We start from the raw sequence: 144179 nt of genomic DNA, 5'->3' as shown, positions 1-144179 counted from the left end.
TCACCATGACCTGTGCATAGTCAGCCCCTGAACTCCCTTTATCTTGCTGTGCTGACTGTGCATGGAGCACATGACTACTGGTAAGAGTCCTGGAGTAAATAATGTACATCAGCAGCCGTCACACCAAGAAAACAAGTCTCACACCACCACGTGCATCTCACACATCTGAAGGTTATTAAAGCGCTAAATAAAATATGTACTGTCTACCCCAGGCTGCCCCTTATCTTTATATATGAATAGGATTCTGCCATACATGCTTCACTGTACAGTGACTGTAACCCTATACAGCATGAGGGTGTAGCTTATTGTTTACCCAGAACATTCCTTCTCTGTATATTTGTATTTATACATATGGGAAGGAGCTGCCATATTGTTTCCCTTAGGGGTCCCCAACCTTTTTTTTACCCGTGAGCCACATTCAAATGTAAAAAGTGTTGGAGAGCAACACAAGCATAAAATAGTCCCTTGGGGTGCCAAATAAGAGCTGTGATTGGCTCTTTGGTTGCCCCTATGTGGACTGGCAGCCTATAAGAGGCTCTACTTGGTACTATACTTAGTTTTTATGCAATTAAAACTTGCTTCCATGCCTGGAATTCAAAAATAAGCTTCTGCTTTGAGGACACAGAGAGCAACATCCAAGGGGTTGGAGAGCAACATGTTGCTCGCGAGCTACTGGTTGGGGATCACTGCCTTAGACAGTACAGTATGAGGGTATAGCTTATTGTGTGCCCAGAACATTCCTTCTCTTTATATTTGAATTTATACATATGGGAGGAAGGTGCCATATTATTTCCCTTGGACAGTACAGTATGAGGGTATAGCTTATTGTGTGCCCAGAACATTCCTTCTCTGTATATTTGTATTTATACATATGGAAAGGAGATGCCATATTGTTTCCCTTATACAGTACAGTATGAGGGTACAGCTTATTGTGTGCCCAGAACATTCCTTCTCTGTATATTTGTATTTATACATATGGAAAGGAGATGCCATATTGTTTCCCTTAGACAGTACAGTATGAGGGTATAGCTTATTGTGTGCCCAGAACATTCCTTCTCTGTATATTTGTATTTATACATATGGAAAGGAGATGCCATATTGTTTCCCTTATACAGTACAGTATGAGGGTATAGCTTATTGTGTGCCCAGAACATTCCTTCTCTGTATATTTGTATTTATACATATGGGAAGGAGGTGCCATATTGTTTCCCTTAGACAGTACAGTATGAGGGTATAGCTTATTGTGTGCCCAGAACATTCCTTCTCTGTATATTTGTATTTATACATATGGAAAGGAGATGCCATATTGTTTCCCTTAGACAGTACAGTATGAGGGTATAGCTTATTGTGTGCCCAGAACATTCCTTCTCTGTATATTTGTATTTATACATATGGAAAGGAGATGCCATATTGTTTCCCTTATACAGTACAGTATGAGGGTATAGCTTATTGTGTGCCCTTCTCTATATTTGTATTTATACATATAGAGAGGAGCCAGTTTGAGATTGGCAGCTGGGTTCTAGTAGTTCTGGAATGGGGTTTGGGCAGGGGCCGTACGTTGGCTAATTAAGTTTAGTTCTCCCTAACTTTTACTCATAAGTTTGAAGCTATGTGACAGTTACAGGGCCCCTTGCCCATACTTTCTGCTCTCAGCTATTGGCACAATGCTTCAATGGCGGGTGCAGGTGAATACGTTTGCATATTTATAATTATCCTCCCCTTTGGATTCAGGCTGTCGGAATATACAAATTCTGGGAGTATTTATGTGTTTGGCGCCTCAGGGAAATCTGATTTCTCCTTTTTTGCTCTTTTTTTTGTTTGTGTTGTTTTTTTTCCAAATGTCATTTTGGTCTCTTCTCCGGGGAAATTAAAACGGCCGATTAAAACAACACAGGTTTCCGCAGTAACAACTGATGCTCAAAAAGTCGTAAAAGTCTGAAGTTTTTTTTTGAAGAAAGGATTAGCAGAATGTGAATGTTTTGATTGCCAGTAGGATTTGGGTGATTTGAAATTCAGATTATGGCAACTTTTGGCTCATAGTAATTGTATTTTGTAGCAGTGCCGCATTCACAGTCTGTCGGATCATTTAACCTCGTTCTGTGTGTGAGGTTAAACTCCGTATCTACTCGGCAGGGTCAGACTACAATTCCCAGCAGCCCCTGAAAGGCAAAGGCTGTTGGAGGATACAGGGAAAGTTGTAACATGACTACTGAAAGACTTTCTGCACTGTGGGTTCTGGCTCCTGAAATGAAGCTAAAGTCCTCCTTGCCTACTTTTTTGTGGGTCTGTTAGTCGGCTGCTTTCTGCTGCATTGTTTCCAAAAGCTATTCTCAACATGGTAGAGAATGGAAAGTGGCAGGTAGATACTGCTTTCATTGCCGGTCATCTACACTAACAACCTTTGACTCATTTATATCGTGTAATCGAATTGATATCGGAAAGCTTTTTCATTAGGCAACAAATGACTCTGACAATGGTAGGTTCCTTCAAGGCACAGTGACACATTGAACCCCTATCCAAATGAGAATCTCCGCAGTCAGAACCTTGAATGTTGCACAGCCCACACCCACGTACGTCTCCCTTCCAAACCATGACCTTGATTCTTGGAACAAGCAGTAATACTGCAAGGGGTGCAAGGGGTCACACTCAGCACCCGCACTCTGCCTCATAAGCAAAATAGCAGCACATTCATTATATAGACCCATTTAGCAAAGTCTGAATTTATCTCATTATTTTCTGAAAACTACTCTGATCAAATCCACACGTTTTTTTTTTTTTTTTAAATTATCAATACATTTTTCCTGAAAAATTCTAACTCAGGAATAAACATGAAACAAAACGGCCGAAAATTCGAGCCATGCGAATTTTGCCCGAAACCCAGCACAGATCAGGATATCTTCGTTACTTCTCCCATTGACTTATATATATAACCGCGGCAGGTCCGAGATGCCGGATTTTCAGATTCTGACTTTTTCCATCTTCAGGTTATAATAAACCCAATACTTTATGGGGGTTATTTATTTAAAGTAACATTAAAGTAAAGTAAACAGTAACATTAATTTTCAAAAAAAAAAAATAATAATTTTTAGTATAGAACGAAAAAAAAAAACCACAAGGACAAATTAAACTTTTAAATCGCTAAGTCTTTATTAAGAAATAAATTACCAAAACCCTGCTTGCTCTCCTCTTCAGAAAAGGCGATCCATCATGCGGTACTCGATTTCTCCTGCTTTCCTTATAGGAGATAGCCAGGGAGGAGAAATCGAGCGCTGCATGGTGGATCGTTGCCATGTAGCCTTTTCTGAAGAGGAGCGCAAGCATAGTTTCGGTAAGTTATTTTTTTAATATAGACTAATTTGTGTTTTTTTTGTTCTATACTAACGGAAACATTTTTTTAAAAAAAATTTGTTACTGATCCTTTAAGTCGGAATGCCGAAAACTGGAAAAATTTTATTTATTTTTTTTCACTAAAAAATTGGAATTTTAAAGTAAAAAAAACTATTTTTTTCGGGTTTTTGTCATTCAGACTTTAATAAATTACCCTCATAAAGTATCAGAGCCGGCCCAGGGGAATGAGAGCTCAGTAGGGTCACCCATTTTGTCTAGAAAACAGCTGCAGAGATTTTGGAGGAAGAAATCCTGGATGAAGAAGCAGTTATTAAATGGCACACTGACCCACAGCCACACACTTATTCCTCCTTTTATTTATGATAAATGTGAGGATTCTCTGTTTTATGTATTAATAAATATCTAGAATAAAGAAGATATTGCTTCCGGTTGACCATACAGCAGCCATGTTGTTCTAATAACTGTGTTCTGTCTGCCTTGCAGGTCTCGACAGCTGTGTAGGAATCCCTGTCCCTTGTCATAGAAGATGCAATAGTCGTCTTCCTAAAACCTAGACACCCAGCACAGAACCATGAACAGCGAGGAGGAGTTTTACGACGCCGAAACAGGTACGAGTTTAAAAAAGTCTCATTGCCTATAGGGATTCTTAGTGTTGATTGGGTATCAGCAGCACAGGTTAGTTTCTCAGTATGGGGAATGTGTCTGTGTTTCCTGCTCATCAAAAAGCCATTTATTCATGTTCTCTTGTCTAGAACAGGAGGCATAAGGTTGCGCCACATGATTCTAACTTTGTTACCCACAACGGAAGACAACAATACATCTGTGGTGCTTAACCGATTGTTATAGCTACAAGATAATAAATAATCGTATAATTAACCGTCTTGCAATAGGAAATCCGTTGGGCTTGTGGTTTTAGTTTGCACAGGCTGTCTGGCACATGTTCTTGCTATTTCTATTACTATTGGCACTCTTGAATTTTGAATTTCAATGATCTGGCCTGGGACACTGATTGCTGTGTGCCATCCCACCATCTTCAAAATAAAAATAAAATTGGAGGAAGCAGAGGGGCAGAACTATGCTACAAATGTAATTTACTTAGTAATGCACCAACACTACATGTTTCAGCCAGCATGCCCTTTGTCAAGTGTAGATCACATTCCCCAAACCAGTGTTTAAATCTATGTAAATTAGGCACTTAATGTGCAACACTTGACAAAGGGCATGCTTACGGAACGCATATTAGGACATCGTCAGGGGAAATCCATCTCCTGTATGCGATCTCCTATTCTAGAGGAATGCAACGTCTCCTGCTTTTCCACTCACCCCTCCTCAAAGTAGACTTCACCCCTCGCTCCTCCCTTCTCAGCCATCCAACCTGGGTCCTCGCTCCTCCCTCCTTAGCCATCCATCCTGGGTCCTAGCTTCTCCCTCCTCAACCGTCAGCTGTAGCTCGAATTTGATTGCTGCAATTAAAAAACCTAAAACACCTATTGGCTAAAATGAATGGAAAGAACAAGTAACTATAATAAGGGCGCAGGGCTGAATATGGGCACCCTGAGGATTGAGGAGCAAGCGCTGACGACTAAGGAGGGAGAAGCTAGGACCCAGGACGCATGGCTGAGGAGTGAGGAGCGAGGACCCAGGACGGATGGCTGAGGAGGGAGGAGTGAGAAGCAAGGACCAAGGACAGATGGCTGACGAGGGAGGAGTGGGGAACAAGAGTTGACGGCTGAGGAGGGAGGAGCGAGGTGTGACATTTCCCCTGACGATGTCCTAAAATGCGTTCCGTACATGCTGGCCCAAAACATGTAGTGTTGGTGCATTACTAATTAAATTAATTGTGCAGCATAGTTCTGCCCCTCTGCTTTCTCCAATTTTATTTTTATTTTGCTGAACAGGAGCACAGGAGGATTGCTATAAGAGGACTGAATTTATTTGCCACGTCTGCGGTAGTTTTACAATTCAAATTTGATCCCACCATCTTCTGTACTGTGTATGTGCCCTCCTAAAAGTGGCACCTGTCATTACAAATGGTGACACCGCACTCAACACACTGTACCCCAGGCTGGCTGTACCCTGGGGTTTGCTTGATACTTTTGTAATACCTTGGCATGCTGAGAGATTTGGTGCCCAACTTTAAATCTGTGCTACCACGAGCGTCGAATCTCCCCAAAATAAGTTTTCATCGGGAATAAAGTAAATCACTGAAGGAGAAAGCAACACTTTGTTTTATGAAATTACCTCATGAGGAAGTGCCTAACATTTGGTGCCCCCGCCCCAGCGATTTACGCATTCCTTCTACTATAATAAGGCAATAACTACCCAAAATAACTCAAATGTTCTGCAGAGCTGCACCAACACCAAAGCAAGGGAAAATAAAAAGTTAAGTCTGTATTAGAGCAGCCCATAAAACCTCCCTGAGCCCTCCCTATTCCTACCCCTCCAGTGCCAGGGGCCCTTACTATATTTTATCAAACAGTCGTTCCTTTCATTGACCAGGAGCTTGTAGCGTTGCTCATTGAGGGGAAACCTTTTCTCTGCACACAAAAGATACATCCTTCTGGAACTGCCATTAAAGGGATACTGTCATGGGAAAACATGTTTTATTCAAAATGCATCAGTGCAGCAGATTGTGCACTGAAATCCATTTTTCAAAAGAGCTAACTGATTTTTTTTATATTTAATTTCCCAGGTGCCCCCAGTCAATGTGACTTGTGCTTTAATAAACTTCGGTCACTCTTTACTGCTGTACTGCAAGTTGGAGTTCTAGCACACTCCCCCCCCCCAGCAGAAATAAAAACTACACGTCAAAATCATGGCAGAACCCCTTTAATATACTTTGGGCCTAGACTGGATAGACCCATAAACACGGCACCACTATTAGTAGTTGTCATAAAGGGGTAAGGGGTCTGTAGGAGACTCTTATCAGTAGCAGCTGATACTGTAGCCAGGGCCGGCCTTAGGCCAATTGGACCAATTGGGCCCCGCACCTCTGGGGGCCCCGCACTGCCCCTTTCCTTTCTATTTTGTGCCTGTATGCCCTTATTTTCCTAAATACTTACTGTGTCAGTAGCCAGCAACACTTTGTCTAGGGGCCCCGCCAACATGGTCCCAATTGGGCCCCACATTTGATAGGACCAGCCCTGACTGTAGCTGTATGTTGATCACTGAGTTTTGTCCTTGCCTCTCCCAGCCCATCTTGCTGTATAATTTATAGAGTTGGTAAGGTTATTTGGGTTCATAGATGCAGAATGTGCAGTGCATTGTGGGCCTTCTCTAGAAAGCACCGCCTGCTTTAGAGTCTATTCAAGGGTCAGCAGTAATTCCAGCTTTCCATTTAGTGAATGGGGAAGTGCTTCGCCTGTTTCCCCTGCAGCTCCAGGCAGACAAGCCAAGTCTTGCACACGCCGCGCTTGGGTAGTAGATTCCATCTGCCGTGGTTTGAGGCTCGCCAGGATATCTGTAACCTGAGCAGCACCCGCTGACCCCTCCCTGGCATTGGCTGGTGGGGGATTTTGAGAAAGGGCCACAGAAGAGGGATTTGTTCCCGGTGAGTCTTGCTCCTTTCAACAGATAGCAAATCTGGCAGTGTAGAGGATGCAATTGGGGCTCTTGTTCTGCTGTCCTCCATACCCTCTCTCCGATAAATGTGCCTGTTACTCTCTTTTTATCTACAGTATATTAGTGAATTCCAATGTGAGTGTCCCCCTCTCTCTGTCCCTTAGTACCTTTCCTTTTTTTACTGAATAATACCCATCCTCTCTCTTCCCTGTGTCAGTCTCTGTGTACCTCTCACTCTGTCTGTCTTGCATGAGACTTTCTTTCCAAGTACCTTTTCTGTACCTTTCCCTTTATAAGTATGTCCTTGTATCTGTCTCTTTGTGCCTCTCCTATTCCACCTGTCGGTCTGTTTCTGTGCAGCTTATTCCCTGTGGTTCTTTCTCCCATTGCATGCATGTATTTATACAGAGCATGCACACACAAAGGCTTGCCCATACAAAGGCTGATATCCATGCCCACAATAGCTTACATACATGAGGTGCATGGAGAGGGTAAGGGCACCCTCAGGACAGATCTGCCTTGGCATTAGATGCCATTACATAATAGTTCATAATACATAATGGGAGAAGGAAAGTTGTTAACCACTTGGGGTGCTAAATGTTAGGCACCCCCAAGTGAATGTATTTACTTACCTGAAACCCTGGGCCGGTGCTCCTATCAGCAGAAAACTACACCGGCCCAGGGTTATTCCAGTGTGAGAGCTTCTCTTCCGGCTTCTTCTGCTTTCTCGCGGCTGTGCATGCGCATTAGAGCGAAAAGCCGAACTTTAACTAAACATTTGGCTTTTTCATTCTCCTGCGCATGCGTCGCCCCAGGAAATTTGAAGAAAGAAGAAGCCGGAAGAGGATCGCTCCGTGGTGCTCACTGGTATAACCCCGGGTCGGTGCAGTTTTCTGCTGGTCGGAGCACTGGCCCGGAGTTTCATGTAAGTAAAAAAATTCACTTGGGGGTGCCTAACATTTGTGTGTATATGGGCTCACACTCTAGATCATTACATGTCAGTATGGTTTAGGTGTGAAGTTGGATATAAGGGCTGGGTGTAGTATGCTACAAACTTCAATGGAACTGTAGAGTTGATGTAAGGCTGACGGAGGACACAGGCTGTTGGGAACAGCTGATAAGTCGGTGCCTGTGTGTGTATGTGGGCTCTTGTTCTGGCTCAGGTAGACATATGCCTTTTGAGGACAGACCTGCCTCCCCTTATTTTCTGCTTTATTAATGGATGATTGTGTCAGCACTAGGGAACATAAGTACCCCCAGGCTTGGAGGGAGAAGCAAAGTTCCCCATGCAATATCTATACAGTGGTGTCTCCACTGCTCAGGAGGGTTTAAAGTAAAATCTCTGTGTGAGGGCTGTGTGCCTGTGGCGGGGCCTAGAGCGTAGATATAATGACCCTGTTCTTGTGCTGGGACAGTTCCACTCAACCCTGGATACACCTGCTGCCTAACTGCACTCTGGGCAAACACAACATTTCCTCAGGGGGCTCTGCTTTGTGGCATTCACACTTTATTTTCTGCTAACCAGCTGGCTACTGCTACAGTATATTGTTTCAGTAGTCAGAAATTACAAGGAACAGCCTGCTTTCTCCTACCGAAGCACATGGTTATTTAGAGAAACATATGAAATGGGAAAGGAAGGCATGAGATGCACTGAATACTTGGAACTTGTCATGACGGAGAAGCTGGAGAGCTTGGAAACAGTTTTGGAGAGCTTGGAAGCAGTGGAAGTTTTTTTTGCGAGATGGCCTCCAGATGGCAGAGGGTTTTCCTCATTATCCTTTAATTAGATAACGACAGGCCAAGATATGGGGAAATATTTGGAGAAATTAGCCCCTGATGCACTTTTGCTTGGGCTGATGCCTTCTGGCTAATGAATCCAATCATTATTCCCACCACAATTCCACCAGTCATTTTGTGATACGACTACCTATCTCAACATTACTTACAAACCACTACTCTCATCGGTTTACCTCGTTCTGTCAGATAATGATCAATGTCACCGTTACCAAAATCTCCACCTAACTGGCCTTCAGGCTGGGCCCCTTAATTCATAAAAAGGTTACAGATACAGGTATTGGGCCTATTATCTAGAATCCTCGGGACCCAGGGCTTTCCGGATAATGGGTCTTTCCGTAATTTGGATCTTCATACCTTACGTCTACTAGAAAATCATGTTAATATTAAATAAACCCAACATGCTGGTTTTGCTTCCAATAAGGATTAATTATATCTTGGTTGGGATCAAGTACAAGATACTGTTTTATTGTTACAGAAAAAAAGGAAATCATTTTTTAAAATTTGGATTATTTGATTATAATGGAGTCTATGGGAGATGGTCTTTCCGTAATTTGAATCTTCATACCTTATGTCTACTAGAAAATGATGTAAACATTAAATACACCCAATAAGCTGGTTTTGCTTCCAATAAGGATGAATTATATCTCAGTTGCGATAAAGTACAAGGTACTATTTTATTGATACAGAGAAAAAGGTAATCATTTTTTAAACTTTAGATTACTTGATTATAACTGAGTCTATGGGAGATGGCCTTTCCGTAATTCGCAGCTTTCTGGATATTTGGTTTCCGGATAACGGATTCCATACCTGTATATATAGACAAATTGGGGATATAGTCATTCTGCAGCTGACAGGCATTTCAACTGTTCCAGGGTTGCCAGAGTGCCACCCTAGAGACCAAGCTTTAGTTTTAATAATAGATTGGTAGGATATAACCTGAATATATAGTATAATATGCCTTTTTAACCACTTCCTTGCTGGAGGTCCTAAAATCCATTGCACCTCCTGTCAAGTACCTGACTGCCATCACTGTATATTTTATGTTTCTGGTTTCCATGATCCCTGCTGAGCCAGTCCAGCAACTTGTTTGGCAAAGTGAAGGCCTCCAAAAGGCATCGGGTTAAATAAAATCCTTTCAGTGACATAAGGTCTGAAGTTAATTTCTGGAGACTAAACTTGGACTTTATCCATGTCCTAGCAGCCTGGGGAAGCACTCGCTCTTGCACAACTACAGTAATAAAAAAATGTGGCAAGACCTTCAGACTCGGGGAGAACCGGCATTCATTATCTGTTGCCTAACACTGGCTTTCTTCTCTCTCTTCTCTCTCTCTCCTGCACAGGCTTGGACTCTGATAATTCCTCCGGAGAGTACACAGACACCAACCAAAGAAGCTCGCAAATGACTCTCCCCAACCAGCACACATCAGCAGATGTGGAGAGGGGAGTGCAGGAGAATGGGGTCAAGAAACACCGGTAAGTCGTTTTCTGCTCGGTTACAGGGAGTTCCAAGGCATCTTATACCTGTTTCATTCATGTGACTGCTGTGGTTGAGTTATCTGTAACTAACCCCAATAAATAGCAGTATATCGCAATAGCAGTATTAAATTGGTTCTCTTTCTTCCTGACTAGTAAACTATTGATAATATTTCCCATGCCTGCATATATGTATATAAAAAGCTGGCTCTACACAGGCTAACATTAGCTGTGACTTAACTTCTCCAGAACAAGTTGGCAACTTACTGGCCTGTATATGGGACCAAAGAGAAGGCCTGCCTAGGCACCATCTGATTTTGATGAAGTTAATGTGACCCCCATCTACATGCCTTATTACTTGGTCAGGAGTCAGACCTTTGGGTAGTTAAAACTACCTGTAATCCATTAATATGGTCTAAGTGTCCTTTAAATTCATAGGTGCAGTTCTGATCTCCACGATTATAACAATATCGGCCCTCATTTGTGACATTACTTTATGCCCAACTTAGTCCTAGGACCTCCCAAAGGCAAGCTTCAGACCCCCAGACTCTAAATCAATGTGTTGACTGTGTCTCTCTAAATGCAGTTGCAATCTGTTTATTCTGTATCTAATATGGTTGCATTTGCTTTTGCCTCCTCTAGCACCACACTGCCAGCCCCTATGTTCCCCAGGAATAACTTCAGTATATGGAGCATATTAAAGAAATGCATTGGACTGGTAAGTGAGCAACATTGCAGGTGGCATGGGAGGTTTCAGATGTTTTTCAACTGGTGAAAACAGGCTGGCGGAGAAGACACCTGTTATGCCTTTAGTCTTTAAAGTACCGGTTATTTCATTTGGAAACGATCTATCTATCTATCTATCGCTATCTATCTATCTATCTATCTATCTATCTATCTATCTATCTATCTGTCTCAAACTGTCTGTCTGTCTGTCTGTCTATCTGTTGGACTGGTACGTGCATTGTTTTCTGCCTGCTTCATTCTATATTCCCTGTAAGGGCAGTTGCTGATGCGGATGCGGATATCTCTGTCTGTCTGTCTGTCTATCTTCTATCTGTCTCAAACTGTCTGTCTCAAACTGTCTGTCTCAAACTGTCTGTCTCAAACTGTCTGTCTCAAACTGTCTGTCTCAAACTGTCTGTCTCAAACTGTCTGTCTCAAACTGTCTGTCTCAAACTGTCTGTCTCTCTATCTATCCCTCTCTCTATCCCTCTCTCTATCCCTCTCTCTATCCCTCTCTCTATCCCTCTATCTATCCCTCTATCTATCCCTCTATCTATCCCTCTATCTATCCCTCTATCTATCCATCTATCTATCCATCTATCTATCCATCTATCTATCTATCTATCTATCTATCTATCTGTCTCAAACTATCTGTCTGTCTGTCTGTCTGTCTATCTGTTGGACTGGTATGTGCATTGTTTTCTGCCTGCTTCATTTTATATTCCCTGTAAGGGCAGTTGCTGATGCGGAGATGCATTGCTTCATTCTTCCGAAGTTGCCTCCGGAGGCAACTTTGTGATTGTATGTTTTAACAACGGCAATTTCAATTATTTCCAGTAGAGAGGCGTTTTTGGAATATTTATCAGCAAAGATTTGACATCAAACCTCTACCGATCTGCCACTGCCCTAACGGTGTACTATATTTTTAGCAGAAGGCTTTATTGTGATTTTCTATGCAGCGGATTCCTTATTAGCAGAGTGACTGACCGCTCTAGCAAACCTTTTTTGATATTTGCCACTTTTTTATTTTAACCTATTAATATTCATATCCAGACACTAGTGTTGCTCTTTTTATATAACAAGAGGAAAAAGTGCTGTGAGTGTACGATATCTAATATTTAGGTGACGGGAATAGAGGTGCTACATGTATCGATTGACCAATAACCCTTTAAGTGGTGGTGGTAACTCTGCCGGGCTGTATGATGCCATGTAAACATCGGCATAGATCAAACAGAAGACAAGATCTACAGTACAGACTCTACAGCACTGTAATGTTTAATACCAGAGCAGGGACAATAATCAATATCCCAGTGATGTGGAACCTGAATTTAGCTCCTCTTTTTAAGCATTGGGGGAATAAATACTGGTGCAGTAATAAATTATAGAATCCTTCTATCCTTATCGTTCCAAATCTGTATAAAATCCAGGGCCAGTTTGTTGAAGTTACACTTATTATGTATTAAAAAGATGAATAGACTTTAAATCGGTGTTTATGAAGGGTACAAAAAGGCCTCCTGGGCTGCAGAGATTTATCTAACTCATCTTGCTTTTCACTTTTTTATTTTGGCTTCAGGAGCTGTCGAAAATCACGATGCCGATTGTCTTCAACGAGCCCTTGAGTTTCCTGCAAAGAATCACAGAATTCATGGAGCACACGTACATGATTAACAAGGCCTGTACCCAAACAGACCCGATTCTTCGCATGCAGGTTAGTGACTCCCCGCTCACACTGGCTGCCAGCTGTGTTCTGCAATCATTGTGACACCAGGGTTCAAGTAGTCTAAAAAAAACATGAGTTTTCTTACAATAAAGAAGAGACATTGTGCAGGTATAATATCATGTAATTGTAAGGGACGTATGCCTCTGCAATTTATAAGGATATTAGAAGTCACTGAGGGGTTGTTCTGTGACCATATAAAGGCACAAGGTTGCAGGCTGAGTTATACAGGGAACCCTGAGTATCACTCATGTATTATAAGGGATAATATACCCCCTACTGTAAATGATAAGGATATAGTCACTGAGGGGTTCTGTGACCATATAAAGGCACAAGGCTGCAGGCTGAGTTATACAGGGAACCCTGAGTATCACTCATGTATTATAAGGGATAATATACCCCCTACTGTAAATGATAAGGATATAGTCACTGAGGGGTTCTGTGGCCATATAAAGGCATAAGGCTGAGTTATACAGGGAACTCTGAGTATCACTTATGTATTATAAGGCATAATGTACCCCCTACTGTAAATGATAAGGATATTAGAAGTCACTGAGGGGTTCTGTGACCATATAAAGGCACAAGGCTGCAGGCTGAGTTATACAGACAACTCTGAGTTTCACTCGTGTATTATAAGAGATAATGTACCCCCCTACTCTAAATTATAAGGATATTGGAAAGTCACTGAGGAGTTCTGTGACCTTATAAAAGTGATCATGTACTTTTATACAGGTGTATCCTAGATGGTTTTTAATAGCCATATATTTAAGGCAGGGGTACATTAATTCCTTTAAAATACATATTTCAGAAGGTCATGTGCCAAAAACGACACCAGTGGGCACCATTTATAAGGATATATTGTGCAGGTCACTGACGTCTCTATAAGGGGAAGAATAGGAAGCAGGGGCAGAACATCGGCTGATCTGTTCTTTTACTACTTAAAGGTTACTGAAGGTTAGTGGCAGGTCGGGAGATGAGGAAGTTCGATCGTTCGAGGATTCCAACAATCGGATCGTTGCGTCTGTGCCTAGCTTAAAGGAGAACTAAAGCCTAACTAAAGAAGTAGCTAGAAATGTTGTACATTATGTTTTGGGTGTCTGTACCAGCCCAAAGCAAGATAATTACTACATGGCAGCACAGAAACCAGTGCAATTAGCATCAGAATTTAATAATCAGCCCTGTAGCATCATCATATATTACAGACAAACCTCATTTTCTGCTGGATAATAAGTGACGAGCCCTAAGCTTTGCTTCTCAACAGCTGCTCAGAGCCCACTGAGCATGTGAGTGTCACAGACACTTTCCAAGATGGTGACCCCCTGTGACAAGTTTGAAGTCCTGGATCATTGCTGCTATTGACAAGCTGAAACCTTAGGCTGGTGCAATAAGTTCAGTATTAAAAACATGGAATTTTTAGCCATATTCATTTGTAGGGTTTAGTTCTCCTTTAAAAGACCAGTAACAAAAATTTGTTTCTACTTAACGAAAAAAAAAACACCAAGGTAGTTTTAACTTTAAATTTGCAAGGTCTTTATTAAGAAATTATTTAACGATTCTCTTCTTGTGCCAGGGTGACGATCCAGCATGCAGCGCTTGATTTCTCCTCCCTGCCTTCTATATTAGATAGCCAGGGAGGAGAAATTGAGTGCTGCACGATGGATCATTGCCTTTTCTGAAGAGGAGCGCAAGCAGAGAGTTGGTAAGTAATTTCTTAATAAAGACTTTGCGAATCTAAAGTTAAAACTGCCTTGGTGTTTTTTTTTTTTTCGTTAAGTAGAAACATTTAAAAAAAATAATTATTACTCATTTTTATTACTCATCTTTCTATTCAGGCCTCTCCTATTCATATTCCAGCCTCTTTTTCAAATCAATGCATGGTTGCTAGGGTAATTTGCACCATAGCTACCAGATTGCTTAAAATACAAATTTAAAAGCTGCTGAATAAAAAGCTAAATAACTCAGAAACCTTAAATAATAAAAAGTGAAAACCAAATGCAAATTGTTTCAGCATACCGCACTCTACATCATATTAAAAGTTAATCTCAAAGGGAAAACACACTTTTTATAAGACGTATGTTGTTTCAATACATCTGCTTTCGATTCAGTGGAGTAAATCGTTTTTCCAAACCTTATATCCTTTCCTTTAAAGGAAAACTATACCTCCAAAATGAATACTTGAGCAACAGATAGTTTATGTCAACTTAAGTGACGTATTAAAGAATCTTATCAAACTGGAATATATATTTAAGTAGATATTGGCCTTTTACATCTCTTGCCTTGAACCACCATTTCGTGCTGCCTCAGAGATCACCTGACCAGAAATACTACAGCTCTAAAGGTGGCCATACACAGAGAGATCCGCTCGTTTAGCGATGTCGCCAAACGAGCGGATCTCTTTCTGATATGCCCACCTTGAGGTGGGCAATATCGGTCTGATCCGATCGTGGGCCCCAGGGCCCAACGATCGGATCCTAACGAATGGGAACGGGCGGTCAGATCCCGGGACTGCATCAACGAACAGATGCAGCCACAACCCGACGGGATTTTTTGTCCCATCCAATCGAAGTGTGGCCGACTTTCGGCCAGATCTCGATCGGGGAAGCCCGTCTGGGGGTCCCATACACGGGCCCATAAGCCACCTTAACTGTAAATTGGAAGCAAAAGATTGAACTCTGTTTGTTTATTGGCTCATGTGACCTAACATGTATGGTTTGTTTGTGTGCACCGTGAATCCTACGATACCAGGGGGCAGTCCTTATTTTTTAAAATGGCAATTTTCTATTCGGATTACCCAATGACAAATACGACTAAAAAAGAATATTATTATGAAAATGGTTTATTTACATGAAGCAGGGTTTTACTTATGAGCTGTTTTATGCAATATCTTTTTATAGAGACCTACATTGTTTGAGGGGTATAGTTTTCCTTTAAAGGGATACTGTCATGGGAAAAAACATTTTTTTCAAAATGAATCGGTTAATAGTGCTACTCCAGCAGAATTCTGCACTGAAATCCATTTCTCAAAAGAGCAAACAGATTTTTTTATATTCAGTTTTGAAATCTGACATGGGGCTAGACATTTTGTCAATTTCCCAGCTGCCCCTGGTCATGTGACTTGTGCCTGCACTTCAGGAGAGAAATGCTTTCTGGCAGGCTGCTGTTTTTCCTTCTCAATGTAACTGAATGTGTCTCAGTGGGACATGGGTTTTTACTATTGAGTGTTGTTCTTAGATCTACCAGACAGCTGTTATCTTGTGTTAGGGAGCTGTTAACTGATTACCTTCCCATTGTTCTTTTGTTTGTCTGCTGGAGGGGAAAAGGGAGGGGGTGATATCACTCCAACTTGCAGTACAGCAGTAAAGAGTGATTGAAGTTTATCAGAGTACAAGTCACATGACTTGGGGCAGCTGGGAAATTGACAATATGTCTAGCCCCATGTCCGATTTCAAAATTGAATATAAAAAAATCTGTTTGCTCTTTTGAGAAATAGATTTCAGCGCAAAATTCTGCTGGAGCAGCACTATTAACTGATTCCTTTTGAAAAAAATGTTTTTTCCCATGACAGTATCCCTTTAAGGGTGACTGTTGTACAGGGGATGGAGGGAACAGCTGGTCGTAGGTAGGGATGGGCGAATTTTTTCTAGTCTATGATGCCCATAGACTTGCATGGCATTGTGCGTCAAAATAAAAAGACGTGCGTCAATAGACTTTAATGGGTGTCAGCGACATTTCGAAATGAAACGGGTCAAATTCGCCCATCCCTAGTCGTAGGGTTTTTGCCTGGTACATTTACATGTCACACAGAGTTAGTTTTCTGGAGTTGTGTGAGGAAACAACACACTGGCAGGTACCTAAAGGGATAATTGGGGATTGTAAGGTTTGAGTATTCAGAGCTTGTGCAATGTGAGCTATAGCTCAGCCACTGATCACTGGCCCTGGTCTCGCCATACCCTGCTGAGTGATAGTCCCCAGCTTAGTGCCAGCTTAACAAACATCTCCGTGCCTACTGTGTGTAGGGAGGGAAATACCCACTGTGTGTGTGTGAGTTTTAGCTTCTAATGATCTATTTGTTCTGACAACAAAGGCCATTATCGAAGCAGAGTGAGTCATAGGCTGTTGCCTCTCCACCATAACTGGACTCCCTTCCTTCTGCAGCTTTTGCATTGCTGTTCTGAATGGTTATATCCAGATATGAATCATACAGGGAGAAAGTTCTGTCTGTTGTGTTATCTGTTTCTCTTGTCTGTTGGTGTAGCTAGATATGATATACCTTCCCATATTGTCTTTATAGGTCTATTTATCCGTCTGTCATTCTATCTCTATATGTTTTCATTTTTTGTGTCTGCCATCTAGCAATTTTATAGATCTAGATTGCTATCACTCTGTATGTCTTTTTTGTTTATCTGTTTTTCTATTGGTCTCTCTACGTATCTCAATCTCGAACTGTGTCTGTAATGAATATCAATCTGCAGAGACGTCCACTTATCTCTGTCTTTTTCTCTTGTCTGCCCATATATTTTTCAGTTTCCACACTCCTCTCTGCATTTATATTTCTCCCTTTCACTCTCCCTGTATCCCTCTCTGAGTTCTCCCCACCACCTCACAGCCTTTATCTCTAGATTCTCTGTTCTTTTTGTTTCCTTTCAGGCATGGCCTGGGGTAAGAGCTATTCATTTTTCTCCAAATATTTATATAACCGCTGCCTTGTCCATCAATTCTTTACTGCTTCTCTTCCACTAGAATATTTCAGTACATTTTGGTTAAAAGCCAAAGGATTGTGAGTTGTTCTTCTTCATTTACTCTGACCCCCATCCCAGCAGGTGAAACTGCTGGTTTGTTCCTCTCTTAAAGGAGAACTAACGGTTAACTAAAGAAGTAGCTAGAAATATTGTACATTATGTTTTGTGCTTCTGTATCAGCCCAAAGCAACCACAGCCCTTTAGCAGTAAAGATCTGTGTCTCCAAAGATGCCCCAGTAGCTCCCCATCTTCTTTTCTGCTGATTCACTGCACATGTTCTGTGCTGATGTCACTTGCTGAGCTTAGGGACCCACTCACAATATACAGTACACATAGAATAGAAATGTCACAATATAAGGCTGATTAGTAATTAATACACATAATTACTACATGGCAGCACAGAAACCAGTGCAATTAGCATCAGAATGTAATAATCAGCCCTGTAGCATCGACTTATATTACAGACCAACCTCATTTTCTGATGGATAATTAGTGACGAGCCCTAAGCTTAGCTTCTCAACAGCCAATCAGAGCCCACTGAGCATGTGAGTGTCACAGACACTTTCCAAGATGGTGACCCCCTGTGACAAGTCTGAAGTCCTGGATCATTGCTGCTATTGACAAGCTGAAACTTTAGGCTGGAGCAATAAGTTCAATATATAAAATATGGCATTTTAAGCCATGTTCATTTTTAGGGTTTAGGCCTCTTTTAAAAACCAGTGTCCTGGGGTTTAAAGGGGAAATATACTGGTTTGTTTTTCTCAATGTCATAAACTTTTATTCCTTCTCTGTATATTTGTATTGAACCTAATGGAAAGGAGCTGCCATATTGTTTCCTGGAGGGTGTATATGTGTGTGTGTATATGTATATGTGTGTATATATATATATATATATTGCCATTTTTCTATATATATATATATATATATATATATATATATATATATATATATATATATATATATATATATATATATATATATATATATATATATATATATATATATATATATATATGTATATATGTATATATATATGTATATATGTATGTATATATGTATATATATGTATGTATATATATGTATATATATATGTATGTATATATATGTATGTATATATATGTATATATATATGTGTATGTGTATGTATATATATATGTATATATATGTATATATGTTGTTCTTAGAGGAATATTCATACTGCATTTTCAATCCTGTATCTCATGTAATGCTGACATGCCTTTCTCCCCTGTTGTGAGCTAACGGCACACCCCTGAAACATAACATCCACGGTTTAGGCAGTTCTTTCTGGAAGGAGCCCAGTTCCATGTGCAGCTCCACCCGCAATGTTACTGGGGAATGTTAGGAATGCAGAGAGGGCTGAAAGGCGTGGTTGGCTACAGTATTGGAGAGATGGGCCCCAGGCTAAACTTACTGGGACACAGGCCTTCACCCGAGCACGTATTGTCTTCTAAATCATGTACCTCTAACAAGGGCCACCCCTTATCTGCACGGTTGGGATTATTGACAGCCAGATGGTTCTTTTTGAAATGCATTTGAACCTTTATTCCCTACCTGTAGGCCTCTAGTTGTCGTTGAATACAATTCCCAGTATTGGCTTAAAGCTGAAGGCGTTTATTTAACCTTTAGTAAAGTTTAAGCTTCTCTGAGTGTAGCAGGTCCTATCTCACACATTAGAGCAGTGATCCCCAACCAGTAGCTCGTGAGCAACATGTTGCTCACAAACTCCTTGGATGTTGCTCCCAGTGGCCTCAAAGCAGGTGCTTATTTTTGAATTCCAGGCTTGGAGGCAAGTTTTGGGTGTATAAAAACGAAATATACTGCCAAGTAGAGTCTCCTGTAGGCTGCCAGTCCACATATGGGCTACCAAATGGCCAATCATGGCCCTTATTTGGCACAGCAAGGGACTTTTTCATGCTTGTGTTGCTCCCCAACTCTTTTTACATTTCAATGTGGCTCACAGGTAGAAAAGGTTGGGGATCCCTGCATTAGAAAGTGCAACCTGCTATCAGCCTCTGAATAATTAACACCATGGCTCATGCTGCTTCCAAGAATCTGAACAATATTTGTCTTCGCTATGCTGTAACCTTCATTTCACTGCCTCCGTGATTTGGTACATTTATGGAAAACTCCGACACCATGTTAAAGATGTCGGTCTGTTGGCTGCTCTGTTTCTTATCAATGCTCAGAGTTCTGCCTTGGGAAATACTAATGCTTAGAATGACATCTCCTATACAGGTATTGGATCTGTTATCCGGAAACCTGTTATCCAGAAAGCTCCGAATAACAGAAAGGCTGTCTCCCACAGACTCCATTTTATCCAAATAATCCAAATTTTTAAAAATGATTTCCCTTTTCTCTGTAATAATAAAACAGTAGTTTGTACCTGATCCCAACAATCCTTATTGGAAGCAAAACCAGCCTTTTGGGTTTATTTAATGTTTCCATGATTTTCTAGTAGAATGAAGATCCAAATTTCAGAAAGAACCAGGTCCAGAGCATTCTGGATAATATATGGGGAATGTGTGCGTCCATATGTTTCAATATAGTCACTGTATGTGGGGAGGGGAGGAAGTATTAAGGATGGTATCTCCATAGGGTCACCAGCTCCTCTTCTGTGTGCTGTATCTATGATGGTTTGATTCCTATCATTCATCATCATCATCATCATCATCTTCTTCTTCTTCTTGCAGTGTGTTGCAGCCTTTGCTGTCTCCGCAGTGGCATCACAGTGGGAGCGAACAGGGAAACCATTTAACCCCCTGCTGGGAGAAACCTTTGAGTTAGTAAGGTGAGATAGGGGTAGGTGGGAAACCAGAAAATACATGTGTCAGCCATGGAAAAAGAGTACAGTGAATATGCTTGTCTTTCCAGGGAAGATCTAGGTTTCCAGTTCATCTCTGAACAAGTGAGCCATCACCCGCCAGTCAGTGCTTTCCATGCTGAAGGTCTCAACAAAGACTTTGTTTTTCACGGCTCTATCTATCCCAAGTTAAAGTTTTGGGGGAAGAGTGTGGAGGCTGAACCCCGAGGCACCATAACTCTGGAGCTGCTGAAGTAAGTGCTTTTTGGAAGCTCATTACTTATTTTTTATCCTTGTCTTCCTTCTTTTCTTCCTTGGGCTCTGTGTAGCTACAAACATAGGTTTATAAGTTGTAAAAGAGAAGACCTAGTGGTAGCATGTGAAACTGCAACTGAAAGTAACATAGGAGAACTAAACCACCCCATGAGAAAAGCCCCATCTACTACCCTCCATAGTGCCCCGTCCCTGCTTCCTACCCAAATAATGCATAAGTGCAAGATATGTCTCTGTGAATCTCATGTATGTCTGCAGAGTAGCGCAATGGAGCTCTAGAGTGCCATCTTCCATATCTTCTGTTTTCTTCGGAAAGGGACCACAGACACTGAGCAATTTGGCTCATGCGCAGTTGGAGCCAGTCCGGTATTCATTGCAACTGAGCATGTGCTGGAAAGCTCCGTACATGGCCAAAGGAAGGAAAAGGATAGGAAGAAAACCGAAGTTGCAGAAGATGGTGCCCTACTCTGCCTGGTTATGCGAGATTCACATTAAGGGATGCATTTTGCATTAATGTACTATGCGGGGAGGGAGCACTATGGAGGGTAGTGGATGGGGCTTTTCTCATTAGGGAGGGTTTAGTTCTCCTTTATAGAGGCTTCCCTCCCCAGGGAGGCAGAAAATATAGGCTGCTTTTATGAAGCGGAGTATGACGTTTATAGTGCATGACAGGCCCAGACTGGGTTTTAAAATATGCCCTGGCATTGCAAATAACAGAGGCCCAACCAGCCCACTAAATAGTGACTATGGAGTCATCTATGCAGTCTTACAGCATTTGCCAGAATCCACAGATACAGTCCGGGCCTAGTAAGGTATTAAGCCCAGTTGTGTTACCAACAGGCACAAAGAAGCGTACACATGGACAAACCCCACATGCTGCGTGCACAATGTAATTATCGGCAAGCTGTGGATCGAGCAGTATGGGACAGTAGAGATCATGAACCACAGGTAGTGACAATGTTTTGCTTTTTCCAATTGTTATATTTGTTACTATTTTTTATTATATATATATATATATATATAATATATATATATATATATATATATATATATTATATATATATATATATATATATATATATATATATATATATATATATATAATTTTTTTTTTTTTTTTTTCCCCTGTGCTTCACACAGACATTCATATTTTCTAACCATCAGACATGTCCTCCAGTCATCTGAATTCTTTTCCTTTTCGAAGTGTCTCCAACTCTCTCTTCCTTGTCTGCTTGAGAATGTGGGAGCTGAAAGGCTTCCTTCCCCTGCCCGGCACATGAGAGACTGATTTGCTTCATGCTGCTGCTCAGCGCTGGAACGTTGGCAGCTATTTTCAAACTCCTTGAACTTATTTTCTTTTTTAAAAGAAAGTCCCTAATGCGTTGCTATCTGCTTTCTTTACAGTACTGGAGACAAGTGCGTACTTAATTTTAAGCCCTGTGGCTTGTTTGGGAAGGAGCTACATCGAGTAGAAGGATATATTCAGGATAAAAAGTGAGTATTCTGCTGTGCTGTATCTGATGTCTCTGTTCTGTGTGTAGTGCCTGTTTGGAATGTTATTACTGCAGTCTTTGTCTTTCTACCCTGCTGCCTTATAATTAATCTTGGGAGCTATTTATCTAAGGCAGGCCAACCTGCGTGGCTGGAACCCCAGGGGGTTCTCAAAGCAGTGCCTGGGAAAGGGGCACCTGAGGGTAATTTCAGGTGAGCGTATTTGCTCTTTTGGATTTTCCTGGAAATCCATCTCAAAGGCTCCATAGTTTGAGGGTAAACACTGACTTGCTGTCCTGGATACCCGTGGGACTCAAGATGGACCATTGATATGATAACATGTTCATTTATTTCTAACCTTGAATTCCCATAACATAAGAAGGTATAATAGGGTTTGATGGGCAGAAGTTTGGAAGAGAGAGAGAGATTTTTTTTATATTTAATTTTGAAATCGGACAAGGGGCTTGACATATTGTCAGTTTCCCAGCTGCCCCAGTCATGTGACTTGTGCTCTAATAAACTTCAGTCACTCTTTACTGCTGTACTGCAAGTAGGGTTGCCACCTTTTCTGGAAAAAAATACCGGCCTTCCTATATATTTATCTTTTTTCCCTATTAATAACATTGGGATCAGCCATCATTTTTACCGGCCAGGCCAGTAAAATACCGGCCAGGTGGCAACCCTAACTGCAAGTTGGAGTGATATCACCCCCTCCCTTTCCCCCCCAGCATCTTAACACCAGAACAATGGAAAGGTAACCAGATAACAGCTCCCTAACACAAGATAACAGCTGCCTGGTAGATACAAGAACAGTACTCAATAGTAAAATCCAGGTCCCACTGCAACACATTCAGAAACAACAGCCTGCCAGAAAACAGTTCCAACAGTGCTGGCTCTTTCTGAAAGCACATGACCAGACAAAATGACCCGAGATGCACCTACACACCAAAATTATAACAAAAAATTTAACTATATTTTATATGGTAGAGTGAATTATTTGCAGTGTAAACAGTGCGATTTAGAAATAACAACTACACCATAAAAATCATGGCAGAATCCCTTTAATAAAGTTCCCTGTCTGTCTGTCCCTTAGCTATTGGTCTGCAAATATTAAGCACGCCATCTTGGCCAGAAACCCAGCATTCTCATCAGGACAAACAGTACCAGTCATCAATTTTTCCCTTGATTTTTAGACTGTGTTTGTATCTGGCCCCTGATTCTGCAATTCTGCAGCTGAGAGCCCAGTGTGACCCTGGCCTGCCAAGTCGTGCTGCTTCTGTGTTTGTTTATGCCGGCGTTTGTTAGGTTCTCCACTGACAGGCCAAGTACTTCTCAGCTATTAACTGAATTAATTAGAGGAGCCAGGCTTTCTTCCTTAGAGCTCAGGCATCAGTCTGCCTGAGGGATGTACTGAGGCCAATCGAGACCATGGCACAGCCTAGCCGGTGAGATTCATGTGTCCAAAAAGTTTGTGCAGAATTTCCTTTATCTACAGTAGAACCCCCATTTTTCAGTTTTTCAGGGGACCAGCAAAAAATGGTGTAAAATCCATGAAAATGAAAAATCAGGTAAATGTATTATGCATAATATACAGGTGGAACCACAAAACAACAATGGAGAATGAGGGAAAACTTAAAAAACTTAAAAAATGGGGGATGTAAAATTGAGGTTCCACTGTATATGGTCCCGCGAGTGTATGGAAAAAGGTACCTTAGATAACCTCACAAGTGCACAAGCACACTGGGACCAGGATCAGTTTGTGACTACTTAAAGCACCAGTAAAAATCGGCGATCGGGTGAGCCATCGTGCGGTGCTCGATTTCTCCTCCATAGCCAGGGAGGATAAATCGAGCGCCACACCATGTATCGACGCCCTGTCGCCTTTTCTGAAGAGGAGCGCAAGCAGGATTTCGGTAAGTTATTTCTAAATAAAGACTTTGCGATTTTAAAGTTTAATATGTGTTGGTGTTTTTTTTTTTTGTAGTATACTAAAAAAAAATTTTTTGTTACCTGTCCTTTAATGTTTTCTCTGCCCATTTAACCCTATTCATGCTGGCACCTAGATACGAAGGCTGTAGCACACCGGTATCCAGATTTTGTTTCCAGGCACGTAAAGGGTTAATGTAAAGGGCAGATTTCACTGTTACTGTGACAGACGAGGCGGGGGCTGCATCTGTACATGTTGGTTTGCTCTCTAATGAGAGGAAGGAAATGAGGGAATTCAGTATTCAGATTTAGTCGTCGGCAGCACGTTCAGTATTCAGAGGCAGAATCTGCACAAGCGTCTTCCAGCAGGGTTCATACAGGCTAATATCCCAACTGCCTCGTGTGTACAGAAAGCTGATTGCTAACGATAAAACCAAAATGCCTGGGAGAGTGAGAATTAAATGGCTCACATACAGGGCTACACCTGTTCTCTCCCGCTGCACTGGTGGTGCTGGCTTTACACAGACCTGGATTGGTCTCATAGTAACTGTAAAATGGATATGGAGCCGCACACAGGGCTATATAGATGCTGCACCCCCTGGCAAAACAGGTTTTCGAGCACCCTTTTATATATAATCGGACTATCCAACAGATAGCTAATAAAGAAAGCTAACAACTGAAGGTCCTTAATTCACTGCAACTTAGAGTGTAACTGCACTTTCATTTTGGGCCCTCCCGTAACTGCTTCGGATTTCACTAAGAGCCTTACAGTTTTGGATCCACATGAGAAGAGGAGCTTTGCTCCCTGGCCTGTGCTCCATTGGGTTTATTGAGCCAAGTAGGCACTCAGTGTTGTTGCTAGTACCAAATGGGATCAATCTGTCAGCGTTTATTATATATTCATATTTCTGTGTGGGCGCCTGTCTAGCACCGTCACTTTCTGTATTTGTGTTGTAGCAAGAAAAAACTGTGTATGATCTACGGGAAGTGGACCGAATGTTTATGGAGCGTGGATCCGGCAACATATGAATCCTTTAAAAAAGAGAAGAAAGGGGTGGAGAATAAAAAACCCAAACAGGTGAGAAGGTTGTCTGGTAATTTATCTATAGCCTCAAATATAACTGTATATATAGGCACAGATATAATCCCATCTATCTACAAATCACAGTGTAACCCCCATATCATATATGCACATAATGTAACTATATAATATATAGACACAGATATTCCCCCATCTTTCCTCCAACCACTGTCACAGTGTAACCCCCATATCATATATACACATAATGTAACTTTATAATATATTGGCACAGATATACCCCCATCTTTCCCTAATCACTGTCACAGTGTAACCCCCATATCATATATGCACATAATGTAACTGTATAATATATAGGCACAGATATACCCCCATCTTTCCCTAATCACTGTCACAGTGTAACCCCCATATCATATATGCACATAATGTAACTGTATAATATATAGGCACAGATATACCCCCATCTTTCCTCCAACCACTGTCACTCTGTAACCCCCATATCATATATGCACATAATGTAACTGTATAATATATAGGCACAGATATACCCCATCTTTCCCCCAACCACTGTCACAGTGTAACCCCCATATCATATATGCACATAATGTAACTGTATAATATATAGGCACAGATATACCCCCCATCTTTCCTCCAACCACTGTCACAGTGTAACCCCCATATCATATATGCACATAATGTAACTGTATAATATATAGGCACAGATATACCCCCATCTTTCCTCCAACCACTGTCACAGTGTAACCCCCATATCATATATGCACATAATGTAACTGTATAATATATAGGCACAGATATACCCCCATCTTTCCTCCAACCACTGTCACAGTGTAACCCCCATATCATATATGCACATAATGTAACTGTATAATATATAGGCACAGATATACCCCATCTTTCCTCCAACCACTGTCACAGTGTAACCCCCATATCATATATGCACATAATGTAACTGTATAATTTATAGGCACAGATATACCCCCATCTTTCCTCCAACCACTGTCACAGTGTAACCCCCATATCATATATGCACATAATGTAACTGTATAATATATAGACACAGATATACCCCCATCTTTCCCCAACCACTGTCACAGTGTAACCCCCATATCATATATGCACATAATGTAACTGTATAATTTATAGGCACATTATAATCCTCTACCCTTGAACAGAAAACAATTTAATTACCGAATGTAGCAAACTGGTGCCACCTCCTGGTTGTAGAATAAAAGAGCCACATGTTTCTTTTTTTATTCATAGAATGAAGAGGAGATAAAGTCTGAAAATGATGAAGCTGATGATATGCCAGAGATTCAGGAGACAGTGCAAGTCATACCTGGGAGTAAATTGTTATGGAGAATCACAAGTCGGCCCACTAATTCAGTGCAGGTGAGTAACCCTTTCTGAATCCCAAGCTCTTTAATGTTCTTCGCACACAATCAGCAGTTCCTCATACTGTACTGTACAGTCTATAGAAAACAACATGGCAGCCCGTCATATACATAAATAAAAATATACAGAGAAGGAATCTTCTTTGTACGTACTGTAATATGATAAACATTAATATTGGCCTGTATAATATGGCAACTCCCACCCATAATGTTTCAGTGCAAATAGACCGAGAATAATATTGTGTTGCATACATTTTCATAATGCGTGTGTGCAGGAAACTCATAAAAAAAAATACGGATTGTGGTTGAGAATGGCAACAAGGATATTCCAGTACACCTCCAATGCCCTTGTATGTTCTAATAATGCTGTGACTCTGCTCCACAGATGTACAATTTTACCCACTTTGCTGTGTCCCTAAATGAGCTGGATGAAGACATGAAGGCAATTCTGGCTCCCACTGACTGCCGCTTACGTCCTGACATTAGGGGCATGGAGAATGGCGACATGGGTAAGTGCCAAGGAGGCTCCATATATCTTTCCAAGAAGCTCTGCAGCTTCTGATGAAAGGGAAGATAAGATCCATAACTGACCACCGTGTCACTAGATTATGGGGATGTTTTTTTTACTTTACTTTCTCTTTCAGATCTTGCAGGGAATGAGAAGGAGAGGTTAGAAGAGAAGCAGAGAGCTTCCCGCAGAGAGAGAGCCAAAAATAGTGAGGAATGGCAGACACGGTAATAAGCTGACCCTTCACACTGCCCATCTTGTATAGTGCAGCCCAGAGCCATTCAATGCTGCTCAGTAGTTATTTATCTTACACTGAGAATATGCCTGGTGTACTGCACTTACCCACAGCCAGTGGCAACAGAAGAGAGTAGCCTTTATTGCCTTCATATTTTCCAAATGTATAGAACTCCTCACAATTAGGTGCACCATTCTCTATGAATGTAAGTTCTGTTGGATAGATATAAGGTGGCATTATGTGTTACCTGCTCCCTATCCTCGCCACCCTGATTATTGCTCCTAATACCACTTGTCCTCAACACTTGCTCTCTATATCTCTCTAAATACCTGTTACTAATCTACCTATTCTGCAATACTTCTCTCTATCCTCCTTTACCCCCAGTATCTGCTCCCTATCTCTACCAGTTAAAATCCACTTGCTCACTTGTTACATAGTAACATAGGAAGTTAGGTTGAAAAAAGACACACGTCCATCAAGTTCAACTTATTAACTTTTTTTAACCTGCCTAACTGCCAATTGATCCAGTGGAAGGTTACCTGCTCCCTTTCCCCCCAGTACATGGTCTTCCTCTCAACCCTGATATTTGCTTGCTACCTCATTACCGCATTACCCCAGATACCCTCTTACGACTGATACATGTTCTCTATCTATTCTTTCCCTGATACCTGCTCCCTACATCTCTTTACCTCTAATACCTACTCCCTATTCTCCCTGATTCCAGTTTCTTGTGCACCCCCAGGTTAACTTATGTCTGTATTTAGCAGAGCCATATTCATATGTGGCAGGCTGTAGGCAATACGTGGGCACCCTGTTGGACCTCCTAGCTTGTGATTCATTTAGATGTGCACACTAAGGCATACCAACAGGCAAATGTGGTTTGCACTGAACACCAGTATCACAACAGCACAACAGGGTGCAGGCCTCACACATGACACAGACACAAGTGCTTCCTGGATGTGCCTTCAGAAACACAACTATTGTTTATGTAAACAAGCTGCTGTGTAGACATCGATGCAGCTATTCAAAGCTTAAGGGCAGAGACACGCGCTCCGATTCAGGGAGATTTAGACGCCCGGCAATAAATCGGCTCTTCTTCGGGGCGACTAAACCCCCCAAACTGCCTCCTACCAGCTAGAATCTAAATTGCTGGCGGGATAGCACTCGAAGCGCTTTGTTTTCTGAAGTCCTTGTGAGGCAACTTCGGGGCCAAAAACGAACCGGAAAACGAAGCGCACCGATTGCAATCCCGCTGCCGATTCTAGCTGGCGGGAAGGCAGTTCAGGGAGATTAGTTGCCCCGAAGAAGAGGAGATTTGTCGCCGGCCAACTAATCTCACCGAATCTGACCGTGTGTCTCTGCTCTAAGGGCTAGTCCACACGGGGAGATAGCAACGCGTTTGCGGTCGCGGCGACAAAGCGCCGCGACCGGCGCAGGCGACAGTTTTGTATGGGTGCCTATGTAAAAACGCCTGTGCTAACCACACGAGGCGATGCGCTTTTCAACAGTCGCCTGAAAAAGCCTGGCGAGGCATTTTCAGGCGACTGTTGAAAAGCGCATCGCCTCGTGTGGTTAGCACAGGCGTTTTTACATAGGCGCCCATACAAAACTGTCGCCTGCGCCGGTCGCGGCGACTGTCGCGGCGCTTTGCCGCCGCGACCGCAAACGCGTCGCTATCTCCCCGTGTGGAATAGCCCTTAAAAGGAGAAAAGGCACAGGATACCACAGCAGATTACTGATAAGATCTGTTGCATACAATGGGATTCTTATCTGTTATCTGTGTATCCTGCTTGAATGACTTCCCCCATGGCTACAAAGCAGCTTGCTTATATAAACTATAGTTGTGTATTTTAGATCTTTATTCTTAGGGTAAGTCCACACGAGGAGATTCGGGGAGATTTTTTTTTTTTGCTTCAGAAACACAACTATAGTTTATTTCTTTTTTTATTGATTGTGTTTTTTTCCAACATATACATACATTGTATCTTCATATAATTCTCTACGGGTTAGTCCACACGAGGAGGTTCGGGGAGACTAGTCGCCTGGCAAGTAATCCCCTCTTCTTCTGGGCGATATTCTCCCTGAACTGCCTTCACGTGTCTTCCCATCCGCTATAATGAAAAGTCGCCATCGCTAAAGCACACTCGGCACTTCGTTTTCCGAAGTCGAACGAAGTTTCCTCGTGAGGCAACTTCGGAAAACAAAGTGCTGCGCGTGCTTTAGCGCAGATGACTTTTTATTATAGCGGGTGTGAAGACACGCAAAGGCAGTTCGGGGAGATTGACGCCCAGAAGAAGAGGCGATTAGTCGGCAGGAGAATAGTCTCCCCGAATCTCCTCGTGTGGACTAACCCGTAGAGAATTATATGAAGATACAATGTATGTATATGTTGAAAAAACACAATAAATAAAAAAATAAATAAACTATAGTTGTGTATCTGAAGCAAAAACACCAGTTTTACCAATACAACTCAACAGTATATTATATTGTCATTCCTTTAAAACTCTTTTAATTTTTTGGTGTTACTGTTCCTTTAAACCCCTTAGTGCTCCAGCATCTTTGTCCGTGGGATTAATAAATGAGGCCTATGTTCTCCCACCCCCCATACTTGCTGTCTATCTGTGTTTAACCCCACCAGGTCTCATATCCACGTATCTATTTTTCAGGTGGTTCACGCAGGGCAATAACCCCCACACAAGAACGTCTGATTGGATTTACACCGGAGGATACTTTGATAGAAATTTCACAGACTGTCCTAAAATTTATTGACCCACCTGTACCCCCGACGAAAACTGTTTTCTCTGTTGAGATTTTAGATACCTTTTCATTTGGACATTCGACCACCGTGTATGCGTGAGAGTGGCCCTGCCAGCGAATTCCCTTTCCTGCGCGCATTCGTGGAAACGTCGCCGCCTTCCAATCAGGGATTTCGTTTTGCAGTTACTTTGGTTGCCAAATATCTGAATATGTATAATTAGAGATCTATATAAGTGCAAGCAGCTTGAAAAGGTCTCCCAACCCAAATTATTATGCTTTATAAATTAAGCTTTAATTATCGAACAGGAAACTCGCCCGAATTATAAGTCTGGTTTGATTTCCCTGTGTTCCCCTTTAAACAGAATTAGCAGCCGACTCTTTAACCCAGGGTTGTGGAGAAGGGGGCAAAGTGCAGTCTAAATAAAGGATGCACTGAATCCAGGATTCGGCCATTTTCAGCAGGATTCGGATTCGCCCGAATCATTGTGCCTGGCCGAACTGAATCCTTAAAAACAAGGAAGTAAAAAAAAAATTCCCACCCCTCACTGATTTGCATATGCAAATTCTGTTGGGTATTCAGCCGAATCTTTCACAAAGGATTTGGGGGTTCAGCCGAATCCAAAAAAGTGTGTTCGGTGCATCCCTAGTCTAAATTGGTCACTGGTTACACCTGCAGAAATACCCTTAGTCTGGGGAAGAAACGTGTGCTGCTGCGTCAAACTGCAGACTCATACTTGGCAGTTTTCATTGTTTGCATTTTATGCATAAAGGTGTAAAATATCAATGTGTAAAGAGATGAAGGTATATGTTTATATATTTATATAAAGGTGGGTATGCGTGCATTCACAAGCCATGCATTTATATACACATGTACACACGTCATCTAAATTTTAAAGCAAAAAAAAAAAAAAATTATTGGGTAGAACCCTCTTTTCAGTCATTTAGGGGTTCTCTGTCATTTATTGAAGAAGAAAAAGAATGATGTGCTGCTACAGGTAATGAAAATAATAACCATTTATAAACAATCAGTGCTTTTTGAAGTCATTGTGTGGCCTGTGGCTGGATGATGTCAGCAGTGGTTGTATGAGGTCATCGTGTGGCTAAATGAAGTGAAATGGAGTATACCATTTGCTCAAAAGCGACCCTCCTTGTATTACAAGTCTCTTGGGCGTTAGCTTTTATTCCAAGTCTTGTTATGTTATTTTCTGCTACCCATGAAACTATTCTGCTCCATATTTATACTCCTTTACCCAGCATGCACCCTGCTCTCTCACATGGTGATGGTACACTGTCCTGCTATCTGTTCTCATTTCTCTATCTGTCTCCTGTGCTGAATTACTGTGGGGTCTCCGGGGTGAAGCCGTGTGACAACTTGCTAATGTAACTTATCAGCCACCATTTATCCTGGCAGAGGCTGTGCTGAAATGAGTGTGATTTGTAGAGATTGTGGAGCTGCTTAAATCCCAGGGAATTGCAGGGAGATGGGAAATTATCCTATATTAATATTAAAGGGATACTGTCATGGGAAAACATGTTTTTTTGAAAAACGCATCAGTTAATAGTGCTACTCAAGCAGAATTCTTTACTGAAATCCATTTTTCAAAAGAGCAAACAGATTTTTTTATATTCAATTTTGAAATCTGACATGGGGCTAGACATATTGTCAGTTTCCCAGCTGCTCCCAGTCATGTGACTTGTGCCTGCACTTTAGGATGGAACTACTTTCTGGCAGGCTGTTATTTCTCCTACTTAAATTTTAAAAAAATCAGTTTGCTCTTTTGAGAAATGGATTTCAGTGCCGAATTCTGCTGGAGCAGCACTATTAACTGATGTGTTATGGAAAAAACATGTTTTCCCATGACCGTATCCCTTAAATTTCCTTTTAAGCTTATATTGGCAGTCTCTCCCAAGCATGTGATGCACAAAATCCTACCCTAGTCTCTATGTTCTAGGGGTACTGACCCACATGCAGGGTTGGATTGTCCGGCAAGAGTCCATGGCTTCTCCCAGTGGGTCCAGGTACTAATGAGCCCCAGCCTAGGGCCAGAAGCCCTTTCTTATTTGTAGTAAAAGCCTAACTTGGACATTACACAGCACTTTTACCTTTAATTGAATAGAATATTCTTTATTTGTATTTATACACGGGAGTGTGAGATGCCATACGTGCACACACATACCTGTATCCTCAAGGAAATAACATGACTGTTTTATGCACTTGAACTAAACCCCCATACTGTACTGTCTAAGGGAAACAATATGGCACCTCCTTCCCATATGTATAAATACAAATATACAGAGAAGGAATGTTCTGGGCACACAATAAGCTATACCCTCATACTGTACTGTCTAAGGTAAACAATATGGCACCTCCTTCCCATATGTATAAATACAAATATACAGAGAAGGAATGTTCTGGGCACACAATAAGCTATACCCTCATACTGTACTGTCTAAGGGAATCAATATGGCACCTCCTTCCCATATGTATAAATACAAATATACAGAGAAGGAATGTTCTGGGCACACAATAAGCTATACCCTCATACTGTACTGTCTAAGGGAAACAATATGGCAGTTCCTTCCCATATGTATAAATACAAATATACAGAGAAGGAATGTTCTGGGCACACAATAAGCTATACCCTCATACTGTACTGTCTCAAGGGAAACAATATGGCACCTCCTTCCCATATGTATATATATAAATACAAATATACAGAGAAGGAATGTTCTGGGCACACAATAAGCAATACCCTCATACTGTACTGTCTAAGGAAACAATATGGCACCTCCTACTCATATGTATAAATACAAAATATACAGAGAAAGAATGTTCTGGGCACACAATAAGCTATACCCTCATACTGTACTGTCTTTGGGAAACAATATGGCACCTCCTTCCCATATGTATAAATACAAATATACAGAGAATGAATGTTCTGGGCACACAATAAGCTATACCCTCATACTGTACTGTCTAAGGGAAACAATATGGCACCTCCTACCATATGTATAAATACAAAAATACAGAGAAGGAATGTTCTGGGCACACAATAAGCTATACCCTAGTACTGTACTTTCTACTGAAGGGGAAGTAATAATAAGATAACTGCTATAGATTATCCTTCCCTCCTTTTTTTTTTTTTATCAAACACCTGCTTTTCATTATCAGTTGAGAGATTAGAGGAGGCTGCTGGTAGGCAGATAATTGTGAGACTATTACAGTACAGTGTCACAGCAAGCTATCATCTGTGCCGTGGGCACCATACTAAAATAGGATGACGAGTGTTCTGCTATGCCTCCTGAATAATAGCAGAAAGAGCTGGTGTGTAAGCACCTCTGCAATGTGATAAGAGCCGAGCCTTTAATGGTCCTTTCTGCCTCTATGGGTTGTCAGTAAGTCACTGGGCCACTGCAGACCGGTATGACACCCGACTTGTCTGTTAAAACTGTCTAAATAAATCCAGAGTGCAGCCGTATAATCTAATTTTTTCCAACAGGAGCTCAATGAATCCTTGGGCTGGACAGTTGTCTATTTTAATGAAAAAATATCTATTGTTTTAGTTAGTTATTGCATGAAACCAAACAATATGCTTCGTGTGCCATATTGTTTCCCTCTTAGGCAGTAGATTATGAGGGTATGATTTATTGTGTACCCACAACTTTCCTTATATGTATATTTGTATTTATATGGGAAGGAGGTGCCATATTGTTTCCCTTTAACAGTACAGTATGAGGGTATAGATTTTTGTGTGCCCAGAACATTCCTTCTCTGTATATTTGTATTTATACATATGGGAAGGAGGTGCCATATTGTTTCCCTTAGACAGTACAGTATGAGGTTATAGCTTATTGTGTGCCCAGAACATTCCTTCTCTGTATATTTGTATTTATACGTATGGGAGAGAGGTACCATAATGTTACCCATGCTTGTGTTTATTGGGAGACACTGCACCATACTCATGCATCATTACACATCATTTGTTATATATATATACATACACACAAACAGACTTATTAGAGCTGATATATGGAAATCTCCAAAATATCGAGGTAGTATAAATCCTTTTTTTTAAAAAAAGAAATATTTAAATGTTCATTGTGGCCTTTAAGGCACTTTCCTTCAAATTACCAGAAACCCTGAGCTCCCGAGCTATATATATTATATAATATTTATTATTATTGTATATATTATATAATATATTTCATACCTATATATCTTGGTTCAAGTGTGAGGAAATATTTAAAATGTTCTAAAGACGATGCGAATGTAAATACAGAACTTTTATACAGAGGTTTTAATGTTCATAAGATCACTTCCAATGAATATTATAGATGGGGGTTCTTTAATCCTGGGGAGGGGGGTTAATGGCATATAATGCATGAAATCTGTAGTATTAATGTTGCCCCTTTATCACTGTGATATCAACCTGCATTAAATCTGCCCATGGTGCTCTGCATTCCTGTGTCCTTAGCGCCAACACACAATAAATTCATGTCCATTCTGCAGACTGCTCCTGCAGAACTTGCTCCTAAGTTACTTCTAATAAGCCATGCTGGATGTGTATTTAGTATGTGGCCTAAATTGAAAGCTTGTGGCGGGATCCGTTTTGTACAGCAACTTGGGCAGAGTTAAATTGGTAGGGTGTACCCCCATATAGACACAAAATGAGTATTGTGTTCTGTTCATCATGGTTCTGTTTCCATTTGTTCAGCAGCTCACAGAGTGGATTTCTTGGATTTAATGACAATAAAACATGCATCTCCCTAAAAATAAAATGATTCATTATTCATCACTTGCAAAATAGACTTTTTTTGGCTTAATTATTTTTCTTTAGCATTTAATCCAGAACCGTATTTCCCTATATTTTTTTTTTCTCCGAGTCCCAGCTTCATTTTGACTGTTTCAGGCCTGCATTGTTCTCTTATTGGTTGGTTACAACCAGGGCCGCCATCAGAAATCGCAGGGCCCCATACGACAAAATTCCCTGGGCTGCGCCCACCGCAAGCCCCACCTACAAGTCCGCCCTCCCCACCCACAGGTCCACCCCCCACCACACAGTAAAAAAAATAACATTAGTGGTTAGGGTTCCCACATGTTAATAAAAAAATATTGGTGGTCAGGGCCCCCCATAAAAAAACATTTGTGGTCAGGGCCCCCCCACATTATAAGAACATTTGTGGCCAGGTCCCCCTTAAACGTCCATGTAAAAAAAACTTGCCCCCCCAGAAGTTTAAAAAAAAATTGGTGCCCAGGGCCTCCCCCACACAACAGGGACCACAAAGGGTTACCTTTAGGGGGGCCCTGCCATGTTGTACTTACTTCATTAGTGTGGCCCACCTGCTGTCCGTGAGCTGCCAACTACGGAAGGGAGGAGGGGAGCACAGGTGGCTGTATCTTCTTCCAGTAACAGCATTTTCTTCCCTTATTGGTCACAGAATTTCAAGTCCCGCTGAAGCTGTATGGTGATTGGATGAACTGGAGGAGAAGTTCAAACCTCAGCTATCCAATCCCTGAGCAGCTCAACTGGGACTTAAACTCTGTGACCAATAAGGGGAAGTAATGGACAGAAGATACCTCCCCCTGTGCTCCCGCCCTGCCTTCCCGAAGTCGGCAGCTCTCAGAAAGCAGGGGGGCCCGGCTAATCAAGTAAGTGCGGCGTGGCCAGGCCCCCCTTACCCTCGGGCCCCCTACAACTCTCCCCCCTGTCCCCCCCTGATGGCGGCCCTGGTTACAACTTTCCTATTCATCTGCTATGGCCCCCCTGTGCCCCTCCAGTTAGGAGGAGGGCTTTTTCAACAAGTAGAATGGAGGCCTTAAAGAGAAAAACACACATACCCCCATATCTACTCCAGACATGTCCCATTATTTTCAGCCCCTGTCCAAGATCCACCAAAACCCGGTTCTGGGCCACAGCCCGGTGGTTGTGGCCCCTGCACTATATTGAATGTATTGGGTTTACTTTTTGTTCTTATAAAGATCCACTCTGCTCTTTCCCACAAATTCAGTTAAAAATGCATGATTTGCACTGGAAGGAAAAGTCATAATTAGAACGCAATCTGTGTGCCAGCGGGGAGGGAAATGGCACTGTATATCAACGGAAAGGTTAATGATAAAAATGAACGAATTCTGCACATTTTATTGGTTTCTGCTCAGGCACCAACGTCTTTACTGTCATTATTACTATGATGATCTTATAAAATTATAACCGAATTATAAGAAGACGTGACAGATAATTGCACCATTACCCTCATCAGGATGAGTTTGAAGAGGTAAGTTATTCATTGCTTAGGAATTTTGAAAGCAGTAGATTTGTTTTTGCACTGAAATTGTGTGTTCAAACAATTTAGAAACAATTCGCTTACCTTCAGCCCAGGCTCCAGTTCCCACAATATTATAAATGATTAAAAGGAATACAAACCCAAACATGTATTCTGCCTCATAGCAAATCCAAGTCTAAGCAAGTTTTAATTTACATTTGTTCTCTGATTGTAAGAGGCGCTGGAGGCAGGATTGAGACTTTTGTCAGACATGTGATGAATTGGCAGCTTCAGCCCAGAAAGGGAAAATATTAGGTGTTTTTTTTTGTCCCTTTAAGATCTGTCCCTAAGAGATAATTGTCCCTTTGCTATTTTGTCCCATTTGCTATTTTGTTCTGTTTTGCAGAATTACAGGGAAAACAAAATAAGAAACAGTGACTTTATTATTCAATCAAAGTTCTTTATAACAAAAGTGAAAATCCAGTGCAGGGAACTATATAAGTGCTGCCATACTGCATTCTCTTGGACCATGTGAATGACCATGGATCAGGAACTGTTTGCTTCTCCTCCATTTCTATAATGTTGATTAATGAATCTCAATGATTTTCAATTATCAATGTGCAATTCATTTTTGTTACATGACCTATTGGAAATAGGAATAGGAAATCCAGAGGCACACAGAACTGATGCAAGCAAGGAACACCTTGCACATTTATTGCAGTATAGCAGTGCAACGTTTCGGGGTCTGGCCCCTGCCATACCGCAATAAATGTGCAAGGTGTTCCTTGCTTGCATCAGTTCTGTGTGCCTCTGGATTGCTTGACTTCTAGATTGGATTTGAGGTTGCCGAACCTCTACCATTGTGCACCAGACAGCATTGATTTATCTCACACAAGGGTGTACGAGAGCCAGATTTCTCTTGGACATTATTGGAAAGTAATGCCTCAGGGGCTCTGCAATACCTTCCTTCCCCTGCTTGACTCCTCGGGGACTCCACAATGCCTTCTTTCCCTCCTGGACACCTCAGGGGTCCCACAATGCCTTCCCTCCCCTCCTGGGCACCTCGGGGGTCCCACAATGCCTTCCTTTCCTTCCTGGGCATCTTGGGGGTCCCACAATGCCTTCTTTTCCTTCCTGGGCACCTTGGGGTCCCACAATGCATTGCTTTCCCTCCTGGGCACCTTGGTCAAAATTCAAAGTAAACAACAACAAAGTTAAGTTCACAGTTCAGGTGTGTCTGGAATGTAGTGGAAGGGCAGGCAGTGAGTTGAGGAGTCTGATCGCTTGTGGAAAAAAGCTTTCGCGCAGCCTGGTTGTTCGGGCTTTAATGCTGCGAAAGCGTCTGCCGGATGGGAGCAGCGTGAACAGTCCGTGTGAGGGGCGTGTGGAGTTCAGTGCAATGCAAGAGGCCTTTCTTGCACAGCACTTGTGTAAGATGTTCTGCAGTGATGGAAGAGCTGCTCCAATGATGTTGCCAGCTGCTCTTGGGGGTCCCACAATGCATTATTTCCGCTCCTGGGCACCTCAGGGACCACACAATGCCTCATTCCCCTCCTGGGCACTTCAGGACTCCCACAATGCCTTCTGTCCCCTCCTGGGCACCTCAGGGGTCCCACAATGTTTTCTTCCCCTCATGGGCACCTCATTGGGTTGCCACCTTTTCTGGAAAAAAAATACTGGCTTATATTTATTTTTTTCCCTATTAATAACATATAGATCAACCATCGTTTTTACCGGCCGGGCCGGTAAAATACTGGCCAGGTGGCAACTCTAGCACCTCAGGAGTCACACAATTAGGGTTGCCACCTTTTTAAAATAAAATTACCGGCCAGTGGAGGGGGCGGGTACTAAAGGGGCAGACCGAGGCGGAGCCGGCAGTAACAACCCTAAACCCCATGTCACGTAAGCGCCGTGACAGGCGCTGCATAGCTGGGGGATTTCAAGCAGGCAGGGAGGAGGAGCAGCTAAGCTGCTTAAAATTAAGTGGCGGTTCCTCCCCTCAGAATTTTACCGGCAATGTAATTGCTGGTATTTTTTTAATACCGGCACCGGCCATGAGAGCCTTTTTTCCGGCTGGGCCGGTTAAATACCGGCTGGGTGGCAATCCTACACACAATGCCTTTCTTCCCATCAATGACACAACAGGGACCCCATAATGCCTCCTTCCCCTCCTTGACACCTCAGGAGTCCCACAGTTTTCTTCCCCTCATGGGCACCTCCGGGGTCCCACAGTTTTCTTCCCCTCATGGGCACCTCCGGGGTCCCACAGTTTTCTTCCCCTCATGGGTATCTCAGCGGTCCCACAGTTTTCTTCCCCTCAGGGGTCTCACAGTTTTCTTCCCCTCATGGGCATCTCAGGGGTCCCACAGTTTTCTTCCCCTCATGGGCACCTCAGGGGTCCCACAGTTTTCTTCCCCTCGTGGGCACCTCAGGGGTCCCACAGTTTTCTTCCCCTCATGGGCACCTCAGAAGAAGTCACACAATGCCTTACTTCTCTTCATGGACATCCAGGGACCCCACAATGCATTCTTTCCCCTCCTGGGCACCTCAGGGTCCAAAAATTCCTTTCATCCCCTGTCACATGACGGGTTGGAAAGTAAAGCATCCCCCCCATTTTACAATATAAGGGATATTATGGCTTTATTATTCATCAGTCTATATACAGTACAGGAGGAACATTGACTTTTATAATTATGCTGTTATTCCAAGCAATCTGCAAATTGTCTTTTTTCCTATTTATTATTGTATAATTAGTACAAATAAGGTATAGTGCTTCTCTATATAATGTAGAGGGCCGCATATAAACAAAAGCAACTTTGCCCCGCCCTCTTACTCTGGGTGACACAGCAATCCTGGCGCCTCTCTACCTATCTTGATATTTCACAGCCTAAAAGTGTTTCTGTTTGGGTGACGGGCACCATTACTAGCCAATAACAGTGTGGACTACAAACCCGGTTTCCATAAGTCTCTGGCAGTAACCAATCAGGCGCAGGGTTGGCGCATCTCTTAATGTCGTCAGAGGCCAGAGACTCACAGTGTCCTGTCTGTACTGTTCCTGTAGAGACTGAGGTTCGGAGCGGAATAAGGTAATGAAGGCAGGTTTGGGGCTGTCATCTTCTGCTGCTCAGTCGCCTATGTCCCCTTTTACTAATACTGTGTCTTATTTCTCACTATTACTCACACAATGTCTTATTACCCCATGGACAACTCAGGGGACACACAATGCCTTCTTTTCGCTCATGGGCACCTCACGGAGCCTAAAATGCATTTCATTGCATCTCATGGCCATCTCAGGGGTCCTAAAATGCTTTCCTTCTCTTCCTGGGCATCTCAGGGGACCCATAATGCCTTATTCCCCCCCCCGGCCATCTCAGGGGACCCACAATGCCCTATTTCCTCTCCTGTGCATCTCAGGGGACCCACAATGCCTTCTTTACCCTCCTGGGCATCTTGGGGGGATCTGCAATGCCCTATTTCCCCTCCTGTGCATCTCAGGGGGGGCACAATGTCATATTTCCCCTCCTGTGCAACTTGGGGTACCCACAATGCCTTCTTTCCCCTCCTGGACATCTCAGAGGACCCACAATGTCCTATTTCCCCTCCTGGGTATCTTAGGGGACCCACAATGTCCTATTTCCCCTCCTGGGTATCTCAGGGTACCCAAAATGCCTTCTTCCCCCCCCTGGCATCTTGGGGGACCCATAATGCATTCATTCCCCTCCTGGGTGCCACAGGGGTCCCACAATGCCTTAATAGACCTTTGGTTCATATAATGCATGTTAAACCTGAGATCCTTCATGTATGATATATATTAATATGTTATAATATAAATGTTAAAATTCTGCCCTGGGTCACTACACATGTATACCTATACTGTGAACCTTCTGTCATTACTGTCCCTTCTGGGAATCTTCCGCTCCTGTTGGGCACCTTTTGGGTCACTCTGCATTTATATCTGTACTGGGCATCTTCTGAGTTCTTTGTCATCATTTGGGTTATTTCTCTAATGGGGTTCACACGTTTTCTTTTGCTTAAAGGAGAAGGAAAGCTACCGAAGCAGTTTATTGCCAATAGATTAGCCACAATAGTGCAAGCTAGAACACTATATTTATTCTGCAGAATGCTTTACCATACCTGAGTAAACTGCTCTAGAAGTTCTCTCTGTTTGTTGTTTGTTCACTTCCTTCATAGCTCTGAGCTCAGATTACTGCAGGGAAAGGGAGAGAGGAGCAAACTGAGCATGCTCAAGCCCAAGACCTGGAGGTTTAAGATGAAAATAGGAAGTCTAATACAGAAGCCCATGAGTACACAATAGAAGGAAACAAATGGGGTGTTTGTTTTGACCGAGGACTCAGATCAGCATTACTTTGAGGGTTTACTGGTGTATTTATATAGACCTTTCTGATAAAGCTTACTTAAGTTTAGCCTTTCCTTCTCCGTTAAGTGGCCAGATAACGTATTTGTCCCATATGGACCATCATCTCACGGATGACCTACTCCAGTGATCCCCCAACTAGTGGCTCATGAGCAATTTGTTGCTCACCAACCCCTTGGATGTTGCTCCCAGTGGTATCAAAGCAAGTGCTTATTTTTGAAATCCAGACTTGGAGAAAAGTTTTGGTTGCATAAAAAACAGATGTACTGCCAAACAGCCACCTGTTGGCTGCCAGTCCTCACAAGGGCTACCAATAGTCAGACACAGATTTTTTTTTTTTCATGCTTGTGTTGCTCTTTGACTTATTTTTACATTTGAATGTGGCCCACGGGTTTTAAAAAGGTTGGGGATCCCTGACCTACTCTCTCACTCCCAGTAGCTGACCCTGTTCCTGGTCCCTACTGTCCTTGTAGAACTTGGCCTTCAATTGTATCTTAATGACTGTCTTTCTTATATGTCTTTCCCTTTATATTTTCATTCTGGGATTGATATGCAATGTACGGTAATCAGCCTCTTTTCTATGGGTTCCATATTCATAGGTAGAAGATACCAAAACAACAGCTGTAATGATAGCACAGAGCTGAGACCCTACTGACAGCTGACATAAATGCAGCACCAAAAACCAACCATCTGTCCTAGATCCTTAAAGATGAAGACATACTAAGCTACTAGTAGCAGCCACTTGTGGCTACAAAATGCTTAAAAAATACCCTGCAATAGACAATACTGAGAACCGCCTCTCCTAGAACACGTAGTGTCTTGGCAAAGCCAATTATTACTATGGTTTATTTTGCAGCTGTGACAAGTAGCTGCAACTAGTATCTCTGTTTGTCTTCACCCTAAAGGAACTGTGAAGCTTAAAAGAACAGTTAAATCAAAAGTGTTTTAAAGTAATACAAATATAATGTAGTGTTTCTCTGCACTGGTAAAACTGCTGTGTTTGCTTCAGAAACACTACTATAGTTTATATAAATAAGCTGCTGTGTAGCAATGGGGGCAGCCATTCATAGGAGAAAAGGCTCAGGTTACACAGCAGACAAACTCTGTAGAACATAATGATGTTATCTGTTATCCACTAGTTAACCTATACCATATTTTTACATTTCTGCCATTGCTACACAGAAGCTTGTTTATATAAACTAGTAGTGTTTCTGAAGCAAACAGATCCCTTTTACCAGTGCAGAAAAACACTACATTATATTTTCATTACTTTAAAGCACTGTAATTATTTGGGGTTACTGTTCCTTTAACACCAAGATGCTTGATTTTCACATTTATAGATATATTTATTATTGGTTATACATATTTTTTTATGAGTGTAATTCGGCAGCAGATCACAAAGCAGATCTTGTCTCCGAATCATTGCACATTTGGTTGCTTGGAGTCAGTGACGTGATAACTTGTGATCACATTGGAGAAATAAATTACCATTACATTCCCTTTAAATGTAGGATATCAGTAGGAAGTGTTTTATATTGCTATATGCAAGTTTTTGGGTAGGTAGTTTTCCCTTATATCACTGATATATACTGATATATATCCTTTTTCTTGAAGCAAATATGACATATAGTGCACTCTGTGATAGTTGACAATAACAATATTTCTTGTATTTGTCCCAGAATGTCGTCTGGAGCGCTGTTTCCCAGTTTGGTCCCTGGCTCTCGGGGTTCTTCGAGCAAATATCTAGTGGAGTTTCGAGCAGGCAAAATGTCCCTAAAGGGCAGCACGGTGACACCAGACAAAAGGAAAGGTCTCGTTTACATCCAGCAAACAGACGACTCTCTCATTCACTTTTGCTGGAAGGATAGAACATCTGGCAGCGTGGAGGATGTAAGTCGCCTTCTCTTTCAGAGCTGTAATGCAACAACCCATAATGCACCAAGCCAGAAATCCTTTGGAGTCAATAGTCCTGCACACAAAAGGCTTCAAGCCAGGTGAAGGGACTTTCAGACATGGGCAATTAAAGTGTATTTTGTGCCAATTCTGCTTTTAGCCTTAAGCTGTAACAAGGCTCTCGATGTGCACAGCTAGTGGGCATTTAGAAAGCAGGCATTGTATTCAAACTGACCCCGTTCTGTAAAGCCTATACCTCACTTAAAAGGATTCTGTCATGATTTTTAGTGTAGATGCAGTTTGTATTTCTAAATTACATTGCTTACACTGCAAATAATTCACTCTACAATAGACAATTTAATTCCTGAACCAATAAGTGTATTCTAGTCGTAATATTGGTATGTAGGCTCCATCTCAGGTCATTTTGCCTGGTCATGTGCTTTAAAGGGATACTGTCATGGGAAAAAAAAAAATTTCAAAATGAATCAGTTAATAGCGCTGCTCCAGCAGAATTCTGCACTGAAATCCATTTCTCAAAAGAGCAAACAGATTTTTTTATATTCAATTTTGAAATCTGACATGGGGCTAGACATTTTGTCAATTTCCCAGCTGCCCCATGTCATGTGACTTGTGCTCTGATAAACTTCAATCACTCTTTACTGCTGTACTGCAAGTTGGAGTGATATCACCCCCTCCCTTTTCCCCCCCAGCAGCTTAATAACAGAACAATGGGAAGGTAACCAGATAGCAGCTCCCTAACACAAGATAACAGCTGCCTGGTAGATCTAAGAACAACACTCAATAGTAAAACCCATGTCCCACTGGGACACATTCAGTTACATTGAGAAGGAAAAACAGCAGCCTGCCAAAAACCATTTCTCTCCTGAAGTGCAGGCACAAGTCACATGACATGGGGCAGCTGGGAAATTGACAAAATGTCTAGCCCCATGTCAGATTTCAAAATTGAATATAAAAAAATCTGTTTGCTCTTTTGAGAAATGGATTTCAATGCAGAATTCTGCTGGAGCAGAACTATTAACTGATTCATTTTGAAAAAATGTTTTTTTCCCATGACAGTATCCCTTTAAGAAAGAGCGAGCACTTTAGGATGAAACTGCTTTCTGGCAGGCTGTTGTTTCTCCTACTCAAAGTAACTGAATGTGTCGCAGTGGGACCTGGATTTTTACTATTGAGTGTTGTTCTTAGATCTACCAGGGGTGTTAGGGTGCTGCTATCTGGTTACCTTCTCATTGTTCTGTTGTTAGGCTGCTGGGAGGAAGGAAGGGGGGTGATGTCACTTCAATTTGCAGTAAAGAGTGACTGAATTTATCAGAGCACAAGTCACATGACTGGGAGCAGCTGGGAAACTCTATAATATGTCTAGCCCTATGTCAGATTTCAAAATTAAATATAAAAAAATCTGTTTGGTCTTTTGAGAAACAGATTTCAGTGCAGAATTCTGCTGGAGCAGCACTAACTGATTGAGTTTTGAAAACTCCTATGACTGATCCCTTTAACAATATTGACTGCACATAGCTTACTCTCTCCTTGCCTCCTGTATTTGTCTCCTTCCAGGATCTGATCATCTTTCCAGATGACTGTGAGTTTAAGAGAGTGTCACAGTGCACCACAGGGCGTGTGTATGTTCTCAAGTTCAAGGCTGGCTCCAAGAGGCTCTTTTTCTGGATGCAGGTCAGTGGCACATTAGATGAGCTTTGGTGTTCCTTCCATAATACTTTAAAAATAGAGTTCAAAGGGCTACCGTGGAATTATTACAGTATAAGTATTACCACTGTAGAGAATACTGAATATTTAGTAGGCTTGTTATTTTCACAGGAACCCAAGACTGATAAAGATGAGGAGTATTGCAGAAAGCTTAATGAATATCTAAATAACCCACCCATGCCTGGCGCCCTTGGGGGAAGTGGCAGCGGTAGCCATGAGCTCTCTGCTTTGGGAGGTGAGATTGTGACTTTATTAGTATTGTTTATACAAAGACACCAATAGAGGTTTTCAACAGTATTGAAGCTGCTCCTAAAACGAGTAGGCTGATGTTAGTAAAGAAGGTTCCCAGGGGACAGAATAACCAATGCCATTGCCCCTGCACTGGTAGAACTTCTGTTTGCTTCAGAAACACTACTATTGGTAATAGCAATGGGGGCATCCATTAACACAACCGTTGATGTGAGTTCCTCCAAAAAAAAAAAAATAGAAAATATTTATTAGGACATAATAGGAAGAGGCCTAACGCGTTTCGTTCCTGTTGGGGCACTTTAAACTGTGCCATATAGCCTTTTTTACATTTCCAGCATTGCTATACAGCAGCTTGGTTATATGAACTATAGTAGTGTTTCTGAAACAAACCGATCAGTTTTACCAGTGCAGAGCAACCGTACATTATATTTTCATTACTTAAAAACACTTTCAGTTTTTGGTGTTACTGTTCCTTTAATAAATTAAAGTCTCAAGACTTAATTTCCCTTTTTGTTTGTTATGGATATACAATACTAATTTATTATTTTTAGGGATGCGGCATTTTTCAGCAGGATTCACCTGAATCCTTCTGCCCGGTTGAACTGAATCCTAATTTGCATATGCAAATTAGGGGAGGGAGATTGAGTGTCTTTTTGTCACAAAACAAGGACGTTTTTCCCCGTCCCACCCCTAATTTGTATATGCAAATTCGGATTTGGTTCGGTATTTGGCCGAAGGGTTCGGCCAAATCCAAAATAGTGGATTCGGTGCACCCCTAATTCTTTTGAAATGCTCTACTGACAGACATAGACTGGCAATCTGTAGATTTTGGCAAATGCCAGAGGAGCTGCTGTAAAATTCCACAGCCCAGTGTCGGGAAAAAACCCGGTGGGACCCGGTCCTCTTGGGCCCCCCACCAGCCCAGAACTGTCCCCCGTTCAGGCGCCCCCTTAAAAAACTTGTGCCGCTGTACAGCACCGGGTTTTTCGCATCGCCATTCTTTCAGGCGCGCAGTACACCGTCATTCGCACAGGCACGCGCTGAGGTTAGTCGGGAAGGGGCCCCCGGTGACTGCCTGGAGGGCCCTTCATGTGGCAGTCCCGGTGGGCCCCCATTGCTCCAGTCCGACCCTGCCACAACCAGTTACTATTTATTGGGCCTCTGTGTATTTGAAATTCCAGGTCTCATTTTGAATCTCAGTCCTGGCCTGAGCACAGTGTTCTGTGCAGAGTTGAATTCAAAATGCTGCTGAAACCTATAAAAAATGCTGCTTGTTTTCTCTCCACTTCCCAGTCTGTGATTGTGATTACAGCTCTCCTTTCATCAGCCCTTCCATTAGTCCGTGCATCAGGCTCTGTTCGCTGTTGGTACACCAAGCTGCCACTGGTTATTGTTGTTAGTTTACTTTTGTTTTTGTTATGCTGTAGGAGAAGGTGGACTGCAAAGCCTGCTGGGAAACATGAGCCATAACCAGCTCATGCAGCTCATTGGACCCACTGGACTTGGAGGACTTGGTAAAGTGTCTTTATTTTGTTCTGTGACAACTGCTTCTAAACACTTGATCAAACAGTCAGAGCCTCATTTCTGCTCTTAGCATTCACATGCAGCTTTAGTGTTCTGCTTCTGTTCTCTGTAGTCTTTGGAGACTTACGAAGACTAACACAGATGGCAACGTTATCCCTTCAAAGACAACTGGTGCATACATGTTTTTCATTCCCATTATTGCATTTGTTCTTTCTTTCCCCTCTTGATATCATTTACACTTTAAAGGAGAACTAAAGATAAACTAAAGAAGTAGCTAGAAATGTTGTATATTATGTTTTGTGCTTCTGTACCAGCCCAAGGCAACCACAGCCCTTTAGCAGTAAAGATCTGTGTCTCCAAAGATGCCCCAGTAGCTCCCCATCTTCTTTTCTGCTGATTCACTGCACATGCTCTGTGCTGCTGTCACTTACTGAGCTTAGGGACCCACTCACAATATACAGTACACATAGAATACAAATGTCACAATATAAGGCTGATTAGTAATTAATACAGATCATTACTACATGGCCGCACAGAAACCAGTGCAATTAGCATCAGAATTTAAAGGAGACATGTAGGATAAATGAAAAACCCCTAATTTTGTAGGCAATTATAAGTAATATATGGTGTTGCTTTTACATGGTGCTAAAAACTAATATTGTCTTTAAAAATAGCCCCTTTTTTGGCACTCCCTATAGATCTTCACTGGTCCCTGTCTGTGTTTCAAATGAGGGGTGAGCGTGTCCTAACCAGAAGCACAGTAGGAGGGGGTAGCCAATCACAGGCCTGCAGTCACAAAGGCATAGACAGACTTCAGTTCCCTATCAGGTCCTGCTAGCTGCTGATTGGTTCCTGTCCTAGAGTACTGTGAGCTGAGAGCCACCGGCTCCCCTACACAGCTGGGGATTCAGGGAGCAGGAAGTAGAAGAGAAGGGAGGGATTATGCCTGATAATTAGCCTGAAACAGTACATTTTTTTAAGCACAATTCTTGTATATCTAAATGTGTATAATGCACTGGTACGTTCTTATTTTTTACACAAAATGTCTCCTTTAATAATCAGCCCAGTAGCATCAGCTTTTATTACAGCGAAACCTAATTTTCTGCTGGATAATTTGTGACGACCCCTAAGTTTAGCTTCTCAACAGCTGCTCAGAGCCCACTGAGCATGTGAGTGTCACAGACACTTTCCAAGATGGTGACCCCCCCGTGACAAGTTTGAAGTCCTGGATCATTGCTGCTATTGACAAGCTGAAACTTTAGGCTGGTGCAATAAGTGTAGTATATAAAATATGGCATTTTTAGCCACATTCATTTTTAGGGTTTAGTTCTCCTTTAATGTGATCCTTCCTGCTTGTGTTTCTGTGACTGCAGGTGGGCTTGGAGCTTTAACTGGACCGGGACTGGCCAGTCTGTTGGGTAGTGGAGGACCCACAACAAGCAGTTCTTCTTCCAGGTAATCAGATGTTGATTCTGTAAACAGAAAGTTGCATCAAGGTTTGCAGCAAATCATTTCCGTGTGGCATAAAAATGGGGCGGCAAATCATTTCCATGTGGCATAATAATGGGGCGGCTTAATCAGGCACGTGGTATTCCAAACTGCATGAAAATGACTAGTAATAATTATTCAAGTGTATCTCTAGTATCTCTTTCACATACCAGACACTATGGAGACACTGTATATTGTTCAAAGGCCCCTGGATGGAAAAACAAATGGAAAGTATTAGATTAGATTTTATAAAAGGGGAAATGGCTTTAATGTAGCAGGAGTTTCACTTGCACAGGGCATGACTGATAGTAATAATATGGCAACTTGCTCCGAAGTGAGACAGAAGCAGTCTGCTTGTAAAATATTTATCAGTGTAATATATTTATTTTTATTTATTAAACTTTTAAGCAGAGTTATAGGAATAGTTTGTAACTAGTTATCTGAAATAACCTGATGCTGTGTATCTATCTGTGCTGAAATGGAAATTATTTAGTGAAATTGTGTCACCTTTTTGGCTAATCCCTTCCTTTGGCTAGTTCTCGCAGTCAGTCGGCAGCTGTCACTCCATCATCTACAACCTCATCAACACGGACAACGTCTGCCCCTGTCGCTCCAGCTGCAGCTCCTGCCACAACCCCAAGCCCAGCTGTCAGCTCCAACGATGGGGCCAGTGAAGCAACTAGCCCCACTCAACCAATTCAGCTGAGTGACCTGCAGAACATCTTGGCCACAATGAATGTCCCTGCCACAGGGGAAGGAGGACAGCAAGGTACACTAATATAATCTCTGCGCTTTATCAGTAGCTAATGGCTTGTTTAGTGATAGATCTTCTATTCGTTGTGTAGTCCTGTCTGTCACAGAGCTATTTCCTACAATTACCATTTGTTTAGAATGCATAGGTTTCCATCTGTTAGGACTTATCTTTCTGCTGGCTGTCATCGTATGTTTCCTAATGGGTTAAACAGTAAAATCTACAGTCATATGAAAAAGTTTGGGAACCCCTCTTCATTCTTTGGAGTTTTGTTTATCATTGGCTGAGCTTTCAAAGTAGCAACTTCCTTTTAATATATAACATGCCTTATGGAAACGGTAGTATTTCAGCAGTGACAAAGTTTATTGGCTTTGAAAATATGCAATATGCATCATAACAAAATTAAACAGGTACGTAAATGTGGGCACCCCAACAGAGATATTACATCAATCCTTAGTTGAGCTCCTTTTGCAAATGTAACAGCCTCTAGATGCCTCCTGTAGCCTTTGATGAGATTCTGGATGGAGGTATTTTTGACCATTCGTCCATACAAAATCTCTCCAGTTCAGTTAAATTTGATGGCTGTCGAGCATGGACAGTCTGCTTCAAATCATCCCATAGATTTTCCATGATATTCAAGTCGGGGGACTCCAGAATATTGTACTTCTTCCTCTGCATAAATGCCTTTGTAGATTTTGAAGTGTGTTTAGGGTCATTGTCTTGTTGGAATATCCAACCCCTGTGTAACTTCAACTTTGTGACTGATGCTTGAACATTATCCTGAAGAATTTGTTGATATTGGGTTGAATTCATCAGACCCTCAACTTTAACAAGGGCCCCAGTCCCTGAACAAGCCACACAGCCCCACAGCATGATGGAACCTCCACCAAATTTGACAGTAGGCAGCAGGTGTTTTTCTTGGAACGCGGTGTTCTTCTTCCGCCATGCAAACCTATTTTTGTTATGACCAAATAACTACATTTTTGTCTCATCAGTCCAAAGCACTTTGTTCCAAAATGACTGTGACTTGTCTAAATGAGCTTTTACATACAACAAGCGACTCTGTTTGTGTGAGTGCAAAAAGGGCTTCTTTCTGATCACCCTGCCATACAGAAGTTCTTTGTGCACATTGCACTGAATTGTAGAACGATGTACAGATACACCATCTGCAGCAAGATGTTCTTGCGGGTCTTTGGAGGTGATCTTTGGGTTGTCTGTAACCATTCTCACAATCCTCAGCATATGCCGCTCCTGTATTTTTCTTGGCCTGCCAGACCTGGGTTTTACAGCAACTGTGCCTGTGGCCTTCCATTTCCTGATTACATCCCTTACAGTTGAAACTGACAGTTTAAACCTCTGAGATGGCTTTTTGTAGCCTTTTCTAAACCATGATACTGAACAATCTTTGTTTTCAGATCTTTTGTGGATCCCATGCTGTCACTCTTCAGAGGAGAGTCAAACAGAAGCACAACTTGCAATTGGCCACCTTAAATACCCTTTCTCATGATAGAACACACCTGCCTATGAAGTTCAAAGCCTAACAAGCTAATCCAACCAATTTGGTGTTGCCAGTAATAGTATTGAGCAGTTACAGGCATTCAAATTAGGAAAATTACAAGGGTACCCACGTTTTTGCACAGCCAGTTTTTTTCACATTTGATTTAATTTCATACAACTGAATACTGCTTCACTAAAAATCTTTGTTCAGAAAACACCCCAGTACTCCGATGTTCCTGGGAAATGAAAGACATACATACCACTGTTATCTTTTTTGTTGAAAGTGGAGTAAATTATTATGCAGGCTGAGTGGGGGGTTCCCAAACTTTTTCATATGAATGTACAGTCTTAAAGAAAACCTTAAAACGGATGCAGATTAGCGGGTTACTTCCTCCTCTATTAGAACACTAGCAAGCTTGGCAAGGAATGAAGGAACTGCTGATGAGATTAGCATTACAAGACATGAGGCCAAGCGCCTGACTAATGCTGCAGATGGCCACTAAAAGACGCTGACTTCACAGATTTGCAGCACCTGGCCAATCATTGTTATTCTTTACTCCTCACTGAAGTCAAATAGCATGGCTTTGGTTAACAGGTCATCTGAGAGGGTCTGAGTTTGGGACAAGGCAAGACAAATTAATTTAGTAACTGAAACACTCTGTGAATAAAGCTCAAAATCCTTATAATAACTTTTATTTCCATACACACAAACACATTGGGAACACTGCACATTCTATTCCAAATCATAACATGAAGAAAAAATAGCAGTGTCTGCATTCTTCTTTACAAACTCAACTATTCACTGTATAAACTGAAATGTTTCAAGATTTTGCCATCTTTTGAATGACTGAACTAATACTGAGTTGTATAATCCGTGTTTCTGAGAACTGCTGCACATCTGTGTTGCATGGAGTCCCCCAACTTCCAACAACCTGTTACATTCCACAATTCTTCTGCATTTTTTTTGCCTCAGAAACAACATTTTTTTTGATGTCGCCCTACAAGTTTTCCATTGGATTAAAGTCCGGGAATTGGGCTGGTCACTCCATAACATCAATCTTGTTGGTCTGGAACCAAGATGTTGCTCATTTACTGGTGTTTGGGGTCGTTGAAACCCCAAAACAAGGGCATTTCCTCTTCATCATAAGGCAACATGACCTCTTCAAGTAGTTAAATGTATTGAAGCTGATCCATCATTTCTCCACCATGCTTCACTCTGTCTTGTGACTTGAATTCAGTGTTTGGGGGTCGTCTGACAAACAGTCTCTGGCCCCTAGACCCAAAAAGAACAATCATGCTTTCATCAGTCCACAAAATGTTGCGCCATTTCTCTTTAGGCCAGTCAATGTGTTATTTGGTAAAAAGCCTTGCGATTTCCCTCCCCACCCATAATTTGCATATGTAAATTAGGATTGATTTGGTCCGGCCTGGCAGAAGGATTCAGCCGAATCCTGCTGAAATTAATCCTGGAATCGGTGCATCCCTAAAGATTATCACCGGTAACTCTACACCTTTTTTGATCTTCTTCGGGTCTTTGCAATTTTGGCTATTCTCCTGCCATTTGAATGGTAGTTTTCCATTTTCTTCGACGTCTTTCAGGTTTTGGTGCCATTTTAAAGCATTTGAGATCATTTTAGCTGAGCAGCCTATCAGGAACGAGCCATTTGACTGAGAATTTGAGAGAAATACACTTTAACCAGCAGCACAACATTTAATTCCTTCCTTAAATAAGGGCCGGAATTGACAGCTGTTTTTTCACAGAATGAATGAGCTTACTAATTGAACTCCACACTGCTATTATTTGGAACTAGTCTCAGTCTCTTCAATTGCATGTCATGACTGTTGGGTCTGTTTGCTTTCTATTACTCTACTACACCTACTAGTAAATTATTTGCCATGTAGAAATATAATTTCTACCAAAAACAGTGATCAGGTTAGTGACTGCTATTATTCTGAACACAACTGTAATTTCAATCGAACCTGATTATTTATTTTCTTACTCTGATTTACTTTCTTATGTTCTTTGTGCAGTGGATCTTGCCAGCGTTCTCACCCCAGAAATTATGGCTCCAATCCTGGCTAATGCGGAGGTCCAGGAGAGACTGACACCTTACCTTCCATCAGGAGAATCCCTTCCTCAGACGGCAGATGAGATCCAGAACACTTTAACCTCCCCGCAGTTTCAGCAGGTACATTGGAGGAGTAACTTCTGTATTAAGGTTTAGCAGTCTATAGAACTCATTGGCCATGCTCAGTGCAACATACATTAAAAAGGTTAAAGGGATACTGTCATGGGAAAAAAATTTTTCAAAATGAATCAGTTAATAGTGCTGCTCCAACAGAATTTTGCACTGAAATCCATTTCTCAAGAGCAAACAGATTTTTTTTTATAGATGGGGCTAGACGTTTTGTGAATTTCCCAGCAGCCCCAAGTCATGTAACTTGTGCTCTGATAAACTTCAATCACTCTTTACTGCTGTACTGCAAGTTGGAGTGATATCACCCCCCTCCCTTTTCTCCCCCAGCAGCCAAACAAAAGAACAATGGGAAGGTAACCAGATAGCAACTCCCTAACACAAGATAACAGCTGCCTGGTAGATCTAAGAACAACACTCAATAGTAAAAACCCATGTCCCACTGAGACACATTCAGTTACATTGAGAAGGAAAAGCAGCAGCCTGCCAGAAAGCATTTCTCTCCTAACGTGCAGGCACAAGTCACATGACATGGGGCAGCTGGGAAATTGACAAAATATCTAGCCCCATGTCAGATTTCAAAATTAAATATAAAAAAATCTGTTTGCTCTTTTGAGAAATGGATTCAGTGCAGAATTCTGCTGGAGCAGCACTATTAACTGATTCATTTTGAAAAAAATTTTTTTCCCATAACAGTATCCCTTTAACTTTTTTTACCCACATTTTTGTTACTGAAGCAGACCTAAACCCAGTGTGGGTAATTTCAAAAGTACTTTATACCCCTTTTAGCACTTTAATTTTCTAGCCCCTCATTTGGGTTTTGAATCCTAAGTTGTAGTGTCTCCAGTGTGTTGTATTTAATTAGCGTTTTTGCCCCCTACCTATTATCAGGCTCTGAGTATGTTTAGTGCGGCTCTTGCATCTGGACAGTTGGGACCCCTGATGAGTCAGTTTGGCCTGCCTGCGGATGCGGTGGATGCAGCAAATAAAGGAGGTAAAGAGAGCAGCTGACCTTTACTGTTATTATAGTTGAGCAAAGGACAAGTCAACACAACTAATATGTTTATCCCACTTAAAAGCAGGCTCATTTTCTGAAATTGATACATAGCTTTGCTTCCATGTCCTTATTTCCTTTCCTGTCCCTTCCAGATATTGAAGCCTTCGCCAAAGCGATGCAGAGCACTTCCTCCCAAAAGGAGCGAGAGTCCAGTGAGAAGAAAGAGGAGGAGGAGGATATGAGCTTAGATTAAAGTCAGGGCACTTTTTGTGGCAGCCAAGCACAAATGCTTTATCCCCAGCTTCGTCCCATACACGTATGTTCTTTTCAGAGTTGAATAAACGTTCCCTTTGCTGCTGATATGATTTGTCTCCTAATGTATTGTGTAGGTGAGTCTCGGGATTTAATCTCATTTGGCACGGGCTGCTTAGGTTGTTTCTTCAGGCTCCAGAAAATGCTGTGGCTACAATTACATGGTTTAAAGTAATGTACATTTTGTTTATATTTTGTATTATTATGAACCTGGTCTCCTCTAAGCTTCCTTTGAATTTGCCAAAGTACTTTTCATCCTTCCTTACTAAGCGAGTCTTATCCCCTTTATCTGCTCCAATACCATAAACAACCTGCATACAGTGGAACCTCAATTTTACATCCCCTGATTTTAAGTTTTCCCTGATTTTACATTGTTGTGGTTCCACCGATACATTATGCATAATACATTTTCCTGGATTTTACAACATTTCTGGTCCCCCAAATAACGTAAAATGGGGGTTCTGCTGTATTTTATTACTGCTGTGTTAAAGCTTCTTTTTTTTGGGCACCAGATTTGTACCCACAAGACATTGAATCATTACTATGCATCTGCACCTATGGGAACAGGTGCCAACACTGAATGATAGATCTTTGATCTAAACTTGAGAGTATGCTTAACCTTGTAGCTCCTTTTTAAAATTATATTGGTATGTTTCAATATATTCTTCCTCAATATATTCTTCCTAAATCCACTTTTTAGTTGTTAGCCAAAAATGTATGTATAAAGGCTGGAGTGACTGAATGTGTAAAAGAATAGACAGAACACTAATTCCTGCTTTGCAGCTCTCTTGGTTTCCACAGATTGGTTACAGTAACCAATCCGTGACTTGAGGAGGGGGAGGGGGCACATGGGTCATAACTGTTTGCTTTTGAATCTCAGCTGAATGCTAAGGATCAATTGCAAACTTACTAAACAGTTATGTCCCGTGTGGCCCCCCTTCAAGTCACTGACTAACGCTGAGTTAGAGAGCTGAAAAGCAGGAAGTAGTGTTCTGGCCATTATGTTAGACATCCAAGCACTCCAGCCTTTATACATTACATTTTTGGCCAACTAAACTATATTAGAAACATTTTTTTATTTTGCACAGCCTGTCTATTTAGCCAGTTTTTATTTTTACATTGAACTGTTCCTTTAAGTGTAAGGGTAATGACACACAGAGCATATTGACTGCTGATGCCTTGCGGTGGAGAACCTGCCATGCTTCTCTTAGCAGTCAATGTACTATAGGTGGATGTCTATGGAGCAGTGACAGATGATGGACCTTAGCACCACTTGCCAGCACGCCATGTGCATCAGATGGGGCACTTTACCGGCAGTAGTAATAACCTAAAGCAGCATGCTGCCTGCCAACCCCACTGTGTAACTCTGGATTTTACAGAGAGTGATGAAAAATCCTCCAATAGCACAGTTTGGGTAAGCATTTGACAGACATGTTTATTACTGTCTCTGTTCGCCACTGGAGATCAGCAGCTCCTGTGCTGTCTTGAACCAATTTGTTAAACCGCAACCCGAACCCACAACTCAATCCATTGACCATCAAGAAACAGGAAGTGACCTCATTAGAAGTAGCCATGATCAAAAAAAAAAAACCCGTAGAACTGCGTCTATACCCGCTCCTGAAACTACCACCTGCAGGTTTTTGCGGGTATCCGACCAGCTGCAGGACTATCCTGTGCCACTACCCCAAAACAAGAACAGGTTATGGTTTTTTGCATAAAATCAATTAGAATTCTAAGTACCAGGAAATACGCTCTACCTTTGAAGCATTTAAAGGAAGTAGATATTTTTTATAACCAAATAAATACTTTGTTCATGTATTCAGCATTTATTTTGCAGCACTCCACGTACAGATGAGGGTGGAACATGAAAAGCCTGAATAGAAAGATACACAGTACATACACAGTACAAATTAACAGCCGTACAATCTAGCCTCGCAGCTTTCAAGTTGCTAGGGGACACTGGCCATGGAAACCAGAACAGCCAAGTACATAATGGAATAAAAATGGCACAAAACTAAAGTTTTAGAGTCTTCGGTTTTCTTAATGTGAAAAGGAACGTTTTACCTTTGTAACCTCATTTCCTAAAAAGGGGAGAATACAAACCCTTTAAAAATCAGAAAAATCCAAGATTTTATTTGAGACAAAATTTGTACCATCAACAAAATTTCATGTGAATGGTTTAGACAGACACCACAGGAATCTAATTGTATAAAAAAAATACCAAGTAATATAAGTTAGAATTTTGCATTTTTTTTGCCTCTAAAACGGACATCGGGTGTTTGTGTTGTGTATTTAAATATCTATACACATGCATACAGTATATACACAAATGTATTTATTGTGTAAGTGTGCAGGTGACTGGAATAGGTTTAAATACATACATATATATATATATATTTATAATTATAAAATATATTCAAGCAGTACTACCACAGAGAGAATGTAGAACACAGGAGGAAACCTTACAATAAATATCTTCACAGGAACATTAGTGCCCGACAGTGTTTTGCAAGAAAGCAGGTCACACTGCTTGCATTTAAGTAGTCCGGCAGCAGATACCCTAAATATTGGGAGCATTTACCCTGTTTGTAAATCGTTACATTTATCTTCAGACTGTAAAAGGGGTTTACAAAACCCACAGAGCATTCTTTGCCTTTAAACTAACTTTTCTTTAGAATGTTCTATTTCACAGATCTGCAACATATTCAGTGTCTCTACAAGCGACCGAGTAAGTAATCGAATATCAGTTTAGAGATTTAAAGTTATGCCTTTAAACACTGTACGGGTAAGGGACCTGTTATCCAGAATGCTCGGGACCTGGGGTTTTCCGGATAACGGCTCTTTCTGTAATTTGGATCTTCACACGTTGTCTACTAGAAAATCATGTCAAATTTAAATAAACGCAATTTGCTTCCGATAAGGATTTGTTATGTTTTAGTTGGGATCAAGTACAAGGTACAGTTTTATTACTACAAAGAAAAAGCAAATCATTTTTAAAAATTTAGATTTGGATAAAATGGAGCTTTCTGAATAGCGGATTTCCGGATAACTGATCCCATACACTGTACCAGTCGGATAACCACATAGTTCATGATATGAAAGGTTAAAAGGAAAGCTAGCACTCAAACAATATGCAGTAGGTTTTCTTTTTTTTTTCTCTATGACTCTCCTTTTTTGAACTTAAACTGCCGTCTGGTCGCTAGGCCCTTTTGTCATAGCAATTAGGAAGCGGTTTGGGTGTCACAATAGCTGCAATGGGATACTGCTTTGATCCAGACTAGAAGAACAATTCAAAAATCCAGGGAAAAAATAAATTAAAACCAGAAGTTAATATCAGGCATTAAGTAAACTTTTTCTTTAAACAAGCTTGAGCTTTTTTGGTCCAACAGAGAGTTGTGTATATTCCCTCAGTATTGTATAACATTTGTGTACCCACTGGAGGCAAGTAAGGAATAGTTAAATAATCACAATTCACTACCGCTGCTTTTTTGAGGGGCACCTCTCTCCTCGACTGCTGGTTAACATCATGATGGCATAGTGGAATAAATGCAGTTTGCAACTTTTAAATTAAGGGTAGAACGGTTACCTCTCTGTTAGGGTTCTGCTGCATGAAATAGTTTAAATCCGGTAACCATATCCTATTTTCCAAGCACCCATAATTCCAGGTGGGCTGCGAGGGCCTTCTTGTCCCATTACCCCCAAGCCGCACCCATTACTGGCACAGTGTAGCACCGTCTGTCTCACAGGTTTCAGCAGATAAGTTGGCTGCCTTGTGTCCTTGCATTTTTTGCATTGGGATCATAGGGCCGGGCAGAGATAGGTGCCGGCTAATCCCACAAAAGTTCCAGGTATGGAGACGTCAACTGGCTTTCGGTTAATAACGAGATTCCTCATGCAGCCTCGATAGGATGTGTGTGGTTTTCTTGGACTGTGGATGTTTCCTACAAACGTAAGTGGGTATGAAATTGTGGCAAAGATTTTTAGTTTTTATTCATGCATTTTAGTTTTAACATTTGAAGAAAAAGGAGAATAGTGGCATAATTAAAGTGCAAATTTACTGCACTAGAACAGGCAATGGTCTACTTTCAGCTGGCCAACTTTATATATTGTATCCATGGCCATAAGCTTGTGTGTAATGATCCATTATATTGGGCTTGCTTCTGCTGACTTGACTGTAGGATCCAGCATGCTGTGACTTAGGGCTTTGTCACATAAGTCTAATGGCAGCCGAGGTGACTGCCTCGAATGTGTGATTGGTCAGACTTCTATTGATGTGCTGTAGGTGTGACCCAACACAATGCCATTTGGATAGCTGAACTCAGATCACACACCTGAGGACTTCAATCTAAGGGAGGAACTCCACGGTGCGGCTCAAGCCGTGTCGGATGTCCTAAAGATACAGGAAGTGAAGGAAAAATTGTAGGTAAGCACTATATTTAACCGACTGTCGGATGAAAACGCAGCGTGCACCGGTTTCATCCGACAGTCGGATAAATGTAGTTTTCTTCACTTCCTGTATCTTCAGGATACGAGCCGCAACGTGGAGTTCCTCCCTAAATTGAGTAGAAACTGGCAGTCGAGACTATTCTAGAGTTTGCATTATAGATGTTTGGCCTAAAGGCTGTTGCTGCTCAATTATATCATGAATACAGACAACTCACAACTGTTGTGACTCTTTCCTACAATTCAGTATTGGCAAAATATGCTTATGTCTTATTTGGCAATAGGGACTCATAGGAAAGATCTTTGAACTTAACATGTCATTCAGCATAAGGTCCAATCTGTAGGTGGGGACAAGGGGCTAATAGCAATACTAACCTGGCACTCCTCCGATGTAGAGAATCCCCTTACTCCTAATGGGCTGAGTCTGGCTTGCTCCTACAGCATGGTTTCCCTCAGTGTCCACATCCAGCTGGATAACATTACTTACTTTGGTCACTAGAGATAAAAATAAATGAAATAAGCCAGAATATTATGAATGCATGTTTTTGCTGTGTGACTTGATCCTTTAAGAGTCCATTTAGATTACACCTGGGCCCTATTGCATTAGCCCAAGTAGGAGCCTTCCCTAAGTAATTTAGAATATAAAAGTAATCGATTTAGGTTTCCCAGGCTCATACAAATCACAATAAGTGAACCTTCAAGCATGTTTCGTAACCTGAAGCTCAGGGAAGAAAATAACTGCTAAGAAGCTGAGCTCTATGCATACTATTAAGGCCCCCATAAACGGGCCGATAAAAGCTGCCGACAGACCGAGTCTTGGCCATTCCTGAACGATATCTGGCCAGATCTCTATCCGGGAGGTTAAAAAATCCCATCGGATCTGTGCGTGTATGCGGTCCCCAATCTGACTGCCCATATCCGATGCATTATGATCCGATCGTTGGGCCCTAGGTCACTTCAATGTGGGCATATCGGGGAGAGATCGCCAAACGAGGGGATCTCTACGTCTTTGGCCACCTTGAGCCATTTGGATTCAGTTCCTCAGTGGAGTTTCTTACAGGAGCTAATGCAAATAGGATCAGGTTTGTTTACCATTTTTATACATAAACGTAAAGTTCCCAAACCCATGACCAGATTACCTGTAGTCTCAGAGATAAATACCTGCAACTGTGTGCCAATGTCCATCACACAATGGTTGTGGCAATTTCACAGATGTGGAATATTCACTTGCTTCAGCATTTACAGACACACTGACCTGTGAAAATGATTAAGATCGTATGAGACACTGAAAGGCAATCACCCAACAAATAACATATTACTCTGTGTTTAACACTGGGGTTTTGTATGCATTCCCCATGTCTGTATGGGTTTCCTTCAACACCCAAAAATTATAATAGGCAGGTTTATTGGCTCCGGACAAGTGGAATATAGTGTAAGGGAACTTAGACTGTAAGCTCCACTGGGGCAGGAACTGATTTATAAACTGTCAGAGTGCTGTAGAAATGTCAGACCTATATAAAGTATAAAAAAAGGGTGTTGCATGGCAGAATGTTGGCATACCTTCCCCTCAGCCATGGAAAGGGTGACAGAGTGGCCCTCCTCCGTTCCCACATGGAAAAGGAGGCCTGAATGGTGGATTGGACGTATCTCCAGCTTTACTTCCAAGCTCTGCCCAAAGTCCACTTCATAGTCTGTGATGTGAAAGAAAAATATTATACAGTATAAACATGCTGGGCATATGGTTTTTGCTTAACTTGACATACGTTGCAGCAATATTTATGCTTCAGCTCTGTGAATGTTCTAATCATCTGACTACAGGCTGGTCTGGTTCTTTGAATGTTCTAATGCTTTGACTGGTTACAAGTAGGTGTAACCTTATGATTGTTCTCATTGGCTTACAGATTTATTTAAACTTGTAACGGTTCTAATGCCCTGTGTGTGCTGGCAGGGATTTTAGATTGCTGCTAGATGTAATAGTTTCTTATTCCTTTCTGGTACTATTTGACTGTAAGGGGCACATTTCTTTAGCGCTTGATCAGACAACTGTTCATTTAGAATGTCGGAACACTGCAGGCAGACATTGAAAGTTGGTATAGATATTCTATTACAAGGGCAACTCCTTTTTTTAGCCTAGAACAGTTTTGCTAGCTTTAGACCCCATAATACCTAATTTTAAGAATCCACCCTCGGAGAAGAAAAATCCTTGTTCTGTGAGCCCTTCATAGCACTGGGCGACCCCCATGATTTTGCTTGGGGGGTTAAATTCTTTCCCATCCAACTTCAAGTTCCTGAGACATCCGTGGAAACTGCCGAGTGACACATCCTGAGAAAGACATGCAACAAAACATTTAGCAGCAGTAATTCAGGGTAGTTGTAGCTACTTGTGTTTGGGTAGAGTGCACATAAGGTAAAAACGGTTTCAGTCAATGCTTAGTGTACAATCCTATTAAAAAAAGGTATTGTGGCTATGGAACATAAAGTACTGTGCAAATGTATTGTCTTAGTCACTCACAGGGATTTCAGGTCTCCTGATGAGCGGTGGGAGACCTCCGATGAAGACAGGACCAGTTAAGGATGCTGTAACGCCAGGGTACACCATGCTACTCTGGGCTTTAATGCCATCTATGACCAAGTGCAGCTTATTCTTCTCTTTGCCAAAGAATACCTGAGAAAAACAGATATCCCCATGATTATTGAATCAAAAACGAAACAGCAGAACGGTTGAATAGCTGTAAAGGTCAATTCAGCTCATAGGCAACACGTATGGGATTAGGATATAAACCCAACTCCCCAGCATGCTTCAGTGGCCAACAGCTGGAAGTTGTGTCCCAACAACTACACTACCCCCATCTTGATCCCACTGAAGCAGAGGCTTTTTATTTAGAAATAACAAAATAACTTCTAAAGAAGTAGCAGTTTCAAGAGCTTTGGATGTGGAAAAGAGATTTGGACTGTATTTAGCAAAGAATGAAAAGTCTAGATCTTGGTTCTCAGGTCTGTCAACCAGTAAATGCCATCTGGAGCTACTCTCTGGTTTTCCGTCAGTAGAAAATGTAGATAAACAGGTAGAACTGGCAGTATTAGTCATACTCTAGGTTACATGCCCTGTTAGTGAGGTCTAATGACAGTAATTATAGAGTCCAGAGTTTTTGCTCATTGAATAGGACATCCCTATGTCAACCAGCTTTAGTACAGAGAGACCATTTGAGACATCCTAATGACATGCTTGAGAACATATAGTTGAGTTCTCTCTAGTAGACACACTAAGAGCCTCAGCCCATGATGACTACTTGGCATTTAGCAACGTTATTGTACCGTGTGCCAGAGTCCATCGTTGTACTTTTCTTTGCTTTTCAAACGCAGTGGCTTCCCTATGACAACCAGCTGGAGTACAAAGCGACCATTAGACACATACAGAGAAAGGGAGGAACTGCTTCTCTCATCTCGGCCGTAAAAGATCAACCCATTGGAGGCATTCAGACGGATGTCTAAGCTAAAGTGAAACCTGTGGAACAAAGCAGTATAAGAAAGGATGTGCAATGCAGCTCTAGACTGTAGGTTTAGGGCATCTTGGCACATTCATTGCCCTACTGGATAAAATAACTTTTACGTGACCATAAAAATGAAATTGACCGGGTGCCAGGGTATAATGGTCAAATTAAACTGATTTAAATTAAAAAATTCTTAGGCCACATGTACCCAACTCACCTGTCTCGGAAGATAGGTGGGAGTCTAGTGAATTCCAGGTGGCTGCTGGAAGATCCACCAAATCGTAGAGCTCCCCTCACTGCTTTGGGATGAAAACAGGAAGAGTCCTCCGAGTGCTTGTGATCAGCAAGCTTCCTTTGCCGGAGCTGAAAAGGTTGACGTTTAGAGTGAATTAATGCCTGAGGTGCAACCATTGTGATGGAAGTAATGCTCAAGACTGAACTTTGACGGTTAAGTGTAAATTTTAAGTTTGAGCTCTGGCGGTGGAATGGCTTTAGTATTTAGAGGAATTAATGGCTAAGACCAGAGATTCAGGGGAACAGAAATGGCTGGAATGATACCAAAGAGGTTTATTGCAACAGGGATAAGCTTTGACTTGGGCATTTCAGAGGTATTTGGAGTTCAAGGCTGAGCTTTCAAACTGGTAAGGTTGAAAGATTTACTGTTCAAGCTGTTACCAGAGGACTTACCTTTTGTTTCAGTTTCCCCTTCTTCAATGGAGCTCTGATCTCTTGAGGCCAGTCTTCCATTGGCGCCTGGCAACTCATGGTAACATTCAAGCTCTCCTGATTCTGTTGAAGATCTAGGACAGATTGAGGTCCAGCTTTCCTGAGTGTGTAAAGATAATAATTAAAGAAATATAGATGGCGCTTCTGAAGCAGAGACATCCAACTTTCCCCTGCAGTACAACTAAAGAGCACAAACATATTTTACAGCGCTGTACAAAGTACATACAGAATTACAAAAATAGCAACCAGTAACCACTAAAAAGGTGAGGAAGGCCCTGTGGAAAAATCTAAAAGGGGAATGGATTGAGACACAAGGTGTGGGAGTGGGCAAGATCACTAATAAGCAAGGTGAGAGGTGTAGCATATGGTACCATTTAGTAGCTAACCGGAATGAGGGTAGGTTTCTTTAAATAAGTGTGTTTCAAGAGCTCTCTTTTGAAAGCAGAAATGTTGGGAGAAAGTCATAAAGACTGTGTGAAAGAATTCCAAGAGGGTTGCAGTCTTTCAAAGTCTTGAATGTGAGCTTCTAAAGACGTAATGAGTTGATGAGCAGGTCAGTAGAGGAGCATAGTTGGGTGTATATCTAGAGATGGGCAGAGTTATGAACTGCTTTGAATGTCAGGGTTATTTGTTTGAATTTTATTCTGAAAGGTAGTGAAAACCAGTGCATGGCATGAGGCAGAGAGGTTGCTAAGGTGTATATGCCTGGCAGCAGTATTCATTATGGACTGGAAAGGTGTCACTTTCTGGAGAGGAAGGCTAATTAATAGAGCGTTACAGTAGTCTAGATGTAATTTGATGAGAATTTTGGTGGCATCTTGGGTGAAAAATTATCATATTTTGGATATGTTCCACAAGTGAAAGTGAAATGATTTAATAAGTGACTGGATATGAGGAGTGAAGTACAGGGCAGAATCTAGGAGAACCCAAGGCCCCGGCCTGGGAGACGGGGTGTTAGTAGAATGGTTAACTATGATAGATAATTCTGGGATACTACAGTGTTAGTTGGGGAAAGAGAACCTTTTCTCTTTAACCACAGTCAAGTACTTCTCCCTTTGTTGATAATGGATACTGACGGATGTATTCATCACCACTCACCTCTTCACAAAGACATTACTGATGCAGCCAGTCAGATTCTGTATCTCTCCCTCAACCTGTGAACCACCAAGGAGGAGGGTTGAGCTTAATAAGTCTGGCAGCCCTGTGCCTGCTGCTAATGTCCGTGTCTCTTGCAGTTTGTCATCCACGTAAAACCTCACACTGTGCAAAAATATCAAGAGTCAGCGACACTCAAGAGTCAGTGAAACAAAGCTGTTTCTGCATCAAATACCAGTGGAGAGATACTTACGCGTCATTATTGCTGTAGAGCGTCAGATAGTGACCTGCTCCATCGGCAAACTGAGATTTGGATCTCATTTCTGCATCCAAAATCTTGACGGATAGGCGGCCATGTTGCATGGCCACTTGACATGATCCTTCCTATATAAAACAATTAGAATGCAAATTCAAAATTTTTGAATTATCAACACACATTAATTAATTTAAGGTTTAAGGGCTTCATTTAATACTATAAAAATATAAGAATATAGTAGGTGCGGATAAGAGAGCTGCCTCCTAGTAAAAGGAATTTAACCCTGCACCTGCAAATTGGGTGGATAAGAATTTTTTTAAGCACCTCTGTAGTATGTTGGTACAAAAGTCCATTGGGCTGGCTTGTACGAAATCCAAAGCCAGTGTAGAAATCCTCCTGCAGGCTGTGCACATTTTTCACAGTCATGTTTAGGAATCCATATCCATAAAACTGAACTGACCTCGCGATCTAGAGAAAGAGGGGAAGAGAGGTAACTGGTTCATTATTGCCTGTGCCAAAAATCAACTGACTGGGAACCAGATCCTGTGTGTGTGCAACTTACCAGTAAATCTGAGGTGCATCCATAGCTCACTCCTGTTGTGCTCATCCGCTTGAGGTCAACGTATTTACCCAGGGCTTTGATGCCCTTCATGCAGCCTCTGATTGAGCCTCCACCTGGGAACAGGGCCACGAGACTGCAAGGAATCAGAGAAGATGAAGACACATATAACTGGAATCATATCCTATATAGCCACCCATGTTTTGGTTGGATTTCCAGTAAAGCCTCTCACCTCTCTGGCATCTTGTTTGATGGTAACCCTCCTAGGAAAAAGTACTGTGCAGTCTCCAAGCTCCCCTTGTCGTAATCCACGTTATATACATTGACCCTCTCCAGCCTCACAATAATCTTCTTCTTTCCCCCAACAACAGCCAGAATCACCTGGACCTGCAGGGAAAATATGTTTAAAAGATGTTAAAGTCCGAGTCCCCCATTATAGCTCCAATAGACCCTTGGTTTATTTGTATCTAAAGGACACAAAGTATTTTAGTTTTCATTTTTCTGGTGGTACATGTATAGGGTGGACTATATCTGTGCTTATTTATTATACAGTTACATTATGTGCATATATGATATGGGGGTTACACTGTGACAGTGGTTGGAGGAAAGATGGGGGTATATCTGTGCCTATATATTATACAGTTACATTATGTGCATATATGATATGGGGGTTACACTGTGACAGTGGTTGGGGGAAAGATGGGGGTATATCTGTGCCTATATATTATACAGTTACATTATGTGCATATATGATATGGGGGTTACACTGTGACAGTGGTTAGAGGAAAGATGGGGGTATACCTAGAAACACAAATTACTGCACACAAGCTCTGAATTGAATGTTAGACATCCATCCAGCAACTATGTAGCAAGCCAGCCAGTTCAGGTTCTTTGAATTTGTTAATAAACTGAACACCAACAATATCAACCTTAAGATCACGTCGGACATTAATAGAGATAGGGTTACATTTCTGGATATCAATATCTTTCGAGGGGTTGACAATAGTGTCCAAACTACACTATTTAGGAAACAGACAGCCACTAACAGCTTACTAAATGCTGACAGCCAACATCCTGTGAACACGATTAACGGGATACCAACCGGGCAATATTTAAGGCTGAGGAGACTATGTAGTACAGTCGAAGACTTCAAAGTAGAAGCAGACAAATTGTATAACAGATTTAAACAGAGAGGGTACAGCCACAATTCTCTCAAACGGGCATACAGTAAAGCATTACAAGCAGATAGAAATTCCTTATTAATCCAACAAAAACAAAATAATAAAAGGGACGTACAACGAGACTCTAATGTAATCAGAATTATAGGTGACTACTGTGCTGAACATAAGGAGATAAAACACATTCTTAACAAACACTGGTACATTTTGGAACAAGACATGGATTTAAAAAAAGTCTTAAGAGAAACACCTATAATCACATATAGGCGGAGTAGAAATCTGAAAGATAGATTGACTCGCAGTCACTACATCAGTCCCCAAAAAACGATGTGGCTAGCCAACCGTACTAAAGGCTGCTATAAATGTGGGTCTTGCAAAGCATGTCCCTGGGTAAATAAAGCAATAAAAATAAGTGGGAGATCAGACATCAAGGAATACATGATCAAGGACTTTATTAACTGTAAAACTACTGGAGTAATTTATGTTATGAACTGCATTTGTGGGATGAGATATGTGGGGAAAACAAAAAGAGAATAGAGACGTCGGATCCTCGAACATGTGGGGGATGTGGTACATAAAAGAAATACATCGGTGGCCAATCACATAAATGAATGTCACGATGGCAATACTGCAGTCATGAAATTCACAGGAGTAGAACACTTTCAATCTACTATGAGAATAGGGGACATCGATAGAAAACTATTACAGAGTGAAGCACAATGGATATACTGGCTTCACAGTAAGTCCCCCAATGGACTAAATGAGGGATTTACCTTTTCCCCATTTTTGTGACCAGGATACAATCTAATAAACATTTATTCAGGGATTATATCTGTCATTATGACAGTAGTAGTATTGGAAACTAAGGCAACTTACTTAATTTAATTATAGTGTGAATTTATGCATGACTTCATTTTAGATTGAATAGGCAGTTGATGCTTCCGCTCCATCCGTTTTTTGAAGTTGGCGACTTGTGTATCGTATAACTAAGCGCAATACTTCACTTACCCAAAGACTATAAGGTCCCCTAAATGTTAGTGACGTATATTGGGACCCAACATACTGCAAATTTTTACTGACATAGTGAGTATCAGCGATGATAAATTACTGGCAAAGCATCAATGATTCCCTATTAGGTGAAGCAATAGTATGGGCACTTCCGCCCTAAACAGGAAGTGACGTCGCGCAACTAGTGTGAGTTTTTCAGACAGTGACTATTTAAAGGATGGAAAGGAGCGGGTCCGACACTTATGCCCCTGACGAAGCTGCCAAGCAGTGAAACGCGTTGGGTGGTGTAGGTGGAAGGTGGTGAGGCTAGTTCCCACGCTTCCCAACGTAGCTATGCAGAAACTATAGCATTGGGAGGGAATGGTGGGGGGCTCAAAGATGGCTCATTGGAAGGTGTGGAATACATTTAAGAGCGCTACTGGCATTAACGCTGTGTGAACAGTGAAGTGCATTTAAACATTTGGTTACCACTAGCCTACCTAATCCGCCTACACATTCAGTTTTTAATATGTGTTATTTTTAAGGACATTGTCCTGCACAGCTGTGATTGGAACATGCTGCGTGTGTTTATGTCGGTTTGAGCCTATTTGGTTTTTATTAAGCATAGTTACTATTAAAGGTTACACTGTGACAGTGGTTGGAGGAAAGATGGGGGTATATCTGTGCCTATATATTATACAGTTACATTATGTGCATATATGATATGGGGGTTACACTGTGACAGTGGTTGGGGGAAAGATGGGGGTATATCTGTGCCTATATATTATACAGTTACATTATGTGCATAAAATATATGGGGGTTATACTGTGACAGTGGTTGGGGAACAGATAGCAGTAGATAGTATATGAATAATATGGAGATTACAGCATTGCTGCTATTTAAGTAGTTACTGGTGAACTAGAAGAGGTTGATTCTAATACAATCTTACCACTTTAGTGGTGGAACTGCTGATTTGTAGCTTATATGGTTCCATTGGCTTAGACATCTGAAGACCATCTCCAATGTCATAAAACAAAGCCAATTTTCCCTCTTGAACTGCGAGGCTCAGAAACTGCTCCTAAAAAACAATATAAAAGAGAGTGACAACCAGGACTACTCAACTCTTCCAGTGAATGCAAAACTAGTTGAAGGATAGTTACTTCAGCATCGAGGTAAAAGAGGATCCCGTTGTAAGAGACCAGACGAGCATCCAGCTCAAACCTCTTGGAGGAACCAGGAAGGGTTTCCAACTTAACTTCTGCGTAACCCGTCCCATCAAAGTATGATCCTTCCGTAAGCCAAGGGTCTCCTGTAGACTTGGATCTGGCAAAAGGGGGGATAAAGTTAGCTAACTAACACATAATCCTCATTGCCTGGTTGGATTGAGGTCTCCACTATGATCTCTACCTGGCGCATGGCTTGTCCTTTTTGGTATCAAGTTCAAATGTTCGTTCAAAGTCGTACAGGCTGATGGGTTTCTCGTTCAGTGTGTCCATCTCAATGCACCCTCGGTAGCCAGGATAGTTCAAGAGTGCTGGTGGCTGTGTATAGTGGAAGACAGGTGAAAAGCATGCTCGTTTGGGTAAGTGAAAAACATTCTTTTTTGCATTATGGATGGTATTTTAGTTATATAATTAGACATTTAGCAGTAGCTTCAAAATGTGTACAGGCAGGTTTGAAATTCTTGAGAGTTTTCATTACTTTTGGAACGATTACTTTGATGTGGTTGAAAAAGGAACAAAAGCTTCTTCAAAAAATATGTAGGAACCTAAGACTAGTAATCTTTATGGATTCCACTACTACATACCATAAATTCAGCAGGATATCCACCAACATAGAACACCACCCGTTCTGGGTCCAGGTTCAGCAGACCTTTTTCACCGCTAGCTGTGCTGTCCCCTTTGATCTCATGCAAAGTGTCCTTTGTCACAAATATGGACATCTGGCCGTACTGAAGAATCCTGCAGGGACAGAACAAACGCAGAAAGAATTTTTGTCAGAGAAAAGGAACAGAATATTCTTATCCAAACAAAAACCTTTAGAGAAAACTTCTCTCCAACACAGGGACAATGGACTGGAGAACGTGTATGGAATGTTTAACAATGGACCGAGCAATATCAGGCAAAAAGATACCTTTCAATGGCTACTGTGACAAACTCTTCCTTGATATCTTCATTGGCTGACAAAAAAGTGGGTTCTTCATCCCCTAACTTGTAGACACACTGCAGCTTGTTACCTTTCAGAACCAACCCTAGGTAATCACCAGTACCCTGCAGGAAGGAGGCAATTGGACAAAGAATAAATATAGAACTCTCTTATTCCTTTACAGTGTCTAATACTTCTGCTCTTAAAATATTTTGTATAAGGGACTATCGTTAAGACACAATGGTCATTAAATATACTATGCTATACTATATTGTGCAATCTTCTTGCCTTAAATGTTTAATTTCCCTTTAAGAAGGAATTTAAAAAAAGAAAAATGAACCCACCCAAAGTTTCTAGAGGACTTACATCTTTATGCCCGAGGAACAGGACGAATCTCCCCTGCTCTGTCTCCGCTTGCCGCTTCTTCTTAGTCTGGGGGTCTGGGTTCTGGATGTGTAACTTTAGTGAGGTGTAGGCTGCGAGATCTGGCACATCACTAGGGGTGCGCATTTGCACCCCAGAACTGCCATTAAATTTCACCGGGACCTTGACCTACAGTGATGAGGAGGGCACACACATATTAAAGACCTGTACCAGGATTTCCAACTGCTAATGTTCATGATTAGAAGTTTTGAATTTCAGCACAATTTAAAATTTAGCCCCTACAAAGGACCTGTGAGAGTGTAGTCTGGTGCTTATGCCCTGAACTTGTAGCTTGGGAAGACCACTTGGTAAACTAATAAATGGCTCACATACCAGATTAGGAACCTCAAATGTGCATGGGTTACACAAATAGTCTTCCCAACATTTGTGTGTGTATGTATATATATATATATATATATATATATATATATATATATATATATATATAATATAATATATGTACAAATGTAGATAATTTCTCTTTTGTGCCAACATTCCACCCTGCCGCAGTGCTGACCTTGCTGGCAGCGTCTCTGGCTTGTGAAATGAGTTCCCGGATGCGTTTGATACTATCCGATATGCTGTTGTTCTGAGTCTGGCGGTTTTCCAGTTGGTTCACTTTATCCAGCAGCAGTGGAATTGTGCTCACCAGATCAGAGACTTAAGGCAAAAAGAAAACAAAACACATGAAGGTTATTATATTGGTTAATGAGCAGATGCATGGTTTCCTATTCAATGAAAGGACTACCAATACTTCTCTCACCGGATGTTTTTGCTTCCTCGATAGCCTTGGTCACATCTTCATTCTGCAAGTTGCCATACTTCTCTTTCCATGACTCAAGGTTCTTTTTGATGTCAATCAGGGAGTCTTCCACTCTGTTGGCAGTGTCATTCGCCTCAGCCGCCTTAAACTTGGCACTTGTTATGTCATCGGTCACATTATCTGAAACAACAACACAAGTCTTTTGGCTGAATATCAAAAGCAAGATCACCATTTGGCTTAAGTTCTTCTGAATGGGAGAATAATTCCTATTATTAGGCAACGCTGACTGAAGGTTTACTCCACATCTTAACAATCCACCCTCAGTCTAACTCTTATATGTTCAGTATCTAACATGAGACACTCTTCCTATCACCAGCTCTTACACTGACCATACGCGCTCAGGTAAGATGGTATGAAACAAAAGTTTTATTGTCGATCCTGACAGATGTCCATGAACTATAGTTATCAGTTGGTTTGTGGATTTGGCAGGTTTACATTTCCAGTGCATGGTGCATTGGCAGATGCAGATGTGAAGAAGAGCTGCAGCTAAGAGCACAAAGATGAAAATTATGTTTTCCTCCACATTGCAACCCTACACACTACTCTTCATGTACATTAAAGACCTCAGCATCAACTCTATGGCAAATTCACATCTTTTTCAGCCTGCAAGGTCTTCCTTTTAAATTTCCATCAACTCAATCTCCTCTGTGGTTAAACCTTTGGTCAAAATGACCCAAGAATAAGGATTTTGCTGATTTTACTTAAAGCTCTTCCAAAAACTTTCTCCTCCTGCTTGTTACCTTACACACACGTTTCATCTGCAGATTAATTTCCATAGAAAATCGAATGCACGGAAATGTTATATCCTCTGCTGTTGGACTATACTACGCCGACCTACAGCTGAATGCTGAGAATTTGCTGTGATGGAAACATTATGAGGAACCCTACCTCGAGTCATGCTGATTTTGTCCACAATAGATTGCAGATTGGCCTGCAGCTTCTCCTTCTTTGCTCTATTATTTTGAAGCTTGGTCTTGGCCTCCTGCAATTTACTCTGCACATCTGAAAGAGAGAGGAGGTCAGCTTGTGGCAGCTTGTGGCTGAATCTTATCTACCTTGGGTGACCATACCAGCATGACAAGCTCTGAGAATGGGCAATTCAGCACTCTTCCAGTGTAATGTCTCCACACACCGGATGCACTTATGAGATGAATGATTAAGTATTCTCTAGAGCCTCCATATTATCCCTTATCTCACCTTGGCTTATTTCATCCTCTGCAGCTCTGGCAGAATCCTCTAGCTGAGAACTCTTTTGCTTTAGTTCTTTGCCTTTCTTGCCAAGTTCCTCATTTAAGATATTCTATTGAAAGGAAATAAGAACAGACGGAGACATAAATGACTGAAAATGATTACTACGAAAAAAATAGTTTAACTCACACAGCAAGAGACCTAATTTGTCTTATTTACTTTTTATCTTGACACAGAATCCATTAGGTTGGCTACTTCACTGAAAATGATCATCACTAAAATCCGTTACCCCCAAAATCTCACAGCCTGAGCTGTTTATGAAATAGGTCTCTGTATGGAGATCAAAAATCATGCAGTCACATCACCCACCTTTACTGCATCACCAGCCACTCGATTGGCCTCTTTTGCTGCCTTTTCTGCCTGTTTAACCGCATCGATAATGGTGGAGTAGGCATCCGAGGCGTTGATGGCTTTCTGAATGTAACCATCCTGATTGGCATCCCCAATAGCACTGAGATTAAAGTGTTTCAATATTAGATAGTAACAACAAGAACTGTATTGATGGGTTGCAAATAGGAAAGTTGATCTTTACTCCACACATACTAAAAAAGCTGAGGTTATAGGTAGGAAGAATGGTGTTTAGCAGGGCATGGTGGTGGCAGATAGGGAAGGTGAGGCAAAATGGCAGCAATAGGAAAAGGATAACAGTAGGCAAAGATGGCTATAGTAGTAGAGACAATAGGGCAATGTTGAGATGGTTGGCCAAGATGGAGACAGCAGGACAAGATAGTAGTGTTGCAAAACACCTAAAGGCCATATTGGAATATATCCTCACCTAAACAAGGCCTTTGCCAGTTGGCCTAAATCCTTAGCGTGCATCTCGGCCTTCTCCACTATAGGAATCTTGCTGCTCGCTGGGGAGAACTTCTTTCCCTTTTCTATGAGAGATCCCCGGGCTCCATCAAGGCCTGCAGCCAGCTTCTCATATTCCTCAAGAACAGAGATGACACCGTTATCCCACCCACACATGGCCCCTGCAACTGATGCTGCTTCTGAAATGTTCAAGACTCCACTTACTTCTTTCAAGTTTTCCATCATTTGGAGGAGATCAGACACTTGCACAAGGGCATCCTCTGCCATCTTTATTGCTGACACCAACTCATTATGCTGTTTCTTTAGGTCACTGACTTTAAGCTTTAGAATGTTAAGAGGCAAAGGTTACCACTCTAATACATATACACTGTGATATCTACATAGACTATTACATTAAATAATTTTAGTCAGACCCAATAAAGCAGTGTTTTTCAGACTTTAAAGCCTCAAGCCCACCAGCCTTTGAAGCCCAAGATGTGGTCAAGGCCCTCTGTTTTTCTCAAAACAAGTTTTAGATATGTGAAAAGACTGATTTAACATTTGCTCCAAGAATACCTATAATTGCCACATGTGTTCAACCTAACTGACCTTCAGGCTTGGTATCCAGGTGCATCAAGTATTCTCACCATAGGTAGCTCTCAGGTTGAGCATCCCTAGCCAAAGCTCTAGGCCCACATAGTGATTTCCTCCCCAGTTAAGGAACCATTGCACTATGAACATACCAGATATTCCTCCAGAGTATTTTGGTTAGCACTGTTAAGATCCTCTGTCTGCCTGGTCTTGTTCACTGAGTCATTGAGAGCATCTCTGAGATCCATGACTTCTGAGCTGTAGGTATCCAGCCGCCTTTTGGTCTCACTCAGAAGTTCCTGGTTCGTCTGTAGGCTGCTGACAAGCTCTGCCTTAACCCGATTCAACACTGGGGATAGAGAGACAGACATTGATGTGAGGAGGACTCAAGAAACTCCATGATACTCCTGAGGCTATTCTGCTGGCGTCAGCTGCTCACATTTTATGCTTTCGTTGTACTCCTTTTTCGCCAGGTGACTTTGGTGCTGGAAATCCCTGCCTCTCAACTCCTTCATCATGCGCTCGACCTCGGACATGATCTGCCGGAACTCCTCGGTGGAGGTGACATTGCTGCTGTTCGACAACCCGATATTCTTTAATTGTTGTACCATTCCTAGGAGACAAATATGGCAAGTTCATTTAACGGATTGGTGCATTGCCAGAGCCTGCCATTCATATTTAGTGTTGGGTTGTAAAGAATTAAAGAATGCCCAATCTTCAGCTATCCTAATACAGTACAGCTTCCAGCATCCTTCTGGGGCCAGGGCATGCTGGGAGTTGCAGCATAATATCTTCTAGTATAATCGTATACAGTATCTTATAGTATCATATCTTCTCTATCTAAATACATTTCAGTACTAAAGGCGGCGTCTCTTACCCTGGGAAACATTGTAAAGTGACTGCACTTTGTTGAGCAGATCTCCAGCCCGTTGATGGGTGTTTTTAGTTGACCTTTGCACACTGATGGCTGTTTTGTTTGTCATATTCACCTGCAATGGGAAAGGGTTGGTTTCACACATATTTGTTTCATTTAACACATATAAGCAAATAAGTAAGACTCTTAGTACAGAATTGAGTATATATTCCCCTTTGGCATGTTTCCCCCTGCTGGTGGAAACAGAATATGCAACCTTACCTTGTCCTGCAGGGCATCTAGATCCTGCGCAAGGCTGATGCTGTGATCTTCCATATCATCAGCCTTATCTTTAATGTCATTAATAGCACCCTGATACTGAAGCCACAGCTCCTGCAAAATAACAGCAACAATACTGAGGATCATTCATAGAAGCTCATCACAACATGCGCCATCACAGACATTCACTTACTGTCAGATTGGCGATGGAGATGTTGAGGGAGCTGAGGCGGTTCCAGGCGATAGCACTAATGCTCAGGTTGGCAAGTTGGTCTCTGACACTGGGTAGGAAGTCACCATTTCGATCAAGATCTTTCAGAAGGGTCACCACACAACTGTCGCATGCTGCAGGAAAAGGAACTGGATCAAGAAAGAACCATAACCTACTACTCCCATCCCAGAGAAGGTGTAGTCCTTTCACCTCTTGTTCTGCTGAGCCCACAATGCAACTAAAAACTGCTCAGGCAGCCCGGCACACTCTGTTATTTAAATGTTTATTGCTATTTTGTAACTTATGGAGATGGGCAACTGTGGTGCCTCATTGGATGTTCTGACTGCAGCCTTGGTTTTGCACTTTAAATTCAGAGTTACTTACGCTCGCATTTCAGAACCTCCGGCCCATGGCTAACCGGTATCTCATACTGGCGGCTACAGGTGTCACACTGCTTCCCGGTCAGTCCGTCGCTGCACTGGCACTCACCCGTTCGTGGGTCACAGGATCCACCTTTACAGTGACACTCTGCCAAAGAACATATAGTATAAAGATATATCATATTGCATGCCAAGAAGAGTTGAAGTTCTGCAAGCTCTTAAGGAACTCTTCACTTACTTGTGCAGCCACTGGGGCTGAACCCCCAATACCCAGGGGCACACTGCTGGCAGTGAGGGCCGGTAACCCCAGGAAGACAGAGGCACTGACCGCTGACAGGGTCACATGTGGCACTGGCTGATCCTGCAGCACAACTGCACTTCTGGCAGCCAGTGCATCGGCTGTAGCCATAGTACCCTTCCTGCGGGTGGCAATAATAAAAATAAATGACGTGTTAATAAAGAAGGTCTGCTATCGGCATTCAACATCAGAATTCGACATGCTTAGTATCTTTGTTACAAGAATCTGGCAATCCATAACCCTCTGCAATATTATCAGAGACTAATTGACCATGGGTTCACTCCATTGCTTGTGCACTCTTATGCTAACATGACAGATGATCTTACCTCACAGCGGTCACATCGTGGCCCCATCACGCCAGGTTTACAGAAACATCTTCCTGTCCTGGAGTCACATGATTCAGTTCCACATGGCGAGCAGTCGCACCCTGCAACACAAAACATATCACTCTCATATTGGCCCCTAATCCCCAAGGCCTGAAATATTTTGACATCTGTACCTTACCACTTTGTGGAAGAAACCGAATACCAATTCCCCAATCACCTTTTCAGAAAATAAGTGACTTTTATTAAAGGCATCATAACTTACTTGTGCAGTTTTTGGCTCTCACTGCATCTCCGTAGAACCCAGGGGCACACAATTCACAATGCTGCCCGGCGGTGTTAAAAACACAACTGGAACAGGTGCCGAACAGGGGATCACAGTCGCTAAAAAGCATGTTGGAATCCGTGTTCCCGTTGCAGTTGCAGGGCTTGCAGGAACTGCCAATCACCATGGGATTACCATAGAAACCTGGCGCACATCTACAAAGAAAAAAACAATATGTGGTATTCATGGATAAATGACTATGTATCTACATTGCCCTAATTAATGACCTAATGATCTGCTCGTTACCCACCTTTCACAGTTGGCTCCGGCATAGCCCAGCTTGCAGAGACACTGGAAGGTGGAGCCTCTTTGAAAACATCCAATAGCAAAACTGCAAGATAAAAGAAGGTGGTATATCGGTCAATGTTGTGGTTGTGAGTGGACTGATATTACATGGCACCTATAACCCAGGAATGCACATGTTGGCAAATTATATCTTTGGATCATGGAGCTGTACAGGACACTTACTTGTTGGACAGCACTGAAAGAGGACAGGGGCAGGATACGCACTGCAAGAATCCATCCACAGTCCCATTAGACACAAATCCATCTTTGCACCTCTCGCACCGATCTCCTTCTGTATTGTGCTGGCATTTCTATGTGACATAAAGCAGAGACAATGTCTAAAACGTTGCAGCGCACCATACTCCGACTGGGTACTTATGTCTGAATACTTACCACACAAGTGCCTGTGCCAGGCAAACACTGGTCTGAGTGACCCCCACAGTTGCATGGGACACACTTGCCCAAGAAAAGACCTTTGGTGTCCCTGTAATACCCAGGAGCACATTCCTAAAAAAAGGGAAAACAACAATGAAATAACAAACAAAATTATAAGTTAGAGATAAATATTGGTTTCTTTAAAGACCTGTAGGTACCTGACAGGAATCTCCACGGTAGTTAGCTGGGCACATGCACAATTCCACTTCAGGGGCTCGGACTCCGACATTGCTTTCTTGCCCGATATCTAAGACGACTCTGCGTAGCGACACGGAGGAAGACGACTGCGAGTTCAGAGCTCTGACCAGAAGCTGATCCAGATTGGCCAACACCATCATAAGCTCTTCACGTGAAACTGGATTGTAAGTCTGGGCATGGAGGAAGTTACCCTGTACAAGGCAAACCAATAAGCACTGGGTAAGACATCTTGAGTCAAATTATCACATCTGGAGATTTATTTCATGTCAGTTAAGAGGATGCCGAGATAGACAAGGCCATAAAAAAATAACTGCTTCTATTAAGATGAAGAGATATGGAGGCAACTGGTCCTAGCAATGAGCATTATATCCTAATGATTACCCCTAAATCATGCTTACCTCAACCAAATGTATTTGGCCATGGTAATGTTCTCCTGACACTGGGTATTTGGTCTGCAAATGTGCAATGCTCATCTGATTGCCCTATAGAAAGAAATTATGGTTTGGTTACAAGCCACTCATGAAGACTCTTTGGGGCCATTAATATCTTTACTGATACATTACTGGGAAAATCGAATACCTTCAGAATAATATCTGGTCTCCTTTCCACTGGGATAGATGGTTGGTCTCCTCTTATAGCTTTTGAATGGAGCTCATAGCGGAGGAATCCACCGTAGGATGAAACCTGAAATGGAACCAACATTCTGAATGATCCAATATTGTTCCACCTCATCTTTACTGGATGTTCACTGAAATGCCATCATACTTTTAGGCATGTAACTACTATAGAACTAAAGCTGAATTGTTCTGGAAATAATTATGGTTATCCAGGATTTGGTTTGAAATTAGAAAGCCATACTTACTAAACCATAAGGGTCTTCTAGAGCGATAAGTGAGAGCAAGGCATAAGAGAAGAGGAAGAAGATGGACAATTGAGAACTGAAGAAGCCTTTACAATGGCAGAGGAAGACTGGTAAAGGTGGGTGCTTACCCGGTCTCCCAGGTATGAATGAGGCGCGTGCCAGTAGAACTCCTGGTAGACATCGGGAACATCTTCAAGATTGGCATCAACGAGCCATTCCTCTAGATGGACAGAAATCTCCACCTCTTGTCGATCTCCGCCCACCAACACCCATCCATTCATGTCGCTAAACTGTGGCAAACACACAGATGTTGACACTGGTGCCTGAGTGAACACACTTTGGGATTATCTGTAGGGTTGTGGGTTTTCTTACCTCTGCTCGATATTTGGAAGCTGTGTGGCAGCGATCAGTGGCTCCGAAACAGAAGCATCTGGTACAGCCCTTTGGGTTTGCAGCATCCAGATAGAAGGTACCCAAACGGCAATGGTCACAGGTCAAGCCTTCAACGTTTTCCTAAAAGGGGCAGAGGCACAATAGCCAATTACTTTTTGGAACCATGTGACATTGTCCCTTCAAGGAGTTAACCTTCGTGTGCGGAGGTTTTCAGAAATTCCAAGAATTCAAAGAAAATTTCAAAGAACAATCACATATCAAAATTAAGAAGGATGTTCACAAAAGTGAACAGCCCATGAAATTTAAAACATTTTTCTAATTGGTTTTCTGTCCATGCCCCCAGCACATGGCGAAAAACCTGAGGTGCTATTGCGCATGACCCTTCCTTCTGGTTAATCAACCAGTCAATGACATGCAAATTAAAGAGGAATGCATAATAGCACCGGATCCCAAACTTAACTACATCATCCTGTCAGCAGGGTCCACTGTTTCAAGCAGGGTTTCTGTGACCTGGGCACCTGGTTTTGCCCAAGAATCTTGGCACAGGCAAATGGGCCGAACTGCACCTTGTTCCGTTTCATACCTACTCACATCCAGACAATTACCAGCCAAGAGGATCACTGACCTTGCAATGACATTTTCCAGTAACAGGGTCACAGATGCTTGGCTCCACCCCATCTCGGTTGCAGCTGCAGGGTCTGCAGACAGGATAGCCATAGAACCCAGGGGCGCATCGTTCACACCTCCTGCCCACAATGTTTGGCATGCATCTTTAGAGGGGACATAATGAAGAACACGTTTCATGCCAACTACAATATCTCAAGTCTACATTATTTAATGATCCATAAATAAGGGCCCCTATGCATTAGTATTTTCCTGCTGAATTTGGTTGGTTAGTTTAATATAGTTCATTTTATGGCATCTCTCTCTGACCAGGCAATGCACAAATGAAAGGGATTCCTCTGGCCAATCCTAAGGAACTCCATTACCAACCTTCTATTACAGGACACATCTAAAACTACAGGAAAGCTAAGCATATCGGAATGCAGAGCATTTTTAGATATACATTTGTATTTATTAATATCTGTAGGAGCTGCCATACTACGGTCTCTGCCCTGAAAAGATGCATGGCTTTGTTACAGCGAGGCAGGACTTGATTTACACATGGCAGATGTTTCAGAATGATTACTCTGAGGTTTTTACGGTACTAACAAAATCTATCCCTGTCTATACGATGGAGTTCAGGACTTGGCCGGGTTATCTCACTCTGTGGTTTTTAGCGTTGCATTGGATTTCACGGTCTCTATTTCTTACAGGAAAGAAAACCGTCAACAGCTGCAGCATTCCATGGGTTTTTATTGGCCCAGTATTCCCAGTACAGAACGTATCCCTGATCTAATGTGTCAGATAATCATGCAGTATCTGAACTGGAACTGAACACATAGGGCAGCTCGGCCTGTACTCAGGCCCCACATTGTTAGCCAAAATGTAGTCCTTCTTAACTCAGGGTTACGATATTATGAAACCATGACCATAAAAGCCATTCTCTTATAGTTCCAAATATATCCAAGACAGTAAATAAATATTTACCCAGGCTTTGACCCTGCTTTCAATACTTTGGGCATTCCTTGGGAAGCGCAGCCCAACTGTTTAGGGCAGAGACGCTGCTATTTTGGGAGATTAGTCGCCCAGCGACTAATCGCTTCTTCTTTGGGCAACTAATCTCCCCGAACTGCCTTCCGGCTAGAATGTAAATCGCCGGCGGGATGGCACTCTGAACACTTCATTTTCCGAAGTCGTCCAAATTTGCCTCACATGGAATCTTCGGGGCAAATTTGAAAAGCCGAAGCGATCTGAGTGCCATCCCACCGGCGATTTTACATTAGTCGCTAGGCGACTAATCTCCCGAAATAGCAGCATGTGTCCCTGCCCTTAGAAACCAATGACCCAATGATCTGAAAGGCCATCCAAAACTGAAACCTTAATTAAATTAAGGGATGGAGGACCCTAGTTATGAAGGAACAGGACAGTTGACATTAAAGAAGAGGCTCTTAGGGGGTATAAGGTCAATATGTGTAATATGTAAATTGATCATACAGTCATACCTAACTAGCATTTTAGGTATCAGAAACTACCCAGCAGCAATTTCACAGGGACACACTTACGTGCATTGCCCGGTTTGTATATCACATCCTGGTTCCGTCTTGTTTTGCAGTCCAGTTGGAGAGCAGTTGCACTCCTCACAGCCAACCAGAGGGTGGCAACCAAATGTCTGGGGCTGGCATGCGATGCATTCTGGTTTTACAGTGCGAGGGGGACAAATACACTTCCCAGTCACCTCATCACAGAGCCGTGAGCCACAGTCACATGCTGCAGGCCAGAGGAGAAAGAAATTTGATTATAGCCCAACGCAAGGACACCATGACACATAGTGGAGAAATTCAATGGCTATATTTGGGGAACTGTATCTGACTTCCATTGACACTCACGTCTGCAGTTGGGGAATCCCCAGTACCCAGTGGCGCAACGGGAGCAATCTCTGCCAATTACATTGGGTCGACAGTTGCACTGCCCTCCATGTGGTTCACAAGCAGTGCCCAAAGCTCCAGCCTCATGGCAGTTGCAAGACTGGGCACCATTGTTATAGAAGAGAGAAAGGGAGATGGCAGCATCTCTGCAGAACTGGGAATTGGCAGGGCTGGAAGAGAAAAAAATATTTTGGTAACTTGCCTTCTATTTGAATAAACAGCATCATAGTTATTATCCAGCCCCCCAATCACACAGCAAAGGTCTACGGTTGCCATGCACCAACTTGGCACCTCGGGCTCCTTACTTGCTCTGAAAGCTGTTGGCTCCGCACTGACTGATAAAATGATAGGATTTATCCAGTGGTTCTTCCACCAGATAGCTGGAACTGTAACTGTCCTCTGGAATTACCAACACGTATTCCTATTTACAGAGGAAAAAAAAAGGGCAGTTGAATAGGGAAGAAGACTGTGTATTGCACAATATACAAAGATGGATCCCAGGAGCTACACTTACAATCCAGACGATCTTGCCATCAGGAACACGTATGGTCACAGAGAGATCATTATCCGTCACGTCAAGTACAACTTGGTTCTCTGACACTACTAAACTGCGACAGCCATAACCGTGGGGGCAGAAAGTAGCATTTGCTAAACCTAAAAGCAAAATTCCATTTAATATATTTGCTGGTGTACTATTTAATCCTTTTTTATTGCACCCCGCTAATTAAACGTCTCCTTGCAATAACAGCATTTTCCTCACCTTGCCAGACACGCCCGCCTTGCACCCGCACCTCAATGGCAAAGGTCTGGTGAGACGGCTGATAATACTGCACAATAAATGCGTAACGTCCTGGTGTTTGGACTCTTCCGTTGTATCCCACCACTGACTGAGAGAAAGAAAGCAAAAACAGCAAACAAAACATTAAAGGGATACTGTCATGGGAAAAAAAATCAAAATGAATCAGTTAATAGTGCTGCTCCAGCAGAATTCTGCACTGAAATCCATTTCTCAAAAGAGCAAACAGATTTTTTTATATTCAATTTTGAAATCTGACATGGGGCTAGACATATTGTCAATTTCCCAGCTGCCACAAGTCATGTGACTTGTGCCTGCACTTTAGGAGAGAAATTCTGGCAGGCTGCTGTTTTTCCTTCTCAATGTAACTGTTGAACAGCCGAAGTCCCGAAGCAGCGAAAAGACCCGAAGTCACAAAAACAGCCGAAATTGAAGTCCCGAAGAGGCGAAAAGACCCAAAGTCACTAAAACAGCTGAAATTGAAGTCCTGAAGCGGCAAAATGACCCGAAGTTGAAGTACTGAACCCATGAGTTTATTGGTGGCCACCAATGTATTATTTTAATATTCTATAGGCCCCTGCCACCAATGTTTTTTTAAAAAAAATATTCGCTTGGCCTCAATTTTTTTTTACTTGTAAGGGGGGCCCTGGCACCAATGTTTTTTTTAAAAAAAAAACTTTTATGGGGGGCCCTGGCGCCAATGATTCTTTTTTTAACTTGTAGGGGGGCCCTGTCCACCAATTTTTTTAGAAAAAACAAACTTATGTGTGTGGGGGGAGGGGGTTACCTTTTTTAGAGCTGGCTTGGGGGCTGGGGTGGGCCGCAAAGATTTTGTTGTATGGGGCCCCATGATTTCTAATGGCGGCCCTGTAGTTATGTCTCATTCTTACCTGCACAGGGTGCAAATGGACCAATCTAGTGGAGTCAACAGCAGTTGGGGGAAGTGTTTCTGGCTGGGACGAAACAGTTTGTCCATATGGGAAGGATGGTACAAATCCCTGAGAGAGGGGAATGTTGGAGGGAATAGACCCAGTCTTTCCTTCCGACAAGACCACTGACTGTGAAGGTTTCTGGAATCTCGAGGGAATGCAGGACCCGCTGTGGGGGGATGAAGAAAAAAGCACAGGTTGGAGAAACACTAGTGGCACTATGCACTTTATAGACAGCACTGTGTGACCAGCAACACTTAAAGGGTTCATTTTATGGTTTCTCATGGAATTTGTTGCTTTGCCAGTCCAATAGGATATGCCGCTGTTACCTGCTTGGAGAGAAGGAGCCGTGCGTAGAGATGCAGTGAACTCGAGGACTGATAAACTCCATGGAGAACTGGTCGGCGGGAATCAGATAGATTTTACTCTAAAGAAACAGATCAGTAATAACCAGTTAAGCACAACACGGCCATCATGGGATAGAAGGGGCCACATTCTTGAAAAAATTCACTCACGAGGTAGAAGTGTGTCCGATCTGCTGTTAAGCGAATGGTGGCTTCTGTGGTGAGGTCAAATGTGGCCACTCTGTGATGCTGGTCAAGAGCGACCCCGCGGCACAAGAAGCTGTAACAGCAAAAGGACACTTTGGTAAGACCCTGAGCACCATGGTCATTTGGCACAGACCTGCACTGTCTCTGCACTAACACAGCTTTTTATTATAGAAATGATTGTCCAAAAACTAACCTGAATTTGCACCGACCTGTACCTACACCTCTGACTTGTGCCTGCATCAATAAGGGGTTGTAAAGACTTGTGCTTGCAACAACTGATACTACACAGAACTGAACTTGCATTGGGCTGACTCATATATATTGCACGGTGCTGTATGTGCAGGAACCTGTATTTGCCAGACCTCGGTATACTGACTGCCTGTATACTTGAACTGACCTATATTTGCAGGGGTAGAAGTTGACGGTTCCATGCTGTGGGGGATGTGGAGGAGAATTCACCATGACACTCGTGTTTTGCTCTTCCTCCTCATTGGCATATTCCACTAGAACCACATAGCGTCCAGGGTGGGGCACTGCCATGCGGAACTGGACATCAACCTTCAAAACAGAAAATAACCCAAATGTCAGATTGAGCTAAACAGCTAAAAATAGCCACAGCCAAATACATGACTGGTCCATAAAGCTTGCAATCCAACACTTACATCACTTCCATAGCACATAGCCATTGGTGGGTGGCGAGGTGTGATGTGTTCCAACTGGCATGGTCTAGGCAGGCTGTTATCCATTCGGCATATGCCCTCACTTCCGCTAGAAGAGGAAAATCCATCCAGTGGCAGATACTTGTACAGGAGGCAGCTGGGAAAAGAGCGAGATCCCTTTACATTAGATAAATATGAGTAGGAGGGTTGGGGGGGTTTCTATAGGAAACAGAGTTGAAAGTTAAGACACTAATAGGGGAAGGTAATAAAAGTCTATTTGAAATGCAAAAAGTTATGCCTTAGCGTGAACATATTTTGCTTTGGCGAATTTAATATAGCTTTTGCGAACCCGGAAACTGTTTAACGACCACTTCCGACAGTGGAAGACCATTTGCGAATTTTATAGTTTGTGACCAATGCGCAGTAAATGTAATAAAACTTCTTACTGAAAAAGTCGTTATGTTTGCTCCAACAGATTAGGACACCTTCAAGCACTTCTTAAGAGTGCGCAACTAAAATTCGCAATGCGCAATTAAAATTCGCAATGCATTGCGAGATGTGGATTTTTATTCTTATTGGTGCAAATTGTTTTTCTCTTTGCGACTATAATTACATTCCCCCCTTAGAGCACAGGGTGTTTTTTAAAAACGATCGCTCGAGTGTAAATACTCGCAAAATGAAGCCCTACTAAAAATAATAGAATACGCACTATAGCAATTCCCACTGGGCATTTGCAAGCCAACATCCGCCGCAAGACGCTAGTTTTTCAGCAGAAACAACGTAATCCAATTGCGACTAGATGAAGTGTTTGCAAACGGCGAAGCGGTGTGGATTTTAAAGATTCTTTATCGGAGTGATGAAACGCTTTGGGCTTGATTATTACTGTTACACTGTCAATTGATGAGCCTTTGATATTCGTCAAACTGTAAGTGCAATATATTTTAATAAAGACACTTTTAGGAGAAGGATTACACTAGAGGAGCGTGCCCTTCTTTCACTTTGTTTTTGTAGAAACGACAATACGCCAAGGAAAAGCCATATTATTGGGATTAGCAGGTTTGGAAATACACCTAAAATGCGCCATGTATTTGCAACATGGTGGCCAAATTCTTGTGCACATATAAATATTTGGTCTGCTGGTGATGTAATAAAGCCGCACATTGACGATCAGTCCGGCTACATTTTGCATGTACATTTTTTTTTCACAAAAGGTCCATCAACATTCTTCCAAGCAGAATTGTGGGGAATGAGAAAAAACAGAAATGCATGTTGGGAAAAGAAAACTACAAGCTGAAAAACGCATATTATCATGCACATGGTTTCGTTGGCGTAGTTACACACGTCCATGCCACGTAAAAACGCCTTGTGTGACTTCGCTTTATAGAGAAGATCTCTACAAGTACAAGATAAAAATAAATGGTAGGTCAATAAAATGGACTACGGTTGATGGTCCTATTTAAGTGTAAGTGGGTTCCTTACTTTTGAGAGTTCTGCTCAGAGGTGGGTATGTAGGTACAAGCTTCGGTAACCTTCACCTGAAGAATTGGAGCCTCATAATATGCACTGGGCAGCAGGACCAGGTAGTCCTAAAAAAGAGAAATGAGGAGTTGAGGGAGGAGCCAAGTGTAGACTTGTTATAATGTATCTGCAAAGAAGTAGAACACTCACCAGCAGTACGTTTTCTACCTCGATGACTACAGACCAGACATTGGGGTTCAGGACAAATGGTTCCCCAAAACTACTCTGCGGGACTGTGACAAAGGTGGGTTCGGTGTTTGGGGGGAAGACAATCCGCTTGGTCTGTTCAGAACCTGCATTAGAGCAAAAGCGAGCATAGGGATGGAGGAAAGGTCAGCACAGGGATGGGTGGCTATTGGTTGCAGAGCCACCAATAGCATCATCCTGTCCAACGTATGCAACAAGAGTAGGGGTTTATATTGGACACCACCTGCATAACAAATAATTATTGCAAAAACTAATACTATTAATTGTTACAATAGAGTAATGCCACATTCATTCAGTTTGCTAATAAAGGCCCAATTCTCCCTCCTTATAGGGTTATTGGGTTCAGCTGACATTGAGAAGCTTGTGCAATAGTGACCTATGAAATAGGAGACCATTCTCTATGAAATATAAGGGGCTTTTAGTTGCACTCTAGGGTTAATGCATCCCATCGGGACAGAAGGATAATTAGATCTTCTACTGCCTGTTTAGGATTCCACCCCTTCAATAGAACTAATAGGACATTCCACAGCTTGCTGCAGATCAGTGCTGCACGCTGGAATGTACCATGAACAACACTACAAGGGCAGTTACTTAGAACTACTTCTGTTTGTTTAGGCTTCCACCCTCAGCCGATGACTTATGAGACAGTCTGTGCTTGCTGAAGATCAGTCCTGCTTGTTGGAATATACCATTAGTGCCACAACACAGGTACTTACAGTTGACACAAGCATTGAACGGCCTCTCTTCGATAAAGGAGACTTTGCCATACACACTCTCCGTTCCTCTATTCACAAATCGGAAAACCACTCGGAAGAGGTCTGGAGATGTGACGTTGATGGTCAGCACCACCTTAGGCTGCAAAGGGCAAGTTATCACTCATTAGGATGATTATTAAGATCATTTTGTTATCATACCACAAAGGGCTCTCTCACCCCAGAAGAACACATTTATTAGCCCAACCTGGGCCTTAATAAGAAGAATGGAAAAAATTACCCCATGTATGGGGGACTGTGCTCCTTATCTGCCTTGACCGTGCCTCATTATAACAAAAGTCGACTCATGATTGCTCCAGACTTGCCCACTCTTCCACAATGCCCTCCCCATGTATTACACTTTGCAGTCATTTTGGGTCTGCCTTTGCCACTAGGCCCCTGATTACAGTACCCCTGATGGCAGAAAGCCAACATTCTTGAATTTTCTGAGAGGAGTTTGTTGAGGTGGGACAAACAAAAAAAAAAAAGAATATAATGTGACCTTCCAACCCAACTGCCTATGCTTGGTACCTGGAAGGGTGACATCTGAGCATATCCTCGCCAGCTAAAATTCTCAAACTCCAGAGGGTTGTAGCCAAAGCGGACTGGCCTCCCATCGTCCATCACACCATCCTCTACCTCGTACCTCAGGTGATGAAGGTCAGGAAAGTAGTGATTGGGTGCTGGCCTTTGGTAATCATAGGATAGAGGGAAAAACCACCATCAGAATTCGGAGCATCACTAAATGTTTTACAAACCAACGAGCACCTGATGTCTCCTACCCACAGAAGCTTAATCTGTGGGTGGCAGGATCTCTGTGGCAAACTGAATTAAGGGGCACACGAATGTAGCACTGATACAGTATCACATACAGTTTTCCCCTCCCTACTCACTGGTTACACTGGGGTCCTTGCACATTCTCCCGGCACTGACAGGCTCCAGTCTTCTCATGGCAAGCCAGCCCAATGGAGCCTCCGATGTCACACTGGCATCCTGTAGAGCAAAAGCACCTGGTGAGTGAGCGGTGCCAAGATGCACACATCTCATTAGGGAGAACAAGCCAAGGGCAGCAAGCGCCAAGGCTATTTATATCGGGATTAAGGAAGGCATGCGGAACACAACAGAGCAACCACTTGCTCTCTTAATGGGACATCAAGGGAAGTTTCCATCAATGCAATTAGAAGGGAATTCATCATCACACGGCAAGTGTCAAATTACTACAAGACTGGGTCCGAGGGATAACCTAATCCGAAACCAAGGAGTTAAAAGGGTTCTTGGCACAGGGAATAATCTGTGTAGGATTTAGTATACATGGGGCATCTCCTACTGTTAATAAACTACAACTTCCACTATCCCTAAAATGAGATTGTTAGTTCAGCAACAGCTTCAGATTTACAGGATCACTGCTTTGTGACTAGAGATATCCCAGACAGGATTAGATTAGTATGATTAGAACATGTGACATATGAATGTAACTCGACCCAACAACGGCACCTTCTAAAAAGGACATTGATTGGCTTTGTCGGAGAAACTTTTATGCTCTGTTATACTTGACATTTGCCTAGAACAGTGAACCCTTAACCAGTGGATCATGAACAACATGTTGCTCACCAGCCCATTGGATTTTGCTCCCAGTGGCCCCAAAGCAGGTGTTTATTTTTGAATCCCAGGCTTGGAGGCAAGTTTTAGTTGCATAAAAACAGGTGTACTGGCAAAAAGAGCTGTCAGACCATATAGGGGTGACCACATAGCCAATCACAGCCCATATTTTGCACCCCCAGAAACTGTTTGCATGCTCCCCAACTCTCTTTACATTTGAATGTGGCTCACGGAAGAAAAAAAAAAGGTCGGGGACACCTTCCCTAGAAGGTAGTTAGTAGAATCCCAGCTCTTCTAGGGCACCTAGACTTACCCTGGCACCCAAAGTAACTGCTGGGCTGCAGGTTGTAATACCCATCCTTACAGGTGCTGCACGTGCGGCTACAGATGTTGGGCTTACAGAAGCATTGCCCACTCACCTGCCAAACAAATCAAAATAGGGTGAGACGTAATCCAGGTGACTGACAGAAAGGGAGCCTACTCAGCTTGCTAGATAGATTTTACAACAATTATATGTCATTATAGTAGTGTTTCTTTACCAGTAACAAACATAAAAGCCATTTGTGAGAGGAGGGTAATACACAATATTAGTATATTGACACACATCAATATTTATCACATATTGTTTAATGATCTCTCTCGATATGTGATTCCTCCCAGCCACAGATTATACCCGGCATGAGTACCAGGCTCCATTCCCACTCCGATAAACTGGAATGTTACATGAATGCGTCTTTCGACGTTCCAGAAATCTGTTGCCACAAGGCTCCGGCACCGTAGAGAGATGGGGAAATGGCTGAAATGAATCTTTACTTTCCTTGCCAGCAAAGTGAGTAGGGGGGGGGGGGGGTATGAAAGGGAAATCTCCCCTCTCTGCACACCCAGCACTTCTCTGGCTATAAATTAAGATCCGTTCAGTATCTCAGATGTTCCACTGTGGTTAACCCCTCATTCGCTGGCACATTATGCCAGTGTTCTGCTCAGTTTGCTCATATCTTAATCCTGGTATAAAGACTCACCGAAGCTGCCTCCTTTCCCATGTTGTTAAATTTTGTTTAAAAGGCAACAGATTCCCATAATACTTAGCAATCAGCGAGACTTTCAGGGCAGAAGCTGTGCATGTCATTTCCAGTAAGTTCCTCCAAGATATATAAAGGAATGTTGTAATTGTGTCTATGCTGCCTGATTTCATCTATTTTGTAATTTGGACAATCTTTGTTCCGCCCCTCTGAATGAGCCTCTGCTCTGTTAGATCTACACCGACATTATAAGTACTGAAGAAGAACCTATATATTCATCATAATTTCATCCCTGTCCCCTACCACATATCTTCATCCCTATGTCTTTCACTTTCACTAGTCCCCAACCACTATAACTTCAATCTCCACCCTCTTCATGCCCAAAACAAACTCTGAACCCACTTTTTCCTTTCCACTATCTGATACCCATATATCTCATCATCAGCACCGACTCTCACGTCTCCAACCACTATACATTGTAATGTCTTGCCCCAAAACCCCAAAATGTCCCAGTCATCATTCCTCCCCCACCAAGGAGGCTCCAGCCTTGATACCTCCCAGTCTTCAAGCCCAGACTTATACCTAACAGTTCCAGCCTCCCAATCATTATCCAGCCTCTGTAGCTCGCAGTCGGAGACACCCATCCATTCCTACCTGTCTAATAAACCCAAATCCTCTAAAAAGTCTTTAACCTCCTCACAAATGAACCCCCAGACTCTATTACAGCCCCAGCATCTTCCAACTCGTGCACAGTGTCCCACAAAATCTCCTGATCTTCAAACTCAGCCCGTTGGGGGCTCTGCCCAGACGTACCCCCAGACACACAATATAATTCATAAATATAGATGGCTCCAGCTTTAAAAGGCCAATATACAGGACTTTAATCCATGGTGCTCTTACCTGCCGACATTCTCCCACTCCATTTAAGGTGCCGTCAGATCCACAATGACATCCTATGGGACACAGAGGACAAACTAGTATGAGCGTCATGGCACGTTTTTAGTGCTCCCTTCCCTGAGTGAGCATGAGCTGGCATTGACAGATAGGGTGGCATTTCTTACTTGTGCATCCATTGGGATTTTCAGGGGCCAGATTCCAGTATAAAGGCTTGCACTTATCACACGCTGCCCCCTCCACATGATCCCGGCACTCGCAGGACCCCTGAAGCACAAGGCAAAACAAGAGAAGGGACTGTAAGATCCAGTTGGGACCCTGCATATTTCCCCCGAGAGGGAGAAACGAGGAAAGCATTCTAGCACTCTCCCAACAGGGGCTGGCCAATCCCCACCTCCAAGTGACAGCGGCTTCCACCCACTGGACAGCAAGGCTCTTCCCAACACCTTTAATGGGTCACAGAAAGACCAATGGAAACATAATTTCGAGACAGGCGAAACACACTGGGGTTTCAATCAAGTCTGTTTCCTCTGTCCCCCTCCCTTGTCACCCGATGCCAACAGGGACACTGCATTCCTGCTGGCTGCTCACGGGTAAAGCATCCGCTTCTTCTTATTGACCCTGAGCTTTCTCAATCCCACCCTCCTCTAGTCTTCATCCTCAAGTCATTCCAAGCCTGGTGCAAAGTCAGCACCAGCTCAATTTCCTTCCCAGGGCACTTGCTGTGCTATTAATTTCCCTCTAATCCCGGCATATTCCTCATCTGCCCCCCCCCAAGTTCCTAACAAGACAAATGTGACAAGATACATCTGAGCAAAGGGCAACAGGCGAGAAAGAACCTAAACCTATTAGCAACAGGGGCCCATCCAAACTTAATACAGTATAAGGGTATAGCTTATTGTGTGCCCAGAACATTCCTTCTCTGTATATTTCTATTTATACATGGGGAGGGAGGTGCCATATTGATTCCCTTAGACCAGTGATCCCCAACCAGTGGCTCGTGAGCAATATGTTGCTCTCCGACTTCTTGGATGTTGCTCCCAGTGGCCTCAAAGCAGGTGCTTATTTTTCTTCCTGGCTTGGAGGCAAGTTTCATTGGCAAAAACCACAAATATACTGCCAAACAGAGCCTCGTTTAGGCTGCAAGTCCACATATGGGCTACCAAATGCCAAAAACATGATTATGTTGCTCTCCAACTTATTTTAAATGTGGGTCACGGGTAGAAAAGGTTGGGGACCCCTGCTTAGACAGTACAGTATGAGAATATAGCTTATTGTGTGCCCAGAACATTACTTCTCTGTATATTTGTATTTATACATATGGGAAGGAGGTGCCATATTGATTCCCTTAGACAGTACAGTATGAGGGTAGAGCTTATTGTGTGCCCAGAACATTCCTTCTCTGTATATTTGTATTTATACATATGGGACGGAGGTGCCATATTGATTCCCTTAGACAGTACAGTATGAGGGTATAGCTTATTGTGTGCCCAGAACATTCCTTCTCTGTATATTTGTATTTATACATATGGGAAGGAGGTGCCATATTGATTCCCTTAGACAGTACAGTATGAGGGTATAGCTTATTGTGTGCCCAGAACATTCCTTCTCTGTATATTTGTATTTATACATATGGGAGGAAGGTGCTATGAGAGTATAACTTATTGAGTGGCCATTGTGTTTCCCTGCATGCCACTGGCTATATACTTATCAGCAGATTATATATTACATTGGGAAAAGAAGACTTTCTATTTGGGGAGTGCATAGCAGTGTGAAAGGGGGAGCTGCCAGGCAGTGAGACTATTCTGCACTCACCTCCAGGGAGTTGACACTAAGGGACTTCGATCCAGACGGGTTGCAAGAGCCAACTGCAGAAAACAAAGGATTATTATTATATCAGGGCAGTACAAGAACAGCTGGAGGGGCACAAATACAAGCATGCCCTGGCAGCTGGAATCTAAGCCCTACATTAAACTCTCCTGGTTAAATCACCAGTTACTCTAGGCACCAATAACATAAACCTAATATCACATATTTATGACATTTGCCCTAATACTGAGTGTATATCTAGAACCAGCACCGTAAAGAGAGAGATGTCTGATGATCAGGTTGGTTAGCAAACCAACAAACCTCAAATACAACCAACATGATATCAATGACATTAGAGAATCACCAGCAGCACTGTAAATTAAACGGATATTTGATAAGAACTTGGTCATGGATTAGGGCATTTCCCCTTACACATGGGAATTCCTGACCGCTGCTGGCCAATGAAAAGTGCCAGAATTGGGCAATACCAGAGGGCAACACCTTGCAGGGTGGTAACTTGTATAACTTTTCATATTGGATTGTATTCTAGGTTTATTCGCTCTTTAACAACAGCCAGGAAATATACCCGCCACTATCCTCACCGATGTATGTTTGCGGATCTCACCTCGGCAGTCGGGGAAACCATACATTCCGGAGGAGCAGGAGTCGCATCGCAAGCCGGTAAACGAGTGACGGCAAAGGCACTGGCCACTCTGCGGGTTGCATGTGTTGTGTAGTGACCCCTCGGCGGAACACTGACAAGCTGCATGCATAAAATAGCGGATCACTGCGAAAGCCACACCCACCAAGCACCAAGAAGCAGCACCAACGCACACCACGTAGCAGCAGCAAGCATTACTACATGCACTTTGTTATATTAAAGGGAAAGTCAATTTTCCAGCCTGTTTGCTAAGGTCTCATGGATCCTTACCAACCAGAAAATAGTTAAAGAAAAAATGAAGACCAACTGCAACATAGAATATATCTGTAAACACTGTAGCAAAAAATAACTTTAGGGTTGACTTTCCCTTTACCACAATAATGAAGCTTGACATGCAAATTAACCCCCAGGAACTTTATGTACCCCCCCTCCCCGATTGGCCAAGAAGTGTGCATAACACAGACTCACATGTACAGCTGGGGTAGCCATAGTGACCAGCAGCACACTGACTGCAGATGGGCCCCGCGTAATTGGGGTGACACTGGCAGTGACCAGTAGGCGTGCAATTATTGTCCACAGCACCCCGAGGATTGCAGGAACAAGCTGCAGAAATATAAAGAATTCAGTTTTCCACAGCCGTAGAGCACTGGCCATTAAGGTCATGTGGCACTATGGGTAGGGGCCCCTCCAGGAGCCCACGGCAGAGAAGCAATAGATCATTGTACAGAGCAGCCAGAGCGTAGTGCAACTAGAATGAAACCAAAAAATTTGATTGGCTGTTCCAGTGCAGCTGAAATAAATGTAATGGTTTGATTGGCTATTACTGGTGCAGCTGGAATAACAGCAAAGATTCAGTTTTGTGTCAACTGGAATAAAAAATAAGAATTTGATTGGCTACTGGATCGAGCCCCACTGCGCCCAGACAATGCTCCGTGGGGATGTGGCACCGACACTGTCTGCTATTGGCTGCTCAATGGATCTGCATCCCACATAACAGCTAACATACAGGGACATGTAGTACCTTGGCAGTAAGGGTAAGAGTGATATCCCACAATGCACTGCTCACAGCGTGGGCCGTCGTACTCAGGCTTACACATGCAGCGTCCATTGGGGTCACAGCCTTGCGGTAAAGTGCCGACAGGACTGCAGCCGCACACTGAGAAAAGAGACAAACACCCGGTTACAGGGAGAGTGCTGTTATACCACCCCTGAAGGGGGCGCTGTGCTCCACTTTAATCTTAATTGCTTCTAGACATAGAGAGAGATATGCCTCCTCTATGTACATATATATATCTATATATATTATATACATTATATCAACATCCCCACTAATAGGATGAAGGGAGGTGCATGTTACTACTCAGCAGCAGGAAGGCCGTAGAACTCACACTGGCACAGGGGGTAGTTGAAAAATCCAGGGCCACACTGATCGCAAAGGAAACCTTCAAATCCACTCCGGCACACGCACTGGCCACTCTCTTTGTCGCAACTTCCATCCAACACGCCTGGTCCTGAGCACTGACAGTCTGAGAGACATCAAGGGGAACATTAACTGGGCTAGGAACCTCCCCCATGACTAAGGGCAAGGCCAGACGTGGCGTTTTTACGTTGCGTTTTTAAAAAAGCTCCATCTGGCATAAATACGCATAAACTGCACTGCCACTGAAACTAATGGAAAACGCACTATGGCAATTCTCACAGGGCGCTTGCAAGCTGAAATCCGCCACGGGACGTGTTTTTTCTTTTTTAGCAGAAAATCCAATACGTCAAGAAACTACCAATTCGATAGAGTCTATGGGATCTGCAAGCTTGAAACCACACTTAACGTAAATAAAATATGGTGTCCAAATTCTCACGAGATAAATGACGCAGATATATATATATATATATATATATATATATATATATATATATATATATATATATATATATATATATATATATATATATGTTTTTACGCCTGGTAACTTAATTAGGCTGTGTATTGACGATCATTCCTGCTCCATTCTGCGTGTAAATCGTTTTTCTATTTCTAAATAGATTTTCTATTTCCAACCAGTGGAATTATGGGGAACGAGAACAATGTGAAGTGCATGTTGGGAAAAGAAACCTACGTGCTGAAAAATGCATGAATTCAGGGCATATTTACGCCCGACTGAGCTTTTTTAAAAACACAACGTAAAAACGCCATGTCTGGCCTTGCCTTAACTCATTAAGTATTAGAAATAACAGCCTTCCAGAAAGTAGTTCCATCCTAAAGTGCAGGCACAAGTCACATGACTTGGGGCACCTGGGAAACTGACAATATGCTGGAGCAGCACTATTAACTGTGTTAAATGTGTTTTGAAAAAAAAACATGTTTTCCCATGACAATATCCCTTTAACATATTTTTTTTACTTGCAGTGACCCCTAGAAATCAACGAAGTGGCAAATCTAGCGCAGGGTGGGTACTGGATTCGCTTGAATGTGGACTTTAAAATCACTTCTAACAACAGGAAAAGCAGAATACGTGAACATACCCAGGCAGTTGGGGCCAAAGTATCCGGGGGCGCAGGCTTCGCATGTATCCCCCTGAAAGTTGGGTTTGCAGACGCAAGCTCCGACAAAAGGGTCTTTGCGGCAAGCGTTCCCCTCCGTCCCAGCAACATGGCAGTCACAGTCTGAAAGAGAATCCCGTTTAGTTGTGACTCACTGCACCCAAGTGTTACAGCCCCAATAACTCAACCTTTATACAGATCTCCAGCAGAGGGCACTGCGGCTGTGTTTGTAAAACTACAAGTAACAGATCATTGAGATTCCTTTCTGCTTTATTCAATTCCTCTAAATACTAACAGCATAGTAACCGCATAGTAACAGCTAATAGTAGGTCAGGCTACAAAAAGACATGTGTCTATCAAGTTACAGATTACCTACCACAAAACAGTGTTTAACCTGATGGTGAAATCTCCTTTCCTCCCCACTAATGGAACTCTAATTCCCCCTCTCTTGGTAGGAAATTCTACTGACTGCCCTTACTGTATAGAAACCTTTGCTATGCTGCTCATGGGGCTTTTGCTGGATATTTTGGTTTAATTGAGGTAATGAATTAAAACCAGGGGGTTGGATTAAACTTACTGATTATTTCTCCAACCGGCCGGACCTGTTCCCCAGTGCCTCCGCCATTGGGTTGATCTGGAACAGCTGAGACAACAAGAAGGACAGAAAAACTGAATGTAAAAAACACATTAAGTGTGTGGCCTATGTCACCCCCTGCTGTCCAAATACAGGAACTTAACACTCGAGACATAATTACATACAAGTCCTTTGCTAATTAATGTCCCTTTATTTTATCCAATATCGGATATAACTAATTATTACTTTATTACACCTTCCGAATTGCCCAGTTATTACCAACCCAGAATATGACCAAACAGATGTGGGCCTTTCAATTAACCATTTGTGTGCTGGAAACCTTGCACTTTTTCCAAAGTTTGTTTAAATTTTTTTTTGTGTGTTCTGTGGACAATTTGCCTTTCTTGTCTCTCTCCAGCCTGGGAAATGCTCGCAGCAACCCCACAGCAGACTGATCACGAGGCTTGGTCTTTATTGTTATTATAATTTTATTGCTGCCCACACTCTCATTCATCTCCCAGTCTGACATTGAAGTCAGGGCCCGGCTGTGAGGGTCAGCGGGCCCCAAGCAAACTTAAAGCAGCCGCAGAGCAACAGCAACAACATTTAAAAAATAAAAGGGAAGAATTTAAAACTTTTAAGGCAAATATGCCCTTTAACAAATTTAAAGGCAAAGTCCACCTAAGGAAAGTCACTTTATATTATATTATAGAGAGTACAGAATAAAGTAATATTGCCTTCGGCATTTGGTTCTAGGAAGGAGGTTTCTCCCTGCCCTTCAACTGGAAAGAAGATGGAGCCTTACGGTAGCAGCTTGGGAAGTCCATAAAGCCCTCGGCACAGGACTCGCAGTTCTCGCCGGTGTAGTTGGGTTTGCAGTAGCACCTTCCGGTCAGATCCTCGCAGGACCCGTCCATGTATTCAGAGTCACAGCTACAGCCTGGCGGGCAACACACAGATTAAACAACAGACTATAGGACTGGTAACCCCCAAGCATGCAGATCAAGCACCAGTAAAGATGGCGGCGTACATGTGCCAAGGTGAACCCTGGCCTTCTCTCATTGGTTGGAAAAAAAAACCCCCAGTACATTTATGCCCAAGAGTGATAACATTTTTGTAGAAACGTATATCAAGCATGTTTCCAGGGAAGTGCATCAACTGGAGGAAAAGTATCGGAAGGGGGATATTCACCTATTACCGAATAACCTGAATAAAGATGAATACCGGGCACTGATAAATCTAGTAGATTCACCGGAAACCATGATTAAGGCGGCTGATAAGGGAGGGGCACTGGTGTTGCTGGACAGGGAGGACTATGTTGCTGAGGTACTACGCCAACTTAGTGACGATACAACGTATCGCAAATTAAATAAAAATCCTACAACTGAAATCGAACAAAAAATCAAAGTATTGCTCAGTGAAGCGTTGGAAATAAAAATAATTGATGGGAAATTGGCAGCGTTCCTACAGCAACATAGTCCTCTCACTCCAGTATTCTATGTCCTCCCCAAGATTCACAAAAACTTAGAACATCCCCCAGGTAGACCTATTGTATCCTGTGTGGATTCAATTCTCTCCCCTATTGCAATTTTTGTTGACAAAGTCATCAGACCATATGTAGTGGCTCATCAGTCATACATTAGAGATACCAGTGATTTTTTGACTATACTAACAAGCGTTTCACAGGATATCGAAGGGGTCTGGTTGGTGACTCTTGATGTGGAGAGCCTCTACACCTCCATCCCACATGATGGGGGTGTGGAGGCTGTCGCATCTGAGCTGCTAAAAGATGACTCCATGGATGGTTCCCAAAAAAAATTTGCTCTACAATGTTTGGAATTACTCTTGCATAATAATTATTTCCAATTTGAGAATGACTTCTATATGCAAATAAGGGGCACGGCAATGGGGTCCAATGTGGCCCCCGCATACGCAAACATTTTCATGAATCAATTTGAAATAAAATTTATATATGATAACGAACTGTTTAAAACACACTGTAAAAAATGGATACGCTATATAGATGACGTGTTTGCGCTGTGGGCGGGGCCATATTGGACCCTTGAGAGGTTTGTTCAGGAAATAAACAGTTCCCTACCCTTCATAAAATTTTCCCTAAATGCTCATCTGGAGGAGATCCCATTTTTGGACACTAGGGTGTACAAACAAGATGGGTGCTTAATGACGGATTTGTATGTTAAACCCACGGATCGAAATTTGTTACTACACTATCGGTCCTTCCACCCACCACAACTTAAGAGAGCACTGCCTAAATCTCAATTAAGTAGAGTAAAGCAAATAGTAACCTCTAGTGAGAAAGCAGAGAAAAGATTGTCGGAAATGTGTAACAAATTTCGTGAGAGGGAATATCCAGATAGCCTTCTAAATAGTCATCTAGAAGAAATAAAGAATCAGGAAAGAACAGAGATGCTAAAAGGGAAAGAGAAGCACAGGGAAAATCATGTCACATTTGTAACAGAATATAACACCCTGAGTAAACAGGTTGCAAATATTCTAAGACGACACTGGCCACTAGTCAAAGATAACTTACCCCAAGTAACGGCATTTGACAGACCCCCAGTTATAGCGTATAAGAAAGGGAGGTCACTTGGCTCAATGCTAGTACACTCAGATATTGGAAGTAATAGTAAACATAAAAATATGGAAATCAGGGGGAAAGTTGATTCTTATCCCTGCCTTAACTGCAATTGTTGCTCAAATGTGCAAACAGGGGAAAATGTTTTTCACCCCAGAAGGGGTAACCCCATAAAAATAAGAGGTCGTTATTCTTGCAGCTCCACGTATGCAGTATATGTTATTAAATGTCCATGCGGACTAGCATACGTGGGACAAACCAAGAGAACGGTCCGTGAACGGATACGTGAACATAAATCTGCAATTAGGACGGGGAAGAAAGATCAAGCAGTGGCTGGTCACTTTATTGAGCATGCTCATAGAGTTAATCAGTTAAAATTTCAGATTATGGAAACTATTGAACCTAAGCGTCGGGGAGGAGATAGGCTAAAGGAGCTGTTGTATAAAGAGGCCTATTGGATCAGAAAATTGGAAACTCTGGAACCTGGGGGCCTAAACAAAGAGTATGATCTGAGTCCTATCTTCCGATGATTTTATTGATACTTTTATCTGTTTTAATACTGTTGTTTATATTTTTTGTATTATCTTTTATGTCTTACAGATATTTTTCACATTTGGTCGTCTTCCTATTTATATTTGGCACTGATTTTGTATACTGCTATAATGACATATTGTTATATGCAAAATGATGATTTAATGATTAGTCCATTTTCTCTATATATTAATTGTCACTAATGACCACTAGATGGTGTGTGAGTGTATAAATAGCACTATTGAATCACATGTTGGTTAGCTTGATAAAAGACCAGTTGGTCTGAAACGTTGCTGTAATGCCCTTGGTCCAATAAAGGCCGTTTTATTCATGAAACAGTGGGTGCTGGACTAACTTTCTTCGGAAAAAAAACCGCCAACAAGCTCACCTTCCTCCTAATCCATTTGTTCCCCAGGGGCTCAATGGAATCAGGGCAAATCCTAAAATATCTACAGATTGTAACAAAACTTAATCCACCTGGTATCTAAGTAATGAAACGTCTCTGCTGGTGGGAATATGGGAATGAAGTTTGAGACTAATGATTGATGGGTAAAGGCAAAGGAGAGTGTAATTTGCAGCTTTGGGCAATGGGTGTTGGTTGTACTTACGCTGGCACGTGTGAGGGGAGTTGGTGGGGTAGTCGGGGGATTTATAGTAACCCACAATGCAGCGCTCGCAGTTGACACCGTCTGTGTTATGCTGAAGGACAAAGGAGCATTAGAATGAATCTAAACACCAGCTCCCCCAATAAGTCATTCCCAAATCAAGGGGGTTAATATGAAGCTACCCCACCCTTTGCTGCTATAACAGCCCCTACACTTCTGTGAAGGTTCCCACTAGATGTAGGAACATTGTTGCTGGGAGTTGCTTCCATTCAGCCACAAATGAGTGGGGCAGTGATGTTGAGGAATCAGGTAACAGTTGGGGTTCCAATTCACTGCACAGGGGTTCAGTAGGGTTCAGACTGGGGTCTCTGCAGTGAGGGTTTTCTAATCTCAGCAAAAAGTCATACAGAGCTAGCTATGTACATGGGGTATTATTGTGCTGAAACAGAATAAAACTATTCCCCCCAACTCATTGACAACTCCTACATCCTTTAAAGGGGAAGTAAAGTCTAAAATAGAATAAGGCTAGAAATGCTGTATTTTGTATATTAAACATAAACATGAACTTACTGCACCACAAGCCTAATCAAACAAATGATTTATGCTTTCAAAGTTGGCCACAGGGGGTCACCATCTTGTAACTTTCTTAAACATCTTTGCAAGACCAAGACTGTGCACATGCTCAGTGTGATCTGGGCTGCTTTGGGATCGTCATAAATGATCAAAACAGCACAAGTCAAATAATATCTGCCAGAAGCCGATACAGCAAGACTGATTAATAATCACAATATACAGACTGCACTGGGTCCTGTGTTGTCATGTAATCTAAAGGGGATTTTATAGTTTTTGTATCGTTTCATATAAACTTTCTCCAACTCTGCAGAACCAGTGGCTGCAGCAAAATAATCCTCCAAATAGAATCCCAGTTTATCTGTTTAAATCTGGCTTCATGATCTTTGTCCCTGCAGCTGGAGTTGGAAACAGTAAAGGGGATGAAAAGGCAAAAATAAAATCCAATACAAATCTCGACACAGTTGCCGGCTGCTCTACAGGGAAACAAACAAAGCTGCTTGAGTTCTGCATGGCTGAGAAGTAAGGCGGGGGCTCCCCCTGCTGTTCATAAGTATGATTGTTTCCCTGCAGAGCAGTTAGGGACCGTCTGACAATTCCTATCCACAGCAGTAAATGAAGGGAGAATTTCACTGCATACAGTCAGGTTTCTTGTAAAAACGGTACCCATTTTTTAATTAAAGTATATTGGAGATAGGTTTCTTCTTCATTGTCACCTGACAATCCACACAGACTCCTCCTCCTACGACGTTTCCGTGGCGGTCCATGCTGGCTCTGCGTCTCTCCACCTCTGGGTCGTAGTAACAGTCGTACGCGTGCCCATTACAGTTGCAGGCTGCAAAAAAACAATATCAGATTTTGAGACTGAGAGGAACCCACCTGTCGGCTGGTGGCACAGATCCAAACATTAAACTGCGGCTCTCAGCACATTCCAGCCTGTAGGGTGTCTAAGTTATCAATGAATCACTATCTGCACTCACCAGAGATTTCCTACTCTTTATCTTTAGGCTCCCACTCAGAAATAAACTTATTAACAGGAAACTGTCGCAAGAATACAAACTTCCCCGAGTCCCTCGTGCAGCGCTCAATAAAGTAATAAAGAGAATTTATGGTTTAAAACCCAAGTTCGTTTTTCCCCCTTTGATTCTTTAGTAAAGGTTTCAGTGGTTAAATAAGATAAGCGTATCCCTTTCAATGGGAAGGGAAGGCCAGTTAACCCTGAGCGACTGCTTGGCCCAGGAGCTGACAATCGTGGTTACAAGGTCGCACAACTACATACGTTCGCACTCATTGGCGTTATCCTTGGTTGCGGGCTTCCACTGTAACTGGTTGTAACCAGGGCAACAGGTGTCGCATGATGTGCCGCAGGTATTATGTTGGCAGTCGCACTGGAGTCTGGAGAGGGGGAAATAGAAAGAATAATGAATTGGAAATGACATTCATTGCATTAAGGTTGGGCCTTGCTGAGCAATACCCGGCAGTTTTAGCCAAGTCTGACTGCACTTAATGTGCTCATTCTCCTGGCAGTATTCATGCAATAAAAGCTAAAAGTAAGGCCACTAACACACGGGCATTTTATAGGAGAAGCACCTTTAACAATAAAGTACAAATAAATACAATAAATGTGTATATCTCCTAATCCAAGATGGCGGCGCCCACGGAGTCCTCGTGGTCGGCACGGACGCCAGCATCAGAATAGACGCAACGTCACAACGCCGGCAACGGAATGGCCGCAGCGTCATGACGCAATCGCGCTCAATTTTGTCGCCAAATGAATGACTATTAAAGGGGAAGGAAACCTAGTCGGTTCAAACCCCCCACCCCCCCCCCCCCGTTTGTTGCCCACCCTCCCTCCTCCCCCCTGGCCTACCCGTCCCGCTGGGCAAATGCCCCTAACTTGCTACTTACCCTTCTGCGCAGGTCCAGTCCAGGGAGTTCACAGACGACATCTTCTTCAACGCGATTTTCTTCCTGCTGTGAAAGGCGTTTTGGCGCATGCGCAGTAGGATCATTTCGCCGGTACGGATCTACTGTGCAAAAGTCACGCGCATGCGCAGTAGATCGTACCGGCGAAATGATCCTACTGCGCATGCGCCGTTCAAAGCAGGAAGAAGATCGCGTGGAAGAAGATGTCGTCTGTGAACTCCCTGGACTGGACCTGCGCAGAAGGGGGCATTTGCCCAGTGGGACGGGTAGGCCAGGGGGGAGGAGGGAGGGTGGGCAACAAACGGGAGGGGGGGTGGGGGGTTTGCGCCAACTAGGTTTCCTTCCCTTTAAAGTGCCAGAACACAGCAGTCAGTGCCCTTATATAGGTTCCACATAGCGAGTTCCTGGGTGCGCTATTCTACTTTCTAATTGATTCTGATCTTGACCTTGCCTGTTAAATGGTGTATCGAACCTTTGCCGCCTGGACCTAACTACGCCTTTCTCTTAAACCCTTGGATACCTCGAACTGGTTGGACTGTGCTTCCTCCTTGGTCCGCTACCTCTGGTTGAGCCTTCGGGCCCCTGACACAGCCTTATTATAGGAACGCAGCCTGCAGCCGGAACAGGGAACTAAATGTGTATTTTAGGGATTTTCCTGCATTCCGAAAAGAGGAAAAATGTGGATTCAATAAATCGTGTTTACTGCAAATGTATCACTTCAGTTAGAGTGTCAGCTTCTCTTCCTCTAACCAGCATCAAGAATGTCTGCCTCTGAGCACCCTGACCTGTCTCATCTCTGTGCCTCAACCCCCCTTCAACCTATTTCTTTTCTACAAGGCGAGACCTCTGTTTTAGCTCAAGGTGAATTCCTCTGCCTGAGAAGTGGGGAGTCTGGAACGGTCGGTGCAGGAATGTACTTGTGCTGTATCTGCTGCAATGTAGAACAATACAGAATGGCCCACGATTAACATTAATGGAAAATACTCCCCTTTAAAAGTGATCATTATCTGTTTTCCCTTAAAAATACTGGGTATAACTTACTGTGTGCCCAGAACATCCCTTCTCTGTATATTTGTATTTATACATATGGGAAGGAGGTGCCATATTGTTTCCCTTAGACAGTACAGTATGAGGGTATAACTTATTGTGTGCCCAGAACATTCCTTCTCTGTATATTTGTATTTATACATATGGGAAGGAGGTGCCATATTGTTTCCCTTAGACAGTAAAGTATGAGGGTATAGCTTATTGTGTGCCCAGAACATTCCTTCTCTGTATATTTGTATTTATACATATGGGAAGGAGGTGCCATATTGTTTCCCTTAGACAGTAAAGTATGAGGGTATAGCTTATTGTGTGCCCAGAACATTCCTTCTCTGTATATTTGTATTTATACATATGGGAAGGAGGTGCCATATTGTTTCCCTTAGACAGTACAGTATGAGGGTATAACTTATTGTGTGCCCAGAACATTCCTTCTCTGTATATTTGTATTTATACATATGGGAAGGAGGTGCCATATTGTTTCCCTTAGACAGTAAAGTATGAGGGTATAGCTTATTGTGTGCCCAGAACATTCCTTCTCTGTATATTTGTATTTATACATATGGGAAGGAGGTGCCATATTGTTTCCCTTAGACAGTAAAGTATGAGGGTATAGCTTATTGTGTGCCCAGAACATTCCTTCTCTGTATATTTGTATTTATACATATGGGAAGGAGGTGCCATATTGTTTCCCTTAGACAGTAAAGTATGAGGGTATAGCTTATTGTGTGCCCAGAACATTCCTTCTCTGTATATTTGTATTTATACATATGGGAAGGAGGTGCCATATTGATTCCCTTAGACAGTACAGTATGAGGGTATAGCTTATTGTGTGCCCAGAACATTCCTTCTCTGTATATTTGTATTTATACATATGGGAAGGAGGTGCCATATTGTTTCCCTTAGACAGTAATGTATGAGGGTTTAGCTTATTGTGTGCCCAGAACATTCCTTCTCCGTATATTTGTACTTGTACACACTGGAGAGAGCTGCAATAGGGCTTCTCATTGCAAATTAAATGCATAAATGGAAGGAAGGAGACTGCAAAAGTGATTCATGCGGTTTCCTCTCTACCACAGAAATGCAAAGAGAAATCAGTAGCAGAGCAGTGAGAGTCCCTGAATGATTAATGATCATAGAGGTTACGGGTGACGGGCCCTCGGGTGCTACAGAAAGTTCCTGATCACAGACAGCTGACAAATGTACAAGCCCAGCCCGGAGGCAAGCGAGAGAGAGAGAGCTGCTGACAGATACATGGATAATCGCCAGGGCCGGAACTAGGGGTAGTCAGAGTAGGCACGTGCCCAGGGCGCAAAGCTGGGGGGCGCTCTCTCGCCTACCCCATGTCCGGTCCCGTCTCTCCCCGGCCACTGCTGTAATCTCTGTGCGTAAATGCGCTTCTGCGCATGCGCACACAAGCACAGTTTCCATCTCTCTCGGCGCTGCTGGAATTTCGGTAAAAGTAAATGAGCTTCTGCACATGCGTTCAAGAGCGCTATTTCGTGCGTGCTCACTCGCGTGCCGGCGCCGTGGCCCACCAGGTTGCCTAGGGCACTGCTCGGGTTGGCCCGGCTCTGATAAGCGCCATTTAATCTTCCTAGATATTACGTGTCCAAGCGTTGCAATTCCCTACAGATGCCGCTGCATTAGCATAAACCAGGTGCCCCTAATGCTGGTATTAACCCCTTCAACCTCCCAGCAAGGGTGGCAAAAGCCAGTCTAAGAATGGCCTATGCACATACAGATATTGTTGGATACAGGGTTTCATATTATAATCTGACATTGTGATATGGTTGCACCTATAGGGTCCCCCATGCAACGAGGCCCCACGTGAGCAAGCAATACACTAAGGGGCAGAAGTGAAAATTTTAATTGACTAGGGAATAGTCCAAATTCGATTCGAATTTGAAAAATTATTAGAAAATTCCAATTTCGAAATTTATCATGTACGGTCTCTTTAAAAATTCAACTTCGACCATTCGCCATCTAAAACTTGGCCAATTGCTGTTTTAGCCTATGGGAGACCTCCTAGAACCCATTTGGAGTCAATTGGTGGACTTTGGAAAACTTTGAATCGTATATATTTGAATTCTAATGCGATATTACTTCGATTCGTACGATTTGAATCCGATCAAGAACGGACCTATTCAGCCGAAAACTGACCTATTTGGCCAAAAAAACCTTCAATCTAATTTCGGTTGGTCTTTTTGAATTTCGAAGTTTTTCAAATTCGACCCTTGATAAAATTGCCTCTAAGCAGTTGCAGATCGTATAAGGACCAGTGAAAAAGAATGCACCCACCTGTAGGGGTTGGCCGGATCCTTGGCGTTGCACACCTCCGCATGCCCGTTACATACACACCGTCCACCAATGCTGATATCCTTGATGCTGTAGTAATACTAGAAATATAAGCAAATAGGTCACTTGAAATGTGCAATCCTGGGGTAAAAGTAGCAGGAAATAGAAAAATCCCCCAACTCCCCAGTGGATTTACTCATCACTCCCAGTGCAGAACTATCACATGCACATTTGCCAATTAAGTTGCTTCACCTAAGCAGCGAGGCTATTATTATTATTATTATTATTATCAGGGTGCAAATAACCCACCCCTAGGGATGAAATACATAAAATAGATTCCCTGCAATACCACGTGTAACCAGCAGATGGCATTGTATAACTGTCTTCTTTGGGGCAACTGCCCTGGGTCAATTCTCTGGGGCAGCTAAGAATAATGTAAGTTATTATACAGAAGGGCTGACCCACCTGCAGCCTGTGCCGCTTTATCGAAATGATAACTCCCTGCACCTGCAATAACCCTCTGTGTTTTACAAAAAACTGTGCTACATAATTAGGAAGATCTCTTACCCTGCGGGTCACTGTGGGATCCCTCAGCGTTATGCCCATAAGATGTCCCAGCAGGGTGTTGGTCCTTAGGAACCTCAGGCGGATGGTTGTGGCTTTGGTGAAGTTCATCAGAAGGGGGGAGTATGAGAAATTCATGGCACCGGGGCGTTTGTTTACCAAAGAGACCACAATCTGAAATGAAAGAGGGGTCAGTTAGCAAAACACTGATTGGCTGGAGCTGCAGGGAGTTTTCGGGAGTAGCAGACACACCTCTCCGTTCTCCAGCGGCACGATACGGGAATGCTCGGTGGTACAAATGACATCATCGTCCCTAACGATCCTCTGCAAAGTTTGGGGTCCGAAGCGCTCCAGGCAGTCTCTCTTGGATGCTGGGACAGGAAGATTTTATTGCAAAGGGAAAGACGTTCATTAGTGAGCAGGAAATCACAAAGGGCCCGACAACAACTGAATGTCTATAGATGGCACAGGAGTTGCAGGTTGGACAGGTATAAAGGTGTACTGCCCTTCTATATAATCTTATCATTTTATCCTAATCTGCCGTTCTATCCTTATCTTCTATCCTTATCTACAACTTCTGCTCAGCAACAACCCCCAAAGTTAGGGGCACTAGCTATTAACCTCAAGTTTAACAGCTCTATCAACATTCTTTCCCTTTAAATAATCCTACTGACAGATGAGATCACAGTTCAAGTTGCCCTTTAGGGCCAGATAACACTGTGCATATCTGTGGCAGCTCCAGGCAAACAAAAATATAGACTTTTTTTTTTCCTTACGAACTGTAAAAATCCTTATAAGGACTCTGAGCCTTTAAAAATAGAAATGAGGATTCTGGAGAAAGGGATCGAGAGGTTAAGAGACATCGGCAGGAACAGGAGAAGGACAGACAGAAGGTAATTAGCACCCAAGGGACACGGACAGAGAAAATTAAAGGGGGAACTATACCTTAAACAAAAAGTCATAGGCAACTTTGCTATTGGTTTATATGTTATATTTCCTTTCTCCTAAGGGCAGAGACAGACAAGAAGATTTTGGGAGATTTAGTCGCCCGGCGACAAATCGCCTCTTGTTCAGACGACTAATCTCCCTGATCTGGCTCCGCGGCTAGAATCTAAATCGCAGACAGGATGGCACTAGGAGCGTTTCGTTGCCCGAAGTTTGTAGCCAGCAGGGAGGCAGTTCGGGGCGATGTCACCCGAACAAGAGGCGATTTGTCGCCTGTAGTGATGGGCGAATTTGGGGCGTTTCGCGATTCGCGAAACGCCCAGCAAACTTTCACGGCAGTTTCGCAAATTTATTCGCCGGCGGCAAATCACGGGAATTCACAGCGAACACGCGCCTGGCGAATACATTTGCCCATCACTAGTCGCCGGGTGACTAAATCTCCCCGAATCTTCTTGTCTATCTCTGCCCTAATGTTACATGGTTTCTAGGTATCAGTCACCCCCAGCAACCACACGGCAGATATACTAATTATTTGTAGAAATAATTCGTCATTGCTCTAATCCAACTAATACCCACCCCCCACTGTACCACTGCCCTTACAGAGATCCCACAAACACCCTTTCTCTGTTCTGTTTTGTGCCCGGCACTCTCTCTCAAGGTGGGAAGAGACCCACTGGAAGTAAAGCAGTAGCCCAAGTACTAGTAAAAAAAGACTTTATTAGGACATACATAAGCCTAGCACGTTTCGTGCATGAGTGGGCACTTATTAAAGGAGAAGCAAAGGTTAAAACTAAGTAAGCCTTATCAGAAAGATCCATCTAAATGTACCAGTAAACCCTCAAAGTAATTCTGCTCTGAGTCCTCTGTCAAAAGAAACAGCACATTTCTTTCCTTCTATTGTGTACTCATGGGCTTCTGTATCAGACTAACTGTTTTCAGCTTAAACCTCCAGGGCTAGGGCTTGAGCATGCTCAGTTTGCTCCTCTTCCCTTCTCTGCTGTAATCTGAGCCCAGATCTATAAGTGAGCAGGGAGAGACTCAGCAGGAAGTGAAGTCACACCAAGCTAATACTGCAGCTGCTATCCTAAACAAACAGAGAGCTTCTAATGCTTTTTACTCAGGTATGGTAAAACATTCTACAGAATAGATAAAGCATTCTAGCTTGCACAATTTCAGCTAATCTATTGGCAATAAAATGCCTCCGTAGCTTTCCTTCTCCTTTAATAGATATGTGTTATATGCTATGAGTAAGTGCCCACTCAGGCACAAAACGTATTTGGCTTATGTATGTCCTAATAAAAGTCTTTTTTACTTTATTAATACTTGGGCTACTACTTTACTTCCAGTGGGTCCCTTCCCAGCTTGTTTTTTTTTTTTTGTATGCTTAAAAACGACTGACAACCCTTGGACTGGGGAGAAACGACCACATAACTTTTCTTCCTTTTTGTCATTTTTAATTTTGACATGACTTTTTGTAAAAAGAACATAACCATACACCATTGTTTATGCATTAATTCAGTAGGAAGTGCCTTCATATATTCATATCCAACAGAGAGGTCTTTCCGCTCATTCCAAAGCCCACCAACCTATCCTTTATATTAAAAGGTCCCGCAGTCCCTGGGTCCAGTTCCCACCTGATACACAAATAAAGCAATAAGACAGAGCCATAAGACTTACAGGCAAAATATTGCCAGGGATGGTAGGTAACCCCAAAATCCGTGGACCTCTCGAGCACCCACAAGTCAGGTCGGGGCGAGTTGGCGAATTTAATTAGGACGTAGGCAACGTGGAAAACCTGAAGGAAGAGCAGAGAGCAATTAGGGTTATAAATGTCTCAAGTTCACGTTTCTAGGCAGACTTGGCCATTAAAGGAATTCACTGCCGAGAGCTCTGCACAAGTCTCAACAGCCAACTTTCCACTTTCCCATCCATCACCGTGCTGGGTATTTCTGCTGCCCCCGGGGAAGAGCCGTTGTCTGGCACAAGCCGGGGAGTACGCGGCACAGCACTTTTCTCTTTATATTCGGCGTGCGATGTGTTAGCAGAGGATCTGTGTCCCCCCATTGTTTCTCCTTCTCACTATAATCTGCCGCTGATAATCTTTTGCTCCACGTGTTTCGCTAGCTCTGAGGAACGTCGCCCGGGTGCCAAGGCTGATTTGTTGACGTCAAGCTATTGGCAGCACCCGCGCTCTTATTTCCCCATGTTTCGCGGATATTTATTGATGCTGGAAATAACCCACAAGCATTATAAACCCTCCTTTGGATATTTCTGTTTCCCCGTGCAAGGGTTAACCTTTCAGTATGTAATAGAATGGCTAATTCTGAGCAACTTTTCAATTGGCCTTCATTTTCTATTTCTAATCATTTTTAAATGAATTGCCTTCTTCTGACTCTTTCCAGCTTTCAAATGGGGGTCACTGACCCCATCTGAAAACAAATTATTTGTAAGGATACAAATGTATTGTTATTGCTACTTTTTATTACTCGTCTTTCTATCCAGGCCTCTCCTATACATATTCCAGTCTCTTATTCAAATCAGTGCATGGTTGCTGGGGTAATTTGGACCCTAGCAACCCAACTGCTGCAATAGCAAACTGGAGAGCTGCTGAATAAAAAGCTAAATAACTCTAAAACCACAAATAATAAATATTGTCAGGGAGAAACATCTAGAAATCGCTTAGAGAGTCACCCACGGAGACTACGTGAGCAAAGGCTGGCACACTGGCATTTATGCCCTTGCAGAAAATAATATATAAATGTGAATCATTTAATTTGAGAGCAAGTTGGAGGATTCAGGCTTTCTCTTACTACCACACAACCATGCTATTACCAACAGCACTAGAGTCTTTCACTAGGAATCCAGGAGCAGCTCACGGTTATGCAGAGCAGGAAGTCAGCAGTTCAAGATATAAAGGGTAGGATTTCATGGACGTTTTCGACGTGATCCGGCACGATGCGACAGAAATAAGGTAAAAGATAGAAATGTCGGGTGAAGTTGTAGCGTTGATCCGACGCGACTGTCAAATGCAGGCACAGCGTGCAGTCGCTGGCGGGATGGCAATCAGATCACTTCGGCTTTCCGAAGTCGCCCGAAGTTTCCTCGTGAGGCAACTTCGAAAAAAGGAATTTTCCAAGTGCATCCCACCAGCGATTTACATTCTAGAAAAGGCAGTTCGGGGAGATTAGTTGCCCAAAGAAGCGATTAGTTGATGGGCGACACATCTCCCGAAATAGCAGCACATGTCTCTGCCCTGATCATGGGAATAAATGTCTGAGCCTGGCAGCAATGTTCTAAAACAGACCCTTCATGACTGATCTGATTGCTGATCTACTGGATTCTCCATCACCTGACCAGCCCGTGAATATATAAAAGCCTTTTTGGACTTCAAAGTCCAAGCACAATGCCCTCAATATGCCGAGCCTGGCACAGACGCTCTCACCCACTGAGTTTCCCCTGAAAGGTCATGAGAATAATCTGAATAAGTGAGATGTTTGGTTTTAGCCCTGAGGTTAATCAATACAATCCTCCATTATATATATATATATATATATATATATATATATATATATATATATATATATATATATATATATATATATATATATATATATATATATATATATATATATATATATATATATATATATATATACACACACAGACACAGGGAGCGCACACCATAAGCCAGGGAAATAACCTGGGTGCTAATTCGTAGAAAATAATATAACAAAGCAATGTGATAGCACTCCAAGGATTTATGACATAGACATCAGTCAAGCGAAAAGGTTTATTGTATCCGACGTTTCAGTTCCAGTGCGGAACTTTCATCAGGGAAGAACCGGTGGTGTGTACAGTGGGACGTTTAAAACGTCTATTTGGCGCCAAAAGCCGTTGCCTGGCAACCAGTAAACAATGTGAACATCGTGCAAATGGTTACATAGTGAAAATACATGGCAGACATTATGTGCGTATCTGGCATAGTATACAAAGAGTTACAGACCTATTCACAGACACCTCTCTCTGTACATCTCACAGTTAACACATATGTAGTGATATCGCAACATGAGGGCGTGATTACCCTAAGTGGGCGTGGCCGGAGCTCCGTCCAAGGTCCTGTAGTGGTGGAGTAGCGCTCATTAGAGCTAAGGGCTGCAGTGGGACTGGATAGCGCATCACGTCTGGGACACGCCTCTTGGTAACCATGCACAAACCTCATAGCAGCGCCAGTAGCGCTTCACAGCAGTGAGTTTGGGACATCGTGGTATAGTAGTCAGTCTGCGGAAATCCGCCGGCTGGCCCACATCTCCACATTAAGTCCCTTAGAAAGTGCGGAACATAGGCGGCCCAATGATAATTCGTATAAAAGCATACCACCTCTTGTCCATATCCACATACCAAAACTAGGACGGAGCCATATACGGGGGAGCCCATTACTAACGGGTAACGCCTCAGGTAAATGCTACAATTACTGGAGAACAGAGGGCACCATTAGTGCCAGGGTGTATAAGGAATCATTGGTCTGAAAACTGATAAAAACAATTAAAACCAAAAGTAAGCAGAATACTGTCACTTAATGGGTCCAGCAAGCAAGCTGTTGGTGTGAGGGCAGCAGAACATTAATACATACAGAGTAGAGTTTGTATAACAAGGAAACTTATATGTAGACCAAGATATGTTTAAAGAAAGCAGCCCAAAGGTAAAGTCTCATTCAATCCATGTGGTGTTACAGTATTCAGTTTATGTATCCATCTGGATTCTCGTCTTAGGAGCGCTTGATCTCTGTTACCCCCTCTCGCCAGAGGAGGTTGGTGATCAATCACCATACACCTAAATGTAGGTAGTGTATGTCCTTTCAGTAAAAAGTGCTTAGCAACGGGTTGTTGGGCTTTACCTTCCTTCCAAGCTTTACTGATGGATGAGCGGTGGTTGGCAATCCTTTCTTTCACTGTGGTGCAGGTTTTGCCCACATAGTACATCCCACATGGGCATGTTATGAAATACACAACGTAAGTTGAAGTGCAGCCAAGTCTATGCCGTATTTTGTACCTTTTACCCGTATGTGGGTGGGGAAAATCAGGTCCTGTGAGAAGACATCTACATGTAACGCAATCAGGGCATTTGTAGCAACCTAACTTGGACTGTTGGGACAGCCAGTTGGTGTGTGTACTTGGTGTTCCTTCCATATCTGTTCTGACCAATAGGTCTCTAAGATTTTTCCTTGAAAATGAACAAGGATTTGGTCATCAGACCAGCAGACAAGGGGGGTGCTATTGTGCTTTTGGACTATTCATACTATAGGAATGAGATCCTGGGACAGTTGTCGGATGTCGCTACTTATAGACCACTCCCTGTAGACCCAACTAACAAATTCAAGAAAGAATTGGACGGCTGTCTACACATGGCTAGGGATGCGGGATGGCTAGATGATAACACTTATGACTATCTAATTACACAATATCCAAGGACACCGATTATCTACACTCTGCCCAAAGTACACAAGTCTTTATCTGCACCTCCAGGCAGACCAATTATCTCTGCTGTTGGCTCCCTGTACCAGTCAGTTTCCACCTATATTGACCACTACCTTCAGCCTCTGGTACATTCTATGCCCTCGTACACCCAGGACTCCAGCCACGTGATCAGAAGACTCCAGGAGTTGCCATCTCTCCCACCTGATTGTATACTAGTAACAATGGATGTCACCAGTTTGTACACAGTTATCCCACATGACCAGGGAATTCAAACCTGCAGACGTGCACTAGGATCCACACCCCCGAAGGATGTCCCTGTGGAGTTTTTGATTCAACTACTAGAACTCACGCTAACGAGAAACTTCTTCCGATTTGAAAAACTTTTCTATCTCCAAACGTCGGGCACAGCTATGGGCAGTGCATTGGCACCTTCATATGCCAACCTGTTCATGTCCGCCTTTGAGACGACTCAGATTTATCCTTATCTGGGCAAGTCCATATTAACATATTTTCGCTACATAGATGACCTGTTTATGATATGGACTGACACGGAGGAAGACCTACTATCCTTTCATCAACATCTCAATATGTTGGATAGTCCCATCAAATTGACACTTAATCATAGCAAGAAGGACATTGACTTTCTAGATCTCAACATCTTTTTGGAAAACTGTACACTAGGGACACGATTATTCCGGAAAACAACAGATCGAAATTCCATACTGCATGCTGCCAGCAATCATCCTCCAGCTACAACACGTGGAATTCCCTATTCTCAGTTCCTAAGGGTCATACGCAACAACAATGAGAGAAAGACTGCCGAACTCCAACTACGTGAGATGCTTGACAGATTTTTGGAGAGGGGCTACTCACAAGATTTGCTGGTTTCGCAACTCAATAGAGCACTGAAACATACACAATCAGATTTGCTTTGTTCAACCACAAAAAAAGAACAGCCTGTCAACCCTTTAATATTCAGTACCACCTTCTCCATTGCTTCTCATCAACTCACAGCAAGCATTGATAAACACTGGCCTATGTTGAACATGGACGAATCTCTCAGTCTCTATTCGGCCAAAAAACCCATGATGGGCTACAGAAGAGGGAAAAATCTTAGAGACCTATTGGTCAGAACAGATATGGAAGGAACACCAAGTACACACACCAACTGGCTGTCCCAACAGTCCAAGTTAGGTTGCTACAAATGCCCTGATTGCGTTACATGTAGATGTCTTCTCACAGGACCTGATTTTCCCCACCCACATACGGGTAAAAGGTACAAAATACGGCATAGACTTGGCTGCACTTCAACTTACGTTGTGTATTTCATAACATGCCCATGTGGGATGTACTATGTGGGCAAAACCTGCACCACAGTGAAAGAAAGGATTGCCAACCACCGCTCATCCATCAGTAAAGCTTGGAAGGAAGGTAAAGCCCAACAACCCGTTGCTAAGCACTTTTTACTGAAAGGACATACACTACCTACATTTAGGTGTATGGTGATTGATCACCAACCTCCTCTGGCGAGAGGGGGTAACAGAGATCAAGCGCTCCTAAGACGAGAATCCAGATGGATACATAAACTGAATACTGTAACACCACATGGATTGAATGAGACTTTACCTTTGGGCTGCTTTCTTTAAACATATCTTGGTCTACATATAAGTTTCCTTGTTATACAAACTCTACTCTGTATGTATTAATGTTCTGCTGCCCTCACACCAACAGCTTGCTTGCTGGACCCATTAAGTGACAGTATTCTGCTTACTTTTGGTTTTAATTGTTTTTATCAGTTTTCAGACCAATGATTCCTTATACACCCTGGCACTAATGGTGCCCTCTGTTCTCCAGTAATTGTAGCATTTACCTGAGGCGTTACCCGTTAGTAATGGGCTCCCCCGTATATGGCTCCGTCCTAGTTTTGGTATGTGGATATGGACAAGAGGTGGTATGCTTTTATACGAATTATCATTGGGCCGCCTATGTTCCGCACTTTCTAAGGGACTTAATGTGGAGATGTGGGCCAGCCGGCGGATTTCCGCAGACTGACTACTATACCACGATGTCCCAAACTCACTGCTGTGAAGCGCTACTGGCGCTGCTATGAGGTTTGTGCATGGTTACCAAGAGGCGTGTCCCAGACGTGATGCGCTATCCAGTCCCACTGCAGCCCTTAGCTCTAATGAGCGCTACTCCACCACTACAGGACCTTGGACGGAGCTCCGGCCACGCCCACTTAGGGTAATCACGCCCTCATGTTGCGATATCACTACATATGTGTTAACTGTGAGATGTACAGAGAGAGGTGTCTGTGAATAGGTCTGTAACTCTTTGTATACTATGCCAGATACGCACATAATGTCTGCCATGTATTTTCACTATGTAACCATTTGCACGATGTTCACATTGTTTACTGGTTGCCAGGCAACGGCTTTTGGCGCCAAATAGACGTTTTAAACGTCCCACTGTACACACCACCGGTTCTTCCCTGATGAAAGTTCCGCACTGGAACTGAAACGTCGGATACAATAAACCTTTTCGCTTGACTGATGTCTATGTCATAAATCCTTGGAGTGCTATCACATTGCTTTGTTATATATATATATATATATATATATATATATATATATATATATATATATATATATATATATATATATATATATATATATATATATGAAGAAGAAGAGTCTGACTCAGTAGTGTGGATGGTACAAGCTCCATGTGGATCCACGAGGGAAATGCAGGTGGAGAATCTTTAGCCAAAACCTGCTCATTCGTCTTGCAGTCGCCTCTATTTTGTTTTCATCCTGACAGATGCAGAGAATAAACCAAGCACCTGGGGATTGAAAATGAGCCAAACGCTTGATTTTATAATTTACTACATGAACTGGTGAACCGCTCGCTGATAAAAACAAGAGACAGTAGCGTTGCATTAGGGGAGTATTTTGCTGGATATTTTTTCAGTTTCATCCCAAGTTGCACCTCGCTGCCTTTCTCTGTGCCCTCCCCATGTCACGGTGCCAGCTCTCTCCTCACCTCCCCCTACCCGCCTTTGTTTCACACTTGTTCACAGACCTCCCGAATGCCTCTCTCTTCCCTCCCCCCCCCCCCTCGGATGCATTTGGTCTGTCCCTGCTGGATGGATCCCTCTGCTTGGGTTTGGGAATAAAATATCAGGGTGGAACTTTATGGTACCACTTGCGCTGGCCCAGATAACTCTGCACTGATGAAACCCAGTAAAGGCCCAAGCCAATCTGGCTAATTAATAGCACCCAGTGGGTGACCTTCCGCCAACTGGGTATTCCATGACAATGGGATTTTAGGAGCAACACTTGGTTCCCTTCCCAGCATTCCTGCTGCCGTGCATACAAATGAACAGAGGGTTATATTCTATTCTTACCCCAGAGTTAAACATTAATTAGTCATTATACAGGGAGAAAACCAGGGAGAATTCATTATATTTCAGATAAATCACTGCACATGCTCTGTGCTGCTGTCACTTACTGAGCTTAGGGACCCACTCACAATATACAGTACACATAGAATAGAAATGTCACAATATAAGGCTGATTAGTAATTAATACAGATAATTACTACATGGCAGCACAGAAACCAGTGCAATTAGCATCAGAATTTAATAATCAGCAAACCTGTAGCATCAGCTTATATTACAGGGGAAGCTCATTTTCTGCTGGATAATTAGTGACGAGCCCTAAGCTTAGCTTCTCAACAGCCAATCAGAGCCCACTGAGCATGTGAGTGTCACAGACACTTTCCAAGATGGTGACCCCCTGTGACAAGTTTGAAGTCCCGGATCATTGCTGCTATTGACAAGCTCAAACTTTAGGCTGGTGCAATAAGTTCACTATATAAAATATGGCATTTTAACCATAATAATTTTTAGGGTTTAGTTTAATAGGCTTTAATAGCAACACTTTGCTTAAATTACCCCTAGGACTTTTTCTATTTGTTACGTAAATAAAATATGACTGATTTATGCTGACTGTGTGTTTCTTTCCTGCACTGTATTTATATTAAGTCCCCGGGGCATCAGCACTTGTTATAATTCATATACATTTCCTACAATAAATTCCAGCCTGTTAACGCTTTCATCTCCCGTCACATCCCGGCAGCACCAGGCGATGGAATATCAGATATGCTCCTGGGATTAGTTGGTACCAGGCGGCTTTTCTCTTGGCTGATTGGGCACGGCCATTAATTTATTTAATGAAGTTTAGAACAAAAGGTAACTGTAATAAGAGAAAGGAATCGCTTACAGTGTTACCAGGGAAAGCGCTGCAGGGCCGGAAAATGGATGTTTAATACAGATTAGACCCGTCTATAGTAATCTTCATATCTACAGGCAATGGAATATATGCTTGTGCCTTCTAATATCCTTATAATAGTACAAAAGGGGGTTATTATTCCTTATAATACATTATTGAAGTTCCCTGTATAACTCAGCCTGCATCCTTGTGTCTTTATATGGTCACAGAACAACCCCTCAGTGACTTCTAATATCCTTATCATTTACAGTAGGGGGTACATTATCCCTTATAATACATGAGTGATACTCAGAGTTCCCTGTATAACTCAGCCTGCAGCCTTGTGCCTTTATATGGTCACAGAACCCCTCAGTGACTTCTAATATCCTTATCATTTACAGTAGGGGGTACATTATCCCTTATAATACATGAGTGATACTCAGAGTTCCCTGTATAACTCAGCCTGCAGCCTTGTGCCTTTATATGGTCACAGAACCCCTCAGTGACTTTGAATATCCTTATCATTTACAGTAGGGGGTACATTATCCCTTATAATACATGAGTGATACTCAGAGTTCCCTGTATAACTCAGCCTGCAGCCTTGTGCCTTTATATGGTCACAGAACAACCCCTCAGTGACTTCTAATATCCTTATAATTTACAGTAGGGGGTACATTATCCCTTACAATACATGAGTGATACTCAGAGTTCCCTGTATAACTCAGCCTGCAGCCTTGTACTTTTATATGGTCACAGAACAACCCCTCAGTGACTTCGAATATCCTTATCATTTACAGTAGGGGGTACATTATCCCTTATAATACATGAGTGATACTCAGAGTTCCCTGTATAACTCAGCCTGCAGCCTTGTACTTTTATATGGTCACAGAACAACCCCTCAGTGACTTCGAATATCCTTATCATTTACAGTAGGGGGTACATTATCCCTTAGAATACATGAGTGATACTCAGAGTTCCCTGTATAACTCAGCCTGCAGCCTTGTGTCTTTATATGGTCACAGAACCCCTCAGTGACTTATAATATCCTTATGATTTACATTATCCCTTATAATACATGAGAGATACATTTTCCCTTAAAATATACTAAAGAGTATTCTGTGTAATTTAGCCTGCAGGATTGGGAGAACTAAAACCACATTTAGCCAATATTCCCATTAAAATAATATCTAAGAGAGTAAGGAGGTGAAGGATTGGTTCCCATATAACTAAGGCCATGCAATACACTGAGTTTATCTACGGAAATTACACAGGAATCCTGTGCTGAGATTCTCCCTGAACTCTAATTTCCATCAAGGTCAAAACTTAAAAGCCCTGGCAGCGCCTCCTCATTAAGATGCTTTTAACAGCTGGACTGGAGATTACAGGGCATGGCAATAGAAATGCCGCAGATTTACCTCTTTTTATCACTATCAGCGTCCTGCCCCTGTCAGCTAAGCAGCACTTAAAGCGGAGAACCCATTCCCACAACTCGAAATGTCCCAGAACTGTAAAACGAAAGCAATTATTTTACTAACACTTCCATGAGACTGCCCTGTGTCATACTTAGAGGATTACATAAGTAAGTATTTTGGTGGCTTTGTTTGCTGCGTGTCTCTAATCTCTCCTGGCTCAATCACCGATGGGCCTCTCCAGGCTGCAGTGCTGTAAATATAAGAATTCCAGATATAGTTATCTGTTCCTTGTGGCTTGCAATCTGCAGGGCCACAGATACGTATATAACAAGCATTACATAATTAAAGGAGTGGATCACCTTTAATTTAACTTTAAGGGCAGAGAAACACGGTCAGAATCGGGGAGATTAGTCACCCGGAGACAAATCTCCTCTTCTTCAGGGCGACAAATCTCCCCAAACTGCCTTCCCGCCGGCTAGAATGTAAATCGCCAGCGGTACTGCACTTAGAGTGCTTCGTTTTCCGAAGTTGCCTCATGAGGAAACTTCAGAAAACGAAGTGCTCCGAGTGCCACCCCGCCGGCGATTCTGATTCTACCCGGTGGGAAGGCAGTTTTGGGGAGATTTGTCGCCGGGCGACTAATCTCCCCGATTCTGACCGTGTGTCTCTGCCCTAAGTATGTTATACAATGGCAAATTCTAAGCAACTTTTGTGTTTTTAATTATTTTGCCTTTTTCTTCTGACTCTTTCCAGCTTTTAGGGTAATGTCAAATGAGGAGATTTTGTCGCCTGCCGACTAATCGCCTCGTCTTTTGAGCGACTATCTCCCCGAACTGCCTCAGCGTTTTTCCCCATAGGCTACAATGAAAAGTCGCCTGCGCTAATGCACACGTGGCGCTGCGTTTTCTATAGTCGCCCGAAGTTGCCTCACTGAGGCAACTTTGGGCGACTATTGAAAACACATTCAGATTAATGCATGGTTGCTAGGGTAATCTGGACCCTAACAACAAGATAGCTAATCACTGCAAACTGGAGAGCTGCTGAATAAAAACCCAAATAACTCAAAAGCCACAAATAATAAAAAAAAATCAAAACCAATTGCAAATTGTCTCAGAATATCACTCCCTATATCATACTAAAAGTTAACTCAAAGGTGAACAACCTCTTTAAGGGCTTAAGGGGCCTTTTGGGAAAAGGGTTAACGCCTTACTCCAATAAGGATTAATTATATCTTAGTTGTGATCAAGTACAAGCTACTGTTTTATTATTACACAGAAAAAGGAAATCATTTTTAATAATTTTGATTATTTGATTATAATGGAGTCTATGGGAGACGGCTTTCAGTAATTAGGAGTTTTCTGGATAATGTGTTTCCCATACCTGTATCATAACTTTTTTCACTTTCTGTAACCAAATAATACATAATTACCAGTTCCCCAAACATTTTCCCCATTTGCTCAGTATGAAAATCCAATACACAGTAGTGATGCTATATAACAACCCTGGGGTTTTTTCTTTGCCCATTTTGACATTTGGCAGCTGTCAAACGATTCTGGGAATTAAAGATTAACATGTACAGGCCCAACGCTCCCCATCAATCTGCACAGTCCCCTCATGAGCAGAGAAAGAATTTCGCCTCCTGGGAGATTTTTCTGTGAATTTGCTGCTCTTCACCAAAAGTAAATATTTGCCCTGTTGCTAAAAGCAGAGCGAGGGGATCCGGCGCTGAAGGTTTGCAGGTTAAACCCGAAGGAAGGGGTCTTACGAGGGAGTCTCGGGAACAAAACATTTTTTTCCGCTTAATTAAGAGTTCTGTAAGTATATGAGGGATTTAAAATCCCTCTTCAAAGTTTGTACTTATTCCCACCCCATGCACACCTTCATTGGTAGCATAAAGAAGCCCGAAAATCAATGTTTTTTGTACCCTATCAACCCCTTCCCCCTTACAACTGTTTGACTTGTGAAAAGGAAAGAAATGTTTGCAAAACTGAAGTGCCCCCCCCCCCATAACAGCAACTATAAGTGGAAGAGTCAGGCATGGCGATGGGGTGCCCCACATTTCTCCCATCTCCTTTGTGCAGACAGCAAAGCATTACATTTAGAGCAACACCAGGGAAAGAACTATAACAAAATGTATAGAAGATGGAGACAAAGCGTTTGAGGCAAGATGGAGACCATGGGGCAAGATAGCGACAGTAGTATAAGATATCGACCGTAAGGAAGGATAGAGACAGTAGGGCAGGATGGAGACCGTAGGGCAAGATGGAGACCGTAGGGCAAGATGGAGACCGTAGGAAAGGATGGAAACCGTAAGGAAGGATGGAGACAGTAGGGAAGGATGGAGACCGTAGGGCAAATGGAGACCGTAGGGAAGGATGGAGACAGTAAATTGGATAGAGACTGTACGGCAAGGCAGAGACTGAAACTGCAAGATGTAGACAGAAGGACAATTTGTAGACAAGATGGAGAATGAAGGACAAATTAACACAGAACAGGCAAGATGGAGACAATTAAACAAGATGGTGACCACAGGGCAAGACGGAGACAGTAGGGCAAGACGGAGACAGTAGGGCAAGACGGAGACAGTGGGCAAGATGGAGACAGTGGGCAAGATGGAGACAGTGGGCAAGATGGAGACAGTGGGCAAGATGGAGACATTGGGCAAGATGGAGACAGTGGGCAAGATGGAGACAGCGGGAACAGATGGAGACCAAAATAAACATGGAAATACTTGCTGACCAGCACATGATACCAAGGCTACTGAAGAAGGATATTGCATCAAACATATATCAATTATATGTTAATTTAAATTTCCATAAATATTGATACGCATGCATAAACCCAACATCCCAGCATTCTCAGTGAGCAACATTCTGTATATACTGTACACCTAAATACAACAGCATAAATGTCTTTTCCAGCTGTGTAGCTTTTTGCGATGCTTGACGCAAAGGGAAGAACATTGGGAGCCCCAAGGTCATACAGAGCCAAAGCTGGAATCAAACCTGGGCCTCCTTGCAACACAGAGACACCTTAACTCCAAGTAACCAACTTCCACATTATTAAGCAACGTCTGCCAGATCACAAACAAAGAACCTTTTTTTATTTCCTGGTGGTGACACAGACACATAGAGGTTTCCTTTGTATTAATTCTGGGAGGATTGTTGTTCCGTGCCAACAGCGGGTACAGCCAGGAACGCTCCGTTACCTACGTAGAACAGGCCGGCGCAGGCAGGGGGCGAGTTACGCACCACATCACAGGCAGGAAAACAACAGCGAGGGTTGATAATCATCAAATATTTCATGAAAAAAAAAAAAAAAGATGATGTGTATAATAATTGTTCAGCCTCACGCCCCCTTCATTGGAAGCGGCATAAAGAACATTTGTAGGAAGAGTTTAAGTTCAGCCCGCAGTACTTTAATGATCCAAAGGGGCTTTGGTTACATTATTTAAGGCTGGAGGTAACTACACAAATCCAAGAGAGCGAAAGGATTATTGTGCGTTTAACCACCAGCGTAGATTTCCCACCAGACTCTCTCAGAAACCACTCGATTATTCCTAATATTTGATATATAAACAGCGGCACTTTCTGTTCCAAGTCATTGTCATCAGATATCCCTAACCGCACGCCAAAATGAAACCCACAAAATGAATGTTTAAAAGGAGAATGTATGACCAGCCTTCCCCACAGTAGGTTATATTCGAAGGAGCTGGAGCTGCCATACTTGTTCTACTGCTGCGATAAAACGAAAGCCCCAATTCATGTAATAAATAAGTCTGAATTTCCTCTAAACACCCCCTGTTATTCATGAGTGACTGGTCAAAGGTATTTTATTAAAATAACCACAAGTGACTCATTGGTTCCCTCGAGCGTCTGATACATGAGTTCCCACCAACAGAATCTCTGCCACAATGACGTTTAAGCCATTATTGGCCAAACAAAGCACATTTTTAGTAAAGATTAAACTGGTTCAACCACGACAGACCTAAATATTTAATTGCATTATGGGGGCACTTGGACACTGGAATCCCCCGGGCCTGTCCCAAACCCACAGGCCCATAACCAATAACATCCTGTGTGATGCAAACGGCTCCTAATAACAACAACATCTTCCAAACATCCCAAAGGGAGCGCTGTACCTTGTGTAGAGGCTTATTCTCTGGCCTTATAGACACAAATGTATTGCAAGAGATGGGAAACTAAGACAAGCTGCTGATTGGCTGGGACAAGGTCAGATACAGATAGCCAATCACCTGTGCCGTTAAGCAGCCTAAAGGCCACATGCCCACAGTTGAATGGCAGTAGGTTGTCACCTTTTCCCGTCCCCCTTTCTGGGAAGGCAGGAGCTGACATCACAGAGGGCGGAGTGATGACATGGTGACACTTGCCGCGTCAATTTAGGGGAATCCTGTCTAGTTTTCCTAATTTGGAAAACCTGGCAAGCTGTTCAGACCCAGGCAGCCCTTCGGTCTTGGTTAAAACTGGACAGGTGGCAACTCTACTTGGTAGATGCCAACCTATACATTTTCCCTATTGCTAAGAACAATAAATTCCCTTTGCACATCTACAAATCCACAAAATAATCAATTGATCATCCTGTCCCTTTAAACCCAAAGAACAGAAACCAACTGTATATGGATACGGTATCCAATGTTTTCTGCCATAATCCAGTAATATAAATCACCAAGAAGCTTTAGAGGCTGAAAATCTGGCAATGAATTAATTAAAAGCATTTTTGGAGAGGGGCCAGACTGAGGGTTATTGTGTGTGTAAGGTTCCTGACCCGGAGGCAAAGCCCCAAATGCATAAAAGAGTACGAGGGGGGAAGCAACACCTGCGCAAGGAACGGCGACATTGACCTTAACTCTTAGACGCAAAGATCTTTCGTTGATGAACAATCAATTTCTGTGCAATCCGACCAATCTGTCAAAATATCGTGAATTTAGTGGGAATAGAACGATCGCGCATCTTACGATTTTTCATCCAGGTTAAAAAATGTTATCGGTCCCAGTACAATCTATCTATGTAGAGCCAAACGGGCAGCTCCCCTCAGTTTTCCTGGCAATATCACTTGAAAAGGTCTTTTTAGTCGATGGACAAATCGTACATTTAAACGATCGATTCGAGGTAATCGTGGTCTCACGATAACGGAAAGATCTTTTAAAAATCTTTACATCTATGGCCAGCTTTAAGCTGCCCATGCACTGAAAGATCTGCTTGTTTGGAGAAGCCAAAAGTGGATCTTTCCCAGATATGGCCAACTTAAGGTGTGCCATATAGTAGAGTCCTGAAGGGAACCAATTTTTTAAATCTGGACCCACAACCCTCATTTTTACCCACTTAAACCCTCTAGCCAACCCGCAAGTGCCTTATCCGCAACCCGCTGGTGGTAAGGGAAAAAAAAAAACATTGTGTAAAGGAGTAAAACTCCCTACTGAAAAGACCCGTGACTCGCAAACCCACAGACCCGTATCTATACTCGCCCCACCAGAAAGTTCTACCCACAGGTTACTCTCTTTTTTGCGGGTAACCCACGGGTACCCGACCTGCTGCAGGACTTTACCATATAGGGCTGTTCCTATTGTTTGGCCCAAGGGCCATTGGAGCGAAGACCACATCAACGAGCCAAAGTGGTCACCGCACAATGAGATTTTAACAGAGATTTTTTTTATCAGTTGGGTAGAACCATGAGAGTGCCCCATATATTGGCACTGCGTGATATTACAGGTGAAATCCAACCTCAGTGGTTGTGGGAGAGGAGGAAGCTGGCTAGGCTGAGGCAGGTCCTTGTTTTGTCTTCACCTTCATGCACCGTAGCTAAGTGTGACACAATTACGTCCCCCCAGGTCTATTTATCCCCTCTCTGTTTCAAGGTCTGTTTGGTTTACAGGGCAGAAAGGAAGCCCTTATATCCACCAAAGAAACCAGAGAAGATGAGAAGAGCTGATTATGGAGTGCGGACTGAGAAGGCAGAAGAATTCCGGATAGAGTTCTAGGTAGAATTAGAGGGAACGAGATGAAAGGGGGAGACAGAAATAAGGGAGGGAGACGGTTGGAGTTTAAAATGTCACTTTGTTAAAGAATGAACCTTTCAAACAAAGAAATTCCCATACGTCTGAGTTTCTCACTCGTTCGACCTCCCCCCCCAACTCTTTACACACCCCCCCCCCCACCCACCATCCAACCTTTGCGCGCAGTTTGATCTTGGAATAATTGTGGGTTTGTGAACGGAGGCGGCATCCTACACATCAAAGGGGAGCAAAGCATTTATTTGTGTTTCTACTTGATAATAAAGCACCGTGCAAGTGCGAGTGAGATAACGCAGGGGGAGGAGGAAGGCTTTGTCTCAAGGTGGAGGGCAAAGGGTGGGGGGTTGTATTCTTTCCAAAATATGAAAGAGGAAAAAAGTGTATGTGTATAATATAAGGGGTATATATAACAGAAACACCTTTAACCTAATTTAGCTCATAACAAGGTTACAGATATATAGAAACATTGGGGTATCAGTCACCCTGCTATAGTTCCAGGGGTACCCAGGGCACAAATAAGCACTCACCCCAAATCTCCCCTAACTGGCCTTCAGGCTGGGCCCCCTTAGTTCATAACAAGGTTACAGATATATAGAAACATTGGGATTACAGTCACCCTGCTATAGTTCCAGGGGTAACCAGGGTACAAATAATCACTCACCCCAAATCTCCCCCTAACTGGCCTTCAGACTGGGCCCCCTTAGTTCATAACAAGGTTACAGATATATAGAAACATTGGGGTGTCACCCTGCTATAGTTCCAGGGGTACCCAGGGCACAAATAATCACTCACCCCAAATCTCCCCCTAACTGGCCTTCAGGCTGGCCCCCCTTAGCTCATAACAAGGTTACAGATATATAGAAATATTGGGGTAACAGTCACCCTGCTATAGTTCCAGGGGTACCCAAGGCACAAATAAGCACTCACCCCAAATCTCCCCCTAACTGGCCTTCAGGCTGGGCCCCATTAGTTCATAACAAGGTTACAGATATATAGAAACATTGGGGTAACAGTCACCCTGCTATAGTTCCAGGGGTACCCAGGGCACAAATAAGCACTCACCCCAAATCTCCCCATAACTGGCCTTCAGGCTGGGCCCCCTTAGTTCATAACAAGGTTACAGATATATAGAAACATAACCTGCTATAGTTCAGGGGTACCCAGGACACAAATCTCACCATGATCATTAATAAAAACCTCATATGTCGCAGACATAGATTCAAATGAAGAAAATGCTACAGAAAAGTTTAAAGCACAAATAATAAAGATGAGATGAAAGGAAATCTAAGCAAGTGTGGGGGCAGGCAGCCAAATTCTGTAGCACCTTTCTCTCTGAATAATTAACCCCCCCCCCCATGTGGGGCCCTCTCCCCTTGCCGGCACAAAACCCTCTGCTATTTCATTATCAGGCTCTTAATCTCTAGGAGGAATTTGCACTACACCTGCTGGGTACCCCGACACCCTTCCATTCTGTTGTGTCCCCCAGATCCAGAACAAGGAGCAGAGACTGCAGGTCACATGATAATGGGGGATTTTCCAGCCAATAAAGTCACTGGCACTTGTGAAATCTGCACAAGCCAATGAGGCTGGAGGGGCAATCAGAATGCCTGGGCGTGTAAAGGGTTAATAGTTCTTTGTTTTGTCTCCTTGTTTCTAAGTAACAGCCTGGAAACAAGGCAACGGTGGGGCCCCCCAGCTAATTCAGGTATAACTAATCCTCACTCCGAAAGAACTCCATCCGCTCCTTAAGCCCCAGAGAATTCCCAGCTTAGAACCCAGGCGAACAGTTCCCCATAGAGGCCCAGGGACGTCTCCAGCCAAGGCTTTATCTGCAGAGAAATGATATCAAATGCTGTGCTGCATCTGGGTGCAGAGCACTAGAAATTGCCTCTTGCTCTTGACTTTTATTTATCATGCAGAGGAGCACTTCCTGCTTCTACTTCCTTTCCAGCAAAAGCACAGCAGCCCTGTCTCACTTTACGGCAGAGATTATATTTTAACTCACAGCAGGATCAGACTGAAAGTCTCCCAAAACACAGGAGGATCGGTTACCCTTTATGAGAAAGGCTCAGTGAATGCACAGGTTAGCTCTGGGAGACTGAGAAATCTTAGACAGGGGCAAGGTAAACGCAGTCGATTTTTATAACAGGTTTTATGTAGATGGAATGGAAGCAGGGGTGGCAGTACTGTACTCTCCCTTTATCAGTCATATAAATTCACAAGGAATGCTGGTTATTAAAGCACTGACTCCAGCTGTCTGGCAAACCCTGCTTATTCAGAATTTGCTATTTTAAAGGATAACTAACCCCATAAACACCCTTAGCTTGTCAGATTTATGGCACCAGTCTGCTCTATACATCGGCTCCTGGGTTTTACATTTATCGGCTGTGACACTGTGGGATTTACAATACAGGTTTTACCTTTTACACTTCTGTATAGTTTAAAGGAAAAGTAAAGCCAAAGTTGTCTGGAAACCCATTATCCAGAAAGCTCCGAATTACGGAAAGGCTGTCTCCCATAGACTCCATTGTAATGAAATAATTTTTTTTAATTGATTACCTTTTTTTCTGTAATAATAAAACAGAAGCTTGTACTTGATCCCAACTAAGATATAATTAATCCTCATTGGATGTAAAACCAACCCATTGGTTTTATTTAATTTTTATATGATTTTCTAGTAGACAAGGTATGAAGAAAACTCCAGGTCCCGAGCATTCTGGATACAGGTCCCATTCTTGTATGAGGAAGCAGATAATTTGCACTCTAATCTGCTGCCCCCAGCCTGCTTAGACTCAGTATGTCAGCACCCAGCAAGATACAGAGGCAGAAGAGGATACGTTTATCATCAGATCATATCTATCTATCTATCTATCTATCTATCTATCTATCTATATATATATATATATATACACAAATGCAATAGGTCATGTTATAAAGGTTGAGCTTGGGTGAACTGCAACTGCTGGTCATGTGACAATCATTGGGCAAAGATGCCCCTACCCTAAAACTGCACAGATACCCTAAAGAGTATGGATGCACCGAATCCACTATTTTGGATTTGGCCGAACCCCCGAATCCTACGTGAAAGATTAAGCCGAATACCGAACCGAATCCTAATTTGCATTTGCAAATTAGGGCTGGGAAGGGAAAAAATGTTTTTACTTCTTTGTTTTGTGACAAAAAGTTGCACAATTTCCCTCCCCGTTCCTAATTTGCATATGCAAATTAGGAGTAGGATTCAGTTCTACCGGGCAGAAGGATTCGGCCGAATCCGAATCCTGCTGAAAAAGGCTGAATCCCGAAGCGAATCCTGGATTCGGTGCATCCCTACTAAAGAGACATTATACGGCAAAGAAATTGGACAGTCCTCACTTATAGTGACAGATAGACAGACTGACAGACCCTGAACAGCATTTTCCACCCCTCACTGTGCAATGGTATCTTCTCAGCACAGTGACGGTACAAAGATAAATGGAGAATTGAGCACTTTGAACTGGTCAGTTCAAAGTTACTGCTTGTCACAGGCTTCCCCAGGGATAGTTGATCAAATCCTGGCAATGGGTGAGCCCTGCTTAGTGTCTGGAGGGGGACACAGTCTTCATGGTCAGCTCTGCGGGTCAGCACCCAGCAAATGACCCCCATCAGGCAGGTTGAGAACAAACAGTCCCAAGTCTGAGAGTTCTGCTGAGCAAGACTCCGATAATTAAATGGAAGGTCAACAATCGCTCCCCACGACAAATCACTTTGTAAGGTCTGTTAATTAAATCCTTTTGCACAAACAGATAGATCTCAGTCAGTAGTGTTTCCCCAGGCAGAGAGGGTTTTACTCGCAGTCAAAACAGACTAGGCAGCAGTCCATCCTTGCTTTATGGCTGAAATTCTAGCTATCTGTATAACAGAGCATTCTGTACCAGAGGCTGCACAGATCCTATCTGATCCCCATTGTAAGCAGCAGTCCTGTCCTGCTTTATGGCTGAGATTCTAGCTATCTGTATCACAGAGCATTCTGTCCCAGTGGCTGCACAGTTCCTATCTGATCCGCATTGAAAACAGCAGTCCTGCCCTGCTTTATGGCTGAGATTCTAGCTATCTGTATAACAGAGCATTCTGTCCCAGTGGCTGCACAGTTCCTATCTGATCCGCATTGAAAGCAGCAGTCCTGCCCTGCTTTATGGCTGAGATTCTAGCTATCTGTATAACAGAGCATTCTGTCCCAGTGGCTGCACAGATCCAATCTGATCCCCATTGTAAGCAGCAGTCCTGCCCTGCTTTATGGCAGCTGAGATTCTAGCTATCTTTGCCAGGAGGACAGGTAGTAAGGCTGGAAATTGCCTATAATGTTAATCACCTGGAACCTGTCAATGCATTTGCAGGTCAGTGGAAAATCACTCAGAATCACAGCAATAAGCCCCATGCACTTATTCTGTAAGGTGCTGTGGAAAAATATGCCATGTTTATTTGGCCTCAGTGTAACTGCATTGTCTGCATGACTCTGAATCAGTGGTAAAACTTCAAGTAACCCCTTATCCATATGTTTTATTTGAGAAAAGAAGCAAGAAGTTTGCCACTCAGCACATAGGAATGTCTCCTGCCAACTGCTCACTAGAGAAAGGAACGAGGTGTTACTGGTATAAATTGGGGGCTTTTGGGTGGTCTTAGGATGTTGTTAACTGACTCGCTAAAAGCTGTGACCTGTAAAATAGCAATAAACAGCAATTAAACTAATCCTAGTGGATTTAATGTCACTAGTCCACCCCAAGGTCTGCAACTTCTGCCTTCCAAACACAATACCCAATAATTCCAGGCCACCACTTGTGTTATTATATGGTATGCTAGGTCTTGTGCGAATATATTGTGCAAATATATATATTTCCAATATCCTTATCATTTACAGTAGGGGGTACATTATCCCTTATAATACATGAGTGATACTCAGAGTTCCCTGTATAACTCAGCCTGCAGCCTTGTGCCTTTATATGGTCACAGAACAACCCCTCAGTGACTTCTAATATCCTTATCATTTACAGTAGGGGGTACATTATCCCTTATAATACATGAGTGATACTCAGAGTTCCCTTTATAACTGAGCCTGCAGCCTTGTGCCTTTATATGGTCACAGAACAACCCCTCAGTGACTTCTCATAACCTTATAATTTCCATCAGGGGGTACATTATCCCTTATAATACATGAGTGATACTCAAGAGTTCCCTGTATAACTCAGCCTGCAGCCTTGCGCCTTTATATGGTCACAGAACCCATTATTACGTTTAAAATAAGTGATAAATGTAACCAAAGTTGAAGGCTTTGGAGCAGACACCCCTCATTTATATTTTCAGCCTGCTCAGGATTTTAAGGCAGGAAAATAAATGGCACCCACTCGACATTGTCCTGCTCTGGGGGATTTAATGTTGGAATTTACAGACGGAGCTTAAGTGCTGCTATTTACCTTAACTCAATGAGATCATTGTGAGCGCATCTTAACTAATGGGTGCTACGACCTGTTCCTACATGCCGGGCAAGAGGGAGGCCGTGGACACGAGCCCCCAATCACATTGTGTGATTTACATCTGGTTCAGTCAGCAGCTAGTGAACAATTGGGGAGGCTTGTGGTCTCACATACCAACTGGGCCTCTTCTTATCGCTTAAAGGCAAATACACCCACTTTATACTGTGGCTTTACTTACCCTTTATTTTACTATTAACATTTAATAACGCAGATGCTACAGGTTATTCTTTACCTGATCTGCATATTTTATACAGTGAACTTATTGCACGAGGCTAAAGTTTCAGCTTGTCAATAGCAGCAATGATCCAGGACTTCAAACTTGTCACAGGGGGTCACCATCTTGGAAAGTGTCTGTGACACTCACATGCTCAGTGGGCTCTGATTGGCTGTTGAGAAGCTAAGCTTAGGGCTCGTCACTAATTATCCAGCAGAAAATGAGCTTCCCCTGTAATATAAGCTGATGCTACAGGTTTGCAGATTATTAAATTCTCATGCTAATTGCACTGGTTTCTGTGCTGCCATGTAGTAATTATCTGTATTAATTACTAATCAGCCTTATATTGTGACATTTCTATTCTATGTGTACTGTATATTGTGAGTGGGTCCCTAAACTTAGTAAGTGACAGCAGCACAGAGCATGTGCAGTGAATCAGCAGAAAAGAAGATGGGGAGCTACTGGGGCATCTTTGGACACACAGATCTTTACTGCTAAAGGGCTGTGGTTGCCTTGGGCTGGTACAGAAGCCAAAACATAATGTACAACATTTCTACTTACTTCTTTAGTTAAGCCTTAGTTCTCCTTTAAGAGGCAGCCACACGCAAGGACGGTTACAATGTTTATTTTCACACCCGGCTGTAAATTGTTACAGTTTGCTCAACACCTTTCTCCCCTTCATGCTCCGTCAATGGCAGCACACTGCAACTTGTTTGTCACTTGTTAAAGAAATACTATTTGCCCATCACATGTTGTGACGTTTAACCTCTGGGCAGCCTTCCGGCATTCCAGCCCTGGCAATCCAATACAGGGGGCCCCATGCTAAATACCACAGCTGTTTTACCAATGATCTTAACACGTCAGGGCTGCCCAGGAACAATGTCATTAATTGACATGTTATTGATTAAATACACTATTTCAGTGCACAGAACCAGAATACTAGTAATGGCTGTGCTCTATAGCTCCCAAAAGCTTGCAGGAGTATGGGTGAGGGGCATGCTTGGGGGGTTAATGGTCATATCAGGGGTATTAGCAGAAGTATGGCTCCATTAGGTTGTTTTTGTGGACCCTATTCGACTTGGACAGGACTCACCAGGGGTCTGCTAAGCAGCATGGGGTCCCTGCCGGCAGGCATGCACATGTCTTATTGGCTGCCCAAATATAAAATATATTTTTGTCCCAGGCTCCCAGCCGATAACACTTCTCTTGTTTAATAGATTACCTCCCCCTGAAATCATTTTCCTCCTTATCTGAAAATGTCAAGCCAGCGAAAGATTTGCTACTTATTCAGGTAGCAATGTGGGTGAACCGCTGACGCATCGTCTATTCCCCGTCTCTGATTCTCGGAGACCAGCCACTTATCTATCTGTGCTCATTACCTGCTGCCCGAACTGTTTTTAAAATCAGAGAGGGCGGATCCTGGTCTAGACTGCTGACAAAGGTGAAACCCCCAGAAGGCAGCGCCTGCACTGATTGGCTGATACCTGACTTACTTCTTCACTATGGAAACAGCATCCTTCAGGTCACCTGACCCATTAGCCACCACAGCCCCAAGGTGAGAAAGAGACAGCTCTCAGAGTCACGTGACTCCCCTCCCCCTCCTCACCTGCAGGTCCTGTACAGAGATCTCCATGTTGGTGAGGTACAGGTAAGGGACTCCACTGCCGGCTCCCTTGGGCCCGTCGCTGACAGAGAAAACATTGGCGAAGGGCTGTCCCTGCACGGGCGAGTGGCTGGAGATAGTGGCCAGGGCGCCCCAGTCACAGTGATGCGCCACATAACGCGCAACCCGGGCCGTTTCATTGCGCGGAGGGAAGGGGGACGGGGATCCCGGGGCAATCAGTAGTTGGAGGAGGAAGAAGGACGCTACCCAACCACTTAGCGGGGTCATGTTGACTAACACAGGACACTCGCGGTGACAAAAACAACTAGGACACGGCGGGAGGAGCTTGCAAGGCCACCGGCCAATCACACAGAAAAACACGACCGGCTGGGAGGAGCTGGAGCACCATTTGACCAGCAGCAGGGAAGAGGCACGCGCATCGCGCATCAGTCAAATAGGTAATTTTTTTTAACTGACCCGCGTATAAGCCGAGGCAGCGTTTTTCATCTTATTTTGGGTGCTGAAAAACTCGGCTTATACGCGAGTATATACGGTATGTTGGCACAATTAAACCATATATTTTATTTATTATAGCAGGACTTGTGTGATGAAACAGCTGTGCTCAAGTTCTGCCGACCAACTGGAACCAGCCCTGGAACTTCCCAATGTGCCACTCTCCTGCCAGAGCTGTACCCGCTGTTGCTGCCTGAAAGCAAGGATCCTAATATATAGCTGAAATACATCTGTGTCATCTAAACAATGATTCCATTAGAGATCAGGGGACGAGTATTCCTTAAGCACAGAGAAGCCCCAGGTGACACAATCCTTCAGTGTCCTGAAGAGGTGCCCCCAGGGGCAATGAGAGGAGCCACGAATTCCTGGTATGTGAGAAATGCCCTCTTAGACCCTTGAGTTCCTTGGCGCCGGCACATCTGTGCCATCCACTTGCTTAATGTTTAACCAACCACAATGTGGACAGGCAATTCAAGTTGAGGTTGCTTGCTCTGGATAAAAAAATATTACAGGCAGATAGTGGGGGGATACGCGGGTGACTGTGCCGAGATAACAGGGGCTCTTGCTGTAAATTTCTCCAGATGCAGAACAGACTGTGCAGGTACAGACTGATTCCGGGATAACTAGAATTCCACACATATTCTCCGCACAGGAAACAAAGACATTCCAGAGTCCCCTCTACCTGGAAAAAGTGTAACAAGGGAGGCAGAGAGGTCACAACCCGGCACATTATCCACAAGGAAACCCTTAAGCCGTCCCAGATGAACCAGGGCCTCAGGTATCAGTCAGACTTGCTGAGTCCATAAATTGTCAAACTACATTTCCCAGCATCCTCTAACAGCGAAAGGCTAAAAGGCAGATAAAGCACTGTGGATAACAAGTGAGCAAACAGCTGGAACACCAGGCTGGATAAAAGAGAGATCCCCGGCACATGCAGCAAATGGAAAATGCTCATAAAACACAATTCAAGGCAGAACCTGCCCCTGTTTCTCCATCTATTTCTGAATTATCTCTGACCAGCCAAGGATCCTGGGACTTCACATGAAACAGACTGCAAATAGCCCTTTATACATATACAACAGCCACCTCACCCCTTTAACCCCAAACGCACATTAGACTAAAAGTGGCCATAGACACACCAATATCGTACAAAACTAATTTTCGTAGGACGAGCCAACCGATATCGGCAGAAGACTTGGATATCAGTCAGCTCATTGATCGGGCTGGCCGGAAAATTTTCATCGGGCGCCTTTACATCGGCCATTGTATAATTCTATTGTTTCTGTATATATATCTGACGATTCAGCTCTACACGTGTGTATTGAAACAAACAATCTTTCTTGGAAACATCTTTTCCAGGAAAGATCGTAGTTGTAACATCTATGGCCACCTTAAGCTGGCCATAGACGCAAAGATTCTCAGTTTTGTACGATTTTTGGGCCGTGTCTGGAGAGTCCCGTCATTTTTCGTGCCAGTTTTGTACGATTTTTGGGCCGTGTCTGGAGAGTCCCGTCATTTTTCGTGCCATGGCGATCGGTCGTTCAGCCGATCGGACAGGTTTGAAAATTTCTGTCGGCTACCGATTATATCTCTGCATGTATTTCCGATCTGACGATATCAGTGGGAGACTGTCACCAGCTTTTGTCAGACATAACTTTCGTACGATTGCTGTGAGGGGCAGAACATCGTCTGATCTGTTCTTTTACTACTTTATTTGATCTGAATGGTTAGTGGCAGGTCGGGAGATGGCACAGAATGATCGTTCGTCCGATGTGAAGCTAAGGCAGCTCCAAGTGATAGTATTGACTTACCTGAAACCCCGGGCCGGCGCTCCTATCAGCAGAAAACTGCACCGGCCCGGGGTTATACCAGTGAGCACCACAGAGTGATCCTCTGCAAGCCGTTCCTTCTCCTTTAAGAAGGAAGGTTGGTGTCTGTTCTAAAGGTGCTGGGGGTTTGAATTAAAGGAGGAAGGACAGGGCTGTAAGTAAAGGTATCATACCCTACTGTCTCCATTTTTCCCCTGATGCCGCCATGTCGTCACCCTACTATAAATACTCCGTCCTAAGCCTTCTTACATTGAAAGTTTCCCCAAATCTCTCTGGTCTAGTAAAGTGGCTCCTTCTTCACCATAGACCTGTATGGACCCGATCACAATGCAACACCCCAATTATGACCTAAATTAAATCATAGAACCAAAAGAAATTGAATTATGTAACAAACCGGGGTCACAGCCCAGAGCCAAATGTGTCAGCTGCACCTGAATGCTACCAAAATTCTCCTTAGATCCTGAGCCCAATTGCATTACACAACACACTCAGCTCTGGAATTCATCAATGGAATCAAACAGTGTGTGTGTGTGATTGTGTGTTTATGTTTGTGTGTCTGTGTGTGTGTGTGCGCTGGGGGAAGGGAATGATTGTGCACAATAACAACACTTTTTTTTGGACTCATTCTCCTCCTCCTCCTTTTTAGCAGAAGCAGAACAATCATTAGCATTAGGGACCACCTTATTGATGGTGGGAGGTCACACGATCAATGGGAATTCCTCTTTGGCAGGCCACAAAGAGTAGCCCGAGCAACCGCAACTCTCCCCATTCTCTCACAGAGCGTGAGTCACGCGGAGAGACGCCGCAGATATCAGCGCTTTTTTACTTTGGGCTTATAAAAACGGCACCAATGGCTAATTATTAGTTCTTTTCATTTAATGCTGCAGACTGCAGTGAATTGTGTGCAGCCATGCAGCATCCATATAAATAAATAGCTAGTAACATATTGAGAATTCGGACTTTGGGCATGCTGCAGACTGCACTGATTTCTACCCAGCCATGCAGGCCTTGGTTAAAACGAAGGAAGCTACAATTTGTTTCAGTGGACTTGTAAGATAAGAAAATAACACCAACCTGTCCCAGATCCAGAGTGACGTTGACTTGGTTGTACTCGAGCCCACGAGACAGCGGAGGGCTTTGCCACCAGCGTTCGGTGCCGTCAATTGCATTGGAGATGGGGTGAGATTTGTCTCTGCTGTTTGCCACACACACGTCACAATACTGTCCCTGGAGGGTGAAACAGACACAGGGTTAGTTGGGGGTTCCGGACGGATCAGAAGCATTAAACCTTTTAGGGGGTTTAGAGACAGGGCAAGTGTAGGACATAAGCAGGGGGGAGACTGAAAGAGACTGAACACGTTTTAGGGGGAAATAATGAAAGAGTTTGGGATCCAGGTCTCGCCTCATCAACTTGTTTTAAAGGGATACAGTAATTGAAAATGTTTATTTCCAAAACGCATCAGTTAATAGTGCTGCTCCAGCAGAATTCTGCACTGAAATCCATTTCTCAAAAGAGCAAACAGATTTTTCTATATTCAATTTTGAAATCTGACATGGGGCTAGACATATTGTCAGTTTCCCAGCGGCCCCATGTCATGTGACTTGTGCTCTGATAAACTTCAGTCACTCTTCAGGGTAGAAACACATGGGAAGATTCAGGGAGATTTAGTCGCCCACCGACCAATTGCCCCTGCTTCAGGTGCGATCTCATCGAAAAGCCTTCCTGCTGGCTAAAATCACTCAGAACGCTTCTGAAGTCGCCTGAAGTTTCTACATGGGGCAACTTTGGATGACTTCGGAAAACGAAGCGTTCCGAGTGACATCCCGCCAGCGATTTCGATGCTAGCCGGCGTGAAGACTTTTCGGAGAGATTAGTCGCCAGGCGACTAAATCTTCCCGAATCTTCCCGCGTGTCTCTGTCCTTACTGCTCCACTGCAAGTTGGAGGGATATCACCCCCTCCCTCACCCCCCCCCTCCAGCAGCCTAACAGAACAATGGGAAGGTAATCAGATAGCAGCTCCCTAACACAAGATAACAGCTGCCCGGTAGATCTAAGAACAACACTCAATAGTAAAATCCAGGTCCCACTGAGACACATTCAATTACATTGAGTAGGAGAAACAACATCTGCCTGAAAGCAGTTCCATCCTAAAGTGCTGGCTCTTTCTGAAATCACATGACCAGACAAAATTACCTGAGATGCACCTACACACCAATATTACAACTAAAAAAATACACTTGTTGGTTCAGTAATGAAATTTTATATTGTAGAGTGAATTATTTGAAATGTATTTAGGAATAAAACTTAGGGATGCACCAAATCCACTATTTTGCAAAAGATTCGGCGAATACCGAAGTGAATCCGAATCCTAATTTGCATATGCAAATTAGGGGTGGGAAGATGAAAAAAAATGTCTTCCTTGTTCTGTGACAAAAAGTCACACAATTTCACTCCCCAACCCTAATTTGCATATGCAAATTAGGATTTGGTTTGGCCGGGCAGAAGGATTCGGCCAAATACTGCTGAAAAAGGCAGAATCCTGGCCAAATCCTGGATTTGGTGCATCCCTAATAAAACTATACCATAAAAATCATGACAGAATCCCTTTAATCAGCATTTTTGCAAGGTGAGGTCATACACACAGACGGCATCGTGGGGATAAAGGGGGTTAATAGAGGGAACACCTAGGCTGGTTAAACACTAATCCCATGAACATCTCCCCTAATCCCCCTGCCCTTTAACTGTGCCCTCAGGCATTAAAAAAATAGATTGCAAGCTTCACAGGGCAGTGGTTAGTGTTAGTCATAGTCATGTGATCAAGTAGGAGCCACAGGTAATTATTAATTTGACACACATTCCACTTGGCTGCACTCAATCCTTTGCAGTTTGCAGCATGCATTTCATTAGCCTTTAAGCATGTAGGTCCATTATTAAAGGGGTGGGCTGCACCTATTGTTATATAAAAGATCAGCCTGTAAATGTCCTAGTCGTCAGTTTCAGGCGGGAAAAAGGCGCTTACCCGTACTGTGAGGTTTGGGATGACTGTCAGCTGTCATATATTGGCGGGAAATATAACTGCCGCATCCGTAGGCTGAGCAATGAGAGCAGGGAGGGGGCATCTGGCACCAGAGAAGGAATTTTAGGGAGAGATTAGACAGAGCAACAGATGGAATTCTCTAAGGGTTGGGTGCCCAACAGCTGGTGTGCGTAATGCACCCGATGGCGAGTCTGCAGCGCAATATTCAAGCCACAAGGAAGTGCCCAAATGAGGATTCATTAAAGTGGCGCTAAACTGGAATTGTTTGTTCCCAAATGCCAGAAATACACCAAAATGCTTCAAAAGGTTGGATGAAGAGATTTTGGACAAATTTTGGCTACCCCAAAACCTTACTCCACTTAAGTGAAATTTTCCCCCCAAGCAGGGCATGTTTGGACTCTCCCTACTGACTCTGCATCCTGCTTGATTGCACAAAAACCGTTGCAGTCTGCAGCTAGATGAACAGCATGTGAATTCCATGCGGAAAGGTGTTGAGTTTTTTTTTTTAATATAACTACAAAGCAACACCGGTGGAACAAAAGGTACAGTTGGATCCCTCTGGCACACAGCTGGATCCATTAAAATTAACCCCTTACTTACTCCTCCAGTGCTAGTATAAGGGTATATCAGATTCACTGATTCTGCTGGTGATGGCACAGCTGCACAGAAACCAGTGCAATCAGCACCAACGCAAAAGGGGAACTATCGGGAAAATGAAAATGTAATATAAGCTTCAGCATACTGAAATAAGAAACTTTCTAAACTGCCATTTCTGAAATAATCAAGTTTATGTTCACTATCCCTCTCTCAGCATCTGTTTCTCTTCATGTCGCAGTTGGGTTTCAGATATTCATTGACAGTTAGATCCAATATATCTTATAGGGGGGGGGCTCCTTTTGCCTAGAAGATGTATTAGAGCTCACTCTATTAAACTCACCAGACATCATGGGGTATATTTATCAAAAAGTGAAGTTAATAGTGAAGTTCCACCACTAGAGTGAAATTCCGCCACTCTCCATTCATTTCTATGGGATTTTTATAGGCGTATTTATCAAAGGGTGAACTTTCACTTTCACCCATTGATAAATACTCCTTTCAAAATCCCATAGAAATGAATTGAGAGCTGCGGAATTTCACTCTAGTGGCGGAACTTCACTCTTTGATAAATTTACCCCTATGTCTCTCTACATGCAGGATTTGTGCAAAAGGCAGTTATTTTGTTGGATTTTGTTTGTACTGGAATCAGTTATTTGAGTGGCCACATAGCAATTCCACATTAGCTGTAGCACACGAGTCTTTGTTTAGTGATATAAAACGTGTTCTTTATTGGCTCAGTGCAGACATCCAAACATGGCAACGTTTCGGGCCACACAGGGCCCTTTATCAAGCCTCTTGATAAAGGGCCCTGTGTGGCCCGAAACGTTGCCATGTTTGGATGTCTGCACTGAGCCAATAAAGAACACGTTTTATATCACTAAACAAAGACTCGTGTGCTACAGCTAATGTGGAATTGCTATATTGGGACTGGTCAAAGGCAGGAGGCCTGATAGGCTGTTTAGCACCGGATACCTGAAAAGGTTGTATGGAGAACAGGTGAGCACTCTAATTTCTTTGTGTGGATTTGAGTGGCCACACACCGAGAGATTCATCATTTGGCGATGTTGCCACACGAGCAGATGTCTCGCCGATATGCCCACCTTGAAGTGGGCAATATCGGCTGATCCGATCATGGGCCGATCATGTAGGAGTACAGGCGGTCGGATCGCGGGACTGCATCAATGAACAGATGCGGTCCGTGATCCAACGGGATTTTTAGCCCTGCCCGATTGACATCTGGCCAACTTTCGGACAGCTATCGACCGGGGAAGCCCGTTGGAGGGCCCTTTTCACTCGGTCTGTCTGCAGCTTATATCGGCCCGTGTATGGCCACCTTAATACATCTGCTAGGAAAGGGAGCCCCCCTATAACTTACATTGGATCATTCATCTTACACCCAACTGGTGCATGAAGAGAGAATGAAGAGAAATGGTACACAATTTTTAATTGATTGTATCTAGAAAGTTACTTATTTCAGTGTGATGAAACTTATATTAAATTTTGATTTTCGCGATAGTTCCCCTTTAAAAAAATAAATAATTTCCAAGGGATTTGGTTCATCGCTGCAGCACATTCTGTTCAACCATTAGCAGGTGATCGGAAAGGAGAAGGGTTAAACCGCAACCAATTTTACTTGCTTCCCAGGCCCTGACACTTGATTATATCCCTGAGACCTGATGATATCCCTGAGACCTGATTATATCCCTGAGACCTGATTATATCCCGCTGGGGCCACTTAACTGTAAACTGGCCCATGCGGCCACTTATCTCCCGGCCTTCAAAGGAATCCAGATATGGGACCCAAGAGCAATTAACCAAATCAGAGGCTTTGAACACACACTTGAAGTGACTTGACAGGAAGAATCCATCGCATGGCCGGTTGGGCTAAACAAACCATGGGGTGGGGGGGCAGTTTTGGGATTAGGGTAAGGGACAGGCCACACAGGGCGTTTTGGGGAGATTTGGTCGCCTTGTGACTAATCGCCTCGTTTTTGCGGCGACCAATCTCCCCAAACGCAAGTGGCAACTTCGGGCGACTTCGGAAAACGAACCACCGCGTGTGATTAGCGCCGGCATTTTTTTCATTTTAGCCGGCGCATAGGGAGGGAAGGCGTTTGGGGAGATTGGTCGCCGCAAAGACGAGGCGATTAGTCGCCAGACGACAAATCTCCCCAAAACGCCCAGTGTGGCCTTACCCTTAGAAATCACACACATGCCCCTACCTGTAAACACAGCAGTGGTACAATCAAAAAGAGTTACCCAAAAAAAAGTTGCGTTGGCAAATATCATCATCATTTATTTATATAGCGCTGTCAAGATAAATCTGATAATATCCCTGGTGGTGACAGTTAACAGCAACGTGACTAAGGGACAATGGGACCTCTACATCCTGCTGAAATGAATCAGGGGACATGAATGCGGCAGTTTGCAGTTGGTCATTTCTATTTATCTTTTTGCTGTATAGCCTTTCAGTGGGGTTACTAGTGTCACTGACCTGGCATGCCCCAGCCTGTTTAATGGATCACCTTTAAAACAGGAATGTCCTGCCGTGAGAGGATGCTGGGAACTATAGTTTAACTTAAGCTGAACAAAACATATGAACCGGGCCTTTATCCTGTATGAGCCTTTGCACAATGAGGCCAGGAATGGGGAGTAACAAGTGCACAAGGATTTACACATCATTGACATCCTCGGCTGCATCTCCGGCACTGAACCCTGCCTTCTGCGGACAACAAGAGGTTAAACATCTCATCACTGCCCCTTACCTGTGACCACTGTGGAATGTTCTATTACAGCAGCCCAAGGGGGGGGGATACAGTATGGGAGATGCCACAGGTGCACCGGCAATTTCACCTCTCCAGGACACACTAAGTGACTAAAGGGGGGTAGAATAAGTTGGTGGCCCCGGGTCGTGAATACCAGAGGCGCATTATCTGCACCTGGGAGGGCTAATGCCATAGTAAATAAGGCTGCACCCCTGGGGCACAAATTCCTTCACTGCTCACATCCTCCGGCAGCGCTGGAACTAGAAGATACTGGACCCCATAGCAAAATCATTTGTGGGAATATAAGATTGAAGCTCATCAGTCAAGGCCCCAATGTGCCCCCTACACACACCCATTTAACCTGGGCACCCACTGCTTCCTTTATTCTTTATTCTTTTCTTTATTCTTTCTGCTCACTAAGGGCAAAATGTGTAGGAGACAGGGTAATGGTGTAAGGGCAAAACATATTAGGGGGTAATGGTGTAAGGGCAAGGGCTGAGAAGGCAAGTTGGCAGAGGAGACGGTGCCAGTCTGAGGGGGCAGGGCATTAGGGGGCAGTGCCAATGGCGGATGGAGAAAGGAAGCGATTGTCAAAGCGGGTGTTTGTGGTTGGAAAGGTCAATACGAAGGATCTGAAATAAAGGGGGTTGTGGCAGACAGTGAGGGGCAGAAGCTGAGTTAAAGGGGCAGTGGAGGGTTGAGGCACTTTCAGATTAAAGGGGTGATTCACCTTTAAAGTTACTTTTATTATGTTATAGAACAACCAATTCTAAGCAACTTTTCAATTGGTTTTCCTTATTTATTTTTTTCTAGTTTTCTAGTTATTTGTCTTTTTCTTCTGATTCTTTGCAGCTCTCAAATGGGCGTCGCTGTCCCCTTCTAAAAAAAAACAAATGCTCCGTAAAGCTGGCCACAGACGCAAAGATCCGATCGCACGAATCAACGTACGATCGGACTTTCCCATCTCCCGACCCGCCACTAACCATTCCGATCAAATAAAGTAGTTAAAGAACAGATCAGCCGATGTTCTGCCCCTGACAGCAATCGTACGATAGACAAAGCTAGTGACAGTCTCCCACTGAAAATCGTACGATCGGCAATAAACGCAGAGATATTACCCGCAGCCGACAGAAATTTCCTAACCTGTCCGGGTCGGGACTCTCCACACACGTTCCGAAAATCGTGAAAATGAGATCTTTGCGTCTATGGCCAGCTTATGGCTACAAATGTATTGTTATTGTTACTCATGCTTCTATTCAAACTCTTTCCTATTCATAGTCCAGTCTCTTATTCTAATCAATGCAGGGTTGCTAGGGTAATTTGGGCCCTAGTTACCAGATTGCTTAAAATGCTAATTGAAAGAGCTGCTGAATAAAAAGCTACATAACTGAAAAACCTTTGATTATAAAAAATGAAAACCAATCGCAAATTGTCTCAGTATATCGCTCTCTACTTCATACTAAAAGTTATCTCAAAGGTGATCAACCCCTTTAAATGTTGTGTAATGTCAATGGATAGGGGGACATTTGGGGGCAGTTTCAGTCGCTGTGGGGTTAATGGCACAAATAGGGTGGGGGGGGAGGGTCAGAGCCAGGGGGTGAGATGGGCAGTACTAAAATAAAAGGGTTGGTGCCAGTGTATAAGGTGGGAACAGGGACAGGCGGAGAGGGCAGAGAGTAAAAGTCAGTGCCATGGGGAGAGGAGGGATGAGCAAGAGAGAAGAGTGTCAGTGTCAGTACCAGGGAAGGGCAGAGCCAAGGTTTGGGGAGACAGAGACTAATGAGCAAAGCTGGGGGGTGAGAGGAAGAGTAAGAGGCAGTCAGTGCCGAGGAATAAAGTATGAGGAGCAGGAGAGTGAGTAGAAGGAAAGAAGAGTCACAGCCGGTACCTGAATAGTCCGACTGGGATCTCCGGACACGGGTCCCCCCACCAGTTTACAATAAAGATCCTCCGCCGGCCGCTCATCCTCCCCTTCCCCGCAGGTGGCCGAGGCTGAGATCTTGGTTCCCTCCGCCAGGTTGAAGTAGGGCGGGTGCAGACTGAATCCATTCACCCCATTAGTCGGCAGCTCCTGTGTCAGCGCCAAACCCAGCGGCACCAGCAGGAACCAAACCCCCGGCACAAACATCGCTCCGACCCCACACACCTCCCAACTGACACCCGCTCCGCTCCGGACTCTGGAGTTTGGCTGGGGTGGGCGTGGCTGAATTAGGACACGCCACGGGGCGGAGCCAGAATACCGAGTACTTTCACTATTTGTCGCACCTTTACACCCCTCTGAACCTATTCCCGTTACTTAGTATTGTACCGTATTGTAGCAAAGCTAAAGAGACATGTGGGGAAGATGGATTAAAGCTTTATTTTATTTATTTTGTTTATTTTTTTCTATTTTTATTTATTTGTTTGATTTATTTGATTTATTTATATTATTTTTATTTATTTAGATTTATTATTTGTTTATATTATTTTTTTATTTTATTTATTTTTTTATATTATTTGTATTTATTTTATTTATTTGTTTATTTTTATATGTATTTATATTATTTTATTTAGATTTATTATTGTTTATATTCTTTTTTATTTTTTTATATTATTTTTTATTATTTTTATTATTTTTATTTTTATATTATTTTTATTTATTTTATTTATTTGTTTATTTTTATATGTATTTATTTATATTATTTTTATTTATTTAGATTTATTATTATTTATATTTTTTATATTATTTTTATATTATTTATTTATTTTTATTTATTTTGTTTATTTATTATTTGTTTATATTATTTTTTATTTTATTTTTTTATATTATATATATATTTTTTTATATTATTTTCATTTATTTTATTTATTTGTTTATTATTTATATGTATTTGGGCTTACTCATCAGGCAGAACAGAGATAGGGTTGCCACCAGTTTAGTTTTGAACTGAGCATCAACACTTTAAAACATTGACAGTGGCATCTAAGTGATGCAATAGCCTAGGCCCGGTGGCATAACTCCACCAACATCATTGTGTGCACCTCTGATGTCATCATTCCTACATCACTGCCCCGCCCCAATGATATCTGCCCCGCCCCCCCGTCCAAACCAGCCCAAAACTAGCCAAGAGGCACTTCAAAAGTAGCCCAAAAATAGCACAATATGTGCAGTGAAAAAAAAAAGTCTAAAATGAATGGATATATGTGTGTAAATATGCCTTTTTTAAATTCTCACTGTTCTGCAAATGTCATTTTCAGGGCATTATTACAGGGGGGGGGCAGGAGGTATAGGGCCCCCATAAGGGGGGAAGCAGAGTTTCAGTAAGTTATTTCTCAATAAAGACTGTGCGATTTATAGTTTAATTTATCTTGGTGTTTTTTTTCTATGTATACTAAAAGATTTTTTCTAAAAAAATGTGATGTTACTGGTCCTTTAAGAGTTATGGGAGACTGGGTTACAGAGCCCAAAATCTAGTTACTTCTACACAAGTTAGTCCCATTGCATGCTGGGTATTATAATCTTACATTGACCTTGGCAGTTGGCAAATTGTTAAACAAAAACTACATTACCCAGCATGCATTGGGAGACACAGGCTCGGCCCATTAGGGCAAGAAAAAACTTTGGCTGTCTCCAAACTCCAAACCAGCCAAATGCTCAAAAAGTAGCCCAAAGCCGTACCTTGGCTAGTTTGTACTTTTAAAAAGGGCTTTAAGTTAGTAGCCCAATTTGGCTGGAAAACCCAGGGGGCCGTGTAAGGATCCAAAGCTGCAAGGCAGTAATAAAAGGTAATGGGGGCACAACATTTTTTTTATGGGAGGGCCCAGGAAAGTACCACTGTCCCAAACCAACAGAAAGAAATTTGTGGGACCCCATTATTCCAACTGAGGTGATCAAAATTATATGCCAGGGCACAGCTGCACATTGGGTGTATGTACCTTAAAGAATGGTGCCCTCTAGTGTTCCTTGCAAAATACTTCTTTAACAATTTTTTAACAGACTATCATATCATATATAATAATATAATAATGTAACTGTATAATATAAAGGCACAGATATACCCCATCTTTCCCCAACCACTGTCACAGTGTGACCCCCATATCATATATGCACATAATGTAACTGTATAATATATAGGCACAGATATACCCCCATCTTTCCTCCAACCACTGTCACAGTGTAACCCCCATATCATATATGCACATAATGTAACTGTATAATATATAGGCACAGATATACCCCATCTTTCCTCCAACCACTGTCACAGTATAACCCCCATATCATATATGCACATAATGTAACTGTATAATATATAGGCACAGATATACCCCCATCTTTCCTCCAACCACTGTCACAGTGTAACCCCCATATCATATATGCACATAATGTAATTGTATAATATATAGGCACATATATACCCCCATCTTTCCTCCAACCACTGTCACAGTGTAACCCCCATATCATATATGCACATAATGTAACTGTATAATATATAGGCACAGATATACCCCATCTTTCCTCCAACCACTGTCACAGTATAACCCCCATATCATATATGCACATAATGTAACTGTATAATATATAGGCACAGATATACCCCCATCTTTCCTCCAACCACTGTCACAGTGTAACCCCCATATCATATATGCACATAATGTAATTGTATAATATATAGGCACAGATATACCCCCATCTTTCCTCCAACCACTGTCACAGTGTAACCCCCATATCATATATGCACATAATATAACTGTATAATATATAGGCACAGATATACCCCCATCTTTCCTACAACCACTGTCACAGTGTAACACCCATATCATATATGCACATAATGTATAAAGAGTTTCGGCATTGGTGTAAAATACAGTTCATATTTATGTGAAACCCTGGCTTGCAGGTTACAGATCGTCTGGCTGTGCATTTCTAGATTGCACAGACAATATCTCTGCCCAAGTTCTGCAGTAACTACTATAGATTTAGGAGTCTCTGTTTACACAAAGTGATACACAAAGTGATACACAAAGTGATACACAAAGTGATACACAAAGTGATACACAAAGTGATACCTGTAGGTCACTAGAGCAACTTAAATGTAAAATGTAGCAGTGACATTAATGTTCATAATTGGTGGCTGGAAACAGAATAGACACATTGTAATCATTTCTGTATACATAATCTCAGTTCTGTGCAGAAATCATCCTTGAAATGAAGCAGCCCATTTATTATAATAGGCTTGGGTTGAATGGGCCAGGAGAGTGTAGAGGTGAGACTGTTACTTAATCGAGTAATTAGTTACTGTCTAGTTACTAGCATTTCTTAGTTTGGCCCATTTCTCAGGTGCTGTGTAGTTGCAAGAGATCCCAACCCTAGTAACCAGAATGTGCTGTCATTTTAACCTCATATTCATATTACTGTATGCGAGTTTGTAATGACTTTATAGCGCTGGGGTCTGCAGTTTGATTGAGACTGGGGGGATTGCAATGGGTTTGTAGGTTTCCCCCATGTCTGGTTGGGTTTCCTCTCACACTCCCAAACAGGTCCGGACTGAGAATTAAAATAGGCCCTGGCATTTCAGGTACACAGAGGCCCAATCAGCCCACATAGAGGCCCAAACAGCCTCCACCAGCCCACTAAATATTGACTTTCTATGGGAACTTATAACAGCCCCTCGGGCATTTGTCAGAACCCACAGATTGCCAGTCCGGGCCTGCTCCCAAAACATATAGGAATCTTTATTGCCGCTTAATGGAACTGCCCCTACTGTGTGTGTGAATGTGATAGGGACCTTTGATTGTAAGATCACTGGGGCAGGGACTGATGGGAATGTCATAGTGTCCTTAGATTGTAAGCTCACTGGGGCAGGGACTGATGGGAATGTCATAGGGTCCTTAGATTTTAAGCTCACTGGGGCAGGACTGATGGAAATGTGATATGGACCTTAGATTGTAAGCTCTATGGGGGCAAGAACTGATGGGGGTGATGAACAATCTCTGTAAAGTGCTAAGCAAACTTGTCAGCTCTGTGTAAAATAATAATCATTTTGCCTTTGTCTTCACCTATTCAGCCTTCTATCCCAGGCATGTCTTACTCACATAACAGGGGGGAGGGGGGGGCAGATCACATGGTTAAAACTAATGGGGT

At 42.8% G+C, this 144179-nt stretch overlaps 3 protein-coding genes across 7 annotated transcripts; 2 read left to right on the top strand and 1 right to left on the bottom strand.

Moving 5' to 3' along the window:
• Positions 1-6928: 6928 nt before the first annotated feature.
• Positions 6929-30355, top strand: osbpl2.S (oxysterol binding protein like 2 S homeolog; the record flags this gene model as incomplete). The annotated part of the gene is given in 13 exon segments (NM_001089264.1): positions 6929-7044; positions 10047-10179; positions 10822-10897; positions 12479-12613; positions 20073-20170; positions 20254-20436; positions 21296-21403; positions 21860-21949; positions 24830-24950; positions 26193-26321; positions 26709-26832; positions 26968-27058; positions 29733-30355. Coding segments are annotated over 13 exon segments (1440 nt in total). The 5' UTR covers positions 6929-6995.
• An 8731-nt stretch (positions 30356-39086) lies between these two features.
• On the top strand, positions 39087-53138 carry adrm1.S (ADRM1 26S proteasome ubiquitin receptor S homeolog). Its single transcript, NM_001087898.2, is given in 10 exon segments — positions 39087-39170; positions 42139-42349; positions 43928-44044; positions 44189-44312; positions 45754-45840; positions 47224-47305; positions 47875-48107; positions 51618-51775; positions 52673-52775; positions 52931-53138. Coding segments are annotated over 9 exon segments (1215 nt in total). The 5' UTR covers positions 39087-39170; position 42139; the 3' UTR covers positions 53032-53138.
• A 1562-nt stretch (positions 53139-54700) lies between these two features.
• On the bottom strand, positions 54701-140267 carry LOC108702189 (laminin subunit alpha-5). 5 transcript variants are annotated; one of them, XM_041578877.1, is made up of 80 exons: positions 139947-140267; positions 132732-132884; positions 106481-106598; positions 104111-104229; positions 103862-104032; positions 103298-103395; positions 99306-99421; positions 98743-98861; positions 97460-97550; positions 94530-94664; positions 93728-93793; positions 93133-93273; positions 92001-92138; positions 91634-91768; positions 91081-91215; positions 90577-90714; positions 89958-90010; positions 88310-88409; positions 88149-88201; positions 86543-86648; positions 85524-85623; positions 85162-85318; positions 84595-84733; positions 83822-83964; positions 83633-83739; positions 82157-82310; positions 81892-82052; positions 81459-81567; positions 81273-81370; positions 80905-81112; positions 79979-80105; positions 79733-79872; positions 79524-79639; positions 79180-79388; positions 78856-79060; positions 77316-77460; positions 76670-76810; positions 76426-76587; positions 76015-76119; positions 75834-75917; positions 75396-75626; positions 75196-75309; positions 74986-75113; positions 74768-74848; positions 74458-74672; positions 74196-74296; positions 73810-73990; positions 73576-73719; positions 73174-73325; positions 72984-73094; positions 72726-72837; positions 72288-72461; positions 72001-72197; positions 71483-71599; positions 71241-71395; positions 70775-70916; positions 70415-70517; positions 70106-70219; positions 69158-69337; positions 68912-69054; positions 68338-68523; positions 67960-68096; positions 67634-67787; positions 67234-67367; positions 66987-67149; positions 66776-66904; positions 63893-64047; positions 63664-63796; positions 63426-63569; positions 63099-63229; positions 62849-63010; positions 61712-61850; positions 61242-61387; positions 60849-61038; positions 60046-60198; positions 59700-59856; positions 59094-59224; positions 58695-58788; positions 57909-58028; positions 54701-57031 (listed from the first exon to the last, which is right to left on the bottom strand). In XM_041578877.1, exons 1-80 carry the CDS (start codon positions 140184-140186, stop codon positions 56889-56891), a joined length of 11031 nt encoding a protein of 3676 aa, XP_041434811.1. In that variant the 5' UTR covers positions 140187-140267; the 3' UTR covers positions 54701-56888. The 5 variants fall into 5 exon arrangements, with proteins under 5 accessions (XP_041434811.1, XP_041434812.1, XP_041434813.1 ...); XM_041578878.1 differs by having other exon boundaries at positions 93728-93784; XM_041578879.1 differs by lacking the exon at positions 90577-90714.
• Between the last annotated feature and the right edge of the window lie 3912 nt (positions 140268-144179).

The sequence above is a fragment of the Xenopus laevis genome, chromosome 9_10S (assembly GCF_017654675.1).
Source record: "Xenopus laevis strain J_2021 chromosome 9_10S, Xenopus_laevis_v10.1, whole genome shotgun sequence".
In the NCBI taxonomy this organism is placed as follows: Eukaryota; Metazoa; Chordata; class Amphibia; order Anura; family Pipidae; genus Xenopus; species Xenopus laevis.
Note: the sequence above shows the minus strand (reverse complement) of the source record. Positions and strands in the feature narration are given on the sequence as shown.

Coding starts and splice junctions, on each gene's coding strand:
- LOC108702189 (XM_041578877.1), bottom strand. CDS start 140,186: ATGTTTGTGCCGGGGGTTTGGTTCCTGCTGGTGCCGCTGGGTTTGGCG. Junction 75,310..75,395: donor ACCGTGGAGATTCCTGTCAG/GTACCTACAGGT, acceptor CCCTTTTTTTAG/GAATGTGCTCCTGGGTATTA. Junction 66,905..66,986: donor TCTTTTACCTCGATGCTGAA/GTAACTATCCTT, acceptor ATTGTTTTTTAG/GAGCAGTTTCTGAGCCTCGC.